The 118,353-nt window shown below is 46.6% G+C and overlaps 6 protein-coding genes across 34 annotated transcripts; 3 read left to right on the plus strand and 3 right to left on the minus strand.

Annotated features, from left to right (window-relative positions):
• Positions 1–15,869: 15,869 nt before the first annotated feature.
• Positions 15,870–44,123, minus strand: CSAD (cysteine sulfinic acid decarboxylase). Of its 16 annotated transcripts, none has more exons than XM_081310411.1 (19): positions 43,852–44,107; positions 43,707–43,781; positions 43,364–43,437; positions 27,817–27,903; positions 26,811–26,838; positions 26,444–26,579; positions 26,007–26,133; positions 25,831–25,921; positions 25,365–25,471; positions 24,819–24,934; positions 24,257–24,336; positions 23,909–23,963; positions 19,103–19,219; positions 18,956–19,020; positions 18,614–18,695; positions 18,022–18,221; positions 17,817–17,922; positions 17,588–17,677; positions 15,870–16,481 (listed from the first exon to the last, which is right to left on the minus strand). In XM_081310411.1, the coding sequence occupies exons 1-19, from the start codon at positions 43,872–43,874 to the stop codon at positions 16,308–16,310; spliced, it is 1,833 nt and encodes a 610-aa protein (XP_081166537.1). In that variant the 5' UTR covers positions 43,875–44,107; the 3' UTR covers positions 15,870–16,307. The 16 variants fall into 16 exon arrangements, 15 of the variants coding, with proteins under 15 accessions (XP_081166537.1, XP_081166544.1, XP_081166543.1 ...); XM_081310418.1 differs by having other exon boundaries at positions 17,817–17,868; positions 43,852–44,098; XR_014024125.1 differs by having other exon boundaries at positions 16,434–16,481; positions 18,132–18,221; positions 43,852–44,123.
• On the plus strand, positions 42,423–50,254 carry ZNF740 (zinc finger protein 740). Of its 6 annotated transcripts, none has more exons than XM_081310430.1 (7): positions 42,544–43,469; positions 44,308–44,622; positions 47,448–47,597; positions 47,940–48,029; positions 48,498–48,621; positions 48,912–49,030; positions 49,307–50,007. In XM_081310430.1, exons 2-7 carry the CDS (start codon positions 44,614–44,616, stop codon positions 49,307–49,309), a joined length of 495 nt encoding a protein of 164 aa, XP_081166556.1. In that variant the 5' UTR covers positions 42,544–43,469; positions 44,308–44,613; the 3' UTR covers positions 49,310–50,007. The 6 variants fall into 6 exon arrangements, with proteins under 6 accessions (XP_081166557.1, XP_081166556.1, XP_081166553.1 ...); XM_081310427.1 differs by lacking the exon at positions 49,307–50,007 and adding an exon at positions 50,016–50,254 and having other exon boundaries at positions 42,564–43,469; positions 44,308–44,820; XM_081310426.1 differs by lacking the exon at positions 49,307–50,007 and adding an exon at positions 50,016–50,254 and having other exon boundaries at positions 42,569–43,469.
• Positions 50,255–53,456: 3,202 nt separating this feature from the next.
• ITGB7 (integrin subunit beta 7) lies at positions 53,457–72,272 on the minus strand. 4 transcript variants are annotated; one of them, XM_081310402.1, is made up of 17 exons: positions 71,380–72,272; positions 69,511–69,627; positions 63,655–63,702; positions 63,081–63,284; positions 60,833–61,034; positions 60,574–60,744; positions 59,654–59,895; positions 58,650–58,808; positions 58,229–58,324; positions 57,979–58,068; positions 56,233–56,379; positions 55,810–56,003; positions 55,294–55,517; positions 54,855–55,074; positions 54,503–54,711; positions 54,028–54,188; positions 53,457–53,787 (listed from the first exon to the last, which is right to left on the minus strand). In XM_081310402.1, exons 4-17 carry the CDS (start codon positions 63,279–63,281, stop codon positions 53,707–53,709), a joined length of 2,397 nt encoding a protein of 798 aa, XP_081166528.1. In that variant the 5' UTR covers positions 63,282–63,284; positions 63,655–63,702; positions 69,511–69,627; positions 71,380–72,272; the 3' UTR covers positions 53,457–53,706. The 4 variants fall into 4 exon arrangements, with proteins under 4 accessions (XP_081166528.1, XP_081166527.1, XP_081166526.1 ...); XM_081310401.1 differs by having other exon boundaries at positions 70,964–72,272; XM_081310400.1 differs by lacking the exon at positions 71,380–72,272 and adding an exon at positions 69,808–70,282.
• A 152-nt stretch (positions 72,273–72,424) lies between these two features.
• On the minus strand, positions 72,425–94,395 carry RARG (retinoic acid receptor gamma). Of its 6 annotated transcripts, XM_081310405.1 has the most exons (11): positions 94,025–94,095; positions 93,272–93,338; positions 91,941–92,039; positions 88,080–88,405; positions 77,337–77,485; positions 77,012–77,153; positions 76,059–76,219; positions 75,687–75,863; positions 74,897–75,101; positions 74,276–74,434; positions 72,425–72,997 (listed from the first exon to the last, which is right to left on the minus strand). In XM_081310405.1, exons 4-11 carry the CDS (start codon positions 88,261–88,263, stop codon positions 72,798–72,800), a joined length of 1,377 nt encoding a protein of 458 aa, XP_081166531.1. In that variant the 5' UTR covers positions 88,264–88,405; positions 91,941–92,039; positions 93,272–93,338; positions 94,025–94,095; the 3' UTR covers positions 72,425–72,797. The 6 variants fall into 6 exon arrangements, with proteins under 6 accessions (XP_081166531.1, XP_081166530.1, XP_081166535.1 ...); XM_081310404.1 differs by lacking the exon at positions 91,941–92,039 and having other exon boundaries at positions 94,025–94,395; XM_081310409.1 differs by lacking the exons at positions 88,080–88,405; positions 91,941–92,039 and having other exon boundaries at positions 94,025–94,118.
• A 6,811-nt stretch (positions 94,396–101,206) lies between these two features.
• LOC308659007 (uncharacterized protein) lies at positions 101,207–103,869 on the plus strand. The gene has a single exon (XM_081312016.1). It carries the CDS (start codon positions 101,675–101,677, stop codon positions 102,197–102,199), a length of 525 nt encoding a protein of 174 aa, XP_081168142.1. The 5' UTR covers positions 101,207–101,674; the 3' UTR covers positions 102,200–103,869.
• A 6,000-nt stretch (positions 103,870–109,869) lies between these two features.
• Positions 109,870–112,144, plus strand: MFSD5 (major facilitator superfamily domain containing 5). Its single transcript, XM_081312017.1, has 2 exons — positions 109,870–110,016; positions 110,576–112,144. Exon 2 carries the CDS (start codon positions 110,595–110,597, stop codon positions 111,945–111,947), a length of 1,353 nt encoding a protein of 450 aa, XP_081168143.1. The 5' UTR covers positions 109,870–110,016; positions 110,576–110,594; the 3' UTR covers positions 111,948–112,144.
• The last annotated feature ends 6,209 nt before the right edge of the window (positions 112,145–118,353 follow it).

The following is a 118,353-nucleotide window of genomic DNA, read 5'->3' on the forward strand; positions in this document are numbered from 1 at the left end:
CTATAAAATGGAAATCAAATTAGGGAATGGGCTGATTGTATGGGGACAGAAGTTCAAAACATTTGCATGCAAATATGCTTCAGAAACCAAGCCAGGCATGGTGGTGCATGCCTGTGATCCCAGTGACTCTGAAGGCTGAGGCAGAAGGATGGCAAGTTCCAGGCCAGCTTAGCAATTTAGCAAGGCCCTAAGCAACTTAGCGAGACCCTGTCTCAAAATAAAAGATAAAAAGGGCTGGGGGTGTACCTTAGTGATAAAATGCCTCTGGGTTCAATTCCCAGCCACCCCCCCACACACACACACACAAAAAAAAAATTCCAGAAACCAGACTCTGTGGTCTGTCTTCTCCACAGGGATTCTCCACCTATCCTGCTATCCTGGTTCTGGGGACTTCTGGGTGTGGAAGGGAGGGAACTTTAACCCCAGGATGAGTGAGCAAGTGAGAACCGAAAAGCAGAGTCCCTAAGAGAGATGGAACACTGTTTTTGTTTTTGTTTTTCACATTTCAACAGTGTGAATGACATCTTTTCATGTCAAATATAGATCTAAAAAAATAAACAAATAAAATTTAAAAATAGTCCCAGCAGGGGCTGGAGTTGTAGCTCAGTGGTAGAGGCACATGTGTGAGGCACTGGGTTTGATCCTCCGCACCACATAAAAATAAATAAAATACAGGTATTGTGTCTATCTACAACTTGAAAAAAAAAATAATAATCCCAGTGGCTCAGGAGGCTGAGGCAGGAGAATCGCGAGTTCAAAGCCAGTCTCAGCAATGGTGAGGCGCTAAGCAATTCAGTGAAACACTGTCTAAATAAAATACAAAATAGGGATGGGGAAGTGGCTTAGTGGTCGAGTGCCCCTGAGTTCAATCCCTTGTATCCCCCAACCAAAAAAATTAAAAAATAGATATATTTCATCTTTTCTAATGACTCCATGATAATATATTGTATTATCTTCTATAATTAATTACATGTTTCAATTATTTACAATATTTGTTCTTAGAAACAATTCTCACATATACATACCTCACTGTACATTTTTTTTTGGTGTGTGTGTGGTACTAGGGATTGAACCCAGGAGTACTGAGTCACATTCTCAGCCCTTTTTAAAAATAGAGTCAGGGTCTCACTGAATTGCTCAGGACTTCACAAAGTTTCTGAGGCTGGCTTTGAACTCATGATTCTCCTGTCTGAGCCTCCCAAGCCTCTGGGATTGCAGGCTTGTACCATTGTGCCCGGCTCCGTATATTTTTTCTTAAGGGAATTTTCTAGCAGCAGAATTATTGGAACATTGAGCAAGCTAAATTAAAAAATTGCTCACACTACCAAACTGCCCTCTAGAGACCTTATATGAACTTACAGTTATATGATGTTACCCATTTCCTCATTCTACTGCCGATACTGGGTTTTTTCACTTTTTAATATTGGCCAATCTCATAAACAGAAAATTATATCTATTGTTTTTCTTTTGCATCATAATTATTAATTAATTAATTTATTTACTTATTTTGATACAAAGGATTGAACCAAGGGGCGCTTAACCACTGACTACTTCCCTAGCCTTTTAAAAATTTATTTATTTTGAGAAAAGGATAGATCAAACCCAGTGCCTCACACATGTTAGGCAAGTGCTCTGCCACTGAGCTACAGCCCCAGCCACAGACCTTTTTATTTTTAATTTTGAGACAGTGTCTAAGTTGCTTAAGGCCTCGCTAAGTTGCTGACGCTGGCCTTGAACTTGCCATCCTCCTGTCTCAGACTCTTGAGTCACTGGAATTACAGCCATGTACTATTTTCACATATTTTTGAAGCACTATTTAAGGTGCATGAACATTTAGCATTGTTATGTCCTTTTGACCAAAGGACCTCTTTGCCATTATTAAAGGTGAGCTTTACCTTAGCTTTGAAATCTATTTTAGTATTAACAATGCTTCCCCCCACCTTTTTTGATATTTTAATTTCTTTTGAATTAAAGTTACTTTTTGTAAGCAAGCTAGGAAATGGAATCAACCTAAGGACACTAGTCCTCTAGGGATCCAGGCCAAGTCTTGAGATCTTTAGCAAAATATAATTATTGTAGCAGGTGCTAGCAATAAGGTTATAAACTCTAAATAATAACCACTTATCTACAGTTTTCATTAGTAAACAGCCAAAAGTCCAGCTCTTAAAGGCATGATATATGGAATTTTTTTTTTCAGTACTGGGAATCAAGCCCAGGGCTGCTCTACCACTGGGCTACATTCTCAGCCTTTTGTTTTGTTTTGTGGCTGTTTTATTTTGAGACAGGGTCTTGATAAGTTGCTGAGTTGGCCCCCACATGCCATCTTCCTGCCTCAGCCCCCTTGAGTTGCTGTAATTAGAGGCATGTGCCACCACATCCAGCATGATATACCGAACATTCTCACCTACAAAGGATGGACAGAATGACACAAATTACATGCAGTCCAACCTATTGGAAAACGAGATCAGAGCTAGCCAAGGATTGCTTGTCAAAGTGTTTACATTTTGAAAACTCACTACCTGGCTTAAAAAGTTCCCTGTTATATACCACACTTTCTTTATCCATTCATCTATTGATGGGCATCTAGGTTGGAGGATCTTTGGATTGGCCAAAGGGGAGGATGGGGGGAGGTTATGGGGGTAAGAAAGATGGTGGAATGAGATGGACATCCTTACCCTAGGTACATGTATACGATTGCCCACATGGTGCGTCTCTACACCATGTACAACCAGAGAATTGAAATGTTGCACTCCATTTGTGTACAATGAATTGAAATGCATTCTGCTACCATGTACAACTAAGTAGAACAAATTAAAATAATAAATATAATTAAAAGAAAAAATTTCCCTGTTGCTGTCAATAATAAATGAAAAATATTACAGGTCGTCCCACACTGATGTTTGATTTTTTTCGACATCTTCCACCAGAACTTGAAGATAGAGATAAGTGTAGGGGATAAGATACTTAAATAACTAAATTACTTAGTAATAAGAAATCAGACATACTGCATTCTTCCATTTGTTACAAGAACAAGATGACACTTAATATTATTTTAAAACAATGCTCACTCTACAGAGGGTGGTAACAGTAAGACTTTCCACTACAGGGTAACCTCTGCTTTCCCACACAATTAACATCACTATTCTTTCATGATAGCTATTCATGTGGAAAAACTGTTGAGCTTTTTTTGCCAGATCCAGGACATGAAAAACAGTGTCATAATTAGCTAGTTTGTAAGCTTTGTGTACATTTTTGGAATGGACCCATAAGATCTAGCCATTGTTTTGTTAAAACATTTAAGAACTGCAGAGTTCCTCAACCCTTCTCTATAGTTCCTGCTCAAAATCTTACAGCTGGGAACAGGCTATTTTACCATAGTAGGCAATGCACAATGGTAAAATCCTAGCAGTAATGCCAGGATGCTAATGATCAGGACAGGAACAGCCCTGTCAGGCCTGCTCCCACCCCTCCTTCAGTTTGCTGAAGTAGGCTGACAAAAGAATGGAGCCTGTGATAAAGAGAAAGATATCAACTGGGGTTGTGGCTCAGTGGTAGAGCACTTGCCTGGCATGTGTGAGGCCCTGGGTTCCATCTTTAGCACCGCATATAAATAACTAAAATGAAGGTCCATTGATAACTAAAAAATATATTTTTTAAAAAGAGAGAAAGGTGTCAATCAAAAATAGTATAGTGACCTGTGCCCATGCCTGCAATCCCAGTGACTCAGAAGGTTGAGGCAGGAGAATTGCAAATTCAAGGCCAGCCTCAGCAATTTAGTGAAACCCTGTCTTAAAAGAGAAAGATCTGGGGCCAGGCATAGTGGTGCATGCCTGTAATCCCAGCGGTTTGGGAGGTTGAGATAGGAGGATTTCGAGTTCAAAGCCAGCCTCAGCAATGGTGAGGCATTAAGCAATTAAATGAGACCCTGTCTCTAAATAAAACATAAAATAGGGCTTGGGATGTGGTTCAATAGTAAAGCACCCTGGGATTCAATCCTCACCACCAAGAAACACAAACAAAAAAACCCAGCACAGTGGTACATGTAACAGCCTTATGAGGGATTGAAACAGACTGAAATTAAGGGCCCCTCTAGTATTGAGAAATTCTTCATGTTGAGAGTAAAGGCTGAGAGGGCTGCAAGCCCCTGGCCTGACAGGTGGCCAAGGAAGCTGAGATTGTGGATCACCCACTCTTTTGGCCCCTGCAGTACATACTAACTAAATCTTCATGTGACTATTTTCTGCCTTTTGTCTCACTTTGCCACCTCTTCTCTTTTGAAAGCTTTCCTCTGGGGCAGTGGCAATTTAGGAGACTAAGATAGGAGGATGGCAAGTTTGAAGGCAGCCTGGGCAATTTAGTCTCAAAATAAAAAATAAAGGGGCTGGAGATATAGTTTAGCGGTAGGTTACCCCTGGGCTCAATCCCAGCACCTGAAAAAAAGCTTTTCTCATCCTAGAGCCTCCTGAAGATGGGATTTTTGAAACACAAAATTTCTTCTATCCTCCTTAAAACTGTCTTTTAATAAAACTATTTTCCTACCATTTCGACTCTGAATATTTGTGGAGCAGCCAGTGGTAGAGCCCAGCCTCTCCCCGTGGCCAGCAATTGTGTCCTCTGCTAACAGAATCTTAGGAGGACTTTTCTTAAACTTGAATAAATTGAATCTCATGACATTAGGAAAGAAGTTGGATTCCCACAATTTGCTGGCTTGGGCAGTTAGTTTCTTCTGAAGGTCAATGCAGCTGTGTTCTGTGCTGGCAGAGCCTGAGTTCTTTACTCCTGGGGATTCCAGTAGCCAGGTTAGGAGGAGATGGCATCATAACAAGCCGAGGCTGCTACCTGCTACCATGGCCATTAATTATGCAAATACTCGAGTCATAACAAAACAAAACAAAACAAATTGCAGGGTGTGACACAGAAGGGCAGGAGAGAGAGAGGAGATGAAAGCTTATTGTTGGCAAAGAAAAAGATTTATTATCTTCCTGCCTGCCTCAAGATGTCACCACTGAGAGAAGTAAGAACCAAGGAGAATTTAGACAAAAAACAAATACAACTGGTTCTGGAGGAGGCCAACCATGTTGGGCCAATAAGCAAGGGATGCAGCTCCTGGTGAGGAGGCAGGAGGCTCAGCTCCCACCCCGAGGAATACTCACCCTACCCCAGGATTGCACCAGGCCCAAGGGGCGGCCACGGACTGAGGCCACATGACACAGCCAGCCCAGCACTCTGCTAGAAATGGCCTCCACCTTTCTTCTGATTAATGTTAGCATATTATATCTTTTTCCATTGTTTAATTTTTAAGTTTTGTCTTTCTGTTTTGTTTGTTCCGTTTTTGGGTACCAGGAATTGAACCCAAGGGCACTTAACCTCTGAGTCACAACCCCAGCCAGTTTTTTTGTTTTGTTTTGTTTTGTTTAATTTTTTAATATTTATTTTTTAGTTTTCGGCAGACACAACATCTTTGTTGGTATGTGGTGCTGAGGATCGAACCCGGGCCGCACGCATGCCAGGCGAGCCACATCCCCAGCCCAGTTTTTTTTTTTTTTTTAATATTTATTTTTTAATGGTAGTTGGAAACAATCTCTTTATTTCACTTATTTATTCTTATGTGGTGCTGAGGATCAAACCCAGGGTCTCACATGTGCTAGGTGAGCATTCTACCGCTGAGCCACAATCCCAGCCCTCCCAGCCAGTTTTTCTATTTTGAGACAGGGTCTTGCTTAGTTGCTCAGGGCCTTGCTAAGTTGCTGAGGCTGGCTTTGAACTCTCCATCCTCCTGCCTCAGCCTCCTAAGCCTCTGGGATTATAGGCGTGAGTCACCATTCCTGGCCTTAAAGTGAATTTCTTGTAAGCAGAAGATAATTGAATCTTGCTTTTTTTTTTAATCTTATCCAATAATAGCTGCTTTTAAATTGGGTATTTAAATGGTTGGGATGACTTACATTTAATATAATTATTGGTATGGTTTAAAATCTATAATTTTTCTAATGCTATTTGTCTGATTTTTTGTTCTTATCCTCCTCTTTAAAGGTTTCTTTTGTATTAATTATGATTCCACTAGTGGAAAAAGTGGTACATTGATTTTGTGTGTGTATGTGGTACTGGGATTTGAACTCAGGGCCTTGTGAATGATAGGCAAGTGCTCCTACCACTGAACTGTATATATACCTCCCAACCCTGCCCCCTTTTTTGAGACAAGGTCTCACTAAGTGCCCAGGCTGGCCTCAAACTTGCAATCCTCCTGCTTCAGCCTCCTAAGTTGCTGGAATTACTGTGTGTGGCACCACTTGGCTAGTTTTCCTACTGTCCAGTGTCACAAATGAGAAGACCTATGCCAGCCTGATCCATTTCCCTTTGTAGATAACTCTTTCTAGAAACTTGAAAATGTTTTTCTTTAACCTCAGAATTCAGGAATTTCATGCGTATGTGTTTGTCTTGTATTTTCATTATGTAAGCTCAGATCTTTCTTCAGGTCAACAAGATATCTTTACTCTCTAATTATTGCCTCTCCTCCACTCATGCCTTTTTGCCTTTTGAAACTAATGTATTTGAATGTTAGGACTACTAGATCTACTCTCCAAGTCTCATATTTTTCTCATTATTTCCATCTCTTCATATTAAGTGCTCTGTTTTGAAATACTTTTTCCACTTGTTCTTCCAAACCACTAATTTGAGTCTCTGCAGTGACCATGCCTTCAATATATATACTGATTTTTTTGAAAATGTTTTTTTTATTTTCAGAAAGTTATGAGAGTTTTTTGTATTCTACTTGAATTTTTTTTTCTTTTTCTTTTTGTATTGGGGATTAAACCCAGGGGCACACTACCACTGAGTTATATCCCCAGTCCTCATATTTTTATTTTTTTATTTTGAGACAGGGTCTCAAACTGCGATATTCCTGCCTTAGCCTCCTTAGTCACTGGGATTACAGGCCTGTGCCACCATGTCCAGTTACTACTTGAATATCTTTAAGTGCTTCTAATGGTGTCATAAACTGTCATACACCTCTGTCAGTGGTTCCTGTGCTTTCTGGTGGCCAGAGAACTAGCTATAACCTCATCCTTGCAGAACCAAGACTCGGAGTCACACTCTTCCAGTATCCCCATAGCCCTAACCTCTGCTCAGGGGCTCTCCAAAGATAGTCTCCATGCAGTGAGAGTGACAAAGCTCCTCCCTAGTCCTCCACACTAGGTCTTCCCCACTCATTAACCCTATGGTTAAGCCGCTGAGGCTGGCTTTGAACTTGCAATCCTCCTGCCTCAGCCTCCCAAGCCAGATGATTAGTGGGGTGTGCCATCATGCCTGGCAGGCCCGGGCTTTTAGTCTGAGAAAAGGGCTCTGGCAGAGGGCCAAAGGCACTTGGGGCAGGATTGAATCTATCCCAAAGAAAGATGAGTTGAGGTGGGTGGGACCAGAAAGCATCACCTTGGCACAGCTGCAGGACTTCTCAACTTTTTGCCTCTTTGGATTGTGATCTTTGTGCCCATAGGGTGTCAGCTGCTTTGCCCAGATGGCACCTCTTCCCCATGTTCTTCCAAAGGAAATGTGGGTGGGAAGCACCTGGAGCCAGGATGGATGTACCTTGTTGGGAGGACTCTTGGTCCTCCTCCCTGGCTACGGAGCACCTGTCTTCTCGTCTTGAGTCTGCAAGTGTTTCCCTCTCTCCTTGCTACAGCCCCATCTGTGTCTCCCAAACTGCCCTTCAATTTTGTTCAGTCTTTTCTCTAAATCTTCTTGCCTGTCCTGGGACCAATATGACACCCCTCCACGGTTGGGCGGTCCTCTCTGGATCTGCGTTGCTCCAGCGGTCCGTGACTTCTCTCACACACGCACACTCCATTATTTGGTGCTCTTCCTTCTTTCTTCTATTATTTGGAGTCCCCCCCTCCAAGACATAAGCTCCACTGTTCAGCAAAAGAGACCTTGAATGGGATTTCACTAATGTCCAACGATCCTTCTTTCTCTTTCCTCCTTTCACCCAGTTCCAAGTGTACAGGTTCTCCCACTAGGCCTCTCCTCTGGTTCCTTCCTCTTAACTGGAGAAATCAGTTCCTTTCACCCAAGGTTAATTGCTAGGCAACCTACATTGGGTCCCCTTTGGCCCTAGGAAAGCTCTATCTCTTTTCTTCTCACTTGAAAAAATCCTACTCTTTTACATCGCCCCTGCCAAAAGAAAGAAAGTTAATTGTTTACCTCTGGCCATGTCATCCATCCCATTGATAGACTCCAAGTACCATCCTCCCTTCTCCTTTCTATCAAATTGCTTCTAAAAAGACCCAGGTATGCTGTCCCACTGTCTCTCATCTCTAACCTCCCCTTCTCCTCACCCTCATCCTGGTGAAGCAGCTGTCCCACTTCTCAGCTCCCTGTTAAAGAAAAAAATTTCTTCAAAGAGTGGTCTGTGATCACTCGGGCTAGTGGCTCATATCCCATTCACTACTGCACAACTCATGGGCCTACAGGGCTTCTCCCGTTTTGGTATAGTTATCAACTCTAGTACCTGTCCCTCCTGTTATTGCCCTTCTCATCATAGGGACCCACTCTAATGAAAAATCTGTACGCATTCTTGTAAAATACAGTGCTTTTCTGTACCTTTTTAATTAATAGAAAATCATTTATACTATAATATTCATCCCATTTCATTCATCACCAATTCAGAAGGGGTATTAATAGTGCTACATATAAATTTAGCTCATTTCTGCTGATAACTTGTGAAGGATTTTATCATATGCACCATGTTTTATACATGCCTCCGTTTGGCAGTGGGCATTTAGTATGAGCCTGAGGGGAGAGGGGTTTTCTGTGAGATTTCCCAGGAGCTGCTTCTTAAGGTATATTTAATTTCACTAAGAACTGCCAGATGTTCTCCAGAATGGCTAAGCCTGGGACCATTTGCAGTCTCACCATAAGTGCATACACGAGGTTCCTACTTACTCATATTCTTTGTTTATTTGTTTGTTTGTTTGTTTACTTAAGGGGAGATTTTGTTTTGTTTTGTTTTCTGGGGTACCTGATATTTAACTCAGGGGCACTCAGCCACTGAGTCACACCCCCGGCCCTATTTTGTATTTTATTTGGAGACAGGGTCTCACTGAGTTGCTTAGTACCTTGCTTTTGCTGAGGCTGGCTTTGAACTCGAAATTCCTCCCACCTCAGCCTCCCAAGTCACTGGGATTTCAGGGGTGCACCACTGTGTCTGGATAGCCACTTACTCATATTCTCAGAGCATGAGATACCACATTTTGCATATGGCCAGTTGTTCTACCACCATTCATTGAAATACTATTTCTCCATTGAATTATCTTTGCACCTGTGCTAAAAATGAATGGATTATATACATGTGCACCTATTGATGGACTTTCATTTGGTCTATTGATCTATTTGTCTATCATTATACTGATACCACACTGATATATTGTCACTTTATATTGTATTAAAATCATGTTGCTCCAGGCTTAAACAAATTTCTTGAAAGACAAAAACTACCAAATTACTCAAGAGGAAATAGTTCTGTATAGCCCTTTTTTATTATATAAATTAAATTTGCAGTTTAAAAATCTTCCACCAAAGAAAATCCCAGTGTCAATACACAGTGAACATTATCCTCGGGGCTGGGGATGTGGCTCAAGTGGTAGCGCGCTCGCCTGGCATGCGTGCGGCCTGGGTTCGATCCTCAGCACCACATACCAACAAAGATGTTGTGTCCGCCGAGAACTAAAAAATAAATATTAAAAAAAAAACATTATCCTCAAATCTCTATACAGGCAAAGTGAAGAAGTAGCAACACCATCTTCTAATTGATATTAAAAACACTTAAATCCATGAGCTAACTGTAATGTATGTTATTAGAAAAAGCTAAAAATAACATGCTACAAATTAAGAAAATGTGCAAGCTAATTATGTCAGCACTACAACAATTTACTAAAAATGAACTCCAGGAATATTTTCAAAACTAGGCCACCAGAACTGACCCCATGCATCTCTCTAACATGTGGAAACTGGATCTCAAGAGCTGGCAAAATATTAGTCTAGGAAAGAAGGCACAGAATTATTGTATTTGTGGGATAAAATTAAAGAAATGGTGACTCATACAAACAAATGATTTTCTACTTTACAATAAGATACATCTTCTGCTTAAGAGACAGATACTTTTGTGATCCCGTCAAGAACCTTAGCTTTGCCCAGACTCAACAGGCTTCTTTATGAAATACAGGATTAAAAGTCTGACTAAAGGCCAAGGTTATAACAAAGGAGTACTTGTGCTGGCCTTTTACCTCCAAGAGCTATAATCCTATGAAACTGTAACACTAAATCAATGTAAGGACATTGCCATCTTTATGCAAAATCTAATCTCCAAGCCAGGTGTGGTAGTACCCACCTGTAATTCCAGTGGCTCAGGAGGCTGAGGCAGGAGAATCACAAATTTGAGGCCAGCCTCAGCAACTTAGCAAGGTCCTCAGCAACTTATTGAGAACCTGCTTCAAAATAAAAAATAAAAAAGGGCTGGAAGGCTAGGGTTGTGGCTCAGTGGTAGAGTATTTGCCTCGCCATGTATAAGGCACTGGGTTCAATTCTCAGTACCACATGTTAATAAATGAATGAATAAAGGTCCATCAACAACTAAAAAAATATTTTTAAAAAAGGGAGAGGGGCTGGAGATATGGCTCAGTGGTTAAGCACCCCTATAACCAATATATATCAAGGAGCATTTTATAATATTCTTTTTTTAAATATTTATTTATTTTTTTTAGTTTTCAGCGAACAACATCTTTATTTGTATGTGGTGCTGAGGATCGAACCCGGGCCACATGCCAGGCGAGCGCGCTACCTGCTTGAGCCACATCCCCAGCCCTATAATATTCTATAATATAACCTATAACAAGACTATATTGTTTTTAATGTCGTTGTCACTAAATAATAAAGTCTGAAGAACTATTTCATATTAAAGGAATAATCTCAAATAAAACAAAATGAACTACACGATCCTGGACTGGATCTTGTGTGAGGGTAAAAATACTATAAAGGGAGTTATTGGGACAATTGACAATTTTGGAATATGGACTTTAGAGTACCAATGTTAAATTTCCTGAATTTGATAACTGTACCATGGTTATTTTAAGAGAATATTCTTGTTCTTAGGAAGTATGCATTAGAGTATTAAAAGACAAAGAGACATAATACATGCAACTGACTCTCAAGTAGTTTAGAGAAAAATGAATATAGTACATATAGAGTGAGCATAATAAAACAAATGTCAAAATATTAAAAATTAATAAGTCTGAGGGCTGGGGATATGGCTCAGTGGTAGAGCACTTGTCAAGCATATGTGATGCCCCAGGTGCAGTCCCCAACACTGAAAAAATTAAATAAATCTGGACAAAAAGCACACATATGGGGTGGTCTCTGTAACTACTTTTGCAACTTTAAATAAGTTTGAAATTATTTCAAAATAAAAATATTTTTAAAGGTACATAAACAAAAGAATAGCCAAATGAGGACCTAACATGCATAAAAACAGTTCCAAGAATCCATTTAAATACTGACTCGACTGTAGCTTATTTGCTTTCATCTACTTTCCTCAAAAAAAAAAAAAAGGCTGATACCCAGCTGCCACATCAACATCATCCCCCCATCTCCCCATCCCCCAGCTTTTTAACTTCCCAGCATGGCTTGCTTCCCTGAGAAGGGCACCATCTTCCTTCTGCCTCTGAAGACTTTGACCACCTTCTTTGCTTTTGTTTTGTTTTGTTTGTTTGGTTTTTGGCATTGGGAATTGAACCCAGAGGTTCAATTACCACTGAGTTACATCCCCAACCCTTTTTATTTTAAATTTCAAGACAGGGTCTTCCTACATTACTAAGGCTACCCTCTAATTGGGATCCTACTGCCTCAGCCTCCCAAATTGCTGGAATTACAGGTGTGCACTACCACTCTTGGCCCAATGTCTTTGTTTTCCTGTTTGCTGGAAATTCGATTTCCCCAGACCAAGGGCAAGACGGATAACTAAACCTTCATGGCCTCATCCTTCCCATAAGCACTAGATACACAGTACATGATTAATAAAACAGATCTAATAACCACACCTATGAATGATATATATCACCTTTGAATGAAATACACTTGTCAATAGAAGCAGGTTAGATCCATGGTTAACAACCAAGTGAGATGGTCCTAGTTTTTGATTCTACAACTTAAAAGTTGTATGACTAGGGGCTGGGGATGTGGCTCAAGCAGTAGCGCGCTCGTTTGGCATGCGTGCGGCCCGGGTTCGATCCTCAGCACCACATACAAACAAAGATGTTGTGTCCGCCAAGAACTAAAAAAAAAAATAAATATTAAGAAAAAAAATTCTCTCTCTCTCTCTCCCTCTATCACTCTCTCTTTAAAAAAAAAAATACATAAAAGGGCTGGGGATGTAAATCAGTGGATAAACACTTCTGGGTTGCATTTAAAAAAAAAAAAGTTGTATGACTAAAGCGCATATCTATAATCTCATAGAGACTCAGGAGGTTGAGGCAGGAGGACTGCAAGTTCCAGGCCAGGCTTGGTAACTTATAAAGACCCTCTCTCAAAATACAAATAAAAGAGGGATGGAAGTGTAGCTTAGTGATGGAGCACTCCTGGGTTAAATCTCCAGTACTGGGGGGAAAAAAAAGAAAAAAGTCATATGACTGAGAGTAAGTTAACCAGTACCTGAAGTTCACCAACCATTGTCAGCCCTAGTACCCAACTAGAAAGTACCAGGTACCATTTCTGGAGGCATCAGTACAAAATCTCTGCTCTGATAGCTTGCATTCTAGTTGGGTGAGACAGAAAATTTTAAAATAAATACTTATGAAGAGCTGGGAGTGGTGGCATATACCTGAAATCCCAGAGGCTCAGGAGGCTCAGGCAGGAGGATTGCAAATTCAAAGCCAGCCTCAGCAACAGTGAGGCATTAAGCAATCCAGTGAGTCCCTGTCTCTAAATAAAATACAAAACAGGGCTGGGGATGTGCTCAGAGATTGAGTGCCCCTGAGTTCAATACCTGGTACCTCCCATAAAAAAAAAGAAATACTTAAATAGTATGCTAAATGCCTATTCGTGTTCTAGAGAAAAATAGGGCACACAGGGGATAGGACCAGCAAGAATAGGAGACAGAAATGTAATTTTATACACTCAAGAAGGCTTTACTAGAGAAGTGACATCTAAATGAACATTTAAGGTCATAATGTAGATAGAGGAACACTGAAGCAAAAGGGACAATATGTTCAAAAGCACCAGAGCAGAGATGTGCCTCAGGTGAAGAATGACTAAGATGGAATCAGCCCTTCTTATTTACTTATCTATTTATTTATTTATTTATTTTTGATACCAGGGATTGAACTCACAGGCACTTAACCACTGAGCCACATATCTAGCTCCTTTTTGGGGGTGGTGGGGTGACCGGGGATTGAACTCAGTGGTCCTCAACCACTGAGCCACATCCCCAGCCCTATTTTGTACCTTATTTAGAGACAGGGTCTCACTGAGTTGCTTAGCATCTCACTGTTGCTGAGGCTGGCTTTGAACTCACTATCCTCCTGTCTCAGCCTCCTGAGCCACTGGGATTACAGGCGTGCACCACTGTGTCTGGCTGGAATCAGCTCTTCAATGGCAGGAAAGGTTGTTATATACACCAGGCATTCAAAGGGAGCGGGAGAGAGGAAGAGGGAGAAAAAGAGATACTTTGAGGTTGGATTTTGGGAAGAGAAAAGAAGCACTAGTGTCATAAAGTTGAAGAAAAATAGGTGATTACCTTTTTTATGTCCTGTACTTCTGAACTTCTCTTTAAAATGTTTCTCAAATGAAGATAATTCAAAGAATTAAAAAATGTTTTTGTTTTTGTTTCATTAAAAATTAGGATCCCTCTCCCCCCTTTTTTTAAAAACTATATTTTGAGACATTTTTGAAATATGCAGAATCCTTTTAGATTAGGGTTTGACAATAATTTTTTTTTAAAGATTAGGATTTGAAATTCACATTAATATTCTCAAAATAATTTTATTATTTGGAAGTAAAATATCATTTATATAAAAATAACAAGTTTATAGGGGAGTTACTAGTAATTTATTAATAGAAAGACTTTTTTTTTCCCCACATGGTCAAGAGAATCAGGTCTGATTTGCTTGTCCTTTTGCTATGGTTTGTACAGTCTGTACCTGCCTCTTCAAGTAATTCTGGATGACTTCTACATGACCACATTATTGTTTTCATAAATGATATTTTTAGGGATTGGAAATAACAAAAAGTTCTGGTAGTCTTGCCATGTGTCCTTTCTTTTAACATTTATTTTTTAGTTTTAGGTGGATACAATATTTTTATTTTACATTTATCTGGTGCTGAGGATCAAACCCAGTACGTCATGCATGCTAGATGAGCACTCTACCACTGAGCTACCACCCCAGCCCCAACCACTTGTCCTTAATAATTTGTGTAGCTCAATTCTTTCCCAAAAAGTAACTGAGAAGCAACACCAGCCAGGATTTTAAGTGTTAAATGGGGAGGGGGATATTTTCTTCTGTTTCTTTGCAGTGCTGAGGATGGAACCTGGGTCACAGGCAGATTAGGCAAGTATTCTACACCCCTGGACCTTAAATGGATGTTTCTATGCCAAATAGTGGCAATCCCAGAGGACAGAACAGTGGTTTGGTTACTGGTTGGTTGTTGCTGTTATTTTTGTTTCTTGTTTTGTTTTTTACAGTACTAGGGATTGAACCCAGGGCCATTTCACCACTGAGCTACATCCCTAGCCCTTTGTATTAATTTTGAGACAGGGTCTTGCTAAGTTGCTGAGGATCTTGCTAAACTACCAGGACCAGTCTGGAACTTCTGATCCTTCTACCTCAGCTTTCCCAGCATCTGAGATTATAGGTGTGAGCTACCACATCCAGCTTGTTATCCTTTTTTTTTTTTTTGGTGCTTGGGGAATAAACCCAGTACCTCATGTACCTCATGCATGCCAGGCAAGCACTTTACCACTGAGCCACATCTCCAGCCCCAGGTATTATTCTTTTAATTTTCCTTTACATTGTTTAAATTACAGAATTTTCTTTAGGGTAAGGCTATTTCAAGGGTGGGAAGTAGACAAGGCTCTGGTCTCAAAACACAATCAGTGATGGGCTGGGGATGTGGCTCAAGCGGTAGCGCGCTTGCCTGGCATGCGTGCGGCCCGGGGTTCGATCCTCAGCACCACATACAAACAAAGATGTTGTGTCCGCCAAAAAATAAAATATTAAAAAAAAAAAACCACAATCAGTGCCCATTTTGTCTTTAATGTCACCAAAGAACAATTAGACTTTTCCCCTAAAGATTTTGGGGGAGTGGGGTGTGGTGGTGCACCTATAATCCTAGCGCCTCGGAAAGTTGAGACATGAGGATTACAAGTTCAAGGACAGCTTTAGCTATTTAGTGAGACCTTATGCAAATCAGTGAGATCCTTCTCAAAATAAAAAACAAAAGGACTGGGGAAATAGCTCAGTAGTAAAGTGCCCCTGGATTAAATCTCCAGTACCAAAAAATGAAAATAAAGAGAAATAAAAAATAAATAAAAAGAGCTGGGGATGTGGCTTAGTGATTAAATATGCCTGGGTGCCAAAAAAAAAAAAAAAATTGGGGGGGGGGAATAAGTGTTCCTTTATTAGTCTTTCTTACGTTTTGATTTTTTTAAATTGGAGATGAACACACACCTTTATTTTATTTATTCATTTTTATGTGGTGCTAAGGATTGAACCCAGTGCCCACATATGCTAGGCAAGCGCTCCACCACTAAGCCACAACCCCAGCCCCCTGCCTTTTGTTTAAAGTTCTCCATTATTTGGTTAGAATAAACTTCAAAACATATCAGTAATATAATTGAAATTTTAATTTTATTATGTTCCTATTACATAATGCATATTCATTACATAGTAAAAGGAGAAGGCACAAAAGTATAAAGGGGTCAATTTTAAAATTGCCTATTATCTCATCTCAGGGAAAACAAACTCTGGCATCGTTCATTCATCAGCCTTTTCCTATGTATTTCAGAACATCGTGCATTACTATATAGTCCTATATCCAGCTTTTTCAACATAACATTATATTATTTTTCTCAATTAATAAAAATTATTTGTAAATATAATTTTAATGAAAGAATAACCTTGCATCCTATGGATATAGTTATTTAAACATTCTCCTAATAGCTTAAGCCTACTTTGTTTCCTAGAGAGGCTATTTTGAGAATGCAGGAGGCAATGCAGAGAGACTCAGTGGGGTGAGGGGTGGCACTGAGGCCTCTAGAGGAAGAAGGCTCACAGGTCCTGGCCTAGCCGCTCCAGCTCATTGAGGAGGAAGTCTATATCAGTACAGGTCAGAGTGGGGTTAGCCACCACCATTCGGAAGAAGTTGCCATGGGTCCCATGGGGCTGGTAGCCGATCATCATGGAGCCTTCCTTTACCATGCGCTCCTTGAGCACAGGGGCTACCTATGGGAGCAGTAAAGAGTCCAGCTGCAGCGTGGGGTCAGGTGAGAAGATGGGCCAGCTACCTGGACTACCCGGCTCTCAGAGCTGTTTTTCCCTCCCACCCAGCCATCTTCTGGAATTACCTTCACTGCTTAGACCCTCACCTTGGCCCCACATTACTTTTTCCACCACATCCAACTTGGTTGGCCTCCTCTACCTTCTGCTTTATTCCTCATTTCTCCTACCTACAAGATAGCTGTCGGACAGTCTCTTATGCTAAATCCTGACTTCAAACTTTAGTCATCCTGAATGTCTTCTTCTCCCCTTTCCTGGTTCCTGTCTTTTTTATTTCCCAGGGATTACCCAAGGGTACTTTACCACTGAGCTACATCCTAGTCCTTTTGTACTTTTTATTTTTTAATTTGAGACAGAGTCTTGCTAAGTTGCTGAAGCTGGCCTCAAACTTGTAATCCTCCTGCTTCAGCCTTCAGAGACACCAATTATAAGTGTGTGCCACCACTCCTGGATCCTGTAATATCTGATCTGTGCCATGTGACCTAGCGTGTAATTTACAAAACCACCTTGAAATATTGGCTTCAAACAGTAACTCTTGCTTTCCACAATAACAACTTCATGAGGGCAAGAAGATTCTTGTCCTTTCAGATCATCTGTAGCACCTAGTACTAACCCATTCTTAGGGACCAGGCAGAACATACTTCCTTGCCTCTAGAAGGCATATCAAATTGGCCTTTCTGTATTTCCCCGGCATCACTGAAAAGACTCTTCCTGTTATTTCTACCTTATATCTCTGACCTGGGCCTGAGTTACCAGCACAGACCCTAGCACAGGGGTCTGTGTGCTGTACACTAACTTTTTTGGGTTCTCCTGTGATGCTCCTTTCTGTCATCTTATCTCCCCAAAACATATCTTATTCCTATCCCCTTCTCCCCCAGCCCCCCCCCCCCCCCAAAAAGGACTAGCTTGTGTTGTCTTCCAGTTACCTAACCCCTCAGGAGCAAGAGACTAATAGGGGGACCGCCCATATCAGGAATGGCCAGCAGGGGGCAGAAGTGCACCAGCTGCATCAGTTCCCTTAGCAGGGCTACCCAGAGCCAGAGAAAGCCTACCTGAGACAGCCTTTGGCTGTAATGTGGACTGGCCTGCTTCCCCCGCAAGCTGGGAGGCACGAACCAGAAGCACACGTTGACAAACTCAGGCTGAGGGGAATAAGGAAGGGGAAGGTATGAGCTGAGAAAGGGGGACCCATTTTCCCTTTCACCGCCACTCTTCCTCCATGTGAGCTTGCTGCGTGGGATAGTCTGGGATAGATGGATGCAAAAGAACATGGGATCATACCTCCATGACCAACTCAAACCCTTCCCTCTTCTTTATTTCCTCCACCAGGTACCTGGGAACAGAGGGTGACAAATTGCAGGTGGAGAGGGGAAGACAGCCATATAAACTGAAGAGAACCACAGAGACAGGGAGAGGAAAGTAATCCTGAGGGCAGAAATGGAGGAAGGGTAGACCTTGGGAGGAGATCTGGGACCCCCTTGCCTACCGGGCAAGAGCAAAGGCCTGGTCGATACGCTGCTCCAGCCCTTGCCCACCCTGTGCTTTCCACATGAGCCACAGCTTCAGACAGTCTACACGGCGACCACACTGCACCACCTTGTCACCCGTGTCCAGAGCCACATCGTAGAACTTGTCCTGCTGGAAGAGGTAGTTGGCCTGGAATCCATGGCAGCGCTTGAGCAGGTTCTATGTGGGGAAGAGGTTGTCAGACCCCCGTGGCTCCACCCAGGCTCTCCCCTAGTGCAATACTAAGGGTCTTTAGCTCAGTCTACCGATGCCTGCGCTGGAACCAGGCAGCACCATGGGACAACTGCCAGCTAACTGGACCCGTTTCTCTGGGCTTTCTCCAGTATGCAGAGCTCTTCCCAAACTTTCCCAGGATCCCTTGGACTGCAACTTTAAGCTGGCTACCTTCTCCTTTGCATGAGGGCTCAAAATGTAGGGGTAGGGTGGTGGCAGGTGAGATGGTAAAGGGGACAAAGTAAGGCCTGGTCCCCCTCTAAAGTGGGATAGAGAAGAAGTCAGGACTCTAGAAAGGACATAGGCCAGGGCCAGGCCAAGGACTGGGGAAGACCCACCGAGGTATCCTGGAGAAGAAGAGCAGAGCACTGCAGTCCTGCAGCAAGGAGCTTGTGGGGGTTCCAGGCCACAGAGTCAGCCCTGGGTGAAGCAGAGCAAAGCCAGGTCAGTGGCTCCTCCTCAAGTTGCCTTCCAGACCACCAGTAGAGGGATCTCACCCCCACCCCAGCAGTCAGGAAGAATTCCCATGTCTGACTTTCCAACCCAGATCAACCATTCCCATCTCCATCTGTATCCCAGTACCCTCCTTCCCCTACTCCACCCTAAGTTCCCACTCCATGACTATTCTGAGGATCAAGGATTGGAAGGCTGGGGTTCGGGCAGAAGGGAGCCATATGCACCTCTGGATCCCATCCAGGAGATGCCTGTGTGTCTGTGACAGCAGGACGCTCCCACCCCAGGCAGCCTGTGGAGCAGGAGGAACAACGTGGGTCTTGGCCTCAGCTCAGCTCACCCCACCCCACCCACAAGATCCAAGTCTCACTCACATCCACATGTAACCACAGTCCGTGACGCTGGCACACATCGGCAATTGCATCCAGGGGGTCAAAGGCTCCCAACACAGTGGTGCCAGATGTGGCACTGACCAGGAACGGCACAGCACCCTGTGAAAAGAGGATTTAGAGGATTTAGCCTGGTGCTGGGACCCAGTGCTAAGTTCTTCCCATACCCGACCTGGCCCATTTCAACTTTACAACACTGCATTACTGTCCTCTTTAATTTGTAGGCAGGAATGTCTTTTTCACATCATCCCCCAAAATTAACACACAACAGATCAAAGTCCTAAATATAATAACTAAAACAACAAAACTCTTAGAAGAAAATATAGGAGCAACATTTGTGTGTATGAGTTAGGTTAGCTATGATTCCAAAAGCACAAGCAACCAAAGAAAAAATAGATCAACTGAACTTCCATCAAAATGTATAACTTCTGAGTCAAGTACAGTGGTGTACACCTGTAATCACAGCTACTCAGGAACTTAAGGCAGGAGGATCTCAAGTTTGAGGTCATCTTGGGCAATTTAGGGAGACCTGTCTCAAAATAAAAAGTAAAAAGACTTGAGGGGTTGGGGTTGTGGCTCTGTGGTAGAGCACTTGCCTAGCATGTGCAAGGCGCTGGGTTTGATCCTCAGCACCACATAATAATAAATAAATAAAATAAAGGTATTGTGTCCAATTACAACTAAAAAAAATTTTTTAAAAAAGTAAAAAGACTTGAGATGTAGCTCTGTGGTAGAAGCCCCGTGGGTTTAATTCCCAGTACCAAAAAGAAAAAAATTTAAAAAAGAGTGTAGCACTTCACACCCAATAGGATAGTTGCTAACTAGTATGTACAAAGCCCTGAGAAGAAAGGAGGGGAGACAGGAAGGAATGAAGGGAAGGAAAAGGAGAGAGGGGAGGAAGGGGAAGGAGGAAGGAAAGAGAATAACAAGTGTTAGAGAGGATGTGGAGGAACTAGAACCTTGTAAAATATTGGTGGGAATGTGAAATGGTACAGCTGCTGCAGAAAGCAGCAGGGCAGTTCCACTTCTGGGTATGTGCTCCTACCAAATTTAAAGTAAAGCATTACAGTGTGGATACACTATGGTTTGAACACACACACCCCCCCCCCCGCCTAGGATTCATGTGTTGACAAGTAATGCCCATTGTAAGATATTAAAATGGTAGAAGTTGAACCTATGGTGTTCAGAGGTGGGGGTCTCTAGAGGTGATTAGGATTAGATAAGGTTATCAAGGTACAGCCCCATGATTGAATCCAGATGGTTTTATAAGAGGGAGACTGGAAGAAACAAAAACATGCTCCTGGCTCTCATTATGTGATGCCCTATACTGCCTTGGTGTTTTGCCAGCAAAAAAAAAAAAAAAAAATCATCACCCAATTTGAGCCTTGAACTTTAGACTAGAATTGAGAGCCAAAATAAACCTCTTTATAAAGTTACTCAGTTTCAGGTATTTCATTATAGTAAAGAAAAATGGACTAACACACAGGGTCTTTTTTGGGGGGCGGCAAGGATTGAACCTAGAGGTGCTTAACCACACAGATTCACATCCCCAGCCTGGTTTTTTATTTTTTATTTAGAGACAGGGCCTTTCTAATTTGCCGAGGCTGGCTTTAAACTTATGATCCTCCTGTCTCAGCCTCTCAAACTTCTGGAATTAGAGGCATGCACCACCATGCCCACCTGCACAGGGTCTTTTTTTAATTTTTTTTTTAATTTTTTTTTTTAGTTTACGGCGGACACATCATCTTCGTTTGTATGTGGTGCTGAGGATCGAACCCGGGCCGCGCGCATGCCAGGCAAGTGCGCTACCGCTTGAGCCACATCCCCAGCCCATGCACAGGGTCTTAAAGAGATATTTTGTACATCTGTATTCATTTCAGCATTATTCACAACTGCTAAATCATAGGTGCAACCCAAGTTTTCACTGATGGATAAATGGATAAGCAAAATGTGGTAAATATACATAATAGGGATTAAATTTCAGCACATGAACCATCAGGGAACACATTCAAACCATATCCAAAACATAATACCTTGGTTTCTTCTCAGTAAATATAATAATGCCCCCTGGGTTACTGTCACAGAACAAAGCAAAATAAAACAGCACCACACACTTTCAAATACTCCCTCAACAGCAGGGAGAGTAGGGGTGGAGGCAGCACCAGCCCCAAGCAAGTACTCTTGGATAGGGAAGGCTACAGGTAGCAGGTGGAAACACTCCAGGCAAACAGAGGAAGCTGTCTTGGAAGACACATCCCATGGCTTCTGCACAAGCATAGAGTGTTCTTGTCCATCCACAATATCCACCATATAGTTAATTCTTCTTCCTCCCAGTATCAGCTCAATCATACTTCTTTTTTGGTACCAGGGATTGAACCCAGAGGTACTTAACCACTGAGCCATATTCTCAGCCCCTTTGTTTATTTATTTTAATTTTGAGACAGGGTGTCACTAAGTTGCTTAAGGGCCTTGCTAAGTTGCTGAGGCTGGCTTTGAACTTGCAATCCTCCTGCCTCAGCCTTCCGAGTCACTGGGATCACAAGCGGGTGCCAGCTCAACCATCACTTCTGAGGAATGCCTTTCTGACTCCCTCACCACCTGATTCTGTCAACTCTCCTGTATTATAGCTTCAAAGAGCACTATGCACTTCACGTTAACAGCACATGTGCAGCTGTTACATACATATGAATGTCATACTTCCCTATTGGAATAAATGCTCTATGAAAATTAAATGGGCAAAAGATCTAAAGAGACACTTCTCTAAAAATGTGCAAATGCCCAATAAAACATGACAAGATTCTCAACATTATTAATCACCAAGGAAATGCAAATCAAAACTACAGTGAGATACTTCACACCAAGTAACTATAATCAAAAAGAAATAATACCAAATGCTGGTGAGTATATGGAGGAACTGGAACTTTCATACTATTGCTGGAATTGCAAACTGGTATAGTTACTTTGGAAAACAGTTTAGCGGGGCTGGGGATGTGGCTCAAGTGGTAGCGCGCTCGCCTAGCATGCATGAGGCACTGGGTTCGATTCTCAGCACCACATAAAAATAAAATAAAGATATTGTGTCCACCTAAAACTAAAAAATAAATATAAAAAAATCAGTTTAGCAGTTCCTTAAAGGTTAAATATAGTTACCATATGACACAGCAATTCCATTCCTAGTTATATAACTAAGAGAAATGAAAAACATGTTCACATAAAAGTCTATATGTAAATGTTCATGGCAGTGTTATTCATAATAGGCCAAAAAATGGAAATAAGTCAACCATTCATCAACTGATGAATGAATACATAAAATGTAACATATCCATACAATGGAATGTTATTTGGTCACAAAAAGAAATGAAATAATTGGTATTGTGACAACAGGGTAAATACATACTGTTCTGAATAACAAAAATAGCCCTACAGTGTTCACGTATACTAAGCTTGCAATATATATTTTATATATATAGTGGAGGTATTTTCATGTTAATATATATGTTTTTCCTACTTTATTCTCTTATTTTTATTGATTGATGATTAATGGATTGATTGCAGTACTGTGCATCAAGCCCAAGGATGTTCCTATCACTGAGCTACATCCTGTCATGTTTAATTTCCTATTTTGAGACAGTGTCTCACTGAACTGCCCAGGCTGAACTCAAAACTTGCAATCATCTTGCCATAGCCTCCTGAGTAGCTGAGATTACAGGTGTGTGCCACTGCACCTGGCCTATTTTCTTTTCTTTTTCTTTCTTTCTTTTTTTTTTTTTTTTTTTTTTTTGTGGTACCAGAGATTGAACCCAGGGTAACTTAACCACTGAGCCACATCCCCAGCCCTTTTTCTTTTCCCTTTTTAATTTTTCTTTTCTTTTCTTTCTTTCTTTCTTTTTTTTTTTTTTTCTTTTTCTTTTTTTTTTTTTTTTTTTTTTTTGAGGCAAGTTCTTGCTAAATTGCTTAGGGCCTTGCTAAGTTGCTACGGCTGGCTTTGAACCTGCAATTCTCCTGTCTCAGTCTTCTAAACTGCAGGGATTACAGGTGTGTGCCACCATACCCACCAAACCCAATTTATTTTTATAAATAAATTGGGTCTCATGCATACTAGGCAAGTAAGCTACACCTCAGCCCAATCCTACCTTATTCTTTAAAATGGCTACATTGACATACTAATTCATTTAACCCTTACAACTACCCTATGTGTTAAGTTCTGTAGTATTTCCATTTTACAAAAATAAGAAACAGATAATACAATAATTTATCTACTGATGTATACTTCGTTCCAGGAAACATTCTCATGCACAGAATTCTATACACTTGTGATGATGGTTGACAGCACAAATTCTAAGCATTGGAACTCTGAATCAGCAGATACATTTAAAAATCATATAGCTCATATCCAAATGCTGTCCCCAGTGTACAGCTACACTGTCCCTGGTGGCTTCAGCAGTCCACCCTAAGTGGACACCCTGGCCTGTACCCATGAGCATGGCTAGCACATCCTCCTCAGCTTCTCCCAGCCCTGACCCCCAGCACACAGAAACCTTCCACAGTACGTTCCAGGCTGCTAACACCTGCCTGCAGTGCTGCCTCAGCCATCCAGTCCCATCTCTGAGAATCCCACCCTGCCTTCATGTCTCGGCAGAGTCCCCAACAGCAACGTGGTGTTCTTGCCCATCAGCCTTCAGCCCACTGCAAAATGGGCATGGAGATGAGGAGAGGCATGAAGGGTGCCTTGAACAGGGGGAGCCCAAATAATTGTCCACAGATAGGACAGAGTGGTCCCATTCCACTCACCTCAGCTTCAGCCAGACTGATCTGCCTCTCCAAATCCTCAGGGATCATTTTCCCTCTGAAAAAGAAAAATGAGTGAGTGGAGAAGTTATAGGTCCTCTAGGCTAGGAGGCATTACTCTGTTGAAGAATGATAAGGTAAGGTTGGCAATGCAGAAGCCATACTACTCTACAGGTCTCAGGGCACAGGGCAGGAAACTTTGGCAGGACTGGGAAGCAGGAGCAGCAATTCTACAGGAAGAGTGAGGGGAGAGAAATCCACCAGGGATACAAGCCTGAGGCTAGAGTTTTCTGGCAGCAGGAAGGTACACTATGCCAAGCTGGGTCAGGGCCATGTCGGCAGGACCTTCACCTCTCATCAGCCTTGACCACTCGGACACTGTCAGTGCCAAGTCCCAGAAAAGCAGCTCCCTTGTTGATGGAGTAATGACACTGTTGAAGAATGTAGATGGCAGGTTAGCATGACCTGGGCTAGGGACCAGGAGGCAGGGTGGATGGGGAGAAGAGAGTCTGGAAAATGTCAAGTATGAGCTGCAATAGATGGGACCCCAGAGGCCAGAGCTTTCCAAATTTTTATATGTACGAATTGCTTGGGTGTCTGGTTGAAACACAGATTCAGATTCAGTAGATATGGGTAGGCCTGAGCTTCAGCTTCTCTAATAAGCTCCCAGGTGATGTCAATGCTGCTGACCCATGACTATACTCTGAGTAAAAGTGTGCACCGTGTCCACTGCACTTGTTGCTCCTGTCCTACTCTCCTACCAAAAGAAAAAATGAACATGGCCCCCTTGATTGGAAAGAAGCACATCCTCTTAGGGACAGGGCAGGGCAGGAAAAGAATCTGAAGGGGCTCTGATTGAGGTGGCTAGAGATTAGAAACAGAAGCCCAGGGCTGGGTCTATACTCTTCCCCACCTCCTTTGATGTGAAGAGGGCCAATGGTGGCAGTGCCCGGAGGCCCCTCTGCTTGCAGTCTGGGTAGCGCTGATAGCGGGCCAGGTTTATGGCATACATGTTGGAGATGGAACCACCTGTCATAAGGAGGGAGTGGTGGCAAGAGGGAGGGATGGTGAGTCAGATGGAGCTTGCTTCCCCAGAACTTTCCACCCAGAATAACTGACCAAAGCAACAGGTGTGACTGGCTCTCAGGCCACAAATTCCCAGGGATCTACAAATGGCACAAGAACCCAGAACAGACCTGGACTCAGCAGATTCTCCTGACCACCCCCTCCACACCCAAGACTGCCCCTGGAGACAGTCCCTCACCCCCTGCCCCAGAGCAGGCATTCCAGGGACTGTTGGCAAACACCAGGGTAAAGGGGACTGGGTAGCCTCCTTGCTGGTCTGGCCCTGGCCCAGCTGGAAACGAAACAAAGAGGAATCACCCCTCCCAGACAACAGATTAGAGCAAGAGAATGGTGTGGGAGGAGGAACCCTAGAGTTCCCCTCCTCCTCACATACCAGGGCAGAAGACCCCATCCCCAGAGCTCCAGCCCACCAGGGCCCGGAGTTTCTTCAGCACCTCCTCTTCCATGAGTACAAACACGGGGGCGATCTCATATGTGTACCTGCCAGAAGAGCAATGATGAGAAAGGGGAAGAAACAGGAGAGACTGCCAGTTCAGGCTCTTAAATTACAAGAGTCAGAGAGAGAAGATGGTGAGATAACCAAGGAAGGGTCCCCAGGGAGAAAGAGTTGGTGACTAAGAACCATCAAAGCACCGATGAGAAAAAACTAGAGTCAGGACACATGAGAAAGCTTGGGGGAATTGGAGCCGAAAGGACAGAAGGAAAAAACTCTGCCAACAGGCATTCCCAGAAAATGGTATAGAGGGGCAAAACCCATTCTTCTCCCCTATCTCTAAGGCACCTCCCCAGCAAATCTGAGTCCTCTGTGGGCTGGAGGCGGGGGGTATGGGATGGCTCACGGGCTGGTGTTGAGGCTCTCAGTGATAATGCGCCCAGCCAGAGAATGGGGATCCAACCCTGAGAAGAGCTGGTTGAAGAACCGGGGGTGACCTGGAGAGAGGGGAGCAGGGGAGGGGACTCAGCGTGCAGCTGGGTACAAATGCTGGAGACTCCTCCCTTCAGAACCCAGGCCCACCAGTCTTGACACTGTAGCGAATCACAGCCCGGCAACGCTCCAGGATCTGTTCCTGTGACTCGCCCTGGCTCTGCAGCTCCAGATCCAGCAGCTGCTTAAGCTCCTCAGGCTCCTTCCAATCACAGACCTGGGAGGAGAAACCAGGGATGCAGGGACCTCAGCCCCTGAGAACTCACTGCTCCAGAAGACATAGGACATTCCCAACCTGCCCTTAAAACAATTCAAGAATAGTTTCAAAATGATACATGAACAAGGGTAAATAAACCTAAGACCCACTATGCAAATTTCTTTTCTTATTTTTTGATACAGAGGATTGAATCCAGGGGCCCTTACCACACAGCTATCTCCCCAGATCTTGTAATGTTATACTTTGAGACTGGGTCTCGATAAGTTGCTCAGGGCCTTGCTAAGCTGCTGACCAACCTCCACTAACCCACCTTCTCAGAAGCACTGGTCCCTTTCCGAATGGCCTCATCCACAACAATCCCAAATACGTCCTGGAGCAAGGTTTCCACAGCCACAGGGTCCCCACCAGGGGAAGGGAGTAGTTTTGAATCAGCCATCAGGTAAGTTCTGTGAGCAGAGTAGGAGTCATTCTCCATTCAGCCTGTGCTACACCCCACCCAGACCTAACCAGCAAGACCCTCCAAGCACTGGTGCCCAGTCCCGGCCTCCAGTGTACAAAGTAAGTGGCAGCATCCAGGGAGAAAGTCAGGGGACACAGGAGGGAGAGAAAAGGCAATTAATGCTGAGTGAGCGGAATCAGTGGCCACTGTCCACCAAAAGCAAAGAGGAAAAGCTTACCTTCTGCTCAAGTCTCTGTTCAGGTGAGCTGGCCACAAGGTACACAATTAGCTTTTCAGAATAGTAGGACCAAGACAACAGAGGGAGTGGGATGAAACCAGCAGTCACATGGCCATGGCACAACTCTCATGACCCTTGCCCGAAAGAGAACTTTCACAGATTTGGGACAGGGACAGCAGGTTAAGTTCCCTGAATAATCATTAGCTGACAGAAGGTAGTGGGGGCCGGTGGGGAGAAGGGCAAAAACAGGTGGCACATTAACCTCAGGACTGAGGGGCACAGAGCCTGAATGTATTGAAGGGGGGATTCCCACCAGGAATTCAAGAGGACAGACAGGTGGTGTGGGGCACGTCTGAAGGGGGAAGAGAGCAGTGGGCAGGGTAGGGGACAGAGCAGAAGGGAGGGGGCCTCAGCCATAGAGGCAAAATGGTTTAGGCAGGCCTCAGAGGACAATCTCTTTTGCACCCTAATGCCGTCTTCTCTGAACTGTCCTGGTTTCTGAAGCCCTCTCCTACAGCAGGAAGGAAAGGAGGTCCCACTGAGGGAGAATTTCATTACTTGAGTATAATCCTCAGTCTCTGACCCTACAGGAGCACACAGACACACACGCAACAGTTTCAGCTCACGGGCTGGGGATGTGGCTCAGGCGGTAGCGCGCTCGCCTGGCATGCGTGCGGCCCGGGTTCGATCCTCAGCACCACATACCAACAAAGATGTTGTGTCTGCCGAGAACTAAAAAATAAATATTAAAAAATTCTCTCTCTCTCTCTCTCCTCTCTCACTCTCTCTTAAAAAAAAAAAAAGAAAAAAGAAAAAAAAAAACAGTTACAGCTCAGGGTGCAGCTGGGTCCTAACCCTAAGTGTCCTCAGAATCAGGAAAGGAAACCCAGGAGGCTGAAGACTGGGAAGACTCATAGCAGATGGGAGCTACATCTTGAGAGTGGGCAGGAGAAATGGGATGGGCGAAAGGGAGGAGAAAGAGTTGGGCTTGGTGGCGGGTACATACAGTCCCAGCTACTCAAAGACGCTGAAGCCGGAGGATCACTTGAGCCAGGAGTTTGAGGCCAGCCTGGGCAACAAGGCAAGATCCTGTCTGGAAAAAAAAAAAAAGAGAGAGATGGGGAGAGGGAGAAAGGGAGGGAGAGAGGAGCACTGGGGCAGGGAGAGGAATGCCAGAGCGTGCGTGGGCAGTGAGCAGGGCCAGTCTTGAGGTCAGTGAAGGCACTGCTGGCTGGAATATGGGAGCAAAGGCAGAGCAGGCAGAGTAGGCAGAGTTGGGTGAGACCATGGCAAGTCTTTCCTGCCAGTCAGGCCAGAAAATGTAAGCTTCATCCTATAGAAAATGAGATGTGAAAGATCTTTGGCAAGGGATGTGAAAAACTTGACACTCTCAGAAGACTAGTAGACCAGTTTATAGCAGCACGATGCAGAAGAATTGACAGGGTGTTGCAGTAAGCCAGGCAAGAAGTGATCCACACTTGAATAAGGGTGGGATGAGTAAGAAAGGGAAGACAGAAGAAATTGCAGCCTCAGTCATTCCCTGGAGTACAGTTAATTCAACACTCAGAGAAGGTACATTGGAAAAGTCAAAGATGAACCTGGATGTTCATGCCTGCGTGACAGAGAAAATGGCACCCTTAAAACAAATATGGATGCAGAAAGAAGAAACTGGATGAAAATTAAAACAGTGATTTCTTAGAAGTACTCAGCCAAGTGGAGACTTCCTGGGACTACAGATATGCATAGGTAGATGGTCAGATCTAGAATTCCGATGAGATGCAAGAACTAAAAGGCAATTTAGGAGTTGGGATAGATGAAGCCTTGTGAAAGGCTCCATTCCCCAAGGAAGAGATATTCAGAGAGAAGGCTAGGGAGAGAGGAACAAACACCAAGGCCTGGAGGAAATTTCCAGATGAAAGGACATGAACAAGAAGAGAATCTGGAATCGGGCCTACTTCCTTAATGTGGGCTGCTCTGATGTACTTGGCTGTCAACAGCCACGGAAACTCACACTGGTTAACAGAGGGTCAAGGGAGCAGGTGGTCCAACTCTTACACATTTCCTAAGTAGACTGGGTTTGGGGAAAACCAGAGAGCTAGCACAGGCCTGGAGAATGGAAGACACGGTCCTTCACCAGCTCTCCTGTCAGCTCCTGACAGTGGCAGCATAGAGTATGGAGGTTGAGAGGCTAATAAAAATAAGCCCTGAAGCAAGGGATAGAGCTCGGTGGTAGAGAGCTTGCCTAACATATGCAAGGCCCTGAGTTCAATCCCTAGTATCTCAAATATAAACAAAAAATAGGCCCCATTTTAATACTTAACCAGATACCATGTACTTACAATGCATTGTGTGCTAACCTTCATGACCATTCAGGGTAAACTTAACTAATCACATTTAAAGGAGGAAACAGTTTCAGAGATACTGTGTAACTTTTCCAGGACACAGAGCCAGTGTATGGTTAAGCCAGGTTAAGCCCCTAACTGCCCTGCTCTCAGGCACGTTTTAGGCTGTGCCCTCCTCTGGCCTCCCAAGAGAGCTGGCGTTTTTTCATTCCTGAGCCTTTCTGGGCTTCTGCCCCCAAGAACCAGCTTGTTTCCCGTTTGGCCCCTGCAGACATACTGGCTTTGACTTTCTGACATTGGCTACACTTCTCCTCTGCCTTCTAGTTCTACAATTATTGATAACTCTTGCCTCCTGTCCATTTTCTTGTTATATTTCCAGATTTAAAATTCAACTGATGTAATTTTAGTGGAGTTCCAGGAAGGAGTGGTGGCAAACCTATGTGTTTAATCTGCTGTGTTTAATTAGAAGGAGTGCACAGGCCACCAGTTTGCAACACTGTGTGATTTTGACTAGCGGAATCTAGCAGGCCTGGTGGATTTCCTGAGAGGACAAGCCAGCTGGATTGGGATTTTCCCCAGTGGATTTGGTGGAAAGATAATAGGGCTGGGGAATTGAGGATCTTGGAAAGAAAGGAGTTAAATCAGGGGACCATGTCATTTAGGAATAAGATAAAGGAGTTGACAGATAATTTATGAACTAGAGATCCTAAGAAATCAGAAAAACAGGTGTGTATTTTTAAATAAACCCTGCTTAGTCCTATCAGCATCTTCTCAGCCAGGGGCCAGAGTGCTGCTCCTAACTCTATTCATGTTTCTTTGCGTCTCAAGATTAGATGGAAACCTGTATAAGGACAGTTAGAATCATATTCTGCTAAAGGGGAGTTGCTGCCCATTCAGCCAGCAACTTTCCTCCAACTTCCTTCTTCCAAAGAAGATGAAGGTTTGCAGCCCGGAGAAATGGAGACAGAGCCCAAGACTGAAAGACACCAGAAGTTGGGGACAAGGCACTATACTAAACACTGGAGGATTAAGAGGAAGCTACATATCAAATCAGCCCCTTTCCCCAATCGTCACTTATAATTAGTGACCAGGGGCAAACTCTGCAGGCCCAGAGATGAGAGGAGTCTTCTTTTTAGAAACTGAACAAGACCCAGAGAAAAGCCTATTGGCTCATTTTAGTCCTCACCAATCACCTGTCAGCAATGCCACCAGTCAGTACAGCCTGTCCAGAGACTCGGACCTGCCAATATGTCTTAGTGCCTTGCCCTCAAATGTGAGCAGACAACCAAGGATAACCAGATATTTGAAGAAAGTTCCTAACAAGAACCACAGACAGCCAGGTGCTGTGGTGCATGCCGGTAATCCCAGTGGCTCAGGAGGCTGAGGCAGGAGGATTGTGAGTTCAAAGCCAGCCTCAGCAGCCGCAAGATGCTAAATAACTCAGTGAGACGCTGTCTTTAAAAAAATACAAAATAGGGCTGGGATAGGGCTGGGATTGTGACTCAGCGGTAGAGTGCTCACCTAGCATGGGCAGGACCCAGGTTCGATCCTCAGCACCACATAAAAATAAAGGCATTGTATTGTGTCCATCTATACCTAAAAAATAAATATTTTTAAAAAAAAATAGGGGGCTGGGGATGTGGCTCAAGCGGTAGTGCGCTCGCCTGGCATGCGTGCGGCCCGGGTTCGATCCTCAGCACCACATACCAACAAAGATGTTGTGTCCGCCGAGAACTAAAAAATAAATATTAAAAATTCTCTCTCTCTCTCTCTCTCTCTCTCTCTCCTCTCTCACTCTTTCTTAAAAAAAAAAAATAGGGCTAGGGGATGTGGCTCAGTGTCAAGTGCCCCTGAGTTCAATCCCTAGTACCAAAAAAAAAAAAAAAAAGAACCACAAAGAGGGCTGGGATTGTGGCTCAGTGGTAGAGTGCTTGCCTAATATGTGTGAGGCAGCAGGTTGATCCTCAGCAACCACATATAAATTAAAAAACAAACCAAAGAGATTAAAAACTGGCAAAAAAAAAAAGAGGTACATATGATGGAAGCACAGAAATATAGAGGGTAGAAGAAAGCTGCACAAATCAAGAATTTGCATCCATGAAAAGACAGGTTGCTTTTGGCAGGGCATGGCACATGCCTGTAATCCCAGCCACCTAGTTTAACGAAAAATCTAATTCCTGTCTCATTCTATGTAACCCAGTCTCACTCCCACTCACACAGGAAATCACTAGAATTTTTAAGGCAAATACTAACAAATGTAAATATATATTCTTATTTTCTCTCTCTTCATACAAAAGTTAGTACATAATCATTCTTCTGTACCTTGCTTTTTTCAGTTAATAAAATATGGGTGCTCTTATCATATGAGTACATTTAGAACTTTCTCATTTTTTAATATTATGACTTTATTAAGACATAACTTACCTACCACAAAAAATATTTCTTTAAAGTACACAATTCAGTGGTTTTCATATATTCACAAACTTGTGCAACCATCACCACTAACTCCAGGACATTTTCCTCATCTCAATAAGAAAAACTCAATAATAGTCACTCCCTGTTCCTCCCACCCCAACCTCTGGCAACTACTAATCTACTTTTCATCTCTACAGCTCTGCCTAGTCTGGACATTTCACATAAAAGAAATCATACACTATGTGGGGGTTTTTGTTTTGTTTTGTTGTTTTTGATACCATGGATTGAACTCAGGAGTACCTAACCACTGAACCATATCTGTGCACCCCCCCCGCCCCACCCTTTTTTATACTCTATTTAGAAACAGGGTCTCACTGAGTTGCTTAGGGCCTGGCTAAATTGCTGAGGCTGGCTTTGAAGTCATGTTCCTCTTGCATCAGCCTCCCGAGCTGTTGGGATTACAGGCTTTCACTACTGTGTCTGGCATTATGTGATCCTTTTGCAAGGAGCTTTACTTAGCATAATATAGTCAAGGTTCATCCACATCATAGCATGTATCAGTACTTCATTGTTTTTTTATGACTGAATCATATCCATCTTTTTTCTTTTTTTTCTTTCTTTCTTTTTTTGGGGGGCGGGGGATACTGAGATTAAACCCAGGGGCACTTAACTACTGACTCACATCCCCAGTCTTTTGTTTTATTTTGAGACAGGGCCTTGCTAAATTGCTTAGGGCCTCACTAAGTTGCTGAGGCTGGCTTTGAAGTCATGATCCTCCTGCCTCAGACTCCTGAGCTGCTAGGATTATAGGTGTATGCCCCCATGCCCTGCTACAACATTTTATTTATCCTTTTACCAGTTCTTGCGTATTTCAATTGTTTCCACCTTTGGGCTATTATAAATAATGCTGCTAGGAACATTTGTTTGCAAGTTTTTGAATGGACATGTTTTCAGTTCTACTGGATACAAATCTGGTAGTGAAATTGCTGAGTCATATAGTAACTATAGTTAACGTTTTTGAGGAATTACCAAACTGTTTTTCAAAATGGCTGTACCACCTCATAGTTTCCACCAGTAATGTATGAGAGTTCCAGTTTCTTCACATCCTCGCTAATGTTATTATCTTCTTCTTTTGTATATGTGTGTGTGTGTATGTGGTGCTGGGGACTGAATGCAGGGCCTTGTGCATGCGGGAGACAAGCACTCTATCAACTAAGCTGTATCCCCAGCCCTGTCTTCTTTTTCATTATAGCCATCTGCAGGGTTGAGTTGGATAGGGATTGCCAATATCCACAAAGGTATCATATATGAAAATGCCTGTGTGCTCAGCCTCAGCAAGAGAGTATGCTGTTGAGCATTTGAAATGAGGAGTAAAAAATGATCTCAGGGCTGAAGGTATGGCTCACTGGTATGTGTAAGGCCCTCGGTTCAGTCTCTAACACAGTAAAAAAAAAAAAAAAAAAAAAAAAAAACTCAGTATAATTGTAATTTATTTGAATGTCTTTATTAGTCAATTTTGCTGTAGTGACAAGGGCTTCAAAATCTCACCTGCCCATGACAACATAAGCTTTTGTTTTGTTTTTGAGATGAGATCTCACTGTTTCCCAGGCTGATCTTGAATTTCTGGGCTCAAGTAATCCTCCTGCTTAGCCTCCAGAATGCTGAACTACAGGTGCCCTCCAACGCACCTGGCTTAACAACAGAGGTTTATTCCTCTCTAATGGTTCTAGTTCTGATGGTGGTGTTGGCTCTAGTTCTGATTTATGTGATTTTATTCTAAAACCCAGACTGAAAGAACTATCTGGGACACACTGTTCTCATGGCAGAGAGTAAAGAACAAAGGTAGAGAAAACCACAAACTCAAAAACTTCTCCTCAAACCTGGCATGTGGCGCATTTCCTCACACCCCACTGTCCTAACTAAGTTGTACATGGAGCCCCGGGCAGGGGGTGAGAAAAGTGTGTCCCTCCCAGGGGAGGACACTGCATAGCACAGAGCAGTGGGTGAGATAAACCTCCACAAGATGGCTGTATACTGGCCTGTGGCAGTTTCACATTCTGTTCCACCTCAGTCTCCACTGCTTCTGTGCACTCATTTATGTTAAGTTTTTTTTTTTTTTTTTTAATATTCTTAGTTGTATATAGACAAGATATCTTTATTTTTTTTTACATGGTGCTGAGAATCAAACCCAGTGCCTCATGTGTGCTAAGCAAGTGTTCTACCGAGGTCTAAAGGTTTCCTCTCCTTCCCCCTCAGGGACAACTCTCAATTATTCCTGCTCACTTCTTTAATCCTCATCCTCTAAGCACCCCCCCAAAAAAAAATCTCTCACTGCATGCCCCCTTCCAGCCACCTCCTCTTCACAGCAGACCTTTTTTCTGCAGTACTGGGGATGGAGCCCAGGGCCTCAGGCTTGCACTCTACTGCTCAGTTACACTCCCAGTCCCTGATCTTTTTTATTGAATCTTCAAAGGCTGTTGCACCTTTTTTTCTCTCTCCCTCAACACAACACTAAAACCTGGATAAAGCTTCACTTTTTTCCTCTGAGTTGGGCTATGCTGTAATTTTTTTCCCCTTAAAAATAGTTCCTTAAGGAGTCAGATGTGGTGGCACATGCCTGTAATTCCAACAGCTCAGGAGGTGGAGGCAGGAGGATTGCAGGTTCAAAGCCAGCTGCAGCAACTTAGTGAGACTATACACAATTTAGTGAGACACTGTCTTAAAATAAAAAATAAAAAGGGTTGGGTATATGGTTCAGTGGTTAAGTCCCTCTGGGTTCAATCCCTGGTACAAAAAAAAAAAAAAAAAAAAAAAGGCCATGCACAGTGGCTCATGCATGTAATCCCAGCAATTTAGGAGGTTGAGGCAGGATCACAAATTCAAGGCCAGGGACTGGGGGTGGGGCTCAGTAGCAGAGCGCTCACCTGGCACGTGTGAGGCACTGGATTCCATCCTCAGCACCACATAAAGATAAAATAAAGGTATTTTATTTTAACTTACAACTAAAAAAAATACATATTTTTTTTAAAAAGTATGAAAATAAATATCTTTAAAAAATTCAAAGCCAGCCTCAACAACTTAGCAAGTTCCTCTCTTAAAATAAAGAATAAAGGGGCTGGGGATGTGGTTCAAGTGGTAGCGCACTCGCCTGGCATGCGTGCGGCCCGGGTTCGATCCTCAGCACCACATACCAACAAAGATGTTGTGTCCGCCGAGAACTAAAAAATAAATATTAAAAATTCTCTCTCTCTCTCCTCTCTCTCTCTCTTTAAAAAAAATAAAATAAAATAAAGAATAAAAAAGGACTGAGGTTGTAGCTCAGTGGCACAGCACACCTAAGTTCAATCCAGTACTGATCACTCACATACACAACTTCAAAAGGAAAATAGTAACTTTACAGTGGAGAAACCTGCTGGGCACCACTTTGCCCAAACAATTAAGCTGACATCACCAATAACGGAACAGATTAACACCAGGCACCTTCTGATGTGAGGCACTGAGAAACACTCAACACCACTTGTGTAAAATTTCTACCCAAAATGTATAACCAGGACTGGGGATGTGGCTCAGCAGTAGAGCACTCGTCTAGCATGTGCGAGGCCCTGAATTCGATCCTCAGCACCACATAAAAATAATTAATAAAATAAATGTAATTAAAAAAAAAAAAGTTTCAGTGGTTAAGTCCCTCTAGGTTCAATCCCTGGTACCAAAAAAAAAAAAAAAAAAAAAAAAATTGTGTCCAACTATAACCAAAAAATAAATGTTTTTAAAAAAAGTATAACCAAATCTAACCATGAGGCAATAAATATATCTAAGTTAAGAGTCATTCTACAAAATAACTAGCCTATACTCTTTTAAAATGTCAGTGTTGGGGGCTGAGTCTATAGCTCAGTGGTAGAGCATGTGAGAGGCCCTGGGTTCAAATCCCTAGTACCACAAAACAAAGTCAATGTCATGAAAATCAAAAAAAGGCTGAGGACCTGCTCTGGATTGAAAATGACTAAGGTATTACAAACAAAAGCAACATACAATCTGAGTTTGGCTCCTGGATAAGGAAGGGAAAAAAAATGTTATAAAGAACATTATTGAGGGGCTGAGGTTGTGGCTCAGTGGTAGAACGCTTGCCTAGCACCTGCGAGGTACTGGGTTTGATCCTCAGCACCACATAAAAATAAAAACAAAATAAAAATAAAGATAAAAATAAAAGAACATTATTGGGGCTGGGGTTGTAGCTAAGTGGTAGAGCGCTTGCCTCAAACATGTGAGGCCCTGAGTTCGATCCTCAGCACCACATAAAATAAATAAAAATAAAGACATTGTTTCTATCTACAACTAAAAAAAAAAAAAAAATTAAAGAACATTGGGGGCTGGGGATGTGGCTCAAGCGGTAGCGCGCTCGCCTGGCATGCGTGCGGCCCGGGTTCGATCCTCAGCACCACATACCAACAAAGATGTTGTGTCCACCGAGAACTAAAAAAATAAATAAATATTAAAAAAAAAATTCTCTCTCTCTCTCTCTCTCTCTCCTCTCTCACTCTCTCTTAAAAAAAAAAAAAAAAAAAAAAAAAGAACATTATTGGGGGTGTACATGGTGGCATGTGCCAACAGTCCCAGCACTTGAGAGGCTGAAGTAGAAAAACCACATGAGTTCACAAGTTCAAAACCAAACTGAGACTGTCTCACAGGGAGGAAAAAATATTATTGGCACAACTGGTATAATCTGACTATGGGTAGTACCATAAATATTAGTATTAAATCAGTATTAACTTTCCTGCATTGATAATTGTATTAGACTATATAAGAAAACATTCTTGTTAGAAAATATGCTGAAACATTCAATAATAAAGAGGCATGGTGTCTGCAATTTTCAGACAGTTCAGAAAAAGACAATACTGTGTATATGCATATACAGGCATTTTAAAAAATATCAGTTTATTGAGATATTATTCATATACCATAAAATTCATTATTTTTTTAGATGCTGCTGAACCTTTATTTTATTCATTTATTTATATGCGGTGCTAAGAATTGAACCCAGTGCCTCACACATGCTAGGCAAGCACTCTGCCACTGAGCCACAACCCCAGCCCAAAATTCCTTTTTTTTTTTTTTTTTTTTTTTTTGTGATGCTAGGGCTTCACACATACCAGAGAAACTCTCTACCACTAAGTTACATCCCCAGCCCAATAAAGATCATTCTCCTTAAGTAATTTAGTGTTTTTGTTTTTGTATTTTCCCAAAATAGTACATGGGTCACCACTATTTAATTCCAGAACATTTTCATTACCTGCAAAAGAAACCTATACCCATTAGCATTCACTTCTTGTAGTTTGTTTGCAATACTGGGGACTGAGCACAGGGGCATTTTTTAATTTTTTGAGATAGAGTGTCCTTAAGTTGCCCAAACTAGCCTCAAACTTGTGATCCTCCTGCCTCAGCCTTTTGAGAAGCTTTACAGGTAAATGCTACCCTGTCTACCTAGTTAATATTTTAATGTCTTTTTGAGTCTTTTAATAAATCCACTGGGGGCTGCAGATGTGGCTCAGTGGTAAAATGTCTGCCTGGCATGTGTGAGGCCCTGGGTTGGATCCCCAGCTCCACACACATAAAAAACAGAACAGGGAAGCCAGACATGGTGGCATACACTTGTAATCCCAGCTACTCAGGAGGCTAAGACAGAAGGATCACAAGTTTTCAGGCCAGTCTCAGCAATTTAGTGAGGCCCTAAACAAATTAGTGAGATCCTGTCTCAAAATTAAAAATAAAAGCGCTGGGGATGTGGCTCAAGCGGTAGCTCGCTCGCCTGGCATGCGTGCGGCCCGGATTTGATCCTCAGCACCACATACAAACAAAGATGTTGTGTCCGCCAAAAAATAAATAAATAAATATTTTTAAAAAATTTAAAAATAAATAAATAAATAAAAAGGACTGGGGATGTAGCTCAGTAGTAAACCAACCATGTGTTCGATTCCCAATGCCCCACACTATATATTTATATATACATATATATACATATATATACATATATATACATATATGTATATATACAGTTATTACCGGGCACTAGAATTATGGATGATTTAAATTTTCTTTATTTATAAACTTCCATATTTTTATAACTTTATATAAAAATTTCATATTACTTATGTAACTAAAATAAAGATATTTCAAAACAATTTTAAAAATTAAGAAGGAATTAAGGGGTCATAAGAATTCTAAAACAGCTGATAGCTGTGGCATACACCTGTAATCTCAGTGGCTCAGCAGACTAAGATAGGAGGCCAGCCTCAGCAACTTAGCCAGGTCCTAAGCAACTTATTGAGACCCTGTCTCAAAATTAAAAAAAAAAAAGGAGGTGGGGTACTAGGTGTATAGCTCCGTGGTAAAGTGTCCCTGGTACCAATCCCCAGTACCAAAAAAAAAAAAAAAAAGTTTTTTCCCTAAAACATACACATTGCTAGAATCAAGGAATGTCCCTTGTTTGGTTTCCCAACTTCTCTATCCACTATCATCAAAGGTCTAGCAGGTGGCAAAGGGAGACAGACACTGCTCATTTTCATTATGCAACCCATGCTGGTTCACAGAGGGGAAAGGGTTCAGCTTGTTCAGCAAACATCGACTGTCTACTTCTGCCGCCTGGTTGGCACTGCCCCAGGTGCTTGCTGTGTATGTGCTGTGGACTCCAACCAGCAAGCCAGCAAGGGAGCTTGGGATGCAAACTGAAGGCATGATTACCACCACAGAGTAGTGCACTCACCAAGGAAAGGTAGGACTGCTTCATTCTGCTCTGCTGGCCCAACCCAGGCTTCCAGGAGCAAATACTCAGACTCATGAGATGATAGAGAACAGGAGCCAGAAAAGACTACTCAGGAACATTATACCTCGATTTGGTAAAAGGATGGGGTGGGCCTGAGTTGGGGAAAGTCACAGAGCAGGAGTCCTGCCTGGGGGCAAAAGGATCTGACAATTGCAATTGCCCTCCCCTCTTTTTTTTTGGTATTGGAGACTGATCCCAGGGGTACTCTACCAGTGAGCTACACCCCTAGCCCTTTTTATTTTGAGATAGGGTCTCACTAAATTGCCCAGGCTAGCCTTGAACTTTCAATCCTCCTGCCTAAACTAGGATTACAGACTGATTACAACTAGGATTACAGGTGTACACATCCATGGCCGGCTGGCAGTGCCTCTTAAAGTGCTTTCAACCAGAGTCTTGCACAAAGGCTATCAATAAACATTTGCTGAATTCATCAACTATTTATAGGTACTGAAAATACCACTGCATTCCACTTATATTTGATTCCCATCATCCAGGAATCTGTACTGATGGTAACTTGATTTGCAAAGGGTTTTTTTTTTCCCCCTACTGAAAGCCCTCTAATCCATTATCTCATTGATACTCATAACGGTACTAGAAATTAGATAGGTATTCATTCATTCTTGTCTTCAAAATGAGGACTCTTGGGCTGGAAAGAGTGAATTAATTTGTCCAAATTACAAAGGCGGTATAACCAATTTTCGCTAACTTCTAGGCTAGTCTTTCTACATTAGGTCTGGTCTCACTATTTCTTCCCATACACACACACAAGAACTGCAGCCAATATACAAATATTTGTGAAAATATACAACAACCAGAATACCAGAAGAAAGTACAGGAAAATATTTTTTTTTAAAGAGAGAGTGAGAGAGGGAGAGAGAGAAAGAGAGAGAGAGAATTTTAATATTTATTTTTTAGTTATCGGCGGACACAACATCTTTGTATGTGGTGCTGAGGATCGAACCCGGGCCGCAAGCATGCCAGGCGAGCGCGCTACCGCTTGAGCCACATCCCCAGCCCAGGAAAATATTTTAATAATATTGAGGTAGCATGACACAAAAATTCAAAAGCCACAGATTTTTTTAAATTTTTTTTTAATATTTATTTTTTAGTTTTAGGTGGACACAATATCTTTATTTTATTTTTATGTGGTGCTGAGAATCGAACCCAGTGCCTTACACATTGAAGGCGAGCGCGAGCCACTTGAGCCACATCCCCAGCCCACCACAGACAGATTTAACAATGTGAAACTTTAAAAATTTTGTGTAAAGAGACACCATGAAAGTGATGAAAGCTTATTCACAGCTTTCTATTTCTCACTCATAATTTTAATCACTCAAATGTTTTCAAAATATTCTTTGTGCCAGGTGAAGTGAGCACCTAGAAACCCAGAGACTCAGGAGGCTGAGGCAGGAGAATTTCAAATTCAAGGCCAATCTCAGTAATAGACCCTGTCTCAAAAATAAAATAAAAAGGTTTTGGGGCCTGGGTTTGTGCCTCAGTGGCAGAGCACTCGCCTAGCACACATGAGGCACTGGGTTCAAACCTTAGCACCACATAAAAATGAAATAAAAATATTGTGCCCACCTACAACTAAAAAAAGAAAAAAAAAAGGTTTGGGGGTATAGCTCAGAGGCAGAGTGCCCCTGGGTTCAATCCCCAGTACCAAAACAACAGCATCCAAAAAAAAAAAAAGAATGTTCTTTGCTCTTTTTGCAATTATTCTTTTTCATGTCAATTTTAAAAAACATTTTTAGTTGCAGATGGACATAATACCTTTATTTTATTTATTTATATTTATGTGGTGCTGTGGATTGAACCCAGTGTCTCACACATGTTAGGCAAGTGCTCTAGCACTAAGCTACAACCCCAGCCCTCCATATCAATTTAAAAATCAGCTTAAGAGCTGGGATATAGTTTAGCAGTAGAGCTAAATAATAATCCCCACTACCCCCCCCCCAAAAAAAAAGTAAAACAATTAGTTTAAATTCCATGCAAAAGGGCTGGGGTTGTGGTCCAGCAATGGAGTACTACTTAATTTAGCACTCGCCTGGCACATGCAAGGCCCTGGGTTTGATCCTCAGTACCACATAAAAATAAATAAATAAAATAAAGATATTGTTTCCAACTACAACTAAAAAATATTTTTAAAAATTCCATGCAAAATCATGTCTTAACTAGAATTTAGTTTACCTTAATCTACAGCAAGAATTGATATCCCTATAAAACTATGACTACTACAAAACTACAAGACTACTATGTCTTCCTACTAATGGACATAATAAAATGTCATCTAATTAGGCCTTTATGATTTCATTACAATAGCCTGTTTTGTTTTGTTTGTTTTTTCTTTTTCAAGACAGGGTTTCTTTTTTTTTTAGAGAATGATTTTTTTTAATATTTATTTTTTTAGTTTTTGGCGGACACAACATCTTTGTTTGTAGGTGGTGCTGAGGATCGAACCCAGGCCACACGCATGCCAGGCGAGCGTGCTACCGCTTGAGCGCCCTCAAGACAGGGTTTCTTCACTATGCTGCCCATACTGGCATAGAGCTCTCAATCCTCCTGCCTCAGCCTCCCATGTTGCTAGGACTACAGGCATGAGCCATAGCACCCAGGTTGGTTTTCTCAACATATGACTGTGGCAGGAGCCTGAGGCAGTAGGATTACAAGCTGGAGGCCAGCCTCAGCAACTCAGACCTCCAACAATTTAATAAGACCCTGTCTCAAAAAGTATAAAGGAATGAGGATATAAGTCCCTGGTAAAACACCCCTTGGTTCAATCCCCACTACCAAAAAATAAATAAATCTGACTTTCAGTTCCCTATTAAAATTTTTTCTAGAAATGTAATAGTTTTACTATAAATGAGATTATTCTATGACATTTCATGGCTATTGTTTTTATATTTTACTTATATAATTTGTTCTCATGCTGGAGATTGAACTTGGGTGCTTTACTACTGAGCTACACTTCCAGTCCTTTTTTTTTCTTTGTATCAGGGATTGAACTCAGGGGCATTCAACCACAGAACCATATTGGCAGCCCTATTTTGTATTTTATTTAGAGACAGTATCTCACTGAGTTGCTTAGCACTTCCCCATTGTGGACGCTGGCTTTGAACTCAGGATCCTCCTGCCTCAGCCTCCCAACCTGCTGGGATTCCAGGCCTGCACCACCATGCCCTGCTCATTTCCAGTCCTTTTTATTTTTGATTTTATATAATTTTTATTTGTTAATCTTACATCTGGCTATGTTGCCGAAATCTAATATTAATTTTACTATTTCGTCAGCTGTTTCTCTTTATAAATAAATATATTAACATAATGAGACTTTTTTTTAAAGGTTTTTTTTTAAAGAGAGAGAGAGGGAGAGACAGAGAATTTTTTAACATTTATTTTTTAGTTTTCGGCGGACACAACATCTTTGTATGTGGTGCTGAGGATCGAACCCGGGCCACACTCTCGAGCTACTGCTTGAGCCACATCCCCAGCCCAACATAATGAGACTTTTCGGTGCCCTCATTTTTAATTGATATACAATAGAATATTAGTGTTAATGGTAAACATTCTTGACTTGTTTCTCTTGTTGATAGGAATGTTTCAAATAATTGTCAATAAGAAAAAGATAATTTTTTTAATGGGCAAAGGATATGAATAGGCAATTTACAAAAACAATTAAAATGGTCAAAATGCAATAAGAGTTTTTTTGGTTTTTTTTTTTTTTTTTTTTTTTTTTTTTTTTTTTTTTTTGGTACTGGGGATTGAACCCAGGCCAGGGATGTAGCTCAGAGGGACTAAACCCAGTTGCTATGCAACTGCTGTACCGCTACGCTACACTCCCCCGCCCCCTTTTTTTGTAATTAAAGATTTATTTCTGGAAATGTTTTGCTCTCTCAATCTTATTCAATTTTGGGATGATACTAAAAGCACAAAGAACTTGCTTTCAATGGCCCAAAATGTTGACAGGTTGGGGAAATAAAATTTGTGTACAAAAGTTGATTGGGAATTCTTGTTTTGTTTCATCATAAGCATTTTTTCTTTAATAGAGCCATCAATTTTCCTAAGCTCACAACCTGATAGCACCTACAGCAGAAATTAGGTCTTAAATGGAATCAACATTTCCTTCAGTAAAGTGCATCTTTAGCGAGACCCCTCCCTAACAGCTTAAGTTTGGAGTAGAATTTGAAGATGGGTTCAATTTTTCCATTTTTCTAATTCAGCCCGGCCCAGGGACCAAAACGCATGTCCAACTGTCCAACGAGTTTTGTTGGAAACTAAGGTAAGTTCTATGTCCTATTCCAGCGAATTCAGAGCTAGATAGCCTGGAATAAAAATAAAAGGTAACCAGGGTGTCCTCTGACTTCTGCGAGGACATGAGCATGGCAGCCTCGGGCTACTCAAGGAACTCCTTCGAGACACTTATTTTCAGATTATGGTTGGGTTTACAAGGCAGGACTGTGCAAAGAAAGTTAACTCCTCCCAGCTGACCCTAAAATCTGCGGATCTGGGCCCGATAGCAAACTCAGGGAAAGACAAACCTGACCGAGTTAAAGGAAAAGATCGGAAGTGTCAACTATCTGGCTTCTACTTAGGACTCCGAGCCCAGAAGCGACGGAAGGGAAAGAAGTCGCACTGTTTCAAAGAGTCTTAGCCAGCTCTCCCAAGAAGCCCTCTCAACCAGCGCCTGGAGATTTCACAGATCCCATTCCTGCCCTCAGTCAAGATGGCGTCCCGGGCTCGCATTCGCCACGGCGCACGCGCCAGCCCTCCGGCCCGCCCTCCTCCCATCCTCCCGCGCGCCTCATCGCCGGCTCGCCAGCTGCAGCACTCCGCGCGTCCCCAGCCTCACCCCTTTTCTGGCTGTCCCCGCCTGTCCAGACTCCCGAGCCCGGAAGTGGATGTTGCCGCTCGGCGGAGAGAACGAGGGGGAGGGGGAAGTGCTTCCGGGGAAACGGGCCCCAGGTTGGTGTTTGTAAACTTGCCTCGGTCCCGGCGGGGACAGCGGCGGCCGCAGGGTTGGCACGGAGTGTTGGGGCCTGGAGGAGGCGCCGCGCGGCTGGGGAGGCAGCGGGAAGTCGTGCCTGGCAGGTAGGCGCACGCCCCAAGGTGCGCAGCGTCGTCCAGGCGGACGGCAGCGCTTCAGCAGCTCGCAGGCCGTGGGACGCCGCGCGGGAAGGGGGAGGGGAGGGGAGGAGGGGCGCGTGGCGAAAGGAGGGGGTCTAGGGGAGAGCCGCGCGCGCACCGCCCCCCGCCGGCGCCTGCCGCCGCGTCCCCGGCCCTGGAGACGAAGGCTCGCTTGTAAGGGACGCGGGCGCGAGCACGCACCTCGCGCTATGCTCTGCGCTCTCGTCTTTTCGGCTCGGTTGGTGCGGCGGACGCTGCGGCTGCCTGTCTGGGTGGCTGGAGGGAGGGAACGCGCTATGCCTAGCTTTGCCTGCCCGCCCTCCACCTCCGCAACGAGTTTACGTACCTTGGGGCAGACTCAGAGAACATACACGTGTGGGCACTGCCAGTGTGGTTTCTGCCCGTCGCCTCAGCGCCCAGCGATGGCCCCCGAGCTTTCCTCCACCCCGGGTCTCTCAGCCTCTGTAGAGTGCCAGCTTTGCGGGCCGGCCCACTTGGCCCAAAAGCCCTGAAAGGCCTCCGCCCCCTTCTTCCATTCCTAAGATGGCAAATCCAAGCAGTAACCCTGTTGACAGAGTTACTCCCTAAGAGGTCCCTGTTACTTTTGCTTTTGTTGGCTGCCCCTCCTTGCCTACGAGACCAATTTCTTCTACTGACCTAGAAAGAACGCTCTCTTGACTCATGTCCTCTTTCTGAGCTTCAGAGTGCGCCCAGCAAAAAAAAAAAAAAAAAAAAAAGTTCACGTCACTCTATGGCCTGAGGATGTTGCACTTAAGGGCTCCATCTCCCTCTTTGGTTTCAGGTTTCTGGAACAAATCAAGAGCTAAATCAAGAGAATTCAACTGGAAAACCAAGACTAGCAGACTCTCTTTTCTTCAGACAACAGGCAGAAGCCAGAGAGACCAGGGATTCTTGGAACACCTGTTTTCCCTTTGGAGGACACAAAGTTCTTTTGGAAGACAAAGGCAGTTCAGTATGGCAGCAGGACTGAGAGGACATGAGGGAGCCATTACTGTGATTTGGTGACAGTTCTTCAAGAGGCAGTGTCTTAAGGAAAGCTGGATCAAGGAACTCCTGAACTTTGGGTTGCATTAAGTGAAAAGTCAGCATGGCTCAGGTAAAAAGCTCTAAAGTCCTCCTTCAAGATCACTGGGAAGCCTCTTTGCAGTTACACTCTTGAATGCTGCCCTAGTCAACAATATTGACCAACCCAGTGAGCCAAGCTCTGTATTAAACACCAGGGGGAGATCTAGAGGAAGGAAAGGAGACAGGCCACAGCCCCTGCCTTCAGGGAGCTTCCAGTCAAATGAAGGAGGTAGGCTATACTGCATCACAGGCACTAATGAAACTTTTGCAAAGCAACATGTACTCAGTGTGCATTTGGTACATTAAGAGCTGAGGGGCATAAAAGAGTACGTAGTCTGGTGAATGCTTCGTTTGTTGTTGTTGTTTTTCCAACAGGAATTTATTGAGCTCCTGTTACATGCAAGGCATTGTGCTGGAAATACAAAGATGAATAAGATTGGTCTTGTCCCCAGTAAGCTTCCAGGCTACTTGGGTTTGGGGGGAAGGGAGGGAAAGACAGTCTATTATTTTTATATTCACAATGCATAGTGGCTGACTAGTAGTAGAGACTGAAACTGTTGATTGAAGGAATGTACAAAAAATAGACATATATACACCGCAGAGTGATACTTCTGCCTAGATGGAAGAAGATGAAGCTTGAAGAATGCAAAGGATTTTGCTAGATTAACAAACAGAAGGACAATCAGACAAGGGGTACTATGTAGACAGAGGCTTAGACTAAAAGAGAATGTGAGGAGGTACAAGGTGTGCAGGTAGTTTTGGTAGTTACGAAGCAAAGGGTTTAAATGGGTATAATTTGGGAGATAGAGTAGATAATGATGATGGGGGTGTTTTCCTGGAGAAGTAAGCAGAGTATGACCCCAGGGCCTTTTATGCCTTCCTGAGGAATTAGATCTTATTTATAGGGAATGAGGCCTCCCTAAATAGTGTTAAGCAACAGAATAACATCAAATCACTGTGTTTAGAAGGTAATTGTCATTGTGTAAGTGGAGATGGATTGGAGGGACAGGATGACCAGATAGCCTGTTGTAGTCATCTAGGTGGAAAAGCTTTGTGCACACATTCCCAGAGCTGCTTCTAGCTTTCTTCCAGGGAACCTCCCCTACCAGTCTCACCAGGATGGCAGCCTGATTATAGTATAATTGGCTTTCTTCCAGCTGCTTCTGCATGCACAGCTTCTTCCTTTCCCTGCAGAGTAGAAACCCTTTGGTTTCTTCTTCCTTTGTCTGTTTGCGGCCCATTCTACACATTAAGTTCATTCTTTTAAAAGATTGCCTTTCACTAAACACTAACTCTGTGCTAAGCACTGCCAAGCATTTTACATTTTAGTTTAGTTCTCTTCGACCCTATGAGAATAGGCACTATTTATTTAGCTTAAAAAATGGAATAACTTGCCCAAGATAACAGTACAAACAGCAGTGATAAGATTTTTGACTCTGGACCTTTCACTCCAAAGTGTCCCTGAAGGTGGGAGAAGGGATCCCAAGATACACTGATCATTTACAAAGAAAGGAATTTTTTTATAAATTTGGGAGTTTACTGACCAACTATTTAAGTTTTTTTATCAGTAAAAGAAACATATATCGAGTGATACTAAACAAAGTCAGTTTGAAGAATACAGCAGTGAAAATAGGTTATTTGCTTAAATATATCTTGTTTAAGTAACTTGTCAAATTTATGTGGAACAGAGAATATGAAAAAATGTAGATATGCATACATATAAATGGCCTAAGGAGTCAAAAGAAATTGTTTATTCAACTTCAGAATCCTTCCAAGTAGTTTAATTTTTACATCTGCTGTAACTGACAACACTTATTAATATTTAAAGAGAAATAACCTCTGCTGGGTTTCTGATCTCGCGACTAAAAGGCTCAGGGGTCACTCCAGTTAAACTGGGCTAACTGGGCTGCACGAAATAACCACACAGAAGACACAATACCTTTTTCTTTGGAGTCACTGTGACAGCTCCTCTGACCTTAAGGGTCCACAGAAAGAGAGTGAGAGCATGTGCTGACCCCTTTTATTGAGGATAAGCTATTCAAATGAGGCAAGGGGTCAGATTTCAGAGGGCTGAGTATCTTCTTGATGTCAGCTGTTAGCAGGTTGACTGACTCCTGGGTAGGCCACACCCAAGGGCACAGTAAGAGAAGGGGACACATACAAGGCACTTCCATGGAAGATTCTATCCTAAACCGGGCAAGGGGTTATATTACAAAGGAACAAGTGAGCATAGCTTCACTCATGGGGCTGTAGCAAGACACACCCATGCATGAGACATCGACCCTCAGACCCAAGAAGGGTGGGGAAAGCTGTGCCACATTTCTGCGACTGAGCGCCTCAGCACCCAGCCGGGGAGTGTAACTCAGTCACATGTAAGGTTGGTCTCTCACAAACCTCCTAGAATATATAGCTGGTACCAACAAGGTCTGCCAATCAGAAATGGGCTCTGAAATTGAGAGCTTTTGAGAGAGGAGAAAAGTCCTCTAGGCATTTCCTATTTCTGTGGGTAATCTTGACACATCTCGTATGGACTCAGTGTTAAGGCCTAGAAATACTTTCAAAGTAATTTGTAGCCACATACACTGTACCTAGCACAGTACTGCTGACAAAAGTGTTGATACTGCTTGATTATTAATTTCATGTGTGTTTTAATGCTGAAGAACAACAGAAAAGGAACTGGTGAGATGAGTTGGGGAGGATCTTGAAGGAAGGAGGGTTTGGCAGTGAGGAGGGCTGCTCCCTGGAGAGAAGCAATTTGTCTGTAGCTGGGTGTAAAAGGCAGTTCTATAGAAGATGGCAGCCTGTTTTTGCCCTGCCTTGCCAGGTGATCTGACACCTCCTCTCCTTTCAACTTAGGCAAGTCTCCTGGCTTGTGAAGGCCTAGCAGGTGTGAGTTTGGTTCCCACTGCAGCCAGCAAGAAGATGATGCTGAGCCAGATTGCCAGCAAGCAGGCCGAGAATGGCGAGCGGGCAGGTAGCCCTGATGTGCTGAGGTGCTCGAGTCAGGTACAGCACTTGAGTCCACTGTGGTGCTTGGGGTTCGGGTGGCCCAAGCTTTGTGCCAGGAGACATCAAGCTTTGATTCCTCAGCGCTTCTGTTTAGGAAAGTGGGAAAAGGGAGTAAGCTGGGGAATGAATGAATGTAGATATTTTAGAGAATTGAGGAAGGTCTTTTTATACAACAACCCCTTGAGACCAAGGTACATGGAGAGAAACAGAAGAGTACTTTTTCTAAGCCTTTGGAGCAGGTGGTTACCTGTCATTTAAAAATTGTCAGAAAGTAGTATCTGGTCTCTTATATTGTGTTCTGAGATGGACTGTGAGTTTAGGTTTGATTTGTCTTCAAAGGGCCACCGAAAAGACAGTGATAAGTCCCGGAACCGGAAAGATGATGACAGCTTGGCTGAGGCTTCTCACTCAAAAAAGACTGTTAAAAAGGCAGGTAATGGGGTAATCCCCCAAACCAGTACAGTTTAGTAATGGGGTAATCTTTTCTTTCCACTGTGATTCTCCCTGGAACTTTCCCTAAATGCTTTCATCCTTCATAGCCAGTGTGTATCCCTTGATTTCATCCAGAGTCCACTTTACTAGTTAATACCTACCCTTGCTGAAACATCATTGGTACAGGTCAGGGAAGATGATTTATACTGTTCCCTAGGGCAGGGAGAGACTAACTCCAGCTCAGGTCATGCTCAGACTGTTGAGTGTAACAAGACAGGCATCTTACCCACTCTACCTCCTTTCCCAGAGGAACTCTTAACCCTGAGGAATGTGGGAGATGTTGGCATCTTTAGATATCATCAGAGAGGTTCTTCATCCAGCAGCTGAAAATGGACCCAGAGTAGAATGGTCTCTAGGAAGAGGGCAGAGGAATAGCCTCATGACATGCCTGATTGTTGCCCCCAGGTGGTGGTAGTGGAACAAAACGGTTCTTTTCAAGTAAAGATTCCAAAAAATTTTATTTGTGAACACTGCTTTGGAGCCTTTAGGAGCAGTTACCACCTCAAGAGGCACATCCTTATTCATACTGGTAAGTCTCTTGTTTATATTCACAGGGGGAGAATAGTCTATAACTTTTGTTCTGTGAAAAGATATACCTGTTTAGTTGGGTTTACCTTCCAGGGGAAGCATTAGAAATGGAGGAAGTGGATAAGTAAATGAGGTATAAAGAGTGCATAGCTCTGTTTCTGGTGTCACTGAGACCAGCAGTTTTGGGGATCTCTCCACTATATTATAGCTTAGATGACTAAGAAGATAGCTGGAACCATGTCCCTACCACATACACCTCTTGACATTCACTTCTGTCTCCACCTGGGTTAGGTGAGAAACCATTTGAGTGTGATATATGTGATATGCGATTCATTCAGAAGTACCACCTGGAACGCCACAAGCGTGTACACAGTGGTGAAAAGCCTTACCAGTGTGAACGGTGTCATCAGGTAAGGCTCACACATCATCCAGCCCCATTACGGCCCCATAAACTTCCTTATCCAAGAACCTGGGCCAGGCCCCACTCCTGCCTAACAAAGGGGCCACCCAGTGTTCCTTGCCATAAAAGATGAACCTCAGGATGAGGTTCATCCCTCTGGCCTCATGCAGCTGCTTAGGGGGAAGGGCTAGAATATTAAAATAATAATAGCCTTTCTTGAGCACTTAATCTGTGCCAGGTACTGTGAGAACATACTTTACATAGATATTTTTTGTTTGTTTTTTAGTAAATCTTCACATTAACTCCATAAAGTAGCTGTGTCGTCCTCATTTCAATTATGGGGAAATTGAGATTCAGAGAAGTTAAGTTTTCCAGGGACACAGCAGATCAAGGGCAGAGCCTGGATTCAGTCCGACTTGAGAGCTCCTGCACTTTGGAGGAAGAGATGTAATCTTTGCCCTGAGGTCAGCATCTGATCTGATGAGAATGTCAATGCCAGGACCAAAACAAGACAAGAACAAGAGATGAGAATGATAGTAGTAACACTTCCTGGATGCTTTGCTAGGTCTCGAGCTTTGTTCTGTACTCTTAAATGGAATCTTCCAAATGCTAGAGTGAAAGTCCCATGAGGGCAGTGACTGTCCTTCTCACTCACCACCCTGTCCTCAGCCCCAAGAACTGTACCTGCCTTGAGATAGATGCTCAGTAATATTTGATGAACAAAGCAGCTATGGTGTGATTAGGAACATTTAGCCTCATCTTACAGATAGAAGAGTATGCAGATTCAGGGCTGTGAAATAACTTGCCAGGGTCACACAGCTCCTAAGTGGTAGAGTCAGGATTCGGTGCCAGGGGCTCTGGCTCCAACAACCGCTTTCTTAACCACTGTGCTTGTGTCATCTGCACATGTTGAGAGGAAGTAGAATATGACATATGCCTTCTATGTGAAGGAGCTTGTTAATGGGCCACTGAGTTTTTCCTCCCTTTTTTCTCAGTGTTTTTCTCGGACAGATCGATTACTCAGACACAAACGGATGTGCCAAGGGTGCCAGTCGAAGACTTCTGATGGGCAGTTTTCTCTTTAGGCGCAAGGGGTCCTGGGTGGTGGGAGTGATCAGAAGAATCTACAGAAGAGTGCACACCCTTTCTGGTCTGATGGTCCCACCACCACCCCATCTGAATCTGTCCCCCTCCTGGAGGAGTGGACCCAGGAGACCAGAAGAATGCATCGGGACAGTGGCTTCAGAGCCTCAGCTCTGTAAATAATCTGAGACTATGAGTATCTCGGGGAAGTTCCTACAGCATTCCTGGGTAGGGGAGCTAGTCCCTGGACCCTTGACTGAGGTCATAAGTGAGGACTCAAGGTACAGGACCAAGACTGAAGTGTGGCTCCCACAACCTTGGACTCCAGCTGGCAGCTGAAATGGAAAAGATTGGGAAAGGGGATTTGTTTGTTGTGTTCTTATTTTTGTTTATCCAAAAGCAATTTCAGCAGGTAAACTATGGACACAGGTAATCTGGAGGCTTAAAGTCCTGATCCAGAAGCAAGGACTGTGGCTAGTCCAGCCCTATCCCAAGATTGAGTTATAGTGGATCCTGAACGTTCCACAGTCCTGCACCTCACCTCCTATTTGAAGGAGAATAGGATCAGGGATGGCAGCTGAGCTTACTTTGACTTTCTTATACACTGTAGGGACAAAAGTGAAGACAGTGGGAGGAGCAGACAAGGGCTGGGTCCAGGAAGAGTGAAGAGTACTGCTTACCTCCTCAAGAGCAAGAATGTGCACATGGGTGTTGTAATGGCCCATGTTGCACCATTCGTGATGGGATCAGCTCAAGTGCCTTCTGGAGGAAACTTGGGTGACAGTGGTCCATGAGAAGCCCTTTCCTTCTCTCTGGGCAATTGGTCTTGTATATGGTTTATGGCTACCTCACTGTCATTGACTCCTAAAGCCAGACAGAGGTGTTGAGCAGGGAGTCAAGGATGTTAAAGTGGGTTCTCTTCTTGTGTCCTCTAAGGAAAACCCAAGACTAGTCCCAAATTGGCTAACAGTACTTAGAGAAACAGGAATTGGAGCCCTGACATGACTGTTGTGCAGGAGGAGCAGTTCTCCCTGCCCAAGTCCTGTATTCAGGTAGAGGAGATAGGAGCCTGGCCTTGTGTCCCAAAGAACAAGAATTTGGCTCCCTTCTTGATGGCCATTCCTACCCAACAAAGATGGGGAGAGAGGGATGCTGCAGAGGAAGGACTGCAGGAAGAAACCTAATTAGGTTTCATTCTTAACCGTACTTCTTGCTCCTTTCTGCTCCACCATTCTTCACCTTCAAGAAAGTGATCAGATGAGTGTGTGGTATGTGAGTGCTCACATTTGTGTGCTTGGAGGAGATGGCATATTGTTGAGCCAAACCCTTCTATCACCCTCAACTTAGAGGAGGATGTGCATAAAATAGCCTCCTGCCCAGAACTGAAGGGTGCTGGGGTCCCAGCAGGAGCTGAGGAACTCTTACTTAGGGAACAAAAAGGCTTTGTTCCAGAGGAGGTTTTTTAGACTGATTCAACAGGATGGTGGTTAGGATGTTTCTAACCCAAGCCAGGGCTTGTAAACATGAATTTTCTAAGGTGAAATAAAAACAAACAAAACTCTCCTTATGCTAACAAAAGGATCCTTATGGAAGATTCTGGGATTTGACTCCATGTGGCCTGCATTGACCTTTGGAGGTAGGGCGCTGTCAGGTGTAATCATTGGAAACAAGGTGAACTAGAGCACCAAGCTGTCGGTGGGGATCTAGGATGAAACTTTCAGGAAGTATGGTTTCATTGCCTAGAAAATTCTTGTAGGGAATAAACAATGGCAGCAATCTCCGAGAGGGTTGGGGACAGGGGTCCTCCATTTCCCTGAGGTAGGGGTATTTCAGGGAAAGAAAAAAGACCTGGCACCCCTTAGCTTTTGGAGGACAGCATCTGAGGTTTTGGGGAGAGATGTTTCCCACCATGTGTTGCCCTAGCTTTATGCTGACACTCCCATTTGACCTAAATCTTGGTCCTCAGACCCTTGCCGTGGTCCCTGCAAGGAAAGGGCCAGCCCCCTACCTATTACAGGGCTTTGCTGTGGCTGGGATTTTTCTATTAAATTTAACTCTGGGAAGGAAGATATCTTGAGAAAGCTGTCCTTTTGAAAGTGGGAACTCTCTCCCTGCCACTTGGAGCTGATCTGTTTGAAATGTAGAGAATCACATGAGTGATGTGTGCTTCTTTATGTTCAGATGTTTGTGCTAGTCAGAATGTCCCTTGACACACCTCAGATCTGGCCACCTGCCTTGGTGGGTGGAAGTAAGAGAATTTCTGAGCAGTGCAGATGGCCATACCAGAACCATTCCTGCTGAGGGTTGGGAATGGTGATTAGTCCAGTTCACGTGCTGATGTGGGGCAATTGATGTGTGAAGAGATGAGCAAAGGGATGAAAGGAGTGAGCACCCACAGGCACAGGAGCCCTGCTTCTACCCCAGGGAATCCATAGAATTGGGACTGCTGCAAAGGCTCCTGGGCCCAATACCCCACCCCTCCTCTGCAGGGTTGGGGCTAAGCACTGGAAAGATGCCTCAGGTGTGTTTGGAGTGAGGGGAAATGGAGATAGGGCAGGCTCTCAGAAACCAGGATATGGAGTTGGAGGGCCTAGGAAAGAGTAGTGCCAGTTCCTGGGTAAGCTCCTGCACCAGGCCATATCAGCCCTGCCCTTCTCATCTTTTCCGTCCAACCCCAGCAGCCTCTTTTCATCACTTAGCTACTGATTGTGCCCCACAGCTTGACATTGGAGGGTTAAAGGAGTGGAGTCCCAACACAGCTTTTAGCCCTCTTCCCAGATGCTCTTTGCCTCTACTGTGGCCCTAGGGCTTTTATCTTCAACAATCCCCCTCCTATCCTTCCTCTCCACCTTTTTTTTTTTTTTTTAATATACTTATTTTGCTATGGGGGTGGGGACTATCAAATGAACAAGATCACTTTTAAATGGTAGTTTTTATAAGATGTTATAAACTTGTATCTTTTTACCATTAAAGTGCGGTGTATGTTCCTTCGTGATATATTTCGGATATTTAAATAAAAATAGTGGGGCTTTTCTACATTTCATCTCCTCTTTGGGAAGACTGTCTTTCAGGGAAACCTTTTTTTCCTGCAGAGAAGCAAAGAGTAGAAGCAAAAACTGCATGTGTTCTGACAGCAGGACAGAATGTCAGACACCAGTAGAAGCAGTGTCAGTGTGATTGTTTCCTTATTTGTGATTATCAGTTACCTGAGAATCCAGGCCCCTCTGGCCCAGGGAGGTGGAGCCAATTGTTTCCAAGCTACTTCCTGCCCTCAAGTGGCCAGAGGAGAAATGGACTTTAGCTTTTGTAGGCTTGGGCTGAACAGCCTATTTTGGCCTTGGTGGGCTGAAGCAAAGTGACAGTTACAGTCTGAGGTAAGACTTTATTGTACACTTAGGTTGGGTATGGTTGCTTTTTTTGAGGTGGAAAACAAAGTCACAGCAGTAGGAGCAGCCCTCTGAGTATCACTCTGAAAATGAAGTTGGGTGGCGACCACTCCTCACCAGCAGATTAGTTCCTTAGATTGCTGCCTGATAGCTACCCCCTTCCCCAATTCCCACTGTCATCCCAGAGACAAGAGCCCTGGGTGAGACTCCTTCCCCCTCAGAGAATGGGACCATCAGCCCCTTCGAAGCGGGGATTGATAGTAGTTGTGATGGCACTTTTGTAGAGAGGATTGTTGTCCTGTGGGAAAAGGTTGCAAATTATGAGGGGAAAATCTTAGGATTCCTCTTCCCATTTACCTAGTCCTAAGAGCCCAACCTAGAACTAGTGCAAGATCATAGGAGCTGAAGGAAGACAGCAGAGGGATTGGTTAAGTCTGCAGAGGATGCTCCTAGATGAGAATTGAGGACTGGTTGTGTGGTGGAGAAGCCAACAGCAAGAAAGGGACCCAGCCAGTGGAATAAGAGGCTGTCTCCTCACCTCCTTCCAGTTGAGTTGCTGCCGCTCCTTCTCAAAGCGACTATATTCCCGACGGTCATAGATTTCCACTGAAAGCCGATAAGCCAGGACCAGCCCCAGTCCCACTGCCACGATGCCCCCTACACAGCCCAGCACAATGGTCTGAGTCTGGTCTGTTCCCTCTGTGAGGAAAGAAACAATACAGACTTCTGAGGGATAAGGCACAGGGACAGATCAGCAGTTGCCCACAATGAGTCCTGCCTCCCAAACTCTGTCACTGAAAGCAAAAGGAATCCAGAAGTGTCCAAGTTTATCTTCTCTGCCTGAGACCTTAGACTTATCACTTTTTTCTGCCTTTGCACTATATTTATTTACAGCTCTGCATCAAATCCAGCCTGGTTTCCCATTATTATCACATCACATGCCCAGCTCTGAGACCCTGCACATCAAATTTCCAGATCTATTTAGCATGTCCATGGCCTCTCTACCCACTTACTCTCTTGGGGTTTCACTCTAAGCGTCACTTTGCCTCCAGCTTCATCCTCCACCAGGAAGAAGAACAGCTGGTTGTCTAGTGTCCTTTCTTTGCACCAGCCATCATCCAAGATAGGGGTCAAAGCCAGAGTCACGTTGGCATGGGCACAAGCCATGCTGCAGTTGGCAGCCAGGGGGCCTGTCCCAAAGGCCCCACACTCTGCGCAGTCCCTGTGGATACCAATAAGTTAGCAGCTGAGCACTTGTTACTTACCAGCTCTCACCTACACCCCGCACAGGAAGAGCAGGCAAGTGTGAGTGCTAAGCAAACCCACTGTGTCCCTGTTCTCAGGATGCAAGACCTGAAGCCTCACCTGTATCTCTCACACGGTGTCTTGCAGCCTGGGCACTGGTCACACAGAGCACCATAGTAGCCGTCCAAGCACTGGCAGCGATTGCATTTGCAGTGTCCATGCCCACTGCAGAGCTCTCCCTCAGGACTGACACAACTGTCCATGTCCCCACTGCACTCACATGCTCTGCCCGTGCGATTGGCATGACAGTGACATACTCCACATTGGCAGCGGCCAAAGCCTGGGGTAGAGCCATGCACAGGGTGATAACCATCCTCGCACACAACTGGTTATCACACACCACCACATGCACTCAATTCCTCTCAAGTGTGCCTGACACATCCTCCAATTCATACACCAGAATATTTGGCACTTGCCTTCAGTGCCATAAGACTCCCAGAGTCTAAGTGCTCTTGGGAGGGCCCCTCTGACCCCACCCTCTGCCAAAATCTCCAGGTACCTCCACAAAGGATGCCCTCATGTCGCTCACAGCTGGCATCATCACACTCGCACAGACGCCCAGAACTCTGTCCACTACAGCTGCATCGTCCACATTGGCACCGACCCTTCCCACTGCATAGGGGTCCTGTCCCATTGGGGGCCCGGCACCCAGATTCCAGATCCGGGGAGGACAGCTCAGCCTCAGAACACTCACAGAGTCGACCCAGGCGGCCAGAGGCACAGCTGGAAGGGGAAGTCAAGAAGGGAGAGTTGGACCATTCCTGACTTTTTTCCTAGGATCCTCTAAACCCAAGTCCTTAAAAGTTGGAGAGAGATACCAGGGTACAGTGGAGCACCAAGCATAGAAGGAGGGAAGAATGGAGGGGTTCTGTTGAGGGGAGAAAGCACAGACACATGGCATTCAGTGGAGCTTTGGGATGTTCAGGAGATCCCAGTGGGAGAGTAGGAAGCAAAGAGGAACACGAGGAGTGGTCACTTGTAGGAACCAGATGGGTAAAGGGACCAAGAGACTCACCTGCATATTCCACACTGAAGGTCTCCCTGGCCATCGCTGCAGTGGGGAGCCTGGGGCTGGGTATCACTGCAGTTACAGTCACACAGCGTGTGCAGCTCCACAGTCAGCTCCTCAGAGAAGCCAAGTGCTCGGAGCCTCAGGAACTGGGGCTCTGGGAGGCAGTTATTAGCTTGGAGGGTAACCCAGAAATTCACCTGAGGACAGGGCAGGCAGGATCCAGACTGTTATACACACATGCATGTGTGTACACACACACCCCAAGCCCGCCAATCATGCAGGACTCTATTCCTTAGTAAATTAAAGGACGGGATCATGCTAACACTATCTCCTAGAAACTCACTTGGGGAAGCCACTCACTGAACCCCCCTCAGAAAGGACAGGTGGAAGACTACCTTGGTTTTGCCTGTCCTGGCCGGCTCTTACCATCTGGTTAATTCGGACGTGGTTGCACTGTCCACGGTCCCCAGCCTCAACTTCACTCTTCTCAGAACCTCCACACTGGGATTCATAAGAGATATTGACTCCAGGAGGGAGTGAAAAGTGTTCCAGGGTCACAGTGGATGACAGGCTCTATGGGAAGAGAGGAAGTGAGCAACCAGATGAAGGCAGGAATCCCAGCCTCTGCCCTCTCTGGCCATACCCAGTTGTATCAGAATCCTGCCCTCAGCCACCCTGGGGCTCCTTCCCTTCTGCCCCAAAAGGAGACCTTTCTGGAGGAAGGAGCTATGAGAACCCTAAGTAAACTATCCAGGATCCAGAGGTCCCTACCACAGTATGGCAACCACAGGGGCTGGCCAAGTGCCATGAACATGCAGTGACCCTGTTTGTCAAACTCCAAAGCAGGACACATAACCAGTGTGCATGTGAGATTGAGTTTGTCCTGAGAAATCTGACACTATCTCAAAAATTTTCTCACCATGGTTTAAGACATAGTCCCTTTCATCAAGAGGCTGACAATCTAGATGTAGAGCTACAACCTAAGCTGAAAAGACACTTAAGACTTTCAGTGGGGCCTGGGGTTATGGCTCAGTGGTAGAGTGTGTGCCTAGCATGTGTGAGGCACTGGGTTCAATCCCCAGCACTACATAAAAATAAATAAATAAGTAAAGGTATTGTGTCCATCTACAACTAAAAATAAATTTTAAAAAATATCTTTCAATGGTTCCTTCTACCTGCAAAAGTTTATGATTCTTTTTAAAAATATTTTTAGTTGTAGATGGACACAATAACATTATTTATTTTTTTATGTGGTGCTAAGAATCAAACCCAGTTCCTAACATGTGCTAGGCAAATGCTCTATCACTGAGCTACAACCCCAGACCAAAAAGTCTGGTTCTAAATTGTTTATTTTTTAATTTTGTTTTTTAAATTTATTTATTAGTGCTATGGATTGAACCTAGGAGTATTTTATCACTACAGCCCCAGCCCTTTTTATTTTTGAGAAGGGGTTTCATTAAGTTGCTGAGGCTGGGGTTTAACTTGTGATCCTTCTGCTTCAGTCTCTCCTGTAGCTTGGATTACAGATGTGCACTACCACATCCAGCTGTCTGAATTGTTTATAAACAGTGAACACAGGCTCTCATCTTACATTCTGTATGTAGCCCTTTCATTGTTATCCATGTGAACTTGGGCAAGGCACTTAGCCTCTGTTTCCTCATCTGTAAAATAGTCAGAAAGCAGGTGGGGTTAAACTAGGTGGCGAACAGCATGTACACTAGGACAGACTTGGCATGAAATAAAAGTTCAGGGAATGTGACTGTCCTTCCTTGCCCAGAGTAGGGCTCAGCTTTTCGGGAGCTTGGGACGGGATCTCAAGGCCATTTCAGACACTTAAGATTTGTGAATGTGGGCTGGGGTTGTGGCTCAGTGGTAGAGCACTCGCCTAGCACATGCGAAGCCCTGGGTTTGATCCTCAGCACCACATAAAATGAATAAATAAAATAAAGGTATTGTGTCCAACTACAACTAAAAAATAAATATTAAAAAAGATTTGTGAATGTGAGAGTGAGTGACAATGACAGTCATGTGTAAACTGTAGATAACAGCTATAGAATGTTAGAACTAAAAAATGAGCATGGCCACTTAGTTCTGCCACTGCACCTTGAGAGCTCCTTTCCATCTTTCCCTTGTGCCCACCCTTGACATTCTCCCTCCCACCCTGGTGCTCACATCATAAGCATCCATGATGAGCTGCACCACATTGCTGGAGTCCTCACTCAGCTCGCCCACTGCAGACTTGGGAATCAGCTGACTCAGCTCCTGAGTTAGGAGGATTTGAAGAAAATGGTTGGACACAGCTTTAAGAAAATGGGCTCCTAGAGGTCTGAAAGGAGGCATATGGGGAACAGAGAATGGGTCTTCGGGGGAATTGAAAAAGATTAGGGTAGGGATGGGTGGTCTGCATTCAGACAACTCTCACCTGGTAGATGGGCAGTGTCGCACTGGTGACAGCAAAGATGGGCTGTATGTTTGCTGCAGAAAGGGCCTGAGCTACCTGACCCACAGAAGGGTAGTCCTGGGACAGGAAGTAGGGACAAGGTGAGCACCACAGGTCTCCCACAAAACATGCTAGGTACCCTCATCCCAAGGAATCCAGGACCTAGGGTGCCACCAACTAAAGGAGCTTGGAGGCTTGGCAAGGCAGGAAGGAAGGAAGGAGTAAAGGGCACAGGTTTCCTATTTGAGCAGTTGGGCTGGAGAGGAGGAATTCCCTGCTGGGGAAGACCGCAGGGTATCTATAGGATGGTCACCAGCAAAGAAGAATGTGAGGTGGGGTGGCGATGAAGGTACCTGGAAGGAGAGGAGTTGTGGCTCAGGTAGAGAGGTCAGAGGGTACTCACAAATTCTGGGCTGCGACTGTAGAGGCCATTGCTGTCCAAGTGGCAGTGTCCATCACTGGGCATGAAAATTCCACCCAACTTTCCATCCCCAGCTGTGTGAAATGTATCATCTGAAGTGAACACCAAGAGCCGGGACACATTTCTCCAGCCAATCTGCTCCTAGGATGTGGGAGGGAGGGGGCTATGCACCTGGGTATGGCCCTCAGCCACCCTAGCCAGTCCTGTGAGCCAAGGATATGGCCTGCCTCCCTCTGCATCTGATGTCCACCTTCCTGCCTCCAGTTCCCTGCTTCTCCCTTCATCCCAGCTCCCCAAACAGGGCTACTGCTAGTGGAGGCCTTCCAGTGAATTAGAAAAAAATGTGCCTCTTCCTCAAGATATTTTACCAAGTAATTTTACTAGGTTATTGTAAAAATAAATATACAGCCAGAAATGGTGGCACATGCCTGTAATCCCAGCTACTTGGGAGGCTGAGGCAGGAGGATCACAAGTTCAAGGCCAGCCTCAGCAATTTAGCAAGATCCTGTCTCAAAAAACAAAATAAAAAGGGCTAGAGATGTAGTTCAGCAGTAGAGCATCTCTGGGTTCAACCCCCAGTTCTGCAAATATAAATAAGTAAACTACAATGACAATATAAATGGCACCCCCTGAGGGGGCTGGGGATGTGGTTCAAGCAGTAGCGTCTCGCCCGGCATGCGTGCGGCCCGGTTCGATCCTCAGCACCACACACAAAGATGTTGTGTCCACCGAAAACTAAAAAATAAAATATTAAAATTCTCTCTTTCTCTCTCAAAAAAAAATAAAATAAAATAAATGGTACCCCCTTAAGTTGTGCACTACACAACCATTGGGGTATATTGGGGGGTGTGGTTCAGTGGTAGAGTGCTTGCCTAGAACTAGCAAGGCTCTGAGTTCCACCCCCAACACCATAACAAAAACCAACCACAGAAGGCAGCCTGGCCCAAGCAGTCCTTCAAGACTCAGACCTGGTCCCACTTTCTCACCTGGCAGAGGGCAGCCTGAAGAATGGCATCAAAGCCACCTTCAGGTGAGTCCAGGTTGCCAGACACATTCTGTCTCCCCACCTCCCGCTCAAAGGCTTGAGCATCCCCTGTCAGGGACAGCACATGGTGAAAACTGAAAGGTGGCTGGCAGCGCTCCATTCGGCTGGGGCAGGGGTGGCGCAGCTTGGAGGGCACAGTGCTCACAAAGGGAAGCACTGTTTTGTCCACAAAGGAGCCGAAACCTGGGAGGCAGTAAACACAAAGGCTGAGGGAGCGTCACTAGGAGTCACTGGAAGAGGTCACTGCTGAGAACTCAAAAGGGAGCGAAAAGAAGGGATGGTCCTAGAAGACATGATGGGCCGGTGCTCCTAGGAGGGAGGACTTCACCCTGGCAAGGGTGAAGGGGTGGGACCATTACCTCAGGGAAGCGCAGGAAACTAAGAGGGGGACACAACAGGGGCAGACTGAGTCTTCCTGAAGGCTGAGGAAGGTCAGGATGGAGGGTGTAGAAGCGCAGGAAGCAGAGGGGCTCTTGAGCAAAGAATGTGGAGCTGAAACAGTGACATCTAAGCCTTATCCAAGAGTTACTGCTCTGAGACAGTGACATCAGAACAGTGACTGGGTTGGTAAATCCAGGGCAGCTGTCTGAACAGTCTCCAGACTCTGGGATTCGGTCAGCCCTCCTGTGAAGTGAGGGGTTCTCGTGAGAAGTCAACCTTAAGTCCCCTCCAGCTCTGACCTAGAAGATAGGTGTCTCAGTACAGATGTCAGGATCCTGTGGCCTGGCTAGGTCTGTTAAACACTTGAAGAGGGCAGGTGATGGCCCTTCTGAATCCAGGACTTTGGTAGAGACTAAAGTGATAGTTGAAGCTGGACGCAAAGGCAAGGGCTGGCAGGGTGGGGGCCGGCCACTGGCTCACCTATGCGGACCGAATGGGTGACCTCCTGCAGCCGGACCAGCAGGGCGTGCCCGAGTTGGCGCACGCGTTCCAGGTCGTCCTTCATGGAGTAGCTCAAGTCCATGAGATAGTACAGATCCACCGGATAACCCGCGGCCCGGAGGAAGCGGACCCGAAGTCGCTGGGGCTCCCCTGGGCAGGTGAAGAAGGGGCGCGGGTCAGCCGAACGCACTCGAACCCCAGCCCAGATAGGTGCCTCGGCCGCGCCGCCCGGACTCACCCGGCCGCAGCACAACCCGGACCCGCTGCGGCGCCAGCTGGGTGGCCCCCTCGCCGCGGTTGCCCTGGCTGAGCGGCTTGTCCTGTAGCACCTCCTGCCGGCCACGGGGCTCCTCCAGCTCCTCCGGGGGGCAGCCCCGAGCCAGCAGCTCCTCTCGCCGAGCACAGCGTCGCGACTCAGCCTCGCCCGTGGCGGTGAAGTTCTGTGCCACAAGGAAGGCTTTGGGGACCCTGAATCTACGGCCTTTGAGCCCCTCTCCCAGAACTACCCTACAAACCCAATCGCCTCTAGTCACTCGTCCACTCCGCTCTGTCAACTCCATGAGCCCTCCCCTCCTCAGACCCTCCACAGTTACCCTTGAACTGCGGCCCTTTCTTCTTTGTCAGACCCACTTCCTATAGCAGTTCTCCCTCCCCTCCCCTTATCTGGACTCCCCCTTCCCCCAGTAACCAACCCCCCCCCCCCAGCCACAGACTTCCTGTTGAGATCTCAGGGACTTTGCTACCATACAAAAAAGGACCTCCTAGTTCAATGTCCCTGCACGCTTAGATCAAAATGGGAAGGGGGTCAGGCTAAGACCCACAATTTTGGGAAGGAGGAGGATAGGTACGGAAGAAGAGATATCCTTCTTCCAGTGTATCTGGTACCCCTGCACCAGCTGGGCAGCCGCAGGGGAAGGAAATGGTTAGGGCGGCTTCTCAGCTGTCAGGGGTGCCAGGCCTGGGGGTTGGAGGAGGCAGACACAGACCCTGCTGTCCCAAGGGCCCCATCTCCACAGCCACAGCCTGGCACCTCTGCCTCTGCCTCCCACAGACTCTGTCTGACTCTATGTCTACTCTTTCTGTCCTCCCATACTCATGTGCCTTTCGCCTGGGCCCTCCACATCTGTAGCTAACTCCCATGATTTTCCTTCATCTTTTACCTAGGGCCTACACTGATCTAACTCTCCATCTTCCTCTGAGAGACAGTTCTGCTCCTACCCCCACCTAGGGTCACCCTCAGTGCTCTCCTGTGAGTCCCCCACCTCTTTAAATTCCTGTTGAGATCTCAGGGACTTTGCTACCATACAAAAAGGACCATCTAGTTCAATATCGCTGCATGATTAGATCAAAATGGGAATTCTAAAAAACAGCTTTGTCCTCTGGGCCCATTGGCAGATGCCTGTAATCCCAGTGACTCAGGAGGCTGAGGCAGAAAGATTGCAAGTTTAAGGCCAGCCTCGGCAACTTAGTATGATCCTGTTTCAAAATAAGAAATAAAAAGGACTGGGGATGCAGCTCAGCAATAAAGTGTCCCTGGGTTTAATCACAGGACCAAAAATCCCCCAAAGAACAGACTTGTTTGACCAGCAAGGAACACATACTTACTCCCCAGCATCCTCCTTGGCCACTTAGGAAGCTCAAGCCTTCCTGTCCACTCTCTCCCCCTCACCCACCTCAAAACCTTTTGGAAGTCTTCCCATCCTCTTGCCCTGCCACACATCCCAGAACATAATAAATCCCACCCAGACTCAGATTCAGAAACTCAGGCCCAGATTTTCTGCTATGGACTGAACTCTTCCCCCACATTTCTGTGTTGAAGCCCTCACCCTCAATGCAATTGTATTTGCAGACCAGGCCTCTGGGAGGTAGTTAGGTTTAGGTGAGGTCATGAGGGCGGTATCCTCACAGTGGAATTAGTGCCTTTATAAAAGAGACACCAGAGAACCCATTTCCTCTATCTTTCCACCAAGTCAGGTAAGGATATAACAAGAAGGTGGTCTCTCTGCAAACCAGGAAGAGTGCCCTTGAATGAGAACCAAATCAACCAGCCTTTTGATTCTGAACTTCCCAGTCTCCCAAAATATAAGAAATAAATTCCTGTTGCTTAAGTCACCAAGTCTATGGTATTTTGTTATGTCAGCCAAATTGGCAATATGCTTTCTTATACGTGTGTGTGCACAGCAGGCCCTTCTACCTATACACAAGATGAAGTCCCACAAGCACATCTTCTTGAATGCATGGTCACAAGTCCTCTCTAAATAAACACAAATAAACATATTCAGACATAATTGTGCACAGAAAATGCACATGCATGTAGATGTACACTCACACCGTCTCACACAGAAGTTCTATGTGCATAAACTCAGTCACACATGAGACTTCAGGGTATAGCCAGTAAAATCACACATGTGCCCACACAATCACACACATATATCCAACCTGTACATACAATACACATGGTTCAAAGGCCACCGGCCTATCTTTACCAGTTGCTTGCACCATGCACAGCTAGGGTGTGAGAAGATGCACTTCTTGCAGGAGGGGGCTGGCTGGCAAGACCCTGGCAGAGACAGGTCAGGATCCCCCAATTTTGTAGCTTCCCTTGGGAATGGGCTCTTGATGTCCACTTCACTTTCACCTCTGCCCAGGGCCAGTAGGAAAACAAGAGCCATCGACAAAACCACCATGGCCTGTATTGGATGTAAAGTGGGAGACATGGGTCCTCAGTGAAGACTCCCAAGCTGTCAGTCCTCTAAACTTAGCTTGTGGGTTGCCACTCTCAAAACTATCCCAACTCTTCGTCTCTCCTCATTGTTTCATATTTCCTTGTGGATTCAGCAGCGTCTTTAGACATCACAAGAAGAAGTATATACAAGGCTAGGGTGGGGGCATCAGAGAAGACCTGTCCTTCTTGTGGGCAGAGGGGGACAAACAGGCCCACAAAAGAGTCTGGGAATGCGCCTAGGGGCACTGAGGACTGTACCCAGGTCTTTTCACCAAGATTTCAAACTATGGTAGAGATAAAAACTAATAATAAGCACACCAGTCTTGGTCACTCACTGGCTGTATGGCACGTCAGGCTTTCTCTCTGGGCCTCAGTTTCCACATCTGTAAAGTGAGAGAGTTCAATAAATAATCTGATAGCACTTGCAGAGTCCACAATTTTGAATTCAAACAAGGGAAGAGGATTAGTGAGTGGGAATGAGAAGAAAGAAGGCTGGAACAGATCAGGGAGGGTGAGAGAGAGGGAGAGCAGTTTCACTTGGTTGACATAGTAGCAAGAGGAATGAGTAGACCACAAGAACTTTCTGAAGGTCTGGGATAAAAGAGGAAGAATAGGTAAAGTGTTGATTAAAAATTTTTCTCTCTTTAGCCAGGCACAGTGGTGCACATCTATAATCCCAGCATCTTGGATAGATGAGACAAGAGGATCCCAAGTCCAAAGCCAGCTTCAGCAACTTAGTGAAGCCCTAAGCAATTTAGCCAGACCCTGTCTTAAAACAAAAAATAAAAAGGGCTAAGAATTCGTTCAGTAGTAAAGTGCACCTGGGTTCAATCCCCAGTACCAAAAATAAATAACTAAAAACCAAAAAGGGCTGGGGTGTGGCTCACTGGTAAAGAGCTTCAGGGTTCAGTCTCCAGTACCAATAAAAAGGGGGGAGGGAGCAGGGAGTGTCACCCCAGTGTTAGAGCTCTCACCTGATGGCAGAATACCTGCCTGATGGTAAAGCAGTTGTATGAGGCTCTTGAGTTTGATCCCTAGTACCACATACACACAAAATTTTTTTTCTCTTTTCTGTGATTTGCACAAAGGGAATCTAGACTGGTGAAAAAACCTGGTTGTAAGGTGATTCCTGGAAATTCCTGGAATGAACTCTAGGAAAACTAGGCAAATTTCTGTTTTAAAAAAACCTATTTGGGGCTGGGTTTGGGGCTCAGTGGTAGAGCGTTTGCCTAAAGTGTGAGGCACTGGGTTGATTCTCAGCACCACATATAAACAAATAAATAAATAAAGGTCCATCAATAACTGATAAAATTAAAAAAAAAAAAAAAAGCTATTTAAGCCAGACACAGTAGCACACGCCTGTAATCCCAGAAGTTCGGGAGGCTGAAGCAGGAGGATCATGAGTTCAAAGCCAGCCTCAGCAATGGCTAGGCACTAAGCAACTCAGTGAGACCCAGTCTCTAAATAAAATACAAAATAGGGCTGGGGATGTGGCTCGGTGGTCGAGTGCCCCTGAGTTCAATCCCCAGTACCAAAAGAAATAAAAAATACCTATTTAAAAAATTGAAGGCTTGGGGCTAGGTTGTGCTCAGTGGTAGAGTGCTCACTTAGCATGCTTGAGGCACTGGGTTTGATCTTAAGCACCACATACATGTAAAATAAAGATATTGTGCCCAGGGGCTGGGGCTGTGGCTCAAGCGGTAGCGCGCCCGTCTGGCATGCTCGCGGCCCGGGTTCGATCCTCAGCACCACTTACAAACAAAGATGTTGTGTCCGCCGATAAATGAAAAATAAGTATTTTAAAAAATTTTTTAAAAAAAGATATTGTGTCCACTTAAAACTAAAAAAATATATATAAAAGAAAATTGAAGTGTTGGGGGGTGTAAGTCAGTTGTAGAGCGTGTGATAACATGATTAGCATGCAGGAAGCCCTGGGTTCCATCTAAAAAAAAAAGACAATTCATTACCATGTTCAAAAATCAAAAAGTTAAATCCATGGTGAGGGAGGAGGAGGGGAAAATGTGGGAAATGAGGATTTAAATCAAAGTCCTTGCATGTATGATTTTGCCAAAATAAATTCAACTACTATGTATAACTACAATGTTCTAATTTTTTAAAAAAGTTAAAATCTCATTGTACCTTCCTTCCCCCACATGAAATGGGAATGCTAATCCTAAAATTCATATGGAATTTCATGGGACCCCAAATAGCCAAAACAATCTTGAAAAAGAAGAACAAACTAAAAGACTCACATTTCCCAATTTCAAAACTTATTTTAAAGCTACATTAATCAAGACAGTGTGGTTATGGCATAAAGACAGATATATAAACCAATAGAATAGAATCAAGAGTCCAGAAATAAGCCCACCCATCTATGAATGATTGATTTTTGACAAGGGTTACAAATTATTCAATGGGAAAAGAACAGCCTTCAACAACTGGTGCTGGGATCACTGGATACTCACATAAAGAAGAATGAAGTTAGACCACTACCTCATACAAAAATTAAGAATATTTTAAAAAATAATAACATGTTGATAAGGATTTGGATCTTTGTATATTACTGGTAAGAATGTAAACGAACATAACCACAGTGGAAAACAGTTTCATTCCTCAACAAGTTAAACATAGAATTACCCTATGACCTGTCAATTCCATTCCTAGGTATATATCTGAAAGAACTGAAAATGGATGTGCAGAGAAAAACTTGCACATTGATATTCATAGCAGCATTATTCACAATAGGCAGGAAAAAAACTCATTTGTACATTGTGCATCAATTAATGCATCGATAACCAAAAGGTGGTATATCCACATAATGGACTATTATTTTGCTATAAAAAAGCCAAAAAGGATGCGACATATACAACATGAATGAATCTTGAAAATATTATGCTAAGTGAACCACTTATTGTATGAGTTCTTTAAATGAAATATGTACATGAGGAAAATCTATCGAGACAGAAAGTAGATTAGTGGTTACCAGAGTCAGAAGAGAGGCAGGATGGGGAGTGACTGCTTAACTGAGCACAGTTTCTTCTGAGAGTGGTGAAAAAGTTTTGAAATTAATGGTGATGGTTACACAAGTTATACATTTAAAATAGTTAAATGATGAATCTATTTCTTTTTACACTATATAAATTTCCATTGCATGGGTACACCATAGTTAATTAATCCCTAGCAACAATTGTTTTGGAGGCAGGGATGTGTTTCAGTGGTAGAGTACTTGCCTAGCATGTGTGAGGCCCTGGGTTCCATCCCCAGTACCACAAACACACACACATAAATTAATTATTTATTCTTTTGGTAACCAGAATGAAACCCAGGGCCTCACACATGCTAGGCAAGTTCTCTACCCCTGGGCCACATCTCCAGCCCTAAATTAATTAATTAATTAAATAGTTTCTAATTGTTCACTATTACAAACAATGCTGCAAGGAAAAATCATGTACTTATCATTTCACATTGTGCAAGTTAATCTGTAGGATAAATCCCTGGAAGAGGATGTACAGGTTCAATAGAAGAGGATGGGGGCTGGGGTTGTGGCTCAGTGGTAGAGCGCTTGCCTAGCATGTGTGAGGCACTGGGTTTGATTCTCAGCACCACATGTAAGTAAATAAAATAAAGGTCCATTGACAACCAAAAACTATTTTAAAAAAATAGAAGAGGATGTACAGGTTCAATACAAATTCAATATGATTTGCAGTATTATATTGGTAAGTACTTGCCAATATTGATAAGTATAAATAAGTTCCCTGGGGGTTGGACCAGTTCACATTGCTTTCAGCAGCATATGAGAAAGGTCACCTAATGCCTTGCCATGAAGCATGTGCATCCTCCTTAGCCTGGGCCAATTCAGATCCAGATGCTCTGCAGGGAGTGTAGGGGAAAGATGGGGTGCTGAGGCCTTGAACACCCCCATCCTGCTCCTCACCCCAGAACCTCAGGTGGGTGCAATATATGATAGAGCTTCCACCCTCTGGGAGAGACCAGCCCAGGCTCAGCCTCAGTGTAACCTCAGCCCTGCTCACTGCATGTGCTGTGGTCAGAGAGGCTGAAGATGCTGCTGCACAAAGCCCAGCTTTGACTCATCTCACAGGTGGGGCCCTCACTGCCACACTTGTTCTCAGGATAGGGCAAACCCAGAGGAGACCTCAAGCCCACTCATCTCTCTTAAATAGGAACCTGGACTCTGGTCGCCCTCCCCTCCCTTTCCTCTCAATTGTTCCCCCTTCTCTGCTCCTTGAGAACCCATGCTCTTTGCTCTTCCTATTCAAAAATTCAATTACATCTCTCTGGCTTTTCTTTGTTTCTTTATAGTTGTTTTACTTCCTTTTAGACTCTAATAGAAGACTCTTCTACATCAATCCCTTTATTTTGCAAAAGGAAACTGTACCCCAGAAGGGTAAGCTAAGGTCACACAATGAACAGGAAGAAGAGCAGGGACAGAGACAGGCCTCTTGGCACTTCATCTTGCTGTTTCCTCCCCTCCAACCCTGGCAGCAGCACCATCACAAATTGTCTTCTCCCTACTAGCCCCAGCAAGTCTGACCTAATCCCATTTCTCTTTTGCCTTGGATCTCCTTCAGTCTTCCCTTCTATCCCTGGGAGCAAATGCTTGTCCCATTTTCCTGGACTTGATTCTGACTCCAATACACATCCCATTGCCCTGTTTGATGTGTGTTTTACTGTGTTATGATTCTGAATCTAAATAAAAAGGCCTTATGAATGCTAGACAGCACTCTACCACTGAGCTACCTACCCCCACCCAGCCTATAAATTGGTCTTTTGACTATGCTTTGACTGCACTCACTCCATTTTGAGTTTTCTCTTGTAATACAAGAAGTGACTACTGACAGTCGACCCTAACAACTGCTGACTGACAGCTATATTGACAACTGTGTGCCAATTTGCAAAGGAGATAGTTGACATCCAAGACCTTTCCTCCAAAAATTGACATCTAGAAGCTAAGTTAATACACCTTCTGGAACTCTGGAACTATAAATAACAATGTTTTCAGACTGCCATTTAAGACATATCTCACTGTAACTTTACCCTTGGCATGGATTTGCTCTGAAAAAGCATGGGCCACAGGAGGCCCTGCCCGAGTGAACAGTGAATAGGCCCTGCCCTTTCTTTGATTTCACTGTTAGCAGCTTGACAGCATCTCAGGCCTGCATGAGTACCACCTTGAGGGGACCAGTTTCTGGGACCGTTTGGACAGTTTCTTCCATGGATGCATGGTGTTCAGTTCATTACTAGTAGTTTATGTTGGCGTCATTTTCTTATAACTACTTTTGCCTACTTTTTCACAATATTCCTTTTCTTATTTTTGCTTTATCCTGCTTTGTATACCTTACAATAAAAAGACTTTCAGAAACTATCTTTGCTTCATGTGGTTTGACACTTGATTTAAAGATAAAAGAACCTGCCCCTCTTGGAGAAAACATAATCCTTGAGGTGAAATTGTCCCTTACTAGTACGTAGAAATTCCCTTAGCTAAGTTCCTTAACCCTCCCTATGGCAGCTTTTTCATCTGTCAAGTGGGACTCTAGGATCATGGTGAGAATTAAATAATTCATATCAATTGCTTACAAGAGTACGTGGCACATAAAAAGTGTACGATATTGGGGAACCAGGCCACACTGAATGTTTCAATGAGAATGCCCTTTAGCAGCTGAGAAACAGCCTCTTCCCAACCCATGCACACCGCCCAAGTCAAGGAGAGCCCCCTCTGCTGCCTGCTGCGAGTCTTGAGGTGGGAACAGAACTGAACTGCTGGGCCACCGTCTCCAAGGAGTGTGGAATTGGAGGCCAAGGTGCCAAATAGGAAGAAGCCAGATCTGGGGCCAAAGCATGAGGCAGCAGGGATGGCAGCTGGGGGAAATGTGGGGAGAAGCTACCCTGGTCTAGCCTTTGGCACATGGCAGACATTCAGGAACAGCACTCAGACATCAACCCCCATCTAGCCCAACTCTTGGGAAAATGATGAAAGAGGTGAGTGGTGATGCTAGAGGAGGGAACAGGGGCAGGGGATTCTTAGGGAATGCAGAAAGGAATTCACAGCTTTCTCAAGACTAGACAGAACCCTGAGTGTCCAGGTTAGAATTGTCTTGCTAAGCATTTGGGACCAGGTGGGCCTGGGCTTGTCAAGAGAGGAGATGGGGAGGGGGCTGTGCCCAAGTACTCACAGGTGCATGCAGAGCAGCCTTCCTTTGGTGGCAGCAGCAGCCTTTGTGTACTGATCTGGAGGCTGCAGAGGAGGAAGTGACACGCCCTGGGGTGGGGGAGTCTTAGGGATGGCTGATCTAGAAGAAGGTGGAGCAGACAGGGTTAGGGCTGGGCCAAGAGCATGAATGAGGCAGAGATCTGGAAAAAGAAAGCTCATCTATTGTCAGGTGCTGGACCACCAAGTTAGAGTTAATGATCACAGCAACCTCATTAGCTAGGTGTTAGTACCCCTACCCCACCCCACACACCAATCTTACAGATGCAGAGATTGAGGCCTGGAGGCAAGAAGTAAAGAACTTTGCTCAAGAGCAGGCAACTAGTAAGTGGTTGCTCGGCCTTCCTCCACAATTGATGATCTCTTCACTTCCTCATATGGGAAGGAATAAAATGGGAAGGACTATGGGGGCAGAAAGTACTGTAGAGAGGAGGAAGTTGAGACTGTTGATCATTTTGAAAACCCAGGGACCACAGTATCTTAGTGTGCTTAACTCCATGGGCTCTGGAACCAAACTGTCATGTTCTCCCTTACTAGTACGTAGAAATTCCCTTAGCTAAGTTCCTTAACCCTCCCTATGGCAGCTTTCTCATCTGTCAAGTGGGACTCTAGGATCATGGTGAGAATTAAATAATTCATATCAATTGCTTACAAGAGTACGTGGCACATAAAAAGTGTACGATAAAGAATTACTAGGAGTAGGAACTGGGTTGTGGCTCAGTGGTAGAGTGCTCGTCTCACATGTGTAAAGCACTGGGTTCGATCCTCAGCACCACATAAAAATTAATAAAATAATGGTATTTTTAAAATTAAAAAAAAAAGAATCACTAGGAGTAAAAAGTAATGGAGGCAGGTGGAATGCCTTTGAGAAGTGCAAGGTTCAGAGAGTTGGAAAGCTGGAGAGAGAGGCATGGAGCCAGGCTTGGAGAATGCGACGGAGGGCGGAGGAGCCAAGACAGTAGTAGAGACTGGGAAAGAGTGGAGGGAGGAGAGCAAAGAAGCAGAACACAGTAACAGCAGCTGGAGGCCAAGCAGGATGAAGCCTGTAAGAATGGGCTGTGGAAAATATAAATAGGATTGGTCACTGGCCCACACTTGAACACAGGGAGCTTTGAGAGGAACCTGGACATTAGGTCTGTGTTCGTAAGAGCTGTACTTCATACCAGAAGAGGCACCCCTTGGCAGCAGGGACTGGCTCTTAGGATCCCTGCTGTAGCCACTAAACATAGCCAAGTGCCCATCTTCTAGCAGGTGCTCCATAATGTCAGGTGGATCCTAGGAGCATGGCAGGAGGAGGCAACTGGAGAAGAGGGGCTCCTTCTCTGGGTGGGCTCCTGCTAGCACCAAGCTATGGGTCAGCCAGGACCTTCTACCCTTCCCCCATAACTATGGGTTACCATGGCAATGAACCTCCTTACCCACAGGCCCTGTGGTTTCCTTTAAGTCTTCTTTCACTTTCCTCTTCTGCTTTTCCTCCACTCCTCTCTCCTCCCCCTTTCCCACATCCTCAACTCCTTTCCCACAGGCACAAGTCACCAGTGGAGAAAGCCAGGAACAAGGTAGGCAAAGCACTGTCCTGGAAAGAAGTGGGCACAGTAGGAGAGATACAAGGGAGTCACAGAGGCAAGAGGATAACAGGAAGGACAGACTAAAGGCCAAAAGCCTTTGAAAAAGAGGTGTTGTAGAGGTAAGGCCTATGGGGGGAGGAAGGGCTATCAGCAGAGAGGGTAACTGGGGCCGTGCGGTAAGTGGAGGTCATGGAGGAAAAGTTGGCTCAGAAGGGGTGGAGGGAGTGATAGGGTGTCAGCCTGCCACAGAGGGTGGGAGAGCTCACCGATGGGCTGGTGTCAAACAGAAACACTGCAGCTTCAAGGTGGGGTTATGGTTCTCTTCTGAGGCCAGAGACAACCATGCAAATGAACCAGAGAAGGGCAAATAGGCACTTTTAAATATATAAAGTGAGGCCCATAGAGATAAGTAAGAGCACAAGTGGGGGTTTTGGGAGGCCTATGCCTCAGGGTGGACCCTGTAAAAGCCCTCCCCCACCTCACCAGTCCTATCCAGCATACTTCATCCTATTTCTTTTGCACCCCTAAGATAGTCGCAAAGTCCAGCAGATTAGGAGTTCTCTCTCACCACCCTGCTATACCTCCAGGGAGCAACATCCCATGAGTTTCCATCACTTTATTTTGCAAAAATAGAAAACTCAGCAATATGCGATACAGCGGGGTAGAGGGGAGATGTAAACAGAGGGGAGGGGACAGCACCCTGACCCCCCCAAGTAAAAGGAGAGCCAGCGGGAATCTTATTTGGCAGCTAAATACAAACTGGGGATTGGAGGAAGGGAGGGGTCACAGAGGCCCTGGGCTCCCCCTCCCAAGACCCCTGGAGGAAGGGGTCATACCAGGGTGTAAACAAAAGCTAATAAATAAATAGAGGCTTCCTCTGGGTCAGGGTGGGATCAGCTAAGCAGCATCTCCTCTCCCTGGGCCAAGCTGCTCTGGGGGTCAAGGGTGGAAGGCACTAGGAGAGGGATCCCTGGCTCCTCTGTAGTGTAGGAGGGCCCCTGCCCGATGGCTGAGATGGGGGCAGGAGGAGCCCAAGGCACATGATGGGGCTGGAGGAGGGGCTTATAACGGAGGACATGGGGTAAACATTGCACCCCAGCAAAGAGGTGCAGAATAGACCTGCATCTGTCCCTTTTACCCTCGGGTCCTGTCCCAGAAATGCAGGGCCCAGCCTGCCCCCATCCTGACCTGGCAAAAGGATGGGGCATCAGCGTGCACCAGCAGGTGCATCACACAGCATTAGGCACCAAGGGTAGGGGCGAGAAGGATGGGCTCAGCCCCTCCCCCCATTGCCCTTCTTTTGGTCTCTAGTGTTCCTTTTTTGCTCCCAGAACCCAAGCACCTGGCAGAGGAAGGGGCTATGGTATGGAAGGGTCTTCCTCCTGCCCTGGAGAGCCTAGGACACTGGCATCTGAGGGGCAGTGCTGAGATTTTAGAGTCCAGACCCAGGCTCACCCCCTCCGTCCTCTCTCCTGGTTGGGAGCAGGGCAGCCCCCCAGGATTGGAGAGGGAGCCAGTTAGAGCGGAAAAGGGATGAACACAGAGGCACCCCTGGAAACTTTGGCAAAACAAGGAGCTCATTGGAAGGGTGGGGAGAGGGCAGAGCAGGTCCTCCCCCAGTCACTAGTGGTGTCTGGGAGATGGTCAGTCTGCTGCCTGGAGCCCAACCCCACAGAGGGGGAGGTCAGGGGCCCTGGTCAGGCTGGGGACTTTGGTCTCCTTTGCCCTGGCCCCTGGGAGTCTCATCCTCGCTGGAAGCCTTGGGCTGGGGACCAGGCTGCGAAGAATCGTCCTCAAACATTTCAGGGTTCTCCAGCATCTCTCGGATCAGTGGGGGCATTGGACCTGGAATCTCCATCTTCAGGGTAATGGCCCTTTCTGCTCCTACAGGGAGAAGCAAAGAGGCTCAGAGAGGTAGAAGTACATGGTGCTTGGGGCTGCCTCCTTAAACTTTCTCAACTGGCCCATGACTCTCCTTTGGGCATGCGCAGCCTGGTCTGGGAACTCCTACCTGGTCTTCTCTGCCATACCTACTGCCCATTTGTCTCATTCTTTCAGGATGTCTTCTTTTTTTCTTCCTTCTTTCTCTCTCTCTCTCTCTCTCTCTCTCTCTCTCTCTTTTTTGGCAGTACTGGGGATTGAACCCAAGGGCACACATCCCCAACCCTTTTTACTTTGGGACAGTTTCTGAGCCTGGCTTGGAATTTGTGATCCTCCTGCCTTAGCCTTTTGAGTTGCTGAGATTACAGGTTATGTAATGACCTTGACCCACTATAGAACTATATTTTTCTTTTCTTTACTTTTTTTGTACTGGGAGCTAATTTTTTTTTTTTTTTTTTTTTTTTTTTTTTTTTTGGTATGGGGATTGAACTCATTGAACTCAACCACTGAGCCACATCCCCAGCCCTATTTTGTATTTTATTTAGAGACAGGGTCTCACTGAATTGCTTAGTGCCTCACTGTTTCTGAGGCTGGCTTTGAACTCTCAATCCTCCTGCCTCAGTCTCCTGAGCCTCTGGGATTACATCCGGCTGTACTGGGAGCTATTGAACTGTATTTTCCTTTTCTTTCTTTCTTTCTTTTTTTTCCCCTTGTTTTGTACTGGGGATAAACCCAGGGATACTTTACCACTGAACTACATTCCAATATATATATATTTTTAATTTATTTCAAGTCAGGATCTTTCTAAGTTGCTGAGGTTGACCTCAAATTTGTGATCCTCCTGCCTCAGATTCTGAAGTCAATGGGATTACAGGTGTGTGCCACTGTGCCCAGTTCAGTAGTGAATTTTTAGTTCACATTTTTAAACACATTGAGAACCAAATCATTTAGTCCTCACAGTTAGTTTATATAGTAAGCATAATCCAGTTTACAAACATCAAAACAAGGTACAAAAAGTAAAGGAGATGCTAGGGGTATAGCTCAGTGGTAAAACATTTGCCTAACATGCACAAGACCATGGGTTGATCCCCAGCACTGCAAAAACAAATTTTTAAAATTGCCTAAAGTCTTCTCACTAGGATGTATGTGGCCAAACTAAGAATCTAATGTAAGTCACCTGATTCTCAATCACTCTGTTCCTGTCTCTGCCTGTCCAGCTGTATGACCTAGAAGACCTGCAGCTCTAGGAACACAGACAGGGAGGGCTCACTCATGACTAACCCTTGGTGCTGATGCCCCGGAGGTCGGTGATTTTCATAAGCATCCTTGGGAACATATAGGGCTGGCTGGGCCTCCGGCGCCGGGCATATAGCCTCAGGGCTTCCAGCAATGGCTCCTGCAGCTTGTCTACTTTTTCAGGTTCCTCCAGGTCCATGCGGTCTATGAGGACAAACACAATGGAGTGAGAGAGAAAGGAAGAGAGGATGAGTATACAGTGACACATTTCTAATCCCCAATCAGTCCTGCCCTGTTGCTTCTAGGTCCCAAACTGTCCCATCAGTCTTTCTCCTGTTGTTCCTGAGCCCTACCAGGATCTCTCTCCTGCTCTAATCCCTATGCCTTCTCCTGTTTAGCAAGGGGCTTTCTCTGGTAAATCCATCCAGCCAGATCACTATCTCAACACCAGTATTTAGGGGCTCCTCAGCTCCCCCTGGCTCTTCTCCCTTTTTATGTCCTATGTTCGAGGCTGCTAGGAAGTTTTACAGGATCTAAGTCTGTGTCTGGGGCCAAGGACAACAATTCCAAAAGAAGAGACCACCAAGACCTCCCACCTGGCCAGAGATCAGGTGTGGAATATGGTGGGAAAGGAGCCTGAGCAAACGCCAGGGGGCGCCTCCGCACCTCCACAGATGAGGCAGATTGCGCTAAGCAGTCCTGTCTCGGTGTCATCCATCTCCAGTGGCAGGAGCTGCCCAGCAAAGGCAAAGACGAGGTCTGTGAGGGGCCCAAAGCCAGCGTTGTGCATTTGGGTCCGGTTCAGGGTCAGCCCATCAGAGAAGGTCATGGTGTCCTGCTCCGGGGTGTACCTTGTGCAGATTCGTAGCATCTGCAGGTGGGGGCAGAAGGAGAGTTAGTGCTGTAGCAAAAGTGGATGGGTGGGGGCGGGGGGTTCATACAGGACAGGGAAAGAGGGAATGAATGGAAAATGAAGAAGTTAGATCCCCAAAAAATGCAACCTGGAACAGGCATGGGAAGGAAAGCAGAGAGGAGGAGGATCTGAGGGAGCCCCCCAGAAGGCAGGAGAAGGCAGAGCCTCCAGAAATCTAGGAATAGGTCCTAGGGGCAGGGCCTAAGACAAAAAGAGCTTGGGTTGCCAGGTATGGTGACACATGTCTGTAATTCCAGGGAATCAGGATACTGAGGCAGGAGGATCACAAGTTCACCGCCAACAAGGCAATGTGGCAAGATCGTTTCTCGAAATAAAAGTCTACTACTATAGTTCAGTAGTAGATTGCTTGTGTAGCATGTGCAAGGCCCCAAGTCAAGTAAAGGAAAGCGTGAGCTTGGGTAGAGGAGATGTGGGGAGTCCCAAATGGTTTTGGGGGAGATAAAGTAATCTTTTCGAAGCAAGGAATCATTGAAAGTTACAAATGAGGGTCAGGCTAAGGCAAGAACCATAGGCCTAAATTACCAAGATGTCCAGGCAGGCAGCCTTGAGCAGAGTGATCTGGTCAGCAATGCTGAGCCCTGTAAAGCCAGGCAACCTCTTGGCAAACTCCACTATCTTAATGATGCACTTGGTGGCCAGCTCACTGAACTTGTCCCACAGCCCCAGATCCAGCTGCACCCGGTGGTCTGCACTGGAGTTCTGCGTGGGAAGAGAAGGTTAGGATGCAAAGGCTACCCTGAAAGTTCCCTTCTCTCTGCCAATACCCCAAGCTCTCTCCTCTGTTTGCTGTAGCCCTCCTTGTCCCTAGTACCAGACCATGGCCTCCTACACATCCCTTAACCATTCCCAAAAGGCACAGTCCCTGCCCTCATTGGGGCTCTGCTCATTCCTCACCGTGGTGTACTTGCCCAGCTGGCAGAGCGAGGGGAAGGTCTCCTGATGGGCTTTGCTGACCTTGGTGATGAGCTCTTCTAACTGGGGGCTCAGCTCATAGCTGTCAGGAGACCCTTCTTCCTTGACCTCTTTTTTTTTCTTGTTCCGGTCATTCCGCACAGCTTAGGGGTGGAGGCACAAGGAGAGGGTCAGAACGATCAGGGACTCCTTTTAGATGTCCTCCCTCACCCTAACTTAATGTACTCAGTCCCTACCATGAATAGCTATTCCCTGGCACCCTAATTAGTGCCTCAGTTGCCCTATCTCATATGTTAGTTCCTATTCCCAGGCTGGCTCTCCCTAGCCCCACCCAGGGCCTGCAGCCCCTGCTCTCTCTCCAGGCCATTCGGCTCCATCCTGCCCTTCCTGTCACCCTGCAGGAGCTGGGGAGGGGGGGCAGGATATGCAGGCGGCAGGATATCCACTTATAGCCTTGGCAGCACAATGGGGGGGATGGAAAGGAGGGGCCACCCCAGATCCATCTCAGGTTCAGTCCTGGGAACAGCAGAAAAGAGTGAACCATCAGAGGGAAGCCCACTCCCCTGCCCCAAGAAGCAGGGAGAATGTGAAACCCCAATACCCATTGACTAATTCAAAGGAAGGGGGGCTGGGGATGTGGCTCAAGCGGTAGCGCGCTGGCTTGCGGCCCGGGTTCGATCCTCAGCACCACATACAAAGATGTTGTGTCTGCCAATAACTAAAAAATAAATACTAAAAAAAAACAAAGGAAGGGTTAAGAAGAGAGGAGAATGGGAAAGGGTAGAACCTCTTGGGTAAATGGAGCTAATCAAATAGGACTGGTCTGAGAGGAGACAACAGAGGTCAGGGAAGTGCGGGTGGCCAGAGGGAAGACAAGAAACCACAGGGCAGGACAGGACTGCTTCTGTCCAGACCAGTGAGTGATAGGAGCCTACCTTCCTTGGACATGCCCACTTCAAAGCACTTTTGTAGCCTACAGTACTGGCAGCGATTCCTGGTCACCTTGTTGATGATACAGTTTTTGTCACGGTGACATGTATACACCATGTTCTTCTGGATGCTGCGTCGAAAGAAGCCCTGGAGTTGGGGGGAAAGAAGACTGTCAATGAAGCAGGGTGCTGGGAATACCCCAGGCCTGCCCCAATCTATTAACCACCTATATGCAAAATAGCCCCTCTCCCAACACACGCTTACTCACATACAGCACCTGGGTCCCAGGTAACTAGAGATCCCCAATCAGCTCACCCCATATGTACACACCTTGCAGCCTTCACATGAGCTGACCCCATAGTGGTAGCCAGAGGACTTGTCATTGCACACGAAGCAGGGCTTGTAGACCCGAGGAGGTGGTGGGGGTGAGGGCGAGCTGGGCACCATCTCCTCTGAGCTAGTGCTCTGTGTCTCCACCGCTGTGGGGGCAGTGATGTGAGGGTCAGGGGAGGGCCCCCCAGACCTCCAAGCCTCCCTATCACCACCACCCCCATGCCCACTCCTCCCTCTGGCCACTGGTGATAGCCATCACCAACCCACCCCTGCACAGCTCCTCCACAATAATGCCAGCCCTAGCCCTACATGATGCTGTTCAATTCTCCAAATTCCAGACCAAAGCCGTCCTAGAAGTTAACTTTTTTGGGCCTCTGATTCCCCCTATTATAATATGGGTGGGGTAGAAGAATTAGGGCCCTGCAACTCTGACTTCTCATGACTTTCTGTCACTCTGGAAGATCCTTTCAGGTAGCTGGCTTCCTACCACCCTCCCTCTGGAGGGGTGGGGGTGATGGCAATTGATGTGGGGGCAGGTAAGACAATAACAGGCCACCTACAGCAGGCACTGGCTGGATGACCTGCTGGGACACTCCGAAATGAGAACAGGATCTCATTTCTTTCAAGTAGTACAGGTGATTCTTGATCTTTCCCCGCAACCTCAGCCCCCAAAATAACTACCAAAGTCCTTTTCTCCAGAAGTCCCTGAGACCATGGACCATGAGAGTACAGGTGTCAGGAAAGTAAGTCAGAGGACAGGCCTGATTTCACACCTAAAGGAACTGAAGCCATGAGAGGTGACAGAATGGGCTCAGTGCCACAATGCCAGCTCATGGTGCAGGTACGGCTCTCAGGTGCTCTGACTAGACTTAAGTGGCCATGAGCTGCAGAAGCTGAGGCAGGAGACAGAGGTATTTGCTCAAATTTCTCAGGTCTAGAAGCTGTTGGGGAGAGTCTGGTGACGTTGGGTAAACAGAGCTAATGGGGGAGGGAAACTATCTCTGGACCCTCTCTCAAGCTGTCTTCATCCAGAACTGCCTCTGAAAGTACCCCATTGCATTTCACAAGCTGGAGGATGCACTCTGTGCAGGAGGCTGCTGAGTAAATCCTGTTGAGTATGTGGCTGATTTGATCTGCAGAGGCTCAGGATATCTGTAATATTTTCAGTCTATAGGACCTATTACCTAAACCTGGAGGGTCCAAATTATTTCAAGCACCTCCCTAAGGAGTATCACATGAACCCACCTCATGAACACCTTTCTCCTAACAATCTGAGCCCAAATGGTCACAAGTTTGCCCCAGTGCAGCCAGAAGAACAGAAGAATTGTCCTAAGCAGGGGTTCCAGGCCACCTACAACTGCCCCACAGGCAGGAAGCCCTCCCCACCCCCCAAAACACACACACACACACACACACACACACAAAATTAGCATAAGAATCCTGCTGGAGTGAGATTCCCCAAAGAAAAAAGGGAGGGGGAGAAGAGTGTCAGAAGACTATTCAAAACTGGGGGGGGGGGGACTCTAGGAGAGACTGGTGCTGAGAGATGTGGGGAGGGATGGAATGCCTTTCAGGACCTCCCCTCACCCCCTACCCCCCACCCCCCACCCCCCACCCCCGCCCACCCGGGTGTCCTCCAGGGGTAAGTGTCCTGCCCACAAGCCTGTACGTGGGGTGGTGCTTTCTCCGGTGCTGCCACCCTCCCTGCCCGCAGAGCGCTGCCTCATTTCCTCTTGCGCAAGGGCCTGGGTGCGGTCAGACTGGCATGGGGCAGCGCCAGCCAATTATAAGACTGGGGGCCCCAGGGACACCACCCCGGGGCAGCTTTTCCCATTTAAGTGGTACTGTCACCATTCTCTCAACACCCCTCTAGCATATCATATCCCCCAACCCTAAAGTTCAGTCCAGTGGCTCTGAGGTCAGTCTGCAAGTGGAGAGCTGGGAAGCAAATGAGGTCTATCCCTTCTCTGCCCAGGGCTGAGACCCCACCAGGGATGCTGCTCTAAGGCTGGGCAGGGGCCCCTGCTGGGGAGGCAGGGGTGGGCTCTGTGTTTTTCTCCTTTTAAAGCCCAAATTGCTGAAATTGAGGAAATTCCTGGCCAGGCTGAGCGGAGCTTCAAACAAACTCTTTATAACCGGCTGTAAATGCTCCCAGCTGCGAGGCCCAAAGTTGAGTAGCCTAGACTCCCAATCTAGCACACACCTCCTAGGAGACATACACATTCTCACAGGCCAACACCACACAGGGCACAGAGACAGACATATTAACAAGGGCTCCTTTAACCCCGCCCCGATCCTGGCACAGAGGAACTCACAAACCCGCATTCAGGCACTAACTCCAGTCACACCGTGGAGTGGATGACAAGTCACAAGGCTGACACACAACACCCAGCACTTGGCTACACATTTACAAGTGCACAGCTCTACCACCAAACACAGCAGCCTGCCAGCAGAGCACCAGGACACCAAAGCCTGGAAGCTTGCACAAAGACACAGTGCTCCCCTCTCTAAACCCTCTCTGAAAGTTGCGTGGAGACAGGTCTAAGACCGGCTTTGTAAACCCACCAGGATCCCAGAGGTCAAAATTATTAGTCCAAATTGAATGCAACAACACCCTGCCTGCGTAGTCCAAGGGGCTTTCAGGGGCCTGAATAAGGATTGGGTCCTCTGCCCAGCCCCCATCCCTCCAAATCCCTCCTGGAAGATTCTTTGCCCCTCAAAACATCCCCCTCAACATATCCCAATTCCCCATCCCATTGGACAATGAGAAGCTTAACAATTCACAAAGCTTTGGTGCAAAGCAATAGTTCCATGCTTTCTCCACCCTTTAAATGGCACTCTTTAATTCTTGCCCCGCCCCACCCAAAGTACGGTCTCCTGTTTGCCACCTCCCTCTTCCAGTTTCCCAGTTGCTAAATCTGAGCAGCTCTGCCCTGGAACCAAAAGACGAAAGAAAAAAAAAAAATCTGAACTTGTAAACAGCGCAGCCGAGTGCCAAGGAGCGAGGCGCGTTGGCCGGGGCTCGGTGACCCGGCGTGCGCACTCCCCCTGCGCCAGCCGCCCCGCCCCGCCTGCTGCCCGCCCCTTTCCAGCGTGCCCCCAAGCCCCGGGTCCCCCAGCCCAGCGCACCCGGACTGCGAGCGCAGTCCCAGCCCCAGGTAAATTTGGGGGGTGCTCCAGGCTCTCCTCCCGGCCCCTCCCCACGCCCTACCCCCGCCAGGCACTGCGGCCCAGGCTTCAAAGCCGCCTCTCATCTGGACTTCATTTTTACTGCCTCTCAGTCCCCAGCTTTTTATTACCGCTCTAGAAAGGGGTTCCAGGGCCCCACGCCTGGCATCTTCCATTTCACAGTGGGGGAAGGTGGATATTTGGGGACTCTAGTCGTGCCATTCTCCTGCTACTGTCATCTCCAGGCCACCCCCCCCCCATCACACACCCAGACTTTGCTTTAAACTTTTCGCTTCCTGCTGTGTGTTGGAGTCATTGAAAAAGTTATTTCTCTCATACAACCCAATAAACGTTTTCAAGCTTTTTTTCTTTTTAAAAGCTGTGGGGGGGGGGCAGAGCCCACATCCTACCCTCTTACATGCATAACCCCTAGCACTCCACACGCAGGGCACACAGGATGCACTCTGGGACACAGCACTTTCCAAAACCGCCCCCGCAGCCACACAGGGGCACACACCCTCCCAGCCTCACGCCACAAACATCCCCACACAGGGCCATGCAGATCTGCCAACACAGTCTGAGAGCGACAGTGCGCTGAGACCCCCTACTCCCACACCCACGTTACCAACGCAAGGCGCACACCAGGGAGTCACACGCTCTGCAAATAATATTTTTTACACTTCCAACTTCGCACATGGACATTATAAATGCCATCCGTGGTTTTAGGTGCCATATCCAACCTGGACCAGAACCTGGAGGCATAAACTACCAACACACCTCGGTCTCTCCCTATCTCCAGGAACTCTGGAGTGCATCAAGGACAAGTCCTAGCTAATCACCCACCGTATAAACTGCACACATTCTAAACACTACTGCACACACGCAAAGGAGACGCTGAAGCCCCCGCATTTAAAGGGACAGTACTTCACATAGAAAGGACCAGAATCTCCACTTGCACCCCAGTTCCAACCTTCACACACGGAAAGGGTAAGCCTCAAATTTTCTTGCACCCCAAACCCAACCCCCGGGCTCGAGTACCTACATTGCAGACTGGCGGGTTGCGGCCAGGCAAAAGACTCAAGTCCGGCGAAACAGGAGCTGCCGGTGGCTCTGCGCAGCAAGCCGGCCCCGGGCCCGGCCGCTCCATACAGCCGTCGCGGACCCGGGGCAAACGATTCCATGCAGTCGTACATCGCGACCCGGCTTGGAGGGAAGCTGGGTGCTAGAACACCAAGGACCCGCAGCCGACTCCCCCTCCTCCCCCGGCGGCGCCCCGCTCCTGGAGGGGGGGAGGGGGAAAGGCTAGCATAGGGCGCTGGGCTGCATGGGGGGTAAGGGGAGGGCGGGGGAGAGGGGGATCCCCAGCAAGGGTAAGGGACTGGGCGGGGCGCAAAGCCCGGGCTGCCGCTTCAGCTGGGTCCCGCTCACTCTGGGCGTCTCAGCAGCTAGTACTGGGGAGACCTTTTGTAAAAGCAAAGCCTGGAAGGGTGGGGGGTGGGGCTTGGAGAGCGAAGGGGGCCGGGCACCAAGATGAGCAGAGCTAGGAGCGCTCACACATACACATACTATACTCGCTGCGCTGCGCGCGCCCTTGCTCAGACCTACAGCCATCCACTCATGCATTTATCTTGGCAGGCAGCACGCATTTGCAAAAATGCAATAGCTCACATGCATGTCTGCACGCACACAAATTCATAGGTGCACACATTTGTGCAAACCCATGTGGCTCGGGAGAATGCTTGTAAATATTCTTTCTCCACAGCCTGGAAGCTTTGCACGCATTTGCACTTAGGCGCGTGCCCAGATCGGGGTTGGGGGAAGGAGTGGAGAAACCATGCACACGCATTTCCTTTCATAGGATTCTCCCGCTTTCCTCAACCCTTCCTTTTTCACACAAGTTAATACAGGCAGGGGTGTTAAGGATGACTGGGAGAGGAGAACGTGGAGATCCTCCGCACGCTGCAGCTCTCCAGAGGACCTGCACTACCTCCACCCCCCCTCATTCCCAGGCCTGGCTCCTCCCTCTCCCTCCGCGCGCGCACTTCAGGGCCGAACCGTACATTCCTGCGGCTCGGCGCGCGCTGCCTCCTCCTTCCTTCCCGTTCACCCCACCCCCGGTCCAAGGGCCGGAGCGCGCTCCCGCCGTGAACTCTCCGGGAACCCCCCTCGGGGCGGGTGGCCGGGCGCGCTCACCTCCTTCTGACCCGGCCCCGCCCCGCCCCGCCCCGCCCAGGCCGTCGCCAGAGCCGCTGCGGAGTCCCCCCCCTCCGCCCCCTCCAGCACAGCGGAGAGTCCACCCTTCCAAGCCTAAGCTGTCCTCCCTCCGCTGCGTCCTGGGCCGACTCCCTTCAAGTCCCCGAAGCCCCATCCCGCGACTGACACTCCCTGAGCGCCTCCACTGCCTCTCTCAATGCCCTCTTTTAGAATCTAACTTCACTTTCAGAGCACAAAACTACCCCAAAATTGTCCATACCGGGCCAACTGCGCCTTAGATGAAACTGCCCCCTAAATGCCAATCCCCCCAAGTTTCTAACGTGCCAGGTGCCCAAAGGGTCAATGCCCCCTACGCTGTTGATCATTATTTTCAGGGTCATTTATTCCCCCACCATAGACAGTTAACTGCCCCCTCCTCCCTTCAGCGCCACACTACGTGCCCTTCTGAGTTTCAAGGGCCGCCTCACTGTTCCCTTAGTCGCCCCTTCCGGCACTGGGCGCTCCCGCCGGACAGAGATGGGGATTAGGGGGCGGGGGTTTGGCCACGTCAAAAGTTTGCCCTTGCTGGGCCGGGCCGAATCGGGGACCCTGGCCCCGGGACAGCGCCAGCGGCAGCGACTCCCGGAAACCACCCCCTCCCCCGCGCCCCGCCCGCCGGCCGCCCGGCCGCCCGGCGGGCCGGCCCAGCCGGCTCTGTCAGCGCCGCTCACACGGGGAGCGCCGGGGGAGCGGGAGCGGCACCCGGCCCGACCCCTTTCCCCGCCTGGCGGCTGTGGCTGGGCAAGGGCGGGGCACGTTTTTCCAAGAATCTGTTGTACCGGGTGGGGGGACGCACTGGGGTGCTGCAGGAGTGGGGCGCCTGTTGGAAGAATAAAGAACAGGAAGGGGTGCCAGAGTAGGCAGGGAAGGCGGGAGCGGGGGAGGGGCCCGGGTGGCTGCCAGGGACTGAGGGGGGCAGGGCTGTGAAGTAGGGCCTGAATTGTGGAGGGGGGGCTGAGATGGCACGGCTGACGAGGGTCGGGGGCGCGGCTTGAAGCAGGAATGGAGAGGGAATGCGGGGCTCTTCCAACCCAGGGTGAGCTTCCCCTTTCATGCTTCAACCTCAAACACCCCATTTCTGAGTCCATCCCCACAATGAAAAAGAAAAAAGAGGGGATGGGCTTCTGAATCAGAATATTGCCAGCGCAAAAAAAAAAAAAAAGTGCAAAATGGGGGGTACCCCCAAAACAAGGGGAAAGAGCCCTGCTTAGTCAACTTAAGGCTGTCAGCTGTCCCTCCCGCCCCCCTTTTCCCCTCCGAAATCTGAAAGGTCCCAATTAAGTCAGGCCTGCCTGGTTGGTAATTAGAACCAGAAGTGGCCAGGCCACAGGGAGGGAGGGAGGGAGGGAGGGAGGAGGGCACCGGAGGAGGGGGAGGAGGGCTCCTGGAAGCCATGAGTCCTCTACAGCCCCCCTTTTTCCTCACCAAATGCACCCCACTCCTCACCACCCCATCTGTGTGTGCTACCCAGACATTGCAGGGAGAAGGGGCCTTAGATCTAGGCTATGTGGGTATCAGGCACATTCTTCTCATCAACCCCAACCCCCCATTCTGGATAGGCAGTATAGCCTTGGGTAGAAGGCAAGATGGGGGGATCTAGTGCCCCCTCTTTTCCCCATGGTTTCCCCAGCCCCTTATTGCAGCAATTAGACCCATTAGCCTTCTAGCATTTCATGGGAACCAGATGTTCTCCGCCAGCCTGGTGGAAGTATGAGGGGGGGCTGCTGCCTGACTCACCCCTTTCCTATGATCCCCACCACCAGGGCACCCCTGCTCCTAGCTAGATACCCACAAAGGCCTGGCCCCAGAGGCAAAGACAGTATACCCCTCACACACTTACAAGGCCCTTTGCATTCAGACCCTAGCAAGGTCTCCCCATCAGCCCTACCACCCTGGCAAGGACAAGTTTGGCCAAGATTGGGGAAGAACCCAGGACAACTAACTCCATATACATCCCTACCCCGGCCCACCCTGCCACCTTCTGGTTGAGGCTTGAGGATCTCTGGCTCTGAATCCCTCATGCTAAATTTTCCTTTTCTTCCAAAATCCTCCCTCAAAAAACCAAAGAAGGGGCATTTCAAAGGGAAGCAGGCTCCGCCCAGAAGGGTAAGTCCTAACAGTGGAGTCCCACCTGAAGGGCAATGGGAGGGGTCTTTGAAGGAGGAGGGGGCAGCAGAAAAAGGAGGGGATAGGGAGGTGTGAATAAGGGACGAGCAAGGATGTGAGGAGCGCTGGGCAGGATGGGGGCTGGGACTGGGTAGGGGGCCAGGAGAGGGGGGTGCAGCCTGGGCCCCAGCAGCGGCGGCTTGCCCAGCTCCCCCCGCCAGAGAGGTTTCCTGTTGCAATCAAAGCCCCGTTTGTGTCGGCCTGAAGCTGGAGCCTGAGCCGGAGGAGGAGAGACCAGTAGGGGAGGGGAAGGAGGCAGTCACTGGGGTTTTTCCTGGAGGAGGCCTTGCTGCCGCCTAGCTTATCGCCACCTTTACCCACCCGCTTGCTCTCCTTGCTCCTTCTCCCAGTGCCTGGCTCTCTCTGACCCTCAACTTTTCTGCCTGTGTAGCTGCCCTTCATCTTGTTTTGGTCTGGGGGTCCTTCTTCAGTTCCTTTTTCAGTAGGACTCCTTTTCTCTCTGTTCCAGTTTGCCCTCAGTTTCCCCACATGTGGCTCCCTTCCCCAGGGATAGTGATCCCATGGCTAGGGCAATTATCACCAGGTTCAAAGGAAAAATATCCAGGTTCCGGGTACCACAGTTATCTCCTCAAGACAGGAAGGAGAGCAATGCTTCCCTTCCCTACTTTCCCTCCCAGCACACTCTGTTCCCTGTAGTCCTGATAAAGCAAATATACAACACACAATGTCCACAAACAGAGAGATACACGGGGACATGGACACCATGCATTTCATGCATATGCATGTGTGGTACGCATGCGCACACACAGCCTTCTGTTTTCCATGCGCACAGGCCCATGCTTGCCTCTATCTCAGCAGTACATGCTCCCCTCACCTTTCCCCTCCTCCACTGTACAGTTCTAAGTTCTCTTTCACCCACTGAGGCCAGAAGAGAGCCCCAAGAAGGGAAGCAAGACTCAACAAGGATGTCCCTGAGGTGCAGGGAGACTCTACAAAAAGATCTGAGAGTCAGCCCTAGGGAGAAGTTTCAGGCTCCTTCCTCATTCTATGTGAGAGAGAGGGTGATCCAGAGGGTAAAAGAGTGATGAGAGAGGCAGACTCAAGGTAAGGATGGTTTGGGCATCAGATTTAGCACTCTAATCCCTCCCTATTAGATGGCCCTAGCCAAAAGGGACAGCATGTCAGAGAAATGAGAGATGGCACTCTTGCCCTTCAGTTATTCTCCCATGGGAGGTTTCTGAGAGCCCAAATACCATCATCTCCCTTGTACTAGCACTAGAATCTGTGTGTTCCACCCCCACACAAGCTGTCTGGACCCAAGCCTTCCTCTCTTCCCTACCCCACCTGCCACCTCCCTGCCCAGGCCTGTCCCTCCATGCAGGCCGCACCCTCCCCAGCTACCTGCCCTGGTTGTGGCTCCTCCCTCAGACTTCTCCTTTCAGCCCCACTACTTCAGAGAAGCCTTTGGGGTTGGTGCCCCTTCCCCTACCTTGATCTCCCTTTACATCCTGACCTTGGCCTCCATGTGTTCAGGACACAGAGACAAAAGTCAACAGTCAACGTCACTGGGGACTGGCCATTGACTCTCAGCATTCTTCCCACCCTCGTTTTCTTTCTCCTCTCCCCCTTTACCTCAATTCCTTTAGTTGCCTCTCCCAAAATGTGGAAAAATCAAGTCCCCAGAGATATAGTTGTATGGTTTTCTACAAGTACATTCACAGGGAGAGAGGGTGGTTTCTTTCCACTTCCCCCAATCCCTAGGACAGATTCATGGGGTGAAAATAAGGTAGGGGAAAGCCCAGTTGAAGTTTCCAAAAAGGAGGCTTTGTGCTCTCTCATTCACCTGCATGCTACTCAATAAGTCCTGCTGGACTACAGACATGCCACTGGCAGACCTCACCAAACACCAGACACACCGTCAGCGGCCCTATTAAATACCTCCTCTCTCCTCACACTGACTCTTTGTTGCACATACTGGAATTCTGTACATGAGCAGAGTCTCAGGGAGATGCTGCACACACATAACTACATATGGTTGGGGATACACACATCTTCTCCAAATGAGCACACTCCAGAGGAGCTGTCAGTCCAGTCTAGTGCATACGCAATCCTCTCAGTGCTCCCTCCTGAGGGCAGGACCCTTTTCTTCCACTTCAGCCTCTGAGCTTATTAAGCTTATACAGCTATAAAGGCTGTGTCTCTTCTCACCTGCCTCCCTTTCTCTTTCTCTCTCCTCCAGTCACCTTCCCCTCTCTTCAACTGAGGTCGTCTCTTCACTAGCTTACCTGCTGACTTTTTACCCCTCAGAACTGTAGCCCACCCTCCAGCTCATGGGCACCTTCACCTGTAATGGTCTGGCCAAGAGGAACAATGACCAAGTGGGCAGAGAGGGGTCCCTGAGGAAGCAGGGGAAGCCCAAGCCTTGCCTGCTGTCAGCACTCAAAGGCTTAACCCAAAGAAGGCAAGCCTGGGGGACAAGCAGAGATCTGCACAGCACGCAGGCACTATGCCAGACCTGGAGGGAGGGGAGGAGTCCAGAACCATGTGGCTGGAGGAGAGGATACTTCTGGAACACCCCCTCCATCTCTCTGGATGGCTTATGGTACACCTTTTTTCATGGCTGATTCTAATCTCTCCAGAACCTAACAGAAGAGTCTCCTGATACCACACATCTTTAGGCATCTGTGACTAGGTTTCTTTCCTCCCTTTGCAGCCTCCAAACAATCTTACCTCTTGATCACAGAGCCAACTGACTGGCCTCCCAGATCCCCTGACTTCCCAGTGTGGTCCCTCATCCTTCCAACTGCATGCAGGCAGCAGCCTCAGACTACACTAGACTGCACCAGGGGCTGTCCACACAAAGGTGCTCCGTCTGCTAGATGACAGACAGGGGCCATGTTTAGACCTCTTGATTTTAGACCTGCTACTTCACCATCCTGTTTGAACAGAAGAACTCTCATTTGCAAACATTTCCCTTCAGTCCACATCCAAACCCCCTCCTCACCACCACTACTGCTCTTCACTGCTTTCCACTACTGCGTTGGACCACACCTCCACCTTTTCACCCAGCTCCCTCTCTCTCTAGGTCCCCGCCCACCTTCCTAACAGGGATGCCAGTGTTCTACATCTTCCACCCTCCAGATACCCTCTTGTTTCCATTTGCCCTTATCCCCCCAAATCCCTGAGACTCACACAGAGAGGCCATCTCCTTGGGGAGGTCAGGCTGGCCCAGGCCCCGGAAAGTAGGGCTCAGCATCTCGAATGGTGGAGACCCCCTGAGTGCCCCTGGGAAGGCAAAGGGGAAGCCTGCCCCTGGGTAGCCAGATCCACGCCCCAAGGCACCAGCCACAAAGAGTCGCTCCTTATTGGTAGCCATGGCAGCTGCGATGTGGGAGTCCCCCGGGGTCTGCAGTGGGCGGGGGTAGTCTTCAGCCACAGCCCCCGCCCATGCCCACTGCCCTGGCCTGGGAGGCTCCGTGCCCACCCTGCCTGGCCTGCCCACTGGGTCTCCAAGGATCCTAAAGAGAAAGAAAGATGAGAGAGTGATCACTCTGAGGTCCCAAGCCCCATGGCCCGCCCTCAGTGCAGTGCCTACACTGCCCTAGCTCAGGGCCCTTTTGTGTGGTCGAGAGGGAAGGGAGGGAATTGTACAGGCTCTGAGAAACTCTTCAGATTAGTTCCAGGGAGGAGTAAACAGGTTGTAAGGTGAATTAACAGTCTGAGGACTTCTGGTGAAGAGGCCTCCTTGACTGAGAAGTGATCATAAAACACACAGCTGGGCTGGACATCTGACTTAACCCTCATACCACACTAATTCCATGAAGTAGGAATTATGATTCCCATTTTAGAGATGAGAAACTGAGGTTAAATAACTGGCTTAAGATCACATGGCTATAAGTGGTGGCACAGAGATTTAAACTCTCAGGCCAGAAGTTATAGATCAGAGGTACAGTACTTGCCTAGTATCTATGAGACCCTAGGTTCCATCCCCAGCACGACAAAACAAAAAAAAAAAAAAAAAAAAAAAAAAAACCCACAAACATATCTCTGTTGTAACTTTGGAGCCCTACACCTCACCTTTCTAGAGAAGAGTATGGTGATCCTCCCGCCTCAGCCTCCTGAATTGTTGGGTTTACAGGCTTGTGTTACCTCACCGAAATATCATTTTTAAAAAATGGCTGGGCTTAGCCAGGGTGCAGTAGCACACACCTATAATCCTAGCCGTTCAGGAAGCTGAGGAGAATGTCGAATTCAAAGCTAGCCTCAGAAAAAGTGAGGTGCTAGGCAACTCAGTGAGATCCTGTCTCTAAATAAATACAAAATAGGACTGGGGATGTGGCTCAGTCGTTGAATGTCCCCGAGTTCAATCCCTGGAACCTCCCCCACCAAAAATGACTGAGTTTAGCTGGACACGGTGGTGCATGCCTATAATCCCAGTGACTTGGGCAGCCTGAGACAAGGGAGATCACAAGTTTGAGGTCAGCCTCAGCAACTCAGTAAGACCCAGTCTCAAAATTTAAAAAATATAAAAAAGTCTGGGGATACGTTTAGTGGTTAAGCACCCCTGGGTTCAATAAAACACAGACTCTTTTTTGTTTTTATTTTTTAATTTTTTAAAATTGTAGATGGACATAATATCTTTGTTTTATTTATTTTTTTAATGTGGTGCTGAGAATGGAAACCAGTGTCTTACACATACAAAGCAAGTGCTCAACCACTGAGCTACAACCCCTGAATTCTGTTTTTTAATTATTATTTTTATTTTTTGGTACTGGGGATAGAACCCTTTAGCACTGAGCTACATCTCCAGCCCCTTTTTTTTTAATTTTTTTATTTTGAGGCAGGGTCTCTCTAAATTGCTGAGGCTGGCCTCAGACTTGTGATTCTCCCGCCTCAGTTTCCATAGTCACTGGAATTACAGTTGTGTACCACTGTGCCTGGCTAGGAGCCCAGACTCTGGAGCCAGACTACTGAACTGACATCCCTACCACTTGCTAGTTGTGGGGCTTTGGATGAGTTAGTTAATCTCTCTGCCTCAGTTTCCTCATATGCCATTGGGAATAAAAACAGAGGCCAGCCACAATAAGGTTATTGTGAGGATTCAACAATTTAACATGTGTAGAATGCTTAGGATAATACAGAGCACATTCTAAGGGCTATGTAAATATATCATTTATCTTAGTATCTTCTCTTCCTCCATACTTTTCTTTTAATCATTTCCTTCCTTCTCTAGCTTCCTCAATATTCCTTCTTCCTTCCCCTTCTAAATCTTTCTCTGTCTCCAATCATTGCTCAATCCTTAAGCTTTCTCTTGTACCCTCTCCTTCAAATCATGGATATTGAAGGACCACCACTATGTGACAACTATGATGCCCCAAAACTCCTTGTTCTGGGTATAGCTCAGTGGGCAGAGTGCTTGCACAAGGCCCCCGCACTGCCAAGACAAAATAAAAAATTCCTTGTCCTCAGTTTACTTTGCTTCTCCATCTCTTTTTTTTTCTTTCTTTTTTTTTTTTTTTTTTTTTGGTAGCAGGGATTGAACTCAAGGAGGGGCACTCAACCACTAAGCCACATCTCCAGCCCTATTTTGTATCTTTTTTTTATTTAGAGACAGTGTCTCACTAAATTGCTTAGCGCATGGCTTTTGCTGAAGCTGGCTTTGAACTTGGGATCTTCCTGCTTCAGCCTGTGAGCCAGTGAGCCGCTGAGATTACAGCTGGGAATACAGGTGGGTACCACCTAGCCCGGCTCCACCTCCTTTTCATTCTTATCTCTGGGCTGCCTATTTCTGAAAGCTCTCTCTGCACCCTCTCCCTCAAACATAGCTTTTCACCTAAAATTTTTTGTTTTTGTTTATTTGTTTTGAAGTACTGGGGATTGTACCCTGGGCTTTGCTAATGCCAAGCAAGTTCTTTGCCACTGAGTTACATCCCCAACACTTTTTTTTTCTCTCTCTCTCTCTCTCTCTCTCTCTCTCTTTTTTTTTTTTTTTGGTACTGGGGATTGAACTCAGCGCACTTAACCACTGAGCCACATCCCCAGTCTCTTTTTGTATTTTATTTAGAGACAGGGTCTCCTTGAGTTGCTTAAAGCCTTGCTAAACTGCTGAGGCTGACTTTGAACTCACATTTCCGATCCTCCTGCCTCAGCCTTCCAAGCCGTTGTTGGGATTACAGGCGTTTTAGTTACTCTGTCCCAGCTCAAGAAGTTTTTTAACCTGAACCCAGGAAATAGGAAGAAAAGCAGGGAGAGGGAGAAATGGGAATCTCAGGATTGGCAGGTGGTTCCTCTCCTGATACTCTGGAAGGGGAAAGGCTGGCTTTCCCAGGAGCCCTAGAACCACCTACTTCTCAAGGGAGTTGAAGGGCTGGGGAGGGAGAGTCCACCCCAGCCTAGGTAACTCTACCAGCCAGAACTATAATAGAATAACAGGAAGAAAGACAGAGAAGGACCAAAAGAATGAAACACACAGAGCCCACGGGGTGGCAGGCACAAAGGTAGGCAAGAGGCTTTTCTGCATCTATTTCCATCAGTATTTGCTTCTAGTACCAATACCTCTCAGTTCTAGTTTATACCTCTGCTCTTTTTCTTTCTTTCCTTCTCTGTCTACCTTGGCCTCAAGCCCTAAGTAAATTGTGATGGAGGTTACAGGAACTCAGCCTCCAACACCATTATCCTATCCAGCTTAAGCGGACCCTGTACCTCACCAGGCACGACCCATACCCCCAGGACCCTTCAACTCTTTAGCCAGTGTTTCATCAGGCCCTAAAAGTCTGAGCTCTGAGCCCCTAGGCTCCCCCTCCTTTTCCTTCCCAATTCCATAAGGTCCTCATCCCTGGTTAAGCCCAGGTGGAGCCAGGAGTCCTGGGCCCCTGAGGCCCCTGGGCCATAGCTCAACAGGCTGGGCCGCATTCCAGGTGGATTAACCCCTCCAATGCCAAGGGTAAGAGGCTAGCAGAGCACCCACCCACCCCCCTCTGCCAGCTGCCCCAGCCTCTGCTTAGACTAGGGATGGGGCTCTCTGCTTCAACTCCCATTATCTTTGTCACTCACCTAGAGATTGGAAACAGACCTTAAAAGTAGGATAGAGAACTTCAGCAGGGGGTCCCACAGAGGGATGCTCAGACTCCTAGTTCTCACCAAGGAAGGAGGCTATAAAAGAGCAAAGGACAAGCCGACTCTCCCTGGACTTCCTCCTATACTACCTCAGAGAATGCCCTGGGAATCCACTGAATAGAAGAAGGGGACAGAGAATCCTCCCCTCTTTGAGCATCAGTCTATCTACCTAGGCTGGGAAGGGAAGAGAAGGTCTTCAATTAGGGTAGAGGAAGACAGCAAGGAATTAAAGACAGTGCAAAGTAAAAGGAAATCCTAAACAAGGGCCCTAGATGCTTGGTTCTTTGGGGGACCTGTGGAAAGGAGAGAACACTTCTCTCCTCCAGATGCCACCTCAGATAGAGGGAGGGGCAACTGACTAGGAGAAAGGGGCTCTTACAATGCTGCCTCTTAGAGCTGAGGTGGAGTTGAGGGGAGGGCATGGATGAAGGGGGCTGCCGGATGGAAGGGGGTGTCTCCTTGTTGCCCTGCCCGCTCCAGAGCCTGGAACAAAGCTGCTCTTGTCGGCTGCTCTCCACCCGCTGCCCCCCCTCCCCTCTGTATAAACACGACCACCTTTTTCCATGACCCCATCTCCAGGCTGGGCAAAGAACCCAGGCATCCTTTGCTTTAGCTGGGGCCTTCTGTCTACTCACCAGGAGGCAGCAGTGGGCCTAGTTTCCTTGGCCCTATGCCACTCTTGGGGGAGTCCAGACCCTTGAGTCTCCACCTCTCATCCCCAGGTGCCCTCCCTCCACCCCACTGGCCCCAGGGAGGGGCAGTGCCTAGGAGGCAGGCAGGCAATGCCAGTGGAATGTGTGTGGGCATCGGAGGGCACGGGCAGGGTGGGGCAGGGGGGGAACTGGAGGTGCCAGTTAGGTGGCTTTCTGAGCCAGGGGTGGGGGTGTGCCGGGTTTGGGGGGAGTGCCCTGTACTGCCTACCAGGCTCTAAACCACTGTGTGTGTGTGTGTGTGTGTGTGTGTGTCTGTCTGTCTATTTGGGATACCCAAGTTCCAGGCACCCTGCACACACTTTCCACCCCACCTTCTCCCCTGTCTTCTCTCTACTTCCCTCAAGGATATGGGACACTGGCTGTAGTCCTCAACCCCAACCCAACATTTAAGGAGTGATCTTAAGGGCTGCTACCTCAGATTTCAGGACTGTATCCCAGCTGCCCAGGACATAAGTCCTAAAATGGGACAAATATTTCAGCTTCTTGCCATATAGACCCCTCCTCAGGCTTCCCTGCCCAGTCCCAACCATCATCACCAAGCGTGTATATTCTTACCCTCTGGCCACCTGTAGAGATTCCCTCCTACATATTGGGTCAGGTTGAGGGGACTGGGCTGTAAGTGCTGAAGACAGAAAGGCAGCGTCAATGGGACTCCAAGACTAGGACTCCTGGCTCCCTGTTCCAGTATTCCTGCTCTTCTTTTGTTCCATTTGGGCTCCCCTTACTGCAGAGGATCCCCCACTTTGTTACAGGGAATCCTGCACTGGCAGTTCAAGGAAATTTCACAGGCCCCTCTCCTCCCTCCAACTCCTAGACCCAGGCAGCCAAGACCACTTGCTAAGCCAACCTTTCTTTGCCCTTCTGATGTCCAAGCTGTGCCATTCTACTGGGGAAGGAGGAACTCACCAGCTTGAACCATCAAATCCACCCCTTAGAGCCCGGAGGGCCTCTGTCTCTTCCCACTGGAGGGAATCCCAGTCTTCTCTCACATTCCAAGCACAAGAGAAGGGCAGATGCCCCTCTGCCTGCAGACTCTTCCCCAAACTCTCTCCCTGCACTACTCACCCAATTCAAGGGCAGATAACCCATCCCATCCCCAGCCTCTCTAAAATCTTCCCATTCCTTTCTCACATCACAGCTGACCCCAGTCGGGGCAGAAAGGCCCCTCAAGTCCTACAGACAGCTTGGCCAGCCCCGGCAAGGAAGGGACCAGCGTGGCTGCGCAGCGCCGCCGCCCCCAGCCCACCTCAGCGGAGGACCCGGGCGTCCGCGGGCGGGCGGGCGAGCCGGCTTCCCCGCCTGACTCACCTGGAGGGGGAGGGCGGGGAAGGGAGGCCGCGGAGCCCCGAGGTCCCGGCGTCGGGCGGTCTCCGGGAAGGAGCGTCGCGGTGTCAGGGGCTCGCAGTAATGGGGGGCGCCAGGGGGGGCACGGCTCTAGGCTGGGACTGTCCCGGGGCCTCTTGGAGCCCGCCCGCCCACGTGACCGCCCCAAAATATCCGACACATTTTCTCCCAAACCGCACACTGACTCTGCAGGCGGGGACACGGAAAATATTTTCTTTCTTTTTCTCCCTCCCTGCCCCCCCCACCTCCCTCCCTGCCCGGCTCCCTCCTCCTCCTCCCGCCCTCGCTCCTCCCTCCCCTGCCGCCTGCCCCTGCCCGGCTCCCTCCTCGGTGCCCTGGGGCTGGGGGGCGGGGGGTTGGGTGAGGGGGCTGGGCGGGGCGGCCCTGGACGCCTGGGTCTGTGCCCCTCCCATTTGCTGGGCTTCCCTGGCTCCATCCCCAAGGAGGCCGGGCAAGGCTGGCAGGGGAGGTCGGTGTCCTCAACCCCGTGATGCCAGCCCTTTCTCTCTGGCGCTTTTCCCCTTTCTGCCATTTGGGGGGACTAGATGAGTTGTCTTTGGCCGGGCTGTGTTCTGAAAGGCCAGTGTCTAGTACCTCCCAGGATAAGCAATGGGGACTGTGTCCACGTCCTCCTAAGTGTGGAGTGAGTGATGGGGCAGAAGTATGCTGGAGCTGAAGCTGATATCCTTACCCTTTGCTTATCCTCCACCTGCAGGTCTCCCCCTTGCCTCCGCAGTCCTTTGCCCCAGGAGAGAACTGGTTTAACTAGTGAGGGTTGTAGGGGTACTGAGACATGGGTTCATAGACCTCCTCCTCACCCTGCCTGAAATAAACTTCAGAAGTTGGAGCACTTGGGTCCCTTGCTGCCGATATTGTCCCCACCTTTAGGATTTGGTTTGGAGCAGTGGGAGAAAGGCAGGATGATCTGTAGCTGGGAGTGGGAGGAGCCTTGGGTTGGGTGTGAGGGAGAAAGCCCAGGCTGAGGGCGTGTCTGCCTCAGCCCTCCAGGCCTGCCTGGCTGCCTGGTAGATGCGCCACGAATATTGTTGACTGTGGGTCTCTGGAAGCCCAGAATCAGTGTCTGTGTCTGATGGGACACACGTGAGACTTCAACTGACCATCACAGACTGACTCTTCACCTAGAGTGGGAACCCAGCAGTTTCATTCTATTCTGCTGAGCACAGAACCAGAGAAAAGAAGGGATCTGAAGTCCAAGGTCTATGCACAGACCCTAAAGGCTCCCACAGGGACTGAGGTTGGGAGAGAGGAAGAGGAGAAAGGAAACTTTATAGGGGCTAGTCTAGGTTCTAGCCCAAAGGAACCTTCCCCAGCAACACTCCCAGGGTGGCCAACACCTGGGGCATGGGCTCCTGAGTCATGTCACATTTTCCATACAGGAATTACTCTGCTCTGTCCTCACTTCTTCCTTGGGGACCAAGTATCCTCCCTCCTGGGAAAGGCCACTTTTGGTAGCCAGAGTTAGGTGAAGGAGAGAGGAAAAGAAGAAGCATGCTATGTCTATCTCAGGAGACCAGAGATGTCATTGGGGGTGAAGACAAGCCCTCCCTTTCACTCCAGAGCTGGGGAGAGCTGGGAATAGGTACTCCAGGGTCCCGTCCCCAGGTGGCCTGGCTGCTGTTGACTTTGCTGGTTACCCTGGGAGCAGCTCTTAGCAATGTGGGAACGGCGGCTGTCAGGGAGTTGGACCCTGGTGTCCAGGCTGGGGTGGGATGGCACCCTGCCTGTGTCGAAGGGATCCTGCCAAAAGACTGTAAAGTTAACCCCTCCTGCCTTGTCCTGATGGTGCCTGGGGGAAGGAGGGCGGGCCCAGTTGTGGTTTGGGAATGTGGCCCTAATCCCCCCACCCCCATCCCTGCCCAGTACATCTGAACTTGGTTTGCAGTGAATGAGTCTCCTGTCCTCATGAACCAGGCAAAGGCACCACTCCCTCCGTGGACGGGCATTCTGACACAAACCCAGGCACCACCCCCATGACAGTCTCCACTGGGTATCACCTCTCTCCACTTTTCTTTTCCCCTTCTTTAGAGGAGTTTAGAGACTGGTCCTAGATACCAAGAACTAGAGCTGAGACTATGTGACTGGGGTAAAAGATGGGGACAGAGAAGCTAAAACAGGGCACAAAACTCTTGGTGTAGATTCCAAGGGGAGAGTGAGTTGTAGAATTCCATTTGTCTCTGGCTTCTCCTTTGTCTTGGTTTGTCAATTTGTCTGCCTCTGTCTTTGTCTCCGATGAGCGTTTGTCCATCCATCCGTCTTGGTAACTGTAGCTCCTCCCTTCTGGTGATCTCCTTGTCCCCAGCCAACGACAGCATCCAGGGGGCGATGCCCAGGAAGACCCGCCCTATACCGGCCCCTTGGGATTGCAACGCTCCGCCCCGCCCCGACAGTTCTGCCGCCCCTCCTCAAGACCCACCAGTGGGGTCTGTGTGCTGTGGCAGTTTGACAGTCAATCAAATAGCCACAGCAGGTCGGGGAGCAGGGAAGAGGAGTTCAAATTTTTCTCTCCTCCCTCCACCCGCATCTTGCAGAAGAACCGGCTTTCAGTCCAGGGACTCCAGGAGGAGGTTTGGGAAGAGGAAGCTTCCCACTCTGGAAACTGGTGGAGGGGGCTGTCGGCATTTCTCTTTCCCCGGGGTTATGCCTGTTTCTAGGCTTTGATGTTTGTGGCTGCTCCACTCTGTCACCCTGGCAACTTGGAGAAATGATATCTTGGGTACCCTAGGACCAGGCTTCCTTTGCTTCCCTCATCACAGAGTAAAGAGCAAAAGGAGAGACTGTAAGGAGAGGGAATCTGCCCCACTGCCCTGACTTTGCCCTATTGCCCCACCCTGCTTTTCACCCTTGCCCCTTTCCCATCAACATCAGGACACTGACTAGGTCATTTTCCCATGCCTAATCTGGTCCTACAAGATGTCCCATGCCATGCTTAGAGGCAACTGGCAGATGTCTGGGGGGTGGGGGGAGCTATGTTACAACCTCCAAGGACATCATTAAGGCACAGAAGTGCTGCAAGGGCTTGGAGACTAAGGCACTCAGGGAGAGTGAGATGAAAACATGTTTTGTACGACACGTGGCCTCTCCATGTCCCTCCTCCCTCCCCTCCTCTCCCAGTCTCCCAGTCTGTGCCAAGGCTTATGCCAGCCCTGCCTCCAGTGCTTGCTTAATTTCACCCCTCATACCAAGCCTATTCTGCTGCTTGCCAGCATACTGACTCCTACTGAGCAAGTTTGTGTGTGGAAGGTCCTTAGCAGCCCCAGCATAGCCCAGATCCCCATATAGAATAAGGCCTTGGTTTTTGAAACATGATTTTAGGACCCCTACACAACTCTAGGAATTTCTTCCCTGAACATGCACCATTTGTTAATTTAGCAAATTTGTATTAAACATCCACTATGTGCCAAGCATCTTGCTAGGCCCTTGCAGACTTGGTCTGATGGAGGAGTAAGATGTTAACCAAAAAGTCCACAAAACTGCAACTAGAATAATAGGTATGGAAAGGCATAAGGTGCTAGGAAAATGAAGCAAAGGAGCATCTTCCCACAGCCAGGAGATCTGGACAGCCTTCTTGGAAACAGTGAGAAGACAGTGGAGAAAGGGATGATGAAAGAGTATGTGCAAAGGCCCTGGAATTGAGGTCCTGGCTATCAGTCAGCCTGCTATCCCAGAAAGAAGGAGGGATCTCTATTCCTGCACTCTACCTGGATCCAATATTCCACAAGGGAGGAATGGTAAACACCCCTTCATGGCTAAAGCAGGATATGGGACATCTGAAATGATTCCCCTCATGGCTTCATCTCCTGCTCCAAAGAGGGAAACCAAGACAGAGAGTGAAGAGGAATTACAGGATTAGGCCTGAGATTATAGTACAGAACTCAAGTCTTCATGCTGGCAAATCCTCCAGGGTGAAGATTCCTGCATTTGCTCAGCTAGAGCCTCCTCAGGCAGAAAGCCTTCTCCTCATTGCCTGCGCTACCCTGCACCTTCCTCCTCCCACTGATCCAGCCCCAACCTGTTCCACTCCCTGGAGCTAGCATGTCTGCCTCCACTGTTGCCTGGAGTTTGTGTGAAGCAAGTGCTCCAGGTGTCTGCCAGCTAGGGTGTGGGTGGATATAGCTGTATGTTTTGCACAGAACCTCTGTGCAGGGGTTCTGGGGGGAGGGGAGTCTTTCTCCTCTGTTTACTGGGAGCTTCCAGTTCCTCCTGTCCAGGTACCAGAGTTGCAGACCCTTCTTTTCTTCTCTTTCTTTTCCTTGTTTGCTTTTTCCTGTACCAAGGATTGAACCCAGTGTTGCTTAACCAGTGAGCCACATCCCTAGCCTCCCCCATTTTTTGGGGGGGGTAACTAGGGATTGAACTCAGGGGCACTTAATCACTGAGCCACATCCCCAGCCCTATTTTGTATTTTATTTAAGAGACAAGGTCTCAACTTTGAACCCGAGGTCCTCCTGCCTCAGCCTCATGAGTTGCTGGGATTGCAGGGGTGTGCCACTATACCCAGCTCCTTCTCTCTCATTTTGCATGGTACTGGAGATTTACTCCAGGGCTTCAGTATGCTGGCAAGCACTTTGCCACTGAGCTACATCCCCAGGTACCAGCCCCAGCCCTAGCCCCCACAGTTGGGTTTCTATTTCTTTTATTTTGGTACTTGGGATTGAACCCAGGGGCATGCTATCTTTTACTACTGAACTACGTCCCCAGTCCTTTTTGACACAAGGTCTTGCTAAGTTGCTAAGAGTCTCCATAAAGGATCTTGCTGAGGCCTAGAAATGAATGATCCTCTTACCTCAGCCTCCCGATTGGCTGGGATTACAGGTGTATACCCCATACCTGGCTTCAGTTCTTCCTGAAGAAAAGGAATGCCTTTGGAGGAAGGAAAAGGCCTCTTTGTGGCTCTGCTTCCTTTGGAGCAGGCAAAGAGGTCATGGGACCAATGGGGTTAAGTTCCAGCACTGCTGTGACCCACTTTTCTCCCTGTGCCCACATCCCCTGGGGCCAGGGTGTTGGGTGGGGCCAACTTGGCACCTCCGCACACACACATACCTGGGACTTCCCCTGGATGGAAACTCCCAGGACCCAGGCGTCCTGCCTGCCCTGCCAACTCCCACCAAATACTTAGGTTCAGTTCACCTTCACTCAGATCTCCCTGCTGCCAAATTACATCTCTGTGCCAGCACTAAAGGGCGCCAAGGATATCTAGCTATTTGGGGCTGCCTTTGATGTCTGGCTGTCCCCATATGATGTACTCATTTAAAGAAAATGATGTAGGGCTGTGAGGAGAAGTTTGGGGAAAGCTCTCCTTTGTTGAGCACCAAGCATTGTGGTAGGCATGTACAGTGTCTCATTTAATCTGCAGGGCAAGGCAGCCCGGAGAGCTCTAGTTATCATCCTCATTTCACAGAGGAGGGAGATGAGAACTGGAGAGGTCAAGTGACTGGTTTATTATCACACAGCTAGGAAGTGGCAGAGCTAAGATGGGAACTCAGGTTTTGGAGGTCCTGGCTCTCTTCACTATAGCAGTCTTTTGACCCTTTTCCTATTACTAACTATCTCTCCATAAGATGACAGAATTAGGAAATTCAATTCTGTACAATTTAGCAAACATTTATTGAGCATCCAGTATATGCCAGGCAGACAGATGATAAAAATAAAGAGAAGGTCGGGCTAGGGCTGTTGCTCAGCGGTAGAGCGCTCGCCAAGCATGTGTGAGGCCCTGGGTTCGATCCTCAGCACCACATAAAAATAAATAATATAAAGGTATTCTGTCCAACTATGACTAAAACATATTTTTTTTTTTTAAAGACAGAATGAGAGGTAGAGTGAGAGGGAGAGACAGAATTTTTTTTTTTAATATTTATTTCTTAGTTTTCGGCAGACACAACATTTTTTTGTTTGTATGTGATGCTGAGGATCGAACCCGGGCCGCACGCATGCCAGGCGAGCGCGCTACCGCTTGAGCCACATCCCCAGCCCTACTAAAAAATAATTTTAAAAAATAAAGAGAACATTCTAACCCAGGGTAGGTGTAGGACTAAAAAGACCCACCCACTCTGTTGCCTAAAACTGTCAGTGATTTTCCCTTTTCACTTGGAATAAGATCTAAGTCCCTACCTTGGCTCACAAAGCCCTGTATGATGGGAACTCTGCCTTACACTCTGCCCTGTGCTATTATGAATCTTCTCTTTGCTTGTGGAACTCTCTGGAATGTTCTTCCACTAGACATTTCCATGGCTTGCTCCCTTACTTCTTTTAGTCTTTCCCTGACCACTGATTTTGAGACTGTAACTTCTAGCATTCTTCATCCTTTTTCTTTTTCTTTCTTTCTTTCTTTCTTTGGTGCTGGGTATCAAATCCAGAGTCTTCCTTACCCTCTTTTCAATTTTTTTGTTTTGTTTTTTTCCATAACCCAATCATCTTGGTTCCCTTTGTTCCACTTAGCCTCAGGCAGCTTTCTGTCCTCTGCCAGGTCTTGACAGAGTGTAGCTCCTCTCATTCCTTAAGGGGAGGACTGTTTGTTTCTTTGGTACTAGGAATTGAAGCCAGGGGTGTTATTCCACTAAACTACATGCACATATCCTTTGCATTTTTTATTTTGAGACAAGGTTTTTCTAAGTTGCCCAGGTTGGTCTTGAATTTACAATCCGTTTTATCCTTCCAAGTCACTGGGATTAAAAGCATGAACCATGGGCCTTGCCTTACCTGACTGTTTGGGGGTTGTCTAGCTGCCCCTCTGATTGCTTCACCTCTGAGTCACTGTTTATCACATCACCCTGTGATAATGAGAATAGCCATTCTCATGCTCTGAAATAAGCTAATTTGTTCACCTGTTTGGTTTTTGTCCTCACTCTGCCCCACCCTCCCTTCTTTTGGGAGCTCCATAAGAAAGGAAACTCAGCTGTCTGGTTCACTACCAAGGCTAGTGCTTGACCCATAATAGACTTGTAAATAATAGTTTTCCAGATCAAGCTGTCAGTTTTCCAAAGACAGCCAGGTACCCCTACGCCCACACCTGGGACTTGCTTTCTCTGGAAACTCCCAGAACCTAGACATTCTAACACTTCTACCTGCTCCCAACAGCACCCCTGACTCAAGTCTCTTAAGAATGCTTCTACTGATGCCACTGCCTCCCTGAGCCCCCTCTGGGAGTTGTTTGGGGCCAGTAGCTCTGGCCACCAGAGTTGGAGAAACTCGGCAGGTGTTAAGGCCTAGAGTGTAAGAAATTCTTGTGATTAAATAGAGGGGAAGACTTCAGAGAATACAGGGCCTGGCCAGGTGAAGAAGAGAGAAAGGACATTCCAAGCTGAAGAAACAGCGTGAACAAAGGACTGGGGGCATGAAAGTGCATGTCCTATTTGAAGAACATGTTCTGGTCTGGTGCAGTTAGAGGATTGTCAATGGCAGGGAGGGTGGCAGGGGAGCTTTGCTGGGCAGATCTGGAAGGGGAGGGCTGGCTGGGGAGGGCTGAACTCCCTGCAGGATCTGCAAGGCTCAGCGTGTCTTAGATTTAATCCTACCCCCACCCGGGAGTTCATCCCTCCTACTCCCCCGCTACCCTCCCTTCTACCCAGGCCCCAGCCTTCCTGCTCCTACAGCTCCATGGATTTCTCTGTGGGCCTACACTTGGGGCCTAGGAAAAAGAAGGTTGCCTACCAAGAGTCCCCTACACCCTCTGGGCACAGTCCACCAACTACCTTTCCCTACCTGCCCTGTCACCCCTCTGCGTGTACCTGCTCCTGCCCTGCCTGTCCCCCTCCCATCTACTCCTGCACTGCCTGTTCCTCCTATGCAGCTACCTGCCCATCCTGTCCCAGCCTCCCTGGGCCACCCTGCACCTGCTCCTGCCCTCCTTGCCCTGCCTGTCCTTCCTTGACTTGTCCCCATACCTCCTGTGTCTCCTGCTCCGGTCCACCCCTGACCTGCTGCCACCCCTCCTCTTGCCCCATTTACCCTTGTTCCAAGGGCCAAGGTGCCTGTTGGAGTTCCCGGAGTTCCCACTTGGCCTGTAGTGATAGCTATGGCTGTTGCCAAGGGGCAGCTTGCGGGCTTCCAGGCTCCACTGGTTGCTGTAACTTCTGCCTAAGGAGACGGCGTGCTTCTCAGGGGCGCTGTCTGATTGTCTAGATGAACTGCTGCTCTCTGAGAGACTATGGGTCTCCTGAAGCACTTCTGAAGCTGCTTCCTCAGGTAGGAGCTCTAAGCAGAGTGGGGAGAGGGATCAGCTGAACCCCTGCCGGGCAAGGAAAGGCAGCAGGTTACCCAGAACCCCTCTCCCCAGGCCTGGGGGACAGGGAGCGTCTGCTTTGAAGATAGTTTCTGTGCATGCTAGTGCTGGTTCCAGAACCTCCTCTTCTGCAACTTCTGGAATGGAAAGTGAAGCACCCTTACAGCCCCTGAAGGTGAGCAAATCGGCTATTTCTTCCCCTCCACTCAGCCTCTAGTGGAAACCTTTGTTTCTTCTACAATTCATATGGTTAAGATCAAACCTTTGTCCTGAAGCCACTCTGGCCCCTTGGAACTCTATCCGTACCCCTAGTTGCCCCAAGAGTTTCTGGACCTCTGACCTCTCATTTTGAATCAGGCAGAGAAGGTCAGTAGCTGTTAGCCCAGAATCGATGGCTGAGCAGAGGGTTCCTGGATCTCTCTCCTTAAATAGCTGTGCCATTCTTCCTGGTCCTCACTTTTAGCCGGAAACCCTCTGCCTGGATAGCTTGTCTTGAAATCTCTCAGAGCTCTCAGCCCATGACCTCAATCTTGTAGCAGTAATCCCATCTATGACAACTATCTCATCTATCATGGGGATGAAAGAAGCTGGGGACCCTTGATTCAGGGTCAAGTAAGTCCTGTGTCCCTGGGGTTGGGGCTGGGAGACAGGAGAAGTCACCAAGAGAAGTCAGACTAGTCATCTAGAAGTCAGACTCGGGTACTTATCGGGCCTGCTCCTAGGCCTGAAATCCTAAACCCCTCCATGTTTCTCACATTCTCTGGCTTCTACTTGTCTTCTTTTTCTTCACCTCCTTCTGTAGGACCTTTGTTGTTGTTGTTTTATCTTGTTCTTTTCTCCCACCTCCCACCCTGTACCAGTTGGATTTCCCCAACTATTCAGGGGCTCTCGACCACTGAGCCACATCCCCAGCCTTATTTTGTATTTTATTTAGAGACAGGGTCTCACTGAGTTGCTTAGCACCTCACTTTTTCTGAGGCTGACTTTGAACTCACCATCTTTCTGCCTCAGCCTCCTGAGCCGCTAGGATTATAGCAGCTTTTTTTTATTGGTGCAGTATACTTGTACAAATGATGGGATTTGTTGTTTCACATTCATATATACACAACATACACACAAGACAACAGTATAATTTGGCCAATTATGTTCTTTTCTTTCTGCTTATTTTTTTTTCTCTATATTTCTACTGCATTCTCTCCCCCCACTGTTTTCATTGGGACATTTTGCCTTCACCAAGCTTTTGTCACTGCATCTGTCTTTGCTACTCTCTATTTCTCCTGATTTAAAGACATATCTGGGGCTGGGGTTGTAGCTTAGTGGTACAGTGCTGGCCTAGCATGTATGAGGTACTGGGTTTGGTCTTCAGCACTACATAAAAATAAATAAAAATAAAGGTATTGTTTATATGCAACTAAAATATTTATTTAATTTATTTAATTAATTTGTTTATTTTTTGTGGTGCTGGGGATTGAATCCAGGGCCTTATGCATGTAAGGTAAGCACTCTACCACCTGAGATATTATCCCCATCTCTAAAAAAATTATTTAAAAAAATTTTTTTTAAAAAGACATCTTTTTCCTCCTTCCCTGCCTTCATGGCTACTTTCTTCTTTGGTCTTTCTCTTCACCTCCTATCTCTCTGCTCTTCTGTTTATTCTGCTTCTGGGTGCCATCTCATTTGTGATCTCTTCTGTTTCTATTTCCCTTTCTGTATCTGTCTCTCTTCCTGTCTTCGGTGTCTAGCTGTTTTATCATTTCCTATCTCTCTTTCTGCCTCTCCTCTCCTTCTCCCTCTCTCCCCCTCTCTCTATCCTTGTATCTCTCTTCCTGGGTCCTTCGGCTGTCTGCACAACAAAACAAACCAAATCTGTGCCATATTTATCTTATTGCTACCCAGGGGCCAGGACATTGAGCTCTCCAGTGTCTGTCTGTACTACGCAGACCATGCACGGGAGGGAGTGAGGGGCAGACACAGTTACCAGAGTAGCACCTCCCTTCCCTAAGTACTACCTAGGCCACCCTTTCCTGCTCAGTTTTAAGCCCAAACATTATTATCATTTTGTAATTTTTCATTTTGTAACATGGATTGAACCCAGGGGTGCTTAGCCACTTAGCCATATCCTCAGCCCTCTTTTAAATTTTGAGACAGGGTCTCACCAAATTGCTGAGGCTGGCCTCTTATAATCCTCCTTCCTCAGGCTACCCAAGTCACTGGGATTATAGGCATGCACCATCGTGCCCAGATAAGCCCAACCATTTTTTTTTTTAATCTTTTATTTTTTTTAGTTCTCGGCGGACACAACATCTTTGTTGGTATGTGGTGCTGAGGATCGAACCTGGGCCGCACACATGCCAGGCGAGCGCGCTACCGCTTGAGCCACATCCCCAGCCCAAGCCCAACCATTTTTAAAAATGATATTTCAGCAAGGTGGCACAAGTCTGTAATCCCAGCAGTTCAGGAGACTAAGGCAGGAGGATAACAAACTGGAGACCAGCCTTGGCAACTTAGCGAGACCCTGTCTCAAAATAAAAATAAAAAGCTTGGCCAGGCATGGTGGCACACACCTATAATCCCAGTGGCTCGGGAGGCTGCGGCAGGAGGATTTTCAAAGCCAGCCTCAGCAACAGCGAGGAGCTAAGCAACTCAGGGAGACCCTGTCTCTCAATAAAATACAAAATAGGGCTGGGGATGTGGCTCAGTGGTCGAGTGCCCCTGAGTTCAATCCTCAGTACCCCTCTCAAAAAACAAAAACCAAACAAACAAACAAAAACCCCTGGTGCTGTAGTTCAGTAGTACAGCAACCCCAGGTGCAATCCCCAGTATGGCAAAAAGAAAAAAGAAAAAAGATATTTCAGGAATGGAGATACAGTTTAGTGGCAGAACACTTGCCTAGTATGATCAAGATCCTGGATTCTATCTCAACACCATAAATAAATAAATAAATAAATAAATAAATAAATAAATAAAATAGAAACAATGTCTCTCCAAGCTTCTTATTCTGAAAGTTGGCAATTAAAAATAAAAAGTGGGGACTGGGATTGTGGCTCAGTGGCAGAGCGCTTGCCTCGCATGTGTGAGGCACTGGGTTCAATCCGCAGCACCACATTAAAAAAAAAAAAAGTAAATAAATCAAATAAAGGTATTGTATACAGATTAAAAAAATAAAAAATAAAAGTGGCCTGTGGATGAGCTTAGCATGCTGAAGTTACTAGCTCAAAACTATAGGAAAAAAAAAAATTGAATTAAGCATTTAGGATTTATGCTGCCTGTTCTATATAAACTATGTTTCAGGACAGCCAAATAGGTCTTACTGATGGAGACAACCTCTTATTTAAAGAAGACTTCCAGCTAATATGGAAGGATTATGGGAGAAAAAAAATCACCATTTTGCAATTCCCAATGAATTAAAGCAAGAATCATGTATGGGTAAATCAAAGATGATGATTGATGGAGACTTTTGCAATGGAAGAACCAAGCTGCCACCATCTGAGCCCACTGATGAGTCTTAGCATCACTAAAAAGCAACATAACCAGATGCCAGGTACCTCCTGATGTAATACAGTTTGAAGCACTCAGCATCAAGGAAGGGGTCTTCCTAAACAAGGAGACAACCAAGACACTGAAGATGAATCTAATCAAATCTCCAGAGCTAACTTCCATTTCATGGGAAATTCAGGAGATGGAGGCTCATGTGAAATATCACTGAAGAAGTAGGCAGATGCATCTAAAACGTGGGACATTCTAAAGGAAATCTGACCCAGTTTCCTCAAGTAGTCAATGGCTTAAGGGGGGAGAGTTAGAAGGGTTTTAAAAAGACAACTATAGGGTTGAGGGTGTAGCTTGTAGTGGTAGAGGCTTTGCCTAGTGTGTGTGTGATGTTCTGGGTTAATCCCCAGCAACACACACACACACACACACACACACACACACACACACACAGAAGACCAACTACTTACACAGAACATGTAGACTTCTTTCAGTTCATGATTTGTAGAACCAATTATAAAAAGATATTTTCAGACAGTTGGGAACATTTAATTGTGGACTGGGTATTTATAATGCCAAAGAATCAGTGCTAATTTTGCTAGTCATAAAAATGGCCCGGGGGGGGGGGGGGGAAAGGACCTGAGGTTATATAAGAGAAGGTCCTTATTTCCTAGAGACACATGCCGACATGTACAATAAAGCAAATTCTTTAATTTTAAATATTTCAGAAGAGAATTAAGAACAGAAAGAAAAGAGTAGAGGGCACAAACAGTGACAAAATTCATAATTGTTGAATTAGTATATGTGGGTTCATAGAACAATGCTATCTTTGTGTATGTTTCAAACATTTTCATAATAAAATTTTTAAATGAAGTTCCTCTGGTAAGCCTGGTTTTTAATAACTCCCAGAGTGTCCTCCCCAACTATCCTGAGATCCAGGACTTCCCCCATGGTTCCTCACACACAGATGCCAGCCCTCCCTTCCCATTATCGGAAGCATGTCCTAGAGATGGATTGTGTTCACGGGCCACACTTTTACCCCTCCAGTCTTCCACAGGCAATTTCTCGTTAGGACTTTTCCCACCTAAGCTTCACAGCTCTGAGGGGCCAGGACAACCGTAAACATTCCATAAATATTTTGATTAGGCACTACAATAAAAAAAAAGATAATCCAAAATAATATAATCTTGCTTTTGGTCTCTGTTAGATGCTTCTGAGAAAAATACAATATGATAATGGTAGAAAACTGGTCTCTGCCTTGTGAAACAGAAAGCAAAAATAAAAGGTCATACTATTATATCTATTATATCTATTATCTTTATCCAGGACAACCTCCATATCCAAAGAAAAGAACACCAAGAAATTAGAAACTTGTTGTCATGAGTTCAAGGAGCTGATGCTCAGCAATAAGATGGAGGGCAGTCAGTGCCCAATGCCCTCACTAACTGAGTGACCTTGGAGAAGTCATGAGTTTTTTAATAATAGTATTTCTGGGGGCTGGGGATGTGGTTCAAGCGGTAGCGTGCTCGCCTGGCATGCGTGCGGCCCGGGTTCGATCCTCAGCACCACATACAAACAAAGATGTTGTGCCCGCTGATAACTAAAAAAAATAAATAATAATAAATATTAAAAAAAAATAATAATAATAGTATTTCTGAATGAAAGCCTGGGAACAATAACCTCTTTTTACTCTCCAGTAGTTTGACACCTAGTGGTGAAGACACTTTTCAACTTGTAAGATATAACTCAGCTGTTTTATCCTAAGAAAGTATTTCTCTGGATATAATCTCTGACCCTGTACACTATACTCTTCAAGCATTAATATTAACAACATTTACTAATCATTGTGCAGGCAGCTAGACTCATTTAATTTTCTCAGAAACCATGTTTTAGCATGGAATTAGAAAGATCTAGGTCCCAGATCCTATTTTACCTCTTACTATGGGACTCTGGAGATGTGAACTACCTTCCCCAACTCTGGGAGATAATAATCATATCCACCTTATAGGTTGTTTCAATGATGATACAGATAAACACTATTGGTTGGTTTCCAAATATTCTACTTCTATTAGAGGTAAAAAATGGTATTGGCCTCCAGACACTCAATAATTGATGTGCATTGTAAATGCACAAATTATTCACAAATTTGGGAAAAAAGACAAGAAATATCTCATAAATCTGCTGGATTTCAAGAGACATCTAAGCAAGGTGCAATGGCCACCGCCTGTAATTCCAGCAGCTTTGGAGGCTGAAGTAGGAGGATAAAAAGAGGCCAGCCTGGGCAATTTAGCAAGACCCTGCCTCAAAACCAAAAAATGTGAAGGACCAGAAAAATAGCTCAATGGTAGAGTGTCCCTGGTTCAATATCACTACTGGGGTGCAGGGAAGACATCTGCTTAGCATTCCAAAAACAATGCAATGAGAAACCACCAGGAAGAAGATCCAGACCTACTACTGTCCAAGATATCAGATTTGACATGATAAGTTAAATTATTCTCAAACAAGTACAAGAATGTCAAAACAAGCCATGACATGGAAAACAGAAAACATATTGTCAAAAATGTAATGTAGGGTTGGGGATGTAGCTCAGTTGGTAGAGTGCTTGCCTCACATGCACAAGGCCCTGGGTTCAATCCCCAGCACACACACACACACAAAGTAATATAAGTATTTTGTTCTTTTCCATCAACCAAATTTTTTTTTTTTTGGTAGTGGGTACCAGGGATTGAACCCAGGGACATGCTTAATTAACCACTAAGCCACACCCCCAGCCTTTTTTATTTTTTGAGACAGGGTCTTGCTAAGTTGCTGAGGCTGGCTTTGAACTTGCCATCCTCCTGCTTCAGCCTTCAGAGTGAGCTGGGATCATAGGCATGTACCACTGGAAAGGGCCTTCCCACCAAAACTTTTTTGTGGGGCTGGGGTTGTGGCTCAGTAGCAGAGCACTTGCCTGGCATGTGTGAGGCACTGAGTTTGATCCTCAGCACCACATATAAATAAAAAAATAAAAAATAAAGGTACATCAACAACTAAAAAATATTTAAAGACAAAAAAAGAACTTCTTTGTATATTGTGTGCTGTATAAAAGGATATGGTATTTGCCCGATGTCTTATTTATAGGTTGGCTTATATCCATGTGAAAGATACCTCTAAACAGGGTATTATAGTATTTTCTTTTTTTTTTTTTTTACACTGGGAATTGAACCCATAGGCACTCTACTACCAAGCTACTCCCCGATCCCCCTTTTTATTTTTTGATACAGGGTCTTCCTAAATTGCCAAGGCTGGCCTTGAACTTGCAATCCTTCTCTCTCAGCTGTCCCAGTAGCTGAATATTAGGCATGCACCAGCTGTATTTTCATTCTTAATAAGTTATATAAACTCTAGATTATCATTTCCAACCTAATTTAATGCATCTTTGTCAATTTCGTTGAAATATTATTCACAGAATTGAAATTTGGGGACTTAATGAGTTAAAGCTATGCTGTCACTGAACTTTAGCCTTCTTTATTTGGGCACTGATTTATGACTTCATACAGAGAAACTGGGACGCTACTAAGTTATGTGGCTTGCCTAAGGCCACACAGCTGGTAAGTGACAGTTTACCAGCTGGATTGGAACCTTGGTCTGTCGGAGGATCCAGTCCAAGTTCCCTGCCCTACATCGCCTCCCTCAGGTGTCTGGACTGCAACTGATTTCTTGTCTGGAGTTTATTATGCTGCGAAAAGAGGCAAAACCAGAAGCCGTCTTGGCTTAGGGCAGCCAAGTTCATTAAGAGAAGGCAGCTCCTGGATCTGAGGCACTACAGGCATCTTTCCCAGGCACCCTGCGCAGAGAAAGAGAGAAAGTGAGTTTTAAAGTCGAGGTGGCCCCACAGGTATCTACAAGTCGGAAAGAGTGTCACAGAAGGCAGCGCGTCAGGCTGGATCAGGAGCAGCAACTGCCACCCCCGCGGACCGTTCCCCTCCCCATCCTACCTCACACCGACCTCGGGAGCGCGGCGCCCGGGCGCAAGCAGGAGGAGTGATGGGGCGGGGCTTCCGCGCCGCGCCCCCGTCACGTGACGAAGTCATCATGGCGGCGGCCGGAGGCCTGCCCGGCTCCCGGAAGCAGGCTGTGAGGGGCGGGCGCGCTGCTGGAACCCGAGGGAAGCCAGAGCCAGAGCGGGGAGGGCGGCCCGGCGGCCTGGAGCCGGACGTGTCCGGAGTGTCCCCGCAGATCGGGACAGCAGGTGAGACCCAGGCCGGGCAAGGCGCAAGCAGGTGTGGTGGCTCTGGGCGGGGGCTAGGGGGCGCAGGGATGTGCCGGTGTCCTGGAGGAGGGGAAATCTAGGTGCACGCGCGTGACCATGAAGCAATACAAGAGGCTCGCGCGGGCGGGAGAGATGCATGGGAATATGTCGAGATACTGAGGGCAAAAATGGGCTTCTCAGCAAGATGGAAGGTAACAGAGGAACTGCAGAAGCTGTTGTGGAAGAGGGCAGCAGCCCCTTTAGAATTTGCAGGACCTGGATTACTGTAGGGACTCCCTCTTTGCCATGCCTGGCAAGGGTGGGGCGAATGCTCAGGCCTCGCCCTCCTCTCTTACCTCTCCCTGCCCCACAGTGTCCTAGGAGACAGCTCTGGCGGGCCACTCCTCCCATCCACCCAACTGGTCCCTCCAGTCTGAGCTCTTGGGGGTAGGGTGGAGTTGGCAGGGGATTGGGTGGAGCTACCCTCTGCTTAGACACCCAGCCCCTTGACAGTGCTACCCGGATGTGACTCTCATCCTCCCCCCCTTTTTCTCCCCAGGTCGTCCGGGGGGCCCACCATGCTGGTGACTGCCTACCTGGCTTTTGTAGGCCTCCTGGCCTCTTGCCTGGGTTTGGAGCTGTCAAGATGCCGGGCTAAACCCCCTGGAAGGGCCTGCAGCAATCCCTCATTCCTTCAGTTTCAACTGGACTTTTATCAGGTCTACTTCCTTGCCCTGGCAGCTGACTGGCTCCAGGCCCCCTACCTCTATAAACTCTACCAGCATTACCACTTCCTGGAGGGTCAAATTGCCATCCTCTATGTTTGTGGCCTTGCCTCCACAGTCCTCTTTGGCCTAGTGGCCTCCTCCCTTGTGGATTGGCTGGGTCGTAAGAAGTCTTGTGTCCTCTTCTCCCTCACTTACTCTCTATGCTGCTTAACCAAACTTTCTCAGGACTACTTTGTGCTGCTGGTGGGCCGAGCACTTGGTGGGTTGTCCACTGCCCTCCTCTTCTCAGCATTCGAGGCCTGGTACATCCATGAACACGTGGAGCGGCATGATTTCCCTGCTGAGTGGATCCCAGCTACCTTTGCCCGAGCTGCCTTCTGGAACCATGCACTGGCTGTAGTGGCAGGTGTGGCAGCTGAAGCTGTGGCTAGCTGGATGGGGTTGGGGCCTGTAGCACCTTTTGTGGCCGCCATCCCTCTGCTGGCTCTGGCTGGTGTCTTGGTCCTTCGCAACTGGGGAGAGAACTATGACCGGCAGCGTGCCTTCTCAAGGACTTGTGCTGGAGGGCTGCGCTGCCTCCTGTCCGACCGTCGTGTGCTGCTTTTGGGCACCATACAAGCCCTGTTTGAAAGTGTCATCTTTATCTTTGTCTTCCTCTGGACACCTGTTCTGGACCCACATGGGGCCCCACTGGGCATTGTCTTCTCCAGCTTCATGGCAGCTAGCCTGCTGGGTTCTTCCCTGTACCGCATCGCTACGTCCAAGAGGTACCACCTTCAACCCATGCACCTACTCTCCCTTGCTGTCCTCATCGTTGTCTTCTCTCTCTTCATGTTGACTTTCTCCACCAGCCCAGGCCAGGAGAGTCCAGTGGAGTCCTTCATTGCCTTCCTACTTATTGAGTTGGCCTGTGGGCTGTACTTTCCCAGTATGAGCTTCCTGCGGAGAAAGGTGATCCCTGAGACAGAGCAGGCTGGGGTACTCAACTGGTTCCGGGTGCCCCTACACTTACTGGCCTGTCTAGGGCTCCTTGTCCTCCATGACAGTGATCGAAAGACAGGCACTCGGAACATGTTCAGCATCTGCTCTGCTGTCATGGTGATGGCTCTGCTGGCAGTGGTGGGACTCTTCACTGTGGTAAGGCATGATGCTGAGCTTCGGGTACCCTCACCCACAGGGGAGCCCTATGCCCCTGAGCTTTAACCCTGTTCTAGTACAATGGGTCTGGGATGGACTCTGAATCCCACCTCTCCAGGGTTGTACAGATCTCACTGTGACTCTGTCCTGCAGCCCCTCCTGCCAGTGCTTTGTGTTGGGAAGAACATGGGGGTGATGGGCTGGAAAGGTGCCAAAAGTTGACTCTGTTACTCCCTTTCCCCTTTCCATTTAAAAATAAACACTTTTAATGGATTATTGATTTGATTTACTCATCCTCACCTGTACCCATCTCATATGTTTCTTTCTGGTGAGTGGGCAGCTGGAGGTTTTGAGATAAAGGTGGAATTGCCAGCAAAAGGTTTGTATTTCTAAATTCTTCAAGCTTACACCTCAAATTGAGAGCTGCTAAGATTGCTTTTCAGCAGAACTGGGCAGAAAGGACCTGAGGCTCCTATGTCTTGCACACCTCTCTTGTACAGGCACTCTCCCCAGTTGCCAAATAGAACCTTTCTCTGAATCTTGGATGAGACAATCTCTGAAGCACATGGGGTAAATGCACAGTATTCCATGCCACTGACAAGTCCAGGAGCTTGGTCTGCTGCTGTGACCACCCTTTAGTGCAAACCCAAAGCCGTTCCTGCAGGAGTAAGCTTGCAGCTCCGCAGGTTCATGCTTCCAGCCTCTGCCTCTGGCTATAAATGTACCCTTTGTTTAGCATCATCTGAGCCCATCAGGTTCTGTATCCCCACATGAAAACTAAGTAAAGGACTGAGGGACTAGGACATCTTGTCTGTACCTGACTTTTCCCCACCCAGCGTGACTGAGGGTGAGGAAGCATCAGGGCAGGAACAGTACCAGTGGGAACACCAGTTCTGTGGGTCCCTCCCTGCCTCACCTTTGACTGTATCTGCCCTTCCCCCTCCCACCCAAACCTGGGCTTCTCAGGATAAGCAGAGCTAGCTTTAAAAAGGGTAGGGATGGAGGGAGAGTGGCTCAAGGGTATATCCTGGAATGTGTTTAAGATGGGCATGGGGGACCCACTTGTTCTAGAAAGGGGTTGAGGACCTTTGGGTGTCAGACTGCTTCCCAGACAGGAAGATTTGAGATGTTCCAAATCTTGCAGGTCTCAACCTGTGTGGAGAGATAGCATCGGCTGGTGCTTGAGGAATGTCGGGTGGAAGTGCTCCTATAGGGTGAGGCTGGGGGAGAAATGGACAATGGACGGTGGTCTCAGGTCCAGAAAAATCACATGTTCCCCCATTCAAGCTACAGAGTTGAGGTTAAGAACAAAATACAGGTATCTTTCCCTCCCCCCATCATCTTGAGACTAAAGACAGTCTTGCAATAACTCCATTTCCTCTTTCTGCCCTGTTGAGTTAGACCTTGATATATTTTAGTCAGTTATTTGTAGACTTTCCATCTCTGAAATCATACTATGATCTCGAAGGCAGATGGAAACTCTCACTCATCTTTGAGATATATATGCTTTGTCCATGGCTGTGCTTAGTAGATGTCTGGAGAGGAGAGACGCTAGCTTCTGCCTGATTTTTCAAGAGCTACCCATGTAGGAAGTCTATTAGACTAGAATATCTAGGGTCTAGTTAATGATTTGTTGTTTTAGATGATAATAATTATTTACTGTTGGAACCATGAGGGGGCCTCACATTCCTAAGTGATAAGGAAATAGGGGGAATAGGTGAGACAGACTAATGAGATTCCTTTAGCTTTGTCCCTACTAAGCTTGCTTCAAAGGGGCTGGTGGCAGAGTGTGAAGGGGTCTTTCGGGTCAGACTTCTGTGTGCTAAGAGCTGAAAGACAGTATAGGGATTGTCCATTCAGGCTTAAGCATATTTTTTTTTAAATGTTTTTTAGTTGTCCATGGACCTTTATTTTATTTATTTACTTATTTATATGTGATGCTGAGAATTTAACCCAGTGCCTCATGTACACTAGGCAAGCACTGTCTCACTGAGCTACAACCTCAGTCCTTAAGCATATTTTTTATTAAACACCTACTATATGTCATGCATTGTATTGCTAGGTGCTGGTGCTTCCCCACAGCCCCAAGAGGAAAATCCACTTAAGTAAAGGAAGTGACTTGCCTAAGGGCATGTAGTAAATGAGTGGCAAAAGAGACTAAACCTTGCCTCTGGCAACTAGCCCAGTGCCCCATCTATAACACATGTTGCCTTTGTCCTGTGGGCCTTCACCTAACTGCCTTTAGCTTCTAGCCCTGCTCTCTCATCCCAAGCTCTGTCCCTGGAGATGAGCAAAAGAGTGGTCCTTGGCCAACTGATTCACTGTCCATATGGTACGCACTGCCCACAAATGCTGCACATGATGTTCTTCCTGAGGCAGCATAGGGAAGTGGTTAAGAGCTTGGTAAGATGCTGCTCAGTAGTGGAGCACTTGCCTAGTGTGCTTGAGGCCCTGGGTTCTATTACCAGCATCAATGGTGGCGGAGAATGTATGGATCTGGACCAAACTGCCTGGTTTAAATCCAGCTCTACTCCTGTATGCCTCAGTTTTCTTATCTGTAAAGTGAGGAGGACAGTATAGTTTCTACCCTATAAGACTCTGGTGAAATTTAAATGTATTACTGTATTTAAGTGCTTAGAACAGTATTTGACCAGGCATGGTAGCATGTACCTATAATCCAAGTTGCTCTGATAGCAGAGGTGGGAGGGGAAATTGAGCCCAGGGGTTTAAGTGCAGCCTGGGCAATTTACTGAGACCCTGTCTCAAAAAACAAACAAACAAACAAACAAACAGAACTTGGCCCACAGTATCAAGTACTACACAAGTAGTTTTACTTTCTTTTTATCTTAGTGCTAGCATTAAACCCAGAGCCTCATGCGTGCGAAGCATGTGCTGTAATCCAGCTATATTCCTAGTCCCAATGTTTGCCTTTACATTTTATTCATTCATTTATTCGTTTCTGGTACTGGGGATTGAATCCAGGGATGCTTAACCACTGAGCCACAGCCCAGCCATTTTTTTTTGGGGGGGGGCGGTTACCAGGGATTGAACTCAGGGCACTCGACCCCTGAGCTACATCCCCAGCCCTATTTTGCATTTTTTTTTAAAAGAGAGAGTGAGAGAGGAGAGAGAGAGAGAGAGAGAATTTTTAATATTTTATTTTTTAGTTCTCAGCAGACACAACATCTTTGTTGGTATGTGGTGCTGAGGATCCAACCCTGGCCGAACACATGCAAGGCAAGCACGCTACCGCTTGAGCCACATCCCCAGCCCTATTTTGCATTTTATTTAGAGACAGGTCTCACTGAGTTGCTTAGCGCCTTGCTTTTGCTGAGGCTGGCCTTGAACTCGTGATCCTCCTGCCTCAGTCTCCCCAGCCTTTGAGTTATAGCCATGCACCACCTCACCTGGCCCCCAGCCTTTTTAATTTATTTCTTTTTTAAAATTAATTTGTTCTAATTAGTTATACATGATAGCAGACTATATTTCAATTCATTGTACACAAATGGAGCACAACTTTTCATTTCTCTGGTTGTACAGGATGTAGTGTCACACCATATATGCACTCATACATGTACATAGGGTAATAATGTCCAACTCATTCCACCGTCTTTCCTGCCTTGTCTTCATTTTGAGACAGGGACTCACCAAGTTGCTGAGGCTGGCCTCAAACTTGAGATCCTCCTGCCTTAGCCTTCTGAGTCACTGGGATCACAGGCATGAACCACCATGCCCTGCTCTATTTTATTTTCTAACTTTTCTAATTCAGTTGAGTATATCTGGATTGCGTGTGAGAGAGTGGATGGGGCTTTAATGGGGTATAGATCTTTCTAACACATACCAGTGGTTGGGGGATTCCCAACATGTTTATCTTTGGTCCTCACCCAAATGAAAGTATCAGGCTATCTGAGAAACTTTCTACTTTGGATGTATGTGAGCAGCTGAATTGGGTGTCAGTATGTTCCACTTGAACTCATTTCCTCTTCCTCAAGTGGGAAGGTCACTTTGGGGTCAAACCATCTTTCATTTTGAGACTCATGATTTTCTGAATTCCCATCCAACTAGACTCATTACTTGATCTGTAGCTTTTAATTAGTCCTGAGGAAGGAAGAGAAACATCCCAAGAAACCAGGAGCTAATGAATGGGAAGCAGGTGGTCAGTCTTTTCTGGAAATTCAGTCCCTGGTCTGGGATGGGAGGAGTAATTTCCATCTAGTAATGAGCTGGATCTAGGATCCATTCCCAAATTCTCTCCTTGTACCCTCAGTCCTATTATCTTCCCTATCTCTTTTATCCTTCCTTCCTTTTCCTTCTAGTACTCAAGATTGAAATTGAACCCAGGGCCCAGGGACAATTTAACCACTAAGCTATATCCCCAGACCCTCTTCTTCTTCTTCTTCTTCTTCTTCTTCTTCTTCTTCTTCTTCTCCTTCTTCCTTCTTCCTTCTTCCTTCTTCCTTCTTCCTTCTTCTTCTTCTTTCTTCTTCTTCTTTCTTCTTCTTCTTCTTTCTTCTTCTTCTTCTTCTTTTTGTAGTGCTGGGGATTGAACCCAGGGCCTTGTGCATGAGAGGCAACCACTTTGTCAATTGAGCTACATCCCCAGCCCTATAATTTTTTTTTAAACTTTATTTATTTGTTTATTTTATGTGGTGCTGAGGCTCAAACCTAGTGCCTCACATGTACTAGGCAAGTGCTCCATCATTGAGCCACAACCCCTTTCCCTTTTCATTCTTTTATTTCTTTTTTGTACAGTGCTAAGGATTGATCCAGGGATTTGCACATGCTAGGCAAGTTCTGTATCACTGACCTGCACACTCAGCATGGTTTTTTTTTTTTTTTTTTTTAATTTTCTGCCACCACCTCCCAGCAGAACCAGAGAACAGAAATACAAAACAAACTTCACTTTTGGTTTAAAATTTTTTTAACAATAAAATTATATTATTTTTTAAAAATAATTTAATCTGGTGGACTAGACCTCGGACATTTAACAGTGGTGGTCTCTGATGAGTGGGATTAATGGAGCGTATCATTTTTTTACATTCCAACCCCAGCCCTCAGGCAACATTTTATTCATTTATCTCTCTCTCTCTCTCTCTCTCTCTCTCTCTCTCTCTCTCTTTTTGCAACACAATATTCTCAACAATGACAGACCACATATATGACAATGGTCCCCTGCGACTATATCACCTAGAAACATTGTATCATTGTACCCATACTATCTTGTTTAAATTCTGTGATGTTCACACACACAATGATGAGATCAGCTACCAAAACGTCTGCACTAATACTAAAGAACAATTCCCATTGTTAAGCAACACATAACACATATTTGAATATGCTTATATTTATGCTATATCATATATCTATATAGATATATACATTTAAAAAAATTTTTTAGTTGTTGATGAACCTTTATTTTATTTGTTTTGTTTATATGTGGTACTGAGAATTTTACCTAGTGCTTCCACCATTGAGCCACAACCCCAGCCCTAGATATATACATTTTTATATATTAACTTACTTACATTAAATATATATTTCTGTGTTGCTTCTTTTTTTTTTTTTTTAATTTTGAGACAGCATCTTGCTAAGTTGCCCAAATAGCTGAGATTATAGGCATGCACTACCACACACAGCTCTGTGCTCTCTCTATAAATTTGTGAGTCAGATGAGGGATTAAATTATGTGACTCCAGTTCATATCAGGCAACATTTTTAAAAAAATAATTATTTTGGGGGGTATATGGACACACACAAAGCATTTTTTAGTTTTTGTTATGTGGTGCTGAGGATCAAACTCGGGTCCCACCTGTGCTAGGCGAGCGCTCTACCGATGAGCCACAATCCCAGCCCCGCAACATTTTTTTAAAAATACTTATTTTATCTATTAAATACTTTATTTTATTTATTTATCTTTTATATGGTGCTGAGGGTGGAACCCAAGGCCTCACTAGCCAAAACCCCAGCCCTCAGGCAACATTTTATTCATTTATCCATCTCTCTCTTGCTCGCGGTCTCTCTCTCTCTCTCTCTCTCTCTCTCTCTCTGGCCCTGGGGATGGAACCCAAGACCTCACACATCCTGGACAAGCACTCCCACTAAGCTACACTTCCAGCCTGTTCTCTTGATCACTTCCCACTTGTCATAAGTGGAAGAGGAATAAAAAAGCATAAATTTGGGGCTGTGGATATAGCTCAGTTGGTGGAGTGCTTGCTTTGCAAGTACAAGGCCCTGGGGTCAATCCCCAGTACCACCAAAAAAAAAAAAAAAAAAAAAAAAAAGGAAGAAAAAAGCATAAATTCTCTGCCCTTGAGTTTATTTTGAGACAAGTTCTTATTATGTTGCTCAAGTGGTCTTGAACTTTTGGTGTCAAGCAATCATCTTGCCTCTGACTACAGAGTAGCAGGCACTAGTTGGCTGGCAGCCCACATCTGTAGTCCCAGGGCTTGAGGGGTTAAGGCAGGAGGATTGCA

This window comes from Spermophilus citellus, assembly GCF_964194105.1.
Source record: "Spermophilus citellus genome assembly, chromosome: 10".
In the NCBI taxonomy this organism is placed as follows: Eukaryota; Metazoa; Chordata; class Mammalia; order Rodentia; family Sciuridae; genus Spermophilus; species Spermophilus citellus.

Coding starts and splice junctions, on each gene's coding strand:
- CSAD (XM_081310411.1), bottom strand. CDS start 43,874: ATGTTCTCTGAGTCTGCCCCAAG. Junction 26,580..26,810: donor AACAGAGACTTGAGCAGAAG/GTAAGCTTTTCC, acceptor CTCTGCTCACAG/AACTTACCTGATGGCTGATT. Junction 16,482..17,587: donor ACAGCCAAAGGCTGTCTCAG/GTAGGCTTTCTC, acceptor CTGCTCCCATAG/GTAGCCCCTGTGCTCAAGGA.
- ITGB7 (XM_081310402.1), bottom strand. CDS start 63,281: ATGGTGGTTTTGTCGATGGCTCTTGTTTTCCTACTGGCCCTGGGCAGA. Junction 61,035..63,080: donor GTGCATGGTGCAAGCAACTG/GTAAAGATAGGC, acceptor CTTGTGGCACAG/AACTTCACCGCCACGGGCGA. Junction 56,004..56,232: donor ACGTCCGAATTAACCAGATG/GTAAGAGCCGGC, acceptor CCCTGTCCTCAG/GTGAATTTCTGGGTTACCCT.
- LOC308659007 (XM_081312016.1), top strand. CDS start 101,675: ATGGATTTCTCTGTGGGCCTACACTTGGGGCCTAGGAAAAAGAAGGTT.
- RARG (XM_081310404.1), bottom strand. CDS start 88,263: ATGGCTACCAATAAGGAGCGACTCTTTGTGGCTGGTGCCTTGGGGCGT. Junction 75,864..76,058: donor AGCTGGGCAAGTACACCACG/GTGAGGAATGAG, acceptor CTTCCCACGCAG/AACTCCAGTGCAGACCACCG. Junction 72,998..74,275: donor CCGGGGCATCAGCACCAAGG/GTTAGTCATGAG, acceptor TTCTCCCTGTAG/GAGCAGAAAGGGCCATTACC.
- MFSD5 (XM_081312017.1), top strand. CDS start 110,595: ATGCTGGTGACTGCCTACCTGGCTTTTGTAGGCCTCCTGGCCTCTTGC.
- ZNF740 (XM_081310427.1), top strand. Junction 47,598..47,939: donor TGCTGAGGTGCTCGAGTCAG/GTACAGCACTTG, acceptor TTGTCTTCAAAG/GGCCACCGAAAAGACAGTGA. Junction 48,622..48,911: donor GCACATCCTTATTCATACTG/GTAAGTCTCTTG, acceptor CACCTGGGTTAG/GTGAGAAACCATTTGAGTGT.